At 37.9% G+C, this 134,251-nt stretch overlaps 3 protein-coding genes across 8 annotated transcripts; 1 reads left to right on the top strand and 2 right to left on the bottom strand.

The window, feature by feature from the left end:
• Nucleotides 1–19,523: 19,523 nt before the first annotated feature.
• Nucleotides 19,524–37,574, bottom strand: TEF (TEF transcription factor, PAR bZIP family member). 2 transcript variants are annotated; one of them, XM_014074789.2, is made up of 5 exons: nt 37,408–37,574; nt 28,293–28,613; nt 26,471–26,691; nt 24,202–24,413; nt 19,524–22,637 (listed from the first exon to the last, which is right to left on the bottom strand). In XM_014074789.2, exons 1-5 carry the CDS (start codon nt 37,505–37,507, stop codon nt 22,616–22,618), a joined length of 876 nt encoding a protein of 291 aa, XP_013930264.2. In that variant the 5' UTR covers nt 37,508–37,574; the 3' UTR covers nt 19,524–22,615. The 2 variants fall into 2 exon arrangements, with proteins under 2 accessions (XP_013930264.2, XP_013930263.2); XM_014074788.2 differs by lacking the exon at nt 37,408–37,574 and adding an exon at nt 30,077–30,348.
• An 11,390-nt stretch (nt 37,575–48,964) lies between these two features.
• On the bottom strand, nt 48,965–106,389 carry ZC3H7B (zinc finger CCCH-type containing 7B). Of its 3 annotated transcripts, none has more exons than XM_087723219.1 (23): nt 106,198–106,389; nt 101,476–101,535; nt 100,633–100,666; nt 97,836–98,033; nt 92,326–92,484; nt 89,809–89,889; nt 89,463–89,519; nt 87,527–87,563; nt 86,613–86,872; nt 84,292–84,640; nt 82,798–82,856; nt 79,835–80,000; nt 79,597–79,758; nt 76,271–76,476; nt 74,281–74,381; nt 72,639–72,820; nt 71,475–71,560; nt 65,430–65,563; nt 64,928–65,033; nt 57,477–57,585; nt 56,009–56,139; nt 54,803–54,966; nt 48,965–53,185 (listed from the first exon to the last, which is right to left on the bottom strand). In XM_087723219.1, the coding sequence occupies exons 2-23, from the start codon at nt 101,526–101,528 to the stop codon at nt 52,993–52,995; spliced, it is 3,027 nt and encodes a 1,008-aa protein (XP_087579345.1). In that variant the 5' UTR covers nt 101,529–101,535; nt 106,198–106,389; the 3' UTR covers nt 48,965–52,992. The 3 variants fall into 3 exon arrangements, with proteins under 3 accessions (XP_087579345.1, XP_087579347.1, XP_087579346.1); XM_087723221.1 differs by having other exon boundaries at nt 86,613–86,728; XM_087723220.1 differs by having other exon boundaries at nt 106,234–106,389.
• Nucleotides 106,390–112,078: 5,689 nt separating this feature from the next.
• RANGAP1 (Ran GTPase activating protein 1) lies at nt 112,079–130,345 on the top strand. Of its 3 annotated transcripts, XM_087723217.1 has the most exons (17): nt 112,079–112,230; nt 112,938–113,056; nt 115,482–115,637; nt 116,191–116,318; nt 116,820–116,879; nt 118,088–118,267; nt 118,724–118,858; nt 120,212–120,370; nt 120,883–120,996; nt 122,201–122,300; nt 123,557–123,641; nt 124,191–124,362; nt 125,476–125,595; nt 126,124–126,226; nt 126,716–126,804; nt 127,436–127,557; nt 129,525–130,345. In XM_087723217.1, the coding sequence occupies exons 3-17, from the start codon at nt 115,526–115,528 to the stop codon at nt 129,592–129,594; spliced, it is 1,749 nt and encodes a 582-aa protein (XP_087579343.1). In that variant the 5' UTR covers nt 112,079–112,230; nt 112,938–113,056; nt 115,482–115,525; the 3' UTR covers nt 129,595–130,345. The 3 variants fall into 3 exon arrangements, with proteins under 3 accessions (XP_087579343.1, XP_087579342.1, XP_087579344.1); XM_087723216.1 differs by lacking the exon at nt 112,938–113,056 and having other exon boundaries at nt 112,088–112,230; XM_087723218.1 differs by lacking the exons at nt 112,079–112,230; nt 112,938–113,056 and adding an exon at nt 112,311–112,431.
• Nucleotides 130,346–134,251: the final 3,906 nt, after the last annotated feature.

Genomic DNA, 134,251 nt, shown 5'->3' with positions numbered 1-134,251 from the left:
GTTACTTGCCCCATTAAAAACAGAAAATTCTGCAAGCGCAAAGTGAGCAAGCAGCCACTTTGTGCAGCTTCTCTTCTATTTGGAACAGACCTATAAATAGAGTTCTCTATTTTGGCCTGCTTGATGTAACACTTTAACTCCTTAACTCTCTGCTAGTCTCCAGAATCTGCAGCAGGAAGAGCCTCGAGTTGCATGTAGGAAGAGAAGGGAGAAATCTTCATCCTTTCTCTCAACAGCTGATTTTTTTATTGGTCTTTCTTTGAAGCATACTGCTTTTTGTTATTTTTCAAGTGCAACTGCTGAAGGTTTTAAATGGAATGACTCCATAAAGAGGCTACTGATATTTATAAACAATCTAGTGATGTTAACAAGGAAGTTTGACGGTTAAGAAAGCCTGGTTTTCAGCTCCATCTGACATCAAAATAAAACAACCCTTAACAAAAACACCATGCAGATAGAATCTTCAGCAGTTGCCAGCCACAGTTGCTGGCAAAATGTCAGGACACCAGATAAAGAGAACATGGCCTATTAGCTCAGAAGCTCATCTCTCCATACCGTACTGGATTGATGTGACTGTGAAAGCCTTCACCAATATAAACTGAAGTATATTCCTGTTAAATAAACATATATAGGAAACACAAGGTAGATCCAAAAAAAATGCATTCCAAATGCAAACTAGTATGGAACTGCAATTATTCACAATGTGATTGTTAAGAAATGCAGATTCAGCAGCTTCCTAACCTAGGATATCAGATGGGAGTAGTGAAATAAATAGCTTGAGAAGTCTTCAATTAGTTATGGATTAAGGACATCTAAAGATCTCCTGTGTTTATAATGTCAGCAGGAAGAGGAGTCTGACGCTGTAATGAGGCCAGATGAGGTTAATTTTTGTTTTCATATTGTAGACTGATACAATTCCATGGGCAGGAAGAGGAAGGGATTTTTGCCTTAGTAAAATTGACTGATGGGACACGAATTTTCTGGTTTTTCTTTCTTTCTTGCAATTGTTGAGTTCTAAGTTCAGCATATTAATATCCTTCTTATTTTTCAACTGATCCATCAGACCTTTTATGTGTGTTGCAGGTTCATATACACTGTAATCTAGGTAGTTTGTTAATATAAACAACAAACTTGTTTTAGCTCCTCCACCCCTTTTAGCTTTGCAGAACAAGCAACATCAAAACAGTACATTCAGTAAATTTAGTTTCATGCAAAATTTTAGATTAGGGTGCTGAAATTGCATGCTTCAGTGAACCCCTGAATGAAAGGAAGCTATTGCAATCTCTTCATGGTACAAAATTAAAGATATTTTTCTGCAGTTCTAAAAGCGTAACTACTGTTTATGTGCAACCAGCTAGAGTTTTGCAAGCTGCAGCAGTTTAAGAAAAGCTGATAAAGGACAACATTTGCTGTTTTCTTTTCTACTGATTTTAATGAATGAGATGTCTTTCAAATGAAATGAATGATACAAAATGCTGCAAAAGTAAACCGGCTTGTCCTTCCCATTAAAAATGTGATTCAATATTTTCTTCTTATTTCAAATGGCTTTATTTATAAAGTTTTATGTGTAGACCAATTTTTTAGTACCGGTTCAGGTGCATTCCCACGCACGTGCAGTGCTTCTGCGCATGCACAGAAACTTCTGTGCAGGCGCAGGAGCATCCGGCGCGTGGGCAGAGCCTCCCACCACCGCTACTACCGGTTCGCCCAATCCAGGCCGAACCGGGAGTAACTCACCTCTCATGTAGACCCTAGTATAGGATCATCCAAGGAGCAGGGCTTATGCATACCACACTTCTACAGGCCAAGAAACAATGTCTTCCATGGAACCTAAGGCAGAAGTCCAGCTTAGCTATAGAGTGGCTTGTTTGGTCCATCTAACTCTGCCTTCTCTTGCTTAGGAGAGGGGCCCCATAGCATTCCCTGCCTCCCTGCTCTAGTGAGTTGGGTTTCATTAGAAAAATATAGTCCTTCAAATATCCTGGTGCCAAGCCAGGAAGAGCCTTGAAAGTAACAACCAGCACCTTGAAATGGACCTGGAAGCAAGTCGGCAGCCAATGCAACTCGCACAGGAGAGTTAACACATGAGCAAATCTAGGCCTGCACAAAACCAACACACTGCCTCATTTTGAACCAATTAAAGCTTCCAGATATTTTTCAAGGACATCTCCATATAGAGCATTGCAATAGTCAAAATGGGAGGTGACTAGGGTGTGACTAGGTGTGAACAGGAATTGGTGGACCAGGAAAGGGTGTAACTGTTGCACAACCTGCAATTGTGCAAAGGCCCTCTTGGCCATATCTGCCACCTGCTTCTCCCATCGTCTGACCTATACAGGGGGACCAAAGATAGGTCCATCAATTTCACATCTCATTGTCATTGCTCCAACAAGTACACCAAATCAAGTATGTGACCACTATTCCTAATCGGGTCATGGACAGACCCAAAGAAATCATAGTTTCCATGAAATCCTGACCTACCTTCCACCCTCATGGATGGAAGACTGAAGTCCCTCAGAACAATAAACCTGGGGAACACCACTGTCAATCCTGCACTGAGCTCAAGAAGTCCGGGTAGGGAAACTGCTACTTATCCCTCAAGCCCTTCATAAGAAAAAACACTTGTGGACCCTTGCTCTGGAGGCTGCCAAAGATTCTCTGATGACAACAGCCATACCCACTCCCTGGCCCTGTAGTCTAGGCTGGTGCCATACAGTACTTGATAATCAATTGGGCACATTTCTGAGAGAGCAATGCTTCCTTCCAGGCCCAGCCAGATCTTGGTGATAAAAGAAATATTGTTCTAACCACTCTGTGCATCTGATGAGATGAGCCGCAACTCACAGGATCTTATGCTTTGTAATAACATTTGTTAGTTGAAAAGGCTGCTATCACCATGGCCACCATGGACTGACACGACTCTTTTCCTACAATGCCCATAAGATCATTTTAGTACATGTTACCGTATGTTTATCATACTCTGGTTGTCATTCAAGTTTACCAAAAGTCACTCCTGACTTTTCTGTGTCCCAATCAAGGAAAAACTCTTGCACATGATTCAAAAATTTTTAAAAATGGAAAGAAGCAAAACAAAAAGAGAGAGAGGAGGTAATAAAAGGCTAAATACATAAGCTGAAGAGGCCTTCTGTAGGTAACTATTTCCCTCGCCATTAAGGTGTCTTCTTGGAAATTAGATCGTTCTTACAAGAAGTGCTTAATGAACAATTAACAACCAAGATGGATTTATAAATAACAGAGAGTGTTATTTATAAATCCAGCGAGGCAAAGATATTCCTGAGGGACCAAAAATTCCACCTCATGCCAGTTCTCACCTCTTGGGCCTCATCAAAGCTCTCTCTGAGGCAATTGTTTCAGCAAAGTGAACCCTGCTGCATTCAGCAAAGCCTAGTTGCTTGTAATACACATAAGGTCATCTCTTGAAAATTATTGGGAACACGCTTGGGGGTGGGGGAAAAGGCCTATACATCATCTTGGGACAATTTGATTCATTAAGTTATAAAGACAATCCTCAACAACAACAACAACAACAACAATAACAAACCACCCTTGTTCTTGTATCTTTACAGAATTGGCTTCTCCAATTTAGTGTCCCCAGATATGTTGAGGCTAACTTCTCGAAATATTGGTTTTCTATGTTTTAATTTTATGTTAATTTTACGCCATTCAGAATCTTCAAAAAGAGAAATACAAGCTGAAATAATACTAAATAAATAACCCATCATTTCAGAGGGAGAGGTCCCACAATCAGAGCAGCTTCCTGTAAATTAAAAAAAAAGGGGGGGGGGTGATTAAGGGGAAATAAATTCCATAGCTACTATTGGCCCTTTAGTGTAGGAGCAAAGAGCTAGAGAAATTAGCTGTTCCTCCTCCTCCTTCCTCCTCCTTTGTGCAAAGAAAGACCAACCTCATACAATGAAACATTATTTTTAAAAAGGAAAAAATATTTTAAAACATCACTTTTAATTTTAAATAGTGAGATGGAAAACAATCAATTGCTGAGGGAATAAAAATATCATGCTGCTCAAATTACAGGCAGCATTCAGAACAATTTCCAAATAGAAATATACAAGGAAACCAAAGATTCTGAGCAGACCTAAATATGGCATAGCAGCTTTGATCTAAAGAGATGGCAGTCTGTATTAAATCCACAAGGACTGAGCATGCAGCAAAACAAGAATTACCAGAGACATAAGTTAGATACATAGAAAAAGAAACAAAACTCAATACAAATGCTTACTCTTCCAGAGAATAGACAACCCTTAGAACAGATGGAGCTTCTATGCTGTTTTTTTTTTTATCTGGAAAATTCTCCCTGAAAATTATAATGTATATCATGTTTGGAGAGGAATCTTAGCTCTTTTTTCACAATCTTAAATTCTGGGATCTCATCATTGGAAACTGCTGGTGAATCACAATCTGATCTAAGCTGAATCATGACAATAATATTTCTACTATATATCTACTTGATAAACAATTAAGAAGTAGGCACCCTCACTCCTGTTTGGATAAAAGAATGGAAAAAATTGAAATTAGTACTGTATTTAATACTAATTTCTCCAAATTAAAAACCATCATAAATGTCTGCATAACTGCTTATAATAAAAAGGCCCAGCTTAACATTATGATCGGATTTTGAATCTGCCCAGTATCCAACCCTGCAGTAGGATGAGTTGCAGGAGATAGAAAAGAAAAAAAAAGATTATATAGATATTACAGAAGACAGAAGGAACCAATTGCCAATTACCTCCTCTCGACCCATCAGATCTCACAGATTAGGCCTCCTCCGAGTGCCATCTGCCAGCCAGTGCCGGCTGGCAACTACGCGGAGGAGAGCCTTTTCAGTAGCAGCTCCGACCCTCTGGAACGATCTCCCCGTGGAGATTCGTACCCTCACCACCCTTCAGACCTTCCGCACAGCCCTCAAGATCTGGCTATCCCGTCAGGCCTGGGGGTAAAGAGTATAATCCGCCCCCACCCGAATGTTGAATGAATGTTGCTCGATTTTAATTATACATTGTGTTATATGTCATTGTATGTTCCCCCTCCCATATAAGTTGTTAGCCGCCCTGAGTCCCCTCAGGGAAAAGGGCGGCCTATAAATAAACTTATTCTCAATTCTCAACCACTTTTTACTTCATCATAGAGATGCTATAAACCAATAAACAATTCCAGATATTTAATATATACCCAAATATGAGAACATCCTTCTAGTTTTTTTCTTACAAAGACCATCCATTTTACAAAGATAGGTTTATTTTGAGAAAATACCAGCCCCCTGATCATACAGCTACTTCCTAAATTAAACCCGAGCTAATCTTTGGTTCTTTGTCAGTGGTGTGATTTCCCCACTACAACCTTTCTAACCAGACAGCTTAGTTCTGACTTCCTTTGTGTTCTCGCACACTACATCCACTGCACCCATTCTCTCAAACAATTTTGTTTTACTGCCAGTCCATCCAAGCACATTTCACAGCTGCCACTTTCAAATGCAGGAAAGCAGCACAGTGATGCTTCACACTCATGCTGGGGTCTTATCAGCCTTTTAGAAACAGAAGTCTCATGTCCCTGCTTCTCTATTCCAAAGCTGACATGATGCTCAAGTCAAGTGGGAATCAGGATGGAACAGGGAAACTTACATATAGTGAGTGAAATAACCATAGCAATCAACGAAAGATGAGAGACGGAGAGACAGATGTTACTAAAACTCTTTCCCCCATAATTTTTAACTGGGCAAAACAGTGCACCCTAGGACAAACCATTTTGAACCAAGGTATCTCCTATCAGCTAACTTACAGAACATGTTCAAAATCCAGGACCCATAACTCCCATGGGACTGAAATATAAAACATTTTATGACATAAAAATTACCATAAAACAATTTGGGACATGATACAAAATGTCATAAAACATTTCCTCATGCTTGAGTGCTATATAGTTCAATAGGGGCTATTTTCAACAGATACATCTTCTGATTATATCCCAACTTTTCCATTGAAAGCAATACATTAAAAGTTCTGTCATTGTTGAAGGCATTGAGGAATCTGGTGAGGAAATATCTCTGAAAGAGATATATGTATGTGTGTGTATTTGTGAAGGTAGCTATGTTATATTAAAAACCCAAACATCTAGATTCAGGTAATTTATATAAATACTAATAATTATATCAAAATAAATAAACTAAACTTTGTTAACAAACTTTAAATAGGAGAAATGGCAGGTTCCTGATTATCCTAGTAATAAATATAGATGCTGAGTATACTTCCTTTGATTGAAAATATTCTAAACCTTCAGACTGTACATGTCAACATTTCCACTACTATCCTTTTCTCATTGCTGATCCTGCTGTGTTTTCTTAATCTCCAACTCTGCTCCCGGCAGCATTGCCAGCCCCTCTCTTTTGCTGTAATATTAGAAAGGTCACACACTTATTAGAAAGGTCACACACTTTCTAATGTTATCTTTCATACTCAGAACAGGAGAACCAATTCTTTTAATGTTCTATCATTATTTCATTTCATTTCATTTCATTTATTAAATTTATAGGCCGCCCAATCCCGGAGGACTCCGGGCGGCTTACAATGAAAGAAGGGGGGAAAAAAGAAAAGCAAAATAAGTAAAAAATAGTTTAAAATTCACAACACACATACGTTCTAATCGGGGCTGGACCTTAACACTAAGGTCAACAGCCCCAGGCCTGCTGGAACAGCCAGGTTTTAACGGCTTTCCTGAAGGCCATGAGAGTGGGTAAGGTCTGGACCTCTGGGGGTAGCTGATTCCACAGGGTCGGAGCAGCAACAGAGAAGGCTCTCCTCCGGGGGCCCGCCAGCCGACACTGTCCGGCTGACGGTATCCAAAGGAGGCCCACCCTGCTCATTAAAAAAAAACATACTACATTTTGGAGGTTGCCTTTTGCTCATCTATGTAGATGTACATTTAGTGTCTTCCAATGCAGACCATCAACAAAACCACATAACAGAAAGAACAACTTATTCCTATTTTTATTCAATTTATCAGCCTCTCATACTGAGGGAAATTTTTTATACATGTGTTGGAAGAAGAATCTGGTCCAATTTCAAGCCGGAGAAAGACGCTGGATATAAAAAAGAGTCTGGCTGCAGGAAAGAAGGTCTCCATTTATTTGGATACCAGACATTTCAGTGACAGCAGCATGTTTCTGGGGTGCCTGACAAAATGGGGTTGAGATGGTTGGGCTTTTATACATTCTTTGGGGCTTTGTGATTGAGATGCCTGTTCTTGTGTAAGAATGTGTCCTTTAACATTTTAATGGCTGTTGCCAGATTCCTATGGGGTCATGTAGGGATCATAACTGACTCTACAGGCAAAAGGGGAAATGCAAATCCTAGGTGTTTGTCTGAACTAATCTTGTCAGCTTTGACTTGCCTAATTCTGTTGCTTATTTGGAGTCTCTTTACTTATAACTAGATTGACCCAATCTTTCTGAATGGATAAAAAATCTCCATTTCAAAAGATCAGCCTCTTCAACCTTCTGCTTGAGGCTGTTTTCCTATGGCAGGAAAACTGGAACTGCTTTCTGCCTTTATTAAGATTTTTTTTCCCTCCTCTTCTCCTTTAGGAGAAATATTCTATCCTACCACTTTTTAATATTAAGAATAAAGAATATTTGAATTGGGGGGGGGGTTCCTACAGATGCTCATTAATCATATCAATGTCCACTTGTAAATGTATATCATTATAAGTAGATGACCATGCTTAAATATAAAAATGGGGCTTACTGTTTCCTAGTCTTTGTGTACTGCAGGAGTCTTTATAAAAGTATAATTTTACTATAAAATGACAAATAAAAGTTGGTGACTATTGATTTAACTATATTTAACTTGATGTTATGTTAATTAATTACATTAAAATCAAATTTAGTTTTTATTCTCACTGTACCCACATTTTAAAAATTCAGCACTACTAAAATATCACCCTCCACCAACTGAATATAAAAAACTTAACTTCTTTACTGTGAACTCTCCCATCTAAAGCCTTTTAAAGAAACCTTTAAAAGTAAAATATGTAAATGAACAACTACAAGAACAAGATGAGACTCTAAGTTTTTAAAAGCATACCAAATTACTGAAAGTGGGGTAGGTGCATCTTTTCCCATAATGATCAAACACATTTACACTAACACACTGTAGTTTTGAAATGTGGTACACATTGTTTAAAAAGGAAGAAAATGATCAGCATATTCATCGAACATATCAGCCCACCTTTTTCATCTTGATTTAAAAAACGAAGAATATTGGAAAGATAATCATATCTGTTGTCCTTTAAATAAGCAACTCCCTCAGTTGCTCAGTGACAACAGGAACACTGTTGGAAACCTGAAGGACCAGGTGGAGAACAGACCTACGTAGACAAAATACCTGTGTGGTTGCTCAGCTGTCATTGATTTGAAGACATATCATCATCATCATCTCTGTGCTATCCATAAGTATGCTGTTAGGAAACCACAGTTGTAGCAAATGTTTGTACTGCTTCCAAGTGAAAATTGATACAAAGTGCTGCATGATTAAGAGTGCCGAGGGCCGAGGGAGAATATTTCTAAAGAAAATAAATATTATTCTGGATAAATCAGTACAAATCAGGTTTGAAAAATGATCTCTGAATTTAAATCATATGAGCAATAAATCACCTATTGTTTTCAATGTCAGTAAGAATGTATTATAGAACTATATTTTTCCCATATTCTCTTTTCTACCATTTATCACACCATATTAATAATATTTGTCCATAAAAAGCAATAAGATGTAAATGCTTTACAGTAGAAACAGCATTGGCATAAAAATAAAAACAAGAGTTTTGTTATTGATCAAAAGCAATCAATCTAAAACAAACCTGAATCGCCAATGAATTACAATACTAGAAAAATAGAAAGAGAGCATGCCAGGGAAAATATTCCAGAGTTGGAATCTATATATACATATATATATAAAGGCTCCACATGATAAAGATTTATCATATGGATAATTTATTAAATGTTTTTTTTATTTTAAGAGCTTTTTGTGTCATTAACATTTATCCTGTTTTATTTTGTACATTGCTTTTAATAATCAGCAGTTTTGAAATATCTTAAAGAATAGATAATTGTCTGATAATGCCTAGAAACAGTCTGCATAACAATCTGCCAGGGCTAGTGCCAGTTAAGAATTTATCAGTTAATTCTAAATCATTTAACACTGATAAGACACCTCAAAGGTAACATTTCTAAAGCATTGCAAAAATCTTATCTTCACTTTATCCTAATGCAAAAGGGAACCATTATGGCCAAGCTACATCTGTTTCAAAAGAGCCATTGTGGCATCTAGTATATACAGAGATTAAATACAGTGCATGTTGCAACTACCATAAGGTATTTTTGACCTGTAAAGAAACTAGAGGATTTGGTGCTCCTGAGTAAGAGCCTAATCCTTTAATTTCTAACCCTGTTGGTATTTAAATGTTCTATGGATATAATTACAGAATCCAGCTGGATGGGAGAGACTAAAAAGCAAAAACCAGTGTTATTAACCTTTCTTCAATATGGAACCCCCATCTCCAACTCCTTCCCCTTACTTGGTATTTGGGCTGTGCTGGAGCCTTCGGGCTTCAGCGCGGTCTTAACAGCAATATGGGTCCCGGGAAAAGCAGTGTACTGGGGCTCCTACGACAACTACTCACAGGAATAAAAATGTAAATGGTTAATAAAATTGTAATATATTTATTTTATTGACACTTCCAAAAAAATCGGTTTTGAAACATTACAAATATGCTATGCAGCAAGAACTAATCAACATGATAAACATTTGAACAATACACAAGGCTTGAAAAACACTATAATACTCAGTAAGCCATACAGCTGCTGTATTTATATGATGCAAGGTGCATTGAAGGGTTAACATACACAGATTAGTAATTAATCCAGTGCAGTTTAAGATTCTTTTGATATAATACAAATTATGAACTGAACCGGGGGGGGGGGGGGGTTCAGTTAAAAAAGTAAAAAACCTGCACCATCCAAAATCTGCTCTTTATAGAGTCAATACTATAATACAAGCATGATAGAAAGTAACATTTTGTACAAAGAAGTTTGTGATTCCTGTCTTGTGATATGAGAATGAAAAAGATAACTATGAAGTTCTCATGCAGCTATAAACAGAATTTAGTAAACGACAGGAGGAGGGGGGGATCGGAAATGAAAGTGGTGGATTATAATAAGCCGGAGCAGGCAACTTGGGGATCTCCAGATGCTATAGAATTTAATTTCAGCATGTATTAATGCATGTTATTTGATATTTCCAGAGCTTGTAATCCAACATTTCTGGAAGGCATCGGGCTGCCATTGGTTTAGTGGTTTGGTTTAGTGGTTTATTAGCATTTGTAGGCCGCCCTTTTCCCTGAGGGGACTCAGGGCGGCTCACACAAAACCGGGAAGGGGGGGAATACAAACATTAAGATAACAACATATAGTAAAATAATAACCAACATACATTCATCATTCGGGCGGGGTAACTATCCTATCCCCAGGCCTGACGGGCGAGCCAGTTCTTCAAGGCTATGCGGAAGGCTTGGACGGTGGAGAGGGTACGAATCTCCACGGGGAGCTCGTTCCAAAGGGTCGGGGCTACTGCTGAGAAGGCCCTCCTCCTTGTAGTTGCCAGCCGACACTGGCTGGCCGATGGAATGCGGAGGAGGCCTAGTCTATGGGATCTTATAGGTCGCAGGGAAGTAATTGGCAGAAGGCGGTCTCTCAAGTATCCAGATCCACTGCCATGTAGGGCTTTATGGGTGATTAATAACACCTTGAAGCGCATCCGGAGATCGACAGGTAGCCAGCGCAGCTCGCGGAGGATAGGTGTTATGCGGGTGAATCGAGGTGCACCCGCAATCACTCGCGCGGCCGCGTTCTGCACTAGCTGAAGTCGCCGGATGCTCCTCAAGGGCAGCCCCATTGGAGCATTTTGCAGTGGAAAGGCTTAGAATAGAATTCTTTCCATTAAAAAAAAAACCTCGATCAAAGCAGATAAATATTTCTTTGTCGTGCGCAATCTGAAAGAAAACAAGAACAGGTATACAATCTGTTATAAACCCATTTTGTTTTCTCACAATATCCAAAGTAAAGATAAATGTTCTTTATCTAAATGGAAGTTAGAAAATTTGTATCTTCACTGACAAACCTCAGGCAAGATAATCACATTTTTCTCTGAGGGTTCTAGCCTCTTCCCCAAAGTGATATGATCTAACAGAATTGAGGTCACCTTGAGAGCCCTTCACTCTCTTTTTTACCTGGCAAATCAAAGTGTTTTTCATGTATTCACTTTCCTCAAAGCTGCTCATTTATATAAATAAACTCACTAAGTATGTGTAGGTTGCCAGAATCCTGGCCTCATTATGCAACCAATTAGGCTGTTGGTTGGAGCTATGAGCTTGGCAATTTGGTTGCAAACATTTCACCACCATTCAAGGAGACATCGTCAGTGCCATAGATAGCCAATGCCATATGCCACCAAACTGCAGAATTTAGGCTGGATTAATGGCACCAGAAAAAGCAACTTGCTTCTCTCATGTCTTCCTTAATTTCATATCTATAGTTTCTTGAATTCCACAGGGTATCTCATTTAATTCTAAAACAATAGGTGCCCAAATGTTAAACAGGAAAGACTTTACTGGACAGTCCCATCTCTGTTCAAAGGGCAGTCCCGTTCCTCCTTCTCCACAGAGCAGCTGCAGATGGAAGGCATAAGGGGCAAACTCTTCTGCCACATACTCCCAGCCGTGATAGGCGTTAGAGAGGGAATATATAGTAAAGCCTGAAGTTCCTTCAGTATCTATTGGTAACTTTGGAAGCTACACTTTAGCACTGAAAAACACTTGACATGTTGCTTTTCAGCTTGCCAAGGGGCCTTGGCAAACCTTGGAAGGCAGTTCTTTTCCTGCCCACTTTTAGCTGCAAGGGGGGAGGGGGGAGGATACAGTCTCCAATCCTGAGGAACAGAGCCATTTCACAAGAGACCTGGTAGATAAAAAGAATCTCTCCCATAATGGTCTGAAGATGGAAATCTGATAGGTAAATATATGTAAAAATGTTAATATTTAAATATAATATTGACTTTTAACCAGCCTGTGGGTGCGGGGGAAGAGATTTTGCCCTGAAATGGCAGTGAAAAAGCTGGCTGGCTGTGGCAGGCCCCTGAGCCAAGAGATTGCTCAATCCTGATGCGTACAAGGGAAGAATAGAAAGAAGTGGACTCTCCAATTGCCAAAAACAGAATGGCTCTGGAGGACAATGGCCAGGGACTGGAGGGAGGCAGCAGCTTAAAGTGACCAATAGGAGTTGACAAAATCCCATCCTCTTACCTGCATCACCAATGACATCATCAATGAGGCATTCTAGATTGGATTAGATCCATGACAAACATTGTGTCAGGAGCAAGGGAGAATAATAATGTAAAGCTGAAATTGCAAAAGCGGTCTTGAAGCGGATTCTGATAAGGATTATGGGTGAGAAGAGGCAAAGTCATTGAGACATGTCACATGGAAATATTTAACTGGAGCATCTTTATGCAGTGATTATGGGGAAAAACAAGGATGAGCACTTGTTTTGTTGCAATATTGCCATCTAGTGTCAGGCTGTTAGAAATAAAAAAATAAACATGAGTATGATTCATGTTCATTTCATTTGTATAGAAAATGTAAGGATTAAATGATTTTTACAAGAGGAGAAATGTATATATGTGGAGGTGATAGGAGAACAGAGTCCTTCCCTGCCTTATCAATCTGCACTTTATCCCTGCCTTATCAATCTGCACTTTAGCTCATAAGAAAAACTCTGCACCTGGAGAATGATTCTACTGCAGGCACTCAGGGGTAAAAATGGCCAAAGGCTTATTATCCTTTTAAAAAGGCAGGGGAAACAGATTCAAGTCAGGCAAGGAGTTAGCCTGCGTGTTTCCTCAGGCTGTTTATTCTATTTATTTTCTATCCCAACTTTCTACCTAAAAGCCACTTAAAATGTATAGCAAATACAAGCACGTAAATAAAAATAATTCAAATTCTTACTATTAGCAGGTATAGTTAAAGGGAGGTTTTAATTGCTTTCCTGGGGATGGATCAAGTAGGGGTGTAATGTTGGAATAGTGTAGGAGAAGCTTGTCCTTGGCCTTTCATGCCAATCAAACTGTCTTATCAATGCCACCCTGAAATAGGCAGAGTTGTCACTCAAATAATTAGGCCCAAAAGAATACATTTCCATTATTATCTGCTGTATTAAAAATTGCATTATTATTCTTAACACAGAATATCATAAAACTGTATTAAGAATTGCACTATTATTCATAATATAGAATCTCATAAAATTATCAAAGTCAATGCTTTCCTCAAAATTGCAAGACATAAGTGTTCATTGTCTTTGAATTTTGATTGCACTAAGAGTATTTGGAAGCACTTTTGAGTAGTGAAATTGTCAATAGTTCACAGCCACATAAATCATAAATATGTTCAATTCTTGAGAGAAAATATATCTTGTGTAAATCACACCTTGGATCGCCTGATAAGCCTGCCTGGACCTTTACTCTGAAATCATGCAAGTCCCATCTGCTCACTTAATTGCACAAGCTTAGTTTTCTGGACAAGTCTCCTCCTGAAAAGATAACTCTTTAAAAACCATTTTCTAGAGCTCTTTTGTTTTTGGATAACAAACAAAAGTGTTCTCATTTCTATGAAGGGAGATGAACAATTCTAGTAAATTCTAAACGAGAACTGCTTTGGTCCTATTGTTTGAGGTAGCTTATAGTTTTATTGGAAACCGACCAAATAATTATCGTAATGGAAAGTGACTCTTGGTATTCTTTCCTGCTTCAAGATCAGTTTGACATTTAGCCTTCTCTTTGCAGATACATACAGTTCTCAATTTACATGATTGGCATCTAAGTTCCTTAATATTTTAAACAATTTTGTTTGATACTTAAGATTAATACACTATCAATTACTGATACTTTAGATAAATTGAATAAATATTTCATAGTTTAATTTGTGCAAAATATTTATACATTATTTTCTACATTGTTTTAAAAGATGATTCAAATATGAAATATCTGTATTGTAAATTGCTTCAGTATTCTTAATTAACAGTGCACCACTTGAGAGAGGGGTGTAAATTGGAGCATCTGTGTTGCCCACATGTTTCAAGGAGAGTATTGGATTTTTTGGGGAGTAGCAGTTATTGTGTTTTGTATTTCTTGTGTACTCATGCTATATATGTAAAGGCAAAATGAATAAAATCTTTGAATCATATCCTACTTGACATTCTAGCAACAGATAAAAAAATTATGTTCAGATTAGGCATACAATATATTGGTAGTCACAATATTTAAATTTAGTAGAATATACTTTTATTTATTTTTTTGAGAAGGAAAAATATACTAACATAATTCAATACAATCAAAATGTTATATTTTAAACAAAAACATTACAAAAAACACTTTATCAGAGACTTTAATATATTCAGAAAATCCAGCCCTATTTCACACTCAGAGAGTTCATAATCTTAATTGCATCCTTTAAAATAAAAATGGATACCATATATAATTGGATCACTGAAATGTTACTTCCTTTCTAGAACAGTTTAAATCAGAGGTAGGCAATATGTATTTTGTATATAATTAAACATTTCCATAATCCAAATCTCTATGTATAGTGTTATGATTTATGAGAATTATATTACCTGAATGGTATCAGACTGCCTACCTATGCTTTAAATTTTTTCACTTGCCATTCATTAAGCATTTGCATATTTTATTTAGAAAAATAGGATTAGAGTATTTGCAGAAATAACAAATATAGCAAGATATAATTTAACTCAGCTTTTTAATGATAATAATCTTGTGGTGCTTTTATTCAGAATTAAATGTTTACATACGCATGTAAAAATATAAATATATATATATATGTACAGAAATTGCTCTTCACTCACTACAAATTAGACATATGAAAGAGAAATGCAGATGTTGAAAGTATACAGCAACACAAGTACAAGTACTTTTAATATAAAAAATATTCTTTTTTTAATAGTTTGTCTAATTTCTCCCTAATGATACACAGGACTAAAAATGTTTATTCTATTAGAAAATAGGAAGAATTTAACTGAATTAAAAAAACAACATCCTGTATCCACAATACATACATTTCATGTTATTACATTAAAGATAGCTGATTACTTGTAACATTGTGATATTTTGAAATTTCCTTAAAAACTTCTAAATAACTCCACTAAATTGGTTTTATATTGTTCTTTCAAACCAGTTGCATGCAACTGTTTCCAGTACAAAATACTAATATAGGACAAATTGAGTTTTCAAACCTATAATATTTTCTGCCCAAGTTTTCAAAATAGTCAATTAGCTGGTAAAGCATTTTGAAATACTATACTACCATGAAAAATCAGACAAAATTTTCATTTATTAAAATGTGATTAGAGCAGGAATATAAGTGCACAAAATGCAAGACATAAGCCCAATTTCTTATAGTTAAAAGGTTAGGAATTTAATTCCTAATTAATAAATGGTAATTTGCTGTATATTGATGAAAGGTGCAAATTAAGGCAAAATGCAGAGATCCTTTATTTTTGAAATCAACATATACTTTTGTCACTGAGATTTAATATGTGAGAAAACTGCCACTTAACCTTTGTTCTCAATTGAGTTTGCTTTAAGTACTATATTACTATAAATAAATTCAGTAATCAAAGAAATAACTTTTGTCACAATTCTTAACCTTGGATACTTAATTAAATGTTTTTAAATAGAGTGTTACAATCCAAAAATCAACATTTAGTTTTGTTTTGATATTTCATGTGTAAAAAAATTACCTTAAGCCATGCTACATTAAAACTTATTAAACAAGTTTGCAGAGATTGTAATGGAAGCACCTATTACTGCATGAGGACTGAGATTTAATATTAAAGTGTATTTACATATTTGTAATACAAATGCAATATTCCAATAATGTTAATTAACCGCCATAGTTCCGACACTAATATAACATTCATTTTTTGCTATTTTTAAATCTAAGCATTTTTTTCAATTAAAGTTTTAAAGCATAAGTAAATGATTCCAGTTCAGCCAAAATAAAATAAAAAATAAAATAAAGATACTTGTCTTATTTATGAATTTAGATAAGAGTCATAGTTAATAAAACCCCATAGCAAGAAAGATGTACTAATGGACCAAACATGGAAGGAAATAGCATGTCCTTTTTTGTTATTGGATTCTAAAGGTTCACAAGAAATATGATCAATTTTTAAAACTTTCACATCAAAAGCTGTAAATGAATCCAAACTAATAAAATTAGGATTCCTAAGAATGGCTATAGCATGTTAATATATCTATGTTCTCATTTTTGTTTGTTAGCCATTGTTTATTTGTTTCACCTTTCGCTACAGATAATCTTAGAATTTTTATGACGCCTTTATATTGCAAAGGAGGCAGAAGAAATATGAAGGATGTCCATGCATTACAAAGTCAGTTAGGCTGTGAGTGTCTATTCCATTAAAATTACCTGAAATTTTATTAATTTCAGCAATCTCTTAACTGCATTTGGCATCATCATATTTGATATTTTTAGATACTAGAGGTAGTTCTCAACTTATCTGCAAATAAGAGCATTTCTTCAGCAACCATTTAAAATTGCAATGATGCTGAATGAAGGGGAATATGACCCATGCCTGAAGTTACAACCATCAAAGTGCCTCCTTGGTCATGAGATCAAAGTTTGGGTCTTTTGCAGTTCAGCCAGTTACAACTGCAGAAGTGCTGCAAGCACTTCTCTCTTCTCCCATCTATGCCTTTTAGTCCCACTGCTGCCCTCTGTTTCGCTGCCTAGGCTGACCTTCACACCATCTTCTTGCTCCCACTGCTCATGAGGCATGCCTGGCCTCACTGCTGGGCCATATGGGGCTGATTTTGTGCTGCAAAAAAGAAAGGGAAGCTGAAAGCATCTTTTTCTTTGTCGGCAGCTCAAAGCCAATCCCAATCCTGCTCAGAGTTCTTTTCAACTTTGAGCTGTAAGACAAAAAGGTGTTGTTTGTTTTCTTTTTCTCAGTGCAAAGCAAACCCCAAGTGCTCCTAGATGTGACTGGAGCTGACCTTTTGCTGGGAAAAAGTGCTTTCAGCTTTTCTTTTCTTTTTTCCCTGTGCAATGCCAACCCCAAAGAGCTTCTGAGATGAGAATTTAAAAGCCTCTCTGCTCTGGGGTTGAAAACCTTATTTGGATTTTGTCAGAGGATTTTCAGCTCCAGTACAGAAAATTTTGGAGAAGGGCTTCCAAAGGATCACGAGAATAGTGCTAGCTTGGAAAAAAGCACAAGGCAGCCTCTGTGAGAAGACTGCATCTCACATAAGGTGGGTATACCTGTCAGCAGCTGGAGAAAAATGTCAAAAGTAAGTGGGGTGCTTTGCATGCACTGGTGGTCTATATGGGCAATAAGCAGTGGTGGGATTCAGCCAGTTCGCACCACCTTGGGAGAACCGGTTGTTAACTTTCTGAGCAGTTTGGTAAACTGGTTGTTGGAAGACATCATTAGGGCAGAGAACCGGTTGTTGAATTATTTGAATCCCATCACTGGCAATATGGCTTCCCAGCAGCTCACCAGCTTTGCCTGGGCTTGTGGGCCAGGTGAGTAGTGAGGTTTCCATGGATGGCTGCCACTCAATGTCAAATTGCAACATACCCCAAACTCATAGCTTGCCTAGGCCTCCCAGGGCTTCCTCACTCCCCCGAGGCATCCCACATTCCTTACCTGGGACTGGTTAACAACTGCAACTGGGAATGCTAGCATCTCAGTCATTCAGCAAAGCTGCCATGCTTAATGACAGCTGCATTCAATGACCAAGATTTCAACTGTGGTTATAAGTCAAGGATTACCTGTATGTGGAATGCCACAAGCCCTGTTTTACTGTTGCTTTGCCAATAATCAAACATTTGATAAACGTATGGTTGATAGTTGTGGATGCACAGCTAAGAAGTAATTTTGTATCTCTCCACTATTTTCTGCTTTTGGCAAACTGTATAACTTGTTTTTAGACTTACGACTAGAATAGGGAACAGAAAATTCATCATTAAGTGATACACTCATTAAGTGAGGCATCATGTGATTGCACCTGATTTTACAACCTTTTTTGCTGTGGTTGTTAAGCAAGACAACAGCTGACTGTGACTTGTGATCTTTTCTGCTGGTTTCCCCCTTGACTTTCCTTATCGGAAGTCAGCTGAGAAGGATGCAAGTGGTGATCACATGACTATGGGATGCCATAAATGTTGAAAGTGTGAGCCAGTTACCAAGCGCTCTAGATTGCAATCACATGACCAAGGGGAGAATTGTTAAGTTCAGGGACCAGTCATAAGTCATTTTGTTTCAGCACCATTGTAATTTTATATGATTGCTAAATGAATGGTCATAAATCAAAGACTATCTGTACTGTAATAAAAGCTGTAAAGGAGTTGGATGTAAATGCATTTCACTTGTGTATTGAAAAAAAGAACTGTTAAAATGCAAATGAACTGATTTGATTAGCAAATATTTGGAGATTTTTTAAATCAAAAACAAGCAAACAAAATACCCAAAGCAAGAGTATTAGAGTGCAGCATCAGCTACTTTTGGTTATTCAAAGAATATTTTTCTAACATTTTAATAATATATTTGCAAGCTTTCCTGCTTATTCGCTTCCACTTTCTATATCTAAAATACCTGATTATTACAGGCAGCACAATACAATATAGCTCAAAAAGGACATAGAAAAATTGCCAATAAATATATACTGTACTTTTAAAAAGCTAGAGATTTCGCTGATTTTTTTGCAATCATACAAAATGGCAACAAAGATAACATAGATTAAATATCAAAGCTTCAAGAAGCTTCAGACTTCACAATATAAGCCAACTCTCTCATCAACTATTTCTTGAATGAATTATACCAAACTGAGACTCTATCAAAATTTCAAACAAAATCTGTACAGAGATCACAGAGAACTGCAAAAACTCCTTTAAGACAAACCAAAGTAGAAGATTCACACAAATATTCAATTAAAAAAAATACTATGCTATGCCTACTCAAATCAATTATTTAAGAATATTAGTTTATAATTTTTTTAAAATGTTAGAACAGGTAGATGGATACAATTGAATAAAAATGGATATGTTATTCTCCACTGTAATGAGTTACTTCTTTATGGTATCAAATTACTACGGTATTATGTATCTGGTTGTTATTTAAATGATAAATATAGACAAAATGGTAAAAAAGCAAAGGGAAACCAATGACTAAACTGACTAAATGAGATGGCTAAAACTCCCAGTATCACTATTACCCCTTTTGTCAAAAAACTCAAATATTTGGTAGCTGGTATTTAGTAGAGTGCAAAAGAAAATATCTGTAATGGCAATGTTTCATATAGAAAGATCCCTATGACATACATTGTTTTAAATATTTTTAAAATGTCTTTCATTTGAAATCTTAAGGAAAACTGAGGAAAAAAGATAATGCATGGCAGGCATGGTAAACTCTAAAAACACACATTTCCTACTAAACAAGTAAAACAGTACTAGTAGACTTTTCTCTCTATTTTGTGAATTCAAATTTATTTAAGAAATATTTTGCAATTTTGTCTAGAATGCCCTCAAAATCACTTAGATTCCTGTATTATTTCATGAATTTTTCACCCCCGGACTAAATTTCATAACATGTGGGCTATTCAGTGATAGGTGAATAAAACCTGAATACCCATACAAAACTCATTGTTGCTCACAAATTTTTCCTATTGTCTACTGTAGATCATACTAGTTTATAAAGAAGAATTTTCACATCTACTACACTGCCTTCATTTTCCATTACTTATTTGGATACATAATACTAAGTATATATATGTTTTTCTGCCACAATGGAATTACCAAGATGAAGTTACAAAAGATGGTAGACCTATTTGTGCTTATGATCTATACATTTTCTCTTAATTTAGTTTCTCTTAATTTTCTAAAATTTGTTTTTAATTGGGACAATGTTATTTCTAACAAAATTCAGAAATTGTTATATAATTTCACAAGGTTTTGTAGTTCAATATAAAGTGATTGTAAGACTTCCAAGCAACTAAAAAGCAAGTCAAATACTGCAATTTTTCTGTTGTATATATATTTTATAGCATGATATTCAAACATAGCATGCTACACTACTGAAGGCCTATATGTGCAGGCCATAAATAATTAATAGTATTTTTGCTACTGAAGATTTTTAGTTACATAAATATATACAATATTATTTAACATATTCTTACAATCTTTGCTAGATTATACTATGTTGTTCATTCATAAAATCTTCACAAACTATAGAAAGAGAATTTAATGAAATCTGACACATAGATTATTATAAGCTGCATTTGTATCATAGTTATTAGAAATCTGGTACCAAATGCAAGTTATAAGAATTTGCAGCACAGTCTTTAGAGAAGCATGAGATGATTGATATTATGATTATTTTGTTCAAATTTATACTAATTTTCTCAGATTTTTACAGTCCTCATTCATAGAATTTGAAACAGCATCTTTATTTGCTTACTAATTAGAAACAATAAAATCTGCATTTTAGGAAAGACAAGTTCTAGCCTACCTTGGTTGACCTGGAAAGCTAAACAGGATCTTGTTAGCATCAGGACTGGAAATTACCAAGCAATACCAAGTCTATAAGCTAGCCTATGAGGTGGAAAAAATAGTCTGTATTCTAAAATGAAAAGTGTGGATAAGTTCATGAAATTGCCAGGAGGTGGGCTCGATCTGAATAAGCTTTTACTTTACCTTAGAACTATACCGGAAACAGCAATGTTCATCTTTTATATGCTTTTAAAATAACTTTAACTGAGTGTTCGTCATTAATAAATAAATCCAAATATGTATTATTTTGATACACTACAATTTAATGTAGATTACAACTCTAATTTCCACAGAGTTGTAATTCCCATATCACCATTCGACCTTTGCTATGTGGTTTATCAACTATTTCTGCAACTTGACAGGCATGCGTCAGAATTATATTTCATTATTCTCCGTGATAGTATTATAGTTCTAAATGAAACTTTTATGAAAGTTCACAAATTCTTTAGGAAATGTTAAGAAAGATAACAAATAATTCCATCATCATCATCATCATTATCATCATCATCATCATTTGCAATTCAGAAATCTAAAAAACTACCCCTCCTTTGATGGGCTAATACAAACTAAATGATTCACTGAATAAAGAAAATTAGACATTGAGTTCTCATCTCTCTCTCCATGTAAAATAGAGAAAATGTGGACTAAAATTATTGCATATTACATCTTTTTAATCTGCCCTTTATTAATTTTAATGTTTTTTTTATTAAATACTACGGTTAAAAGTATGTTCAGAAAAACAAGGACAAACTACACTGTTTATTACAAAGAGCATACTGTGAAAATGCATCAGCTCATCAGCACAGTAATCACACCAGAGTATTGTCAGATGTCAGAAAGGAAAAATGCTAGTTTAGAAATCTTGGGATGCTTGCACAAATCTATCTCATCTCTCCTACTCTATCCTGAGTAGCAGTCCTGAAAACTCTGCTCTGACCACCATGAATTAGACCTGCATTCCTCAGGATGATTAGTGGAAGGGCACAAAAAATGGCAGACAGCCCACAACCCATATCAACCAGTGGGAACAGTAATACTGCCCCTGAAAAAACTGGAGATTGGTGGCAGTAGGGAAGAATTTCCACAGCATGAGATCCAACAATGGAAAGCTAGCTGTTTCCCCTCCCCACCACCACCACGCAAAGAAATCCTACAAATGATTATTGCAGGATTTCCTCTTGCTCCACCACAGGAGTAATAGTTAATCCATTCAGTTTCTCAAAGTCCACAGACTGACAGGACACGGGGCAGGGCAGTTTCAGATCAGTGCGGCCCTCATGAGTGAAAGAAGACCTAATGTCAACGATTATGAATGACAGAAACAGCTGCCAACATTTGATAATATGCAGTGCATGTTAAGGTGCTTGTTTTTTTTCACTGATTGGATATTGAATTGGATATTGATATTGGATATATTCTGGTCCATTTCTTATATTTTCTGTTTGAACAATATTATTACTTAATAATGATTGGAGGCAATATCAATACCCCTTTCTAGACTAAAGCAGAATGTTTAACTTTTTTATTTAGTGAAGGGATTTTCAAATAAAATGTGTTTTTTCCTCCTAAGAGTTACCTTGCAAAGCCAAGGCTTGCTCAGGCTATATTCCGAATCACAAGCACCACAAATGGTTGAAAAGAAATAAACAATGTACTGCAAATTGCCACAACAAGGAAAAGAGCAGTACAAAGGGAAGTGTAGAATTAGAAATCTTAGTCTTTTCATCATGCTCAGCCCTTAGGTAGTTCTAGGAGATACTTGCAGAGAAGCAGAGTCATCAGATCAGATGGTTTGTGTAGAATACCTCATGTGTCTCACTGTTCACTTTGATGGCAGGTGGTTTCATGTGTAGCGTTTAGTTTCTTTGTGATTTTAAGAGTCTTTAAAGATGCATCATTCGGAATCGGATAAGTCACTTTAAACAAAGCAAAGCAAGAATATGATTATTTATAAGACAGTACTTTGTTACATTGCATTTCCAGTGATATCATCTATTATTTTAAAGTATCTTTTCATTTACTGAAGGAATTTTAAACTAATAATGAACTGCAGCCAACTGCACCAAGAAAAAGATAATAATAAAATAGAACAATTCTAAGTTCTCATAATCGCATAATATCAGAACACTTTTCATTTCTATTGAGGAACAATATCAAAGGTTAAAATAATTGTTGATCCCTATCTGACACTAGCTATTTGTTGTAGATTTTTCTATGAAAAAGATAGAGTGAAAAATAATGTGTACAGCAGAAAATAACTAACCTTTGTTTATCTAAAATAAAGGTAATAACCCAAACATTAGCTTTCCTTATGTCTAAAATCCAGTTCAAATATTTAATTCCTTCTCTCCTTCACCCTGTTTTATAAAGAAAAACTCTAAAATAAGGGGTTGTTTTTTAATAGATACAATTATATCTATATCTGCTATACAAGTAATCCTCAACTTGCAACCTCACTTGAGCCCAAAATTTATATTGCTAAGTGAGAAATTTGTTAAGTGAGCTTTGCCCCATTTTATGACTTTTCTTTCCACAGTTGTTTAGTGAATCACTGTTGTTAAAGTAATAACTTGGTTGTTAAGTGAATCTGGTTTCCACATTGACTTTGTTTGTCTGAAGGTTACAAAAAGGGATTACAATCAAACTATGCAAGAAGAACCTTTTCTTATATTGAACAATAAGCCTTTTGTAAAGAATTGCTTTAAAAGATTTAAAACAATCTCTATACTCATGCTACTTTGACAGCATAGTTTAGAAATCATTACCTTTTTAAAACTTTTAATTAAAGTAACAAAAGTGAACTCTTTCAAAAATGTATTTTGCTATATCAAATGTATCTGGCATTCAAGAGCCTTGGAACCATACCTTCATCATTTATGTTAGTTTTAAAAACTAGCACAAATGAGTTGGAGGTAATTATTATTGCGAGTTGAGATAAACATCCAGGTTTTCCAACTTCCAAAGATACTTATAATATCCAAAATAACACCTCAATAGCATGGTTTATGTGAAAGCATACATATTTGTGTTCCTGTAGAGATTAAAAATAAATAACTTGGGCCTGAAATATATACTTTCCTCAACATAGTATTAGAAATTGTGTTAAGTATTTCAGATTGTTTATACTTCTTTTGTTAATAAATAAGGGAACAATTCTAATGCATCATTTATTCCACATTATATAATATGTTATAAAGTAAAATAAAATAAATTTTCTTTCCAATACCAGAACCAGTTTAGCAAACCCAGACAAGCTTGATTCATCAAATTATACTTGTTTTATTACAAATGTCAAGCTCTGTAAATATGTTGTATAAAAATATTAAAAAGTGACATACTGCAACACAAAAATCAAATCTGATCAAGTTGTGTTAGCAGAGGTGACTTGGTTAAGTGATAACAAAAGTGCTTTATTATTTCTATGTCTTTATAGAAAACTATTCATAGGACTAAATACAGTAAGGGAAAGAGTTTGCTTACAAGGATCCATATCTGCTCTCATATTTAGAGACAATATTCTTGCATTTTCCCACTTCTTTCCGTAGTTCTGCAACTTCGGTCCTCAAGGCTGTGTTCTCCTTCTCCAGAAAAGCAGCTCGGATTGTGATTTGATTCTCTTTTAGGCGCCGAGCATCCCGAGATCGTTTGGCTGCCACGTTATTTTTCTTCCGCCGTGTCCAATATTTTTCATCCTATGTGGAAATAATCAGATTGACAGTTTTGTATTTAGCAGATATTGATTCTTGATCCATTACCTAGTTTTTCTAATGACCAAATATGACTGGACTTGTTGCAAGCTACTGCCCACAGTTATTGCTATCCAAGCTCGAGTAACCTTCAGATTAGGCTACTACAATGAAGTGCAGAGGGCTACATGTGAAGATTCCTCAGAAATGTGGTCCAGAATATTATGATATAACAGATTTTTTAAAAATGGGCATAGGAACTGACTAAAAATACTGTGGTTGACCATAACTAGTCAGGTAAAATATCACACCAATTTTTAAATTAAAATTAAAATTTTAAATTTTCTGACTACCTTTTACCTAATGGCAACTTTTGTTCATCTACATGAGAAATCACTAATTCTGGTATGGCATCACAGTGCTCTCAAAATCAATTTATAAATCAACTTAATTGAATTGATAAAAATCAGACCGTGTCTTTGATTTTTATCCAACCTTTATTACTTTATAAGTAACTCAATGCAGCGAACAGATCCAATGTGCCTTGCTCCTGTTTTTCTTGCAACAACAACCCAGGGAGGTAGATTGGGCTGAGAAAGAGCGACTAGCCCAAAGTCACCCATTTCATTGCTAAAATGGGAATAGAACTTACATCTCATGGTTTCCAAGCCAGCACCGTAACAACAACAACAAACTAGCTCTTCCCTTGTAATTCCATCAAGGATCTTTAAGAAGGTAAATTTAATTTCTGATTAATATCTAGTTGCTGGCAAAGCTTAGACATAACAAATTGAATACTGTCCTTAAATTGGGAAAGGAACAGTCACTTCCCTCAAAGAGGTTGGCTTTCATACTGATTCATTTAATAAACTGGTAACCTTTCCTTAGAATAGAGAGGAAAGAAGAAAAGCAAAAGGAACAAGATGGATTCTATGAATTTCTAAGCAAGAAACCTTCATGATTTTTCTCCTCCATAAAAAACATTCACTGAAACCCAAAAACTTATTTAAGGAGGTAATATTCAGTGGAGAATCAGTTTGATGTAGTAATTAAAAGTACTGAAACTGGGAGACTGTCCTGTCTTAGACATAAGCCCAGCCAGGTGGCTCTGGGTCACTCTGTCTCAGCCCTAGAAAAAAGACAAGTGAAACTTGCAAAAATTATTGCAAAGGAAACTGCTGGAAGGTCAGGGGTGTCAAACTCAAGGCCCGCAGGCCAGATCCAGCCCGCAGGGGTGCTTAAAACTGGCCCAAGGGGCCGGTCTGGAAATATGAAGGGACTGGCCCGTGGTGCCTCTGACAGCTAAAATTGGTCGCATGCACACCCCCTCACCTTGTTTTCAACCTCCATGGCCTCCTGAAACACTCTAGCAGCCGAAACTGGGCCAAAAAATGGGCCCAATGGGCCAAAAAACAACCCAAAAACTGTTTAAAAACAGGCTATGTGGCCCATTTTTGGCCAGCAGAGTGCTGCAGGAGGCATCTGTCTGCCCCCCTCAGGCCACAGAGAAGAACTACAATGCTGATCCAGCCCTTGAAGAAATCTAGTTTGACACCCCTAATGTAGGTGCTAAGAGTCAAAATAGACTTGACACATCTCCCCCTCCCCCTATTTTCTTGAAGCTGAACTGCAGCAGAAAATCCTGTATAGAAAAAGCAAAGAATTCTTCAGAAGGATAGATTAAGGGACAATGGGAAGTTCAGCCTGACTAGTTTATAATAATTATCTTTCACTGGGGAAGCCTTGGAAAATGTTTTAAATTATCCTCCTTCTGGATTTCAACAATCTGAAACAAATGAAACAAAGTATCCTTCATTAAATCTAGCAATGTTGTTAAATTACATTCTGGGGACAAGTAAGAAGATGGTAAATTGCCATTACTCAAGAAACTCACACTAAATCCACCAGAATTTTAGAACAAATAATCTGCTGATTATAAAGACTCAATTGTGGGAAACTCCAGTAGGATAGTTGAAAATGTACTTTGCAGCCAACAAACATGATTTCAAGTACTTCTGAAATATGATCACTCATTTAAGCAATAACAGAATAAACACAGTTACCTTTTGATCATCTGGGACAAAGACTTTCTTGGCTTTTTTAATCATAGGCTGTGGTTTCAAGTCCTCTTCAGCAAACTTATGCTTTCTAGGATTAAAGAGCTCTCCTCCAGGCACACTGGACAGCACTAAATCAGCAGGGTCAGGGTTGAAATTCACATCAATCTCAACACAATCTGGATCAACAGGGCTAGGAGTCAACCTTTCATCATCTGGAGAGGACTCTGGAAAAAGGAAGACAAATTTAATAGTGAGCAGCATGAAGAAGATGATAAAACAGAAACATTAAAAAGGCCCTTTATTCAAAAAATATATTATGTAGTACAATACCATTTTCACTGAAGAAAGGTCACTCACATAAAGAGGATGCAACACTGAAAAGTCTTGTATTTAGCCTTGGTTTAAGGAAGACAGTGGTATTAATTTTCAGAATTCTCATTTTTTCTATGTCTACTAAGAATATTGAGGGAAAGCAACTTTAAATGGCTCTCCAAATAAATATGTGAAAATCTGATTATAGATAACTTATCTGGCATAGAAAAACATTTCAGGAATTAAAACTATGAATTAACATCTGCATGGAACTATTCTCATATATATTCCCAAAAGCTTATCTTGCATCTTAGGAGCCTACACAGTTGGCCTACACCTTAGGAAGCTTCACATTTTTTCTGGATGAAAGTGGGAAGTAATGGTCTTCCAACAGAAATTCTTCAGGAAAGAGGAAAAAATAATAAAGATGAAACAAAAAAAGGACCAAAGAAAGGAGGTCAGCAGAAATTATTAAGAACTCAGAATTATTCACAAATGCACTACAATTCAATAAGAGTTTTAGGTCTAGAAAACAAAACTGATGAGGTGAGAGTACTGTTTAGTAAAGGCAACACAGTATAATTTTTAAGTCAAAATGAATTCTGGACAACCACAATCTGTTTATCTACTCACTTGCAAGGAAATATTTTGGTACTATACCCTTTGGACATTTGACTGACGCATAGAGGAATTCAGATATATGATAATAGGGAAACATTAGAACATGAGCAAAAACAACCACAACATTTCTACACTTTATCAGTAAATTCATACGCCTTTTATGCAATTTCTCTTTATATTTTCTAACATTTTTAAAATTAGTTTCCAAATAATACTTTTTTATCTAGCATAAGCATTTTTCTAGATTGTTCCAAACATATGTATTCAAATACATATTTTCAATGCATGCTGCAAAGTAAAATTGTATAGTGTGAATTATAACTACTAAGCTTGTTTCCATATAACTTCAATAATTTAATTTCCACTGAAATGTAAACTGAGTCTTCCTTCTTTAATAATGTATCACATATAAGAGAGGAGGCAACTGGCAAAATATTTTCCCCTCCTTCACCATTAAGTCTGAAACCCAGTGATAAATGCCTTTAATATAGCAGCATATAAGGCAACATATATTAATACTAATCAAACAAGACAGATTTGACAATAGTTCTACACTTATTTGAATTAAAACAACATATTTCCAGCAAAAAGTAGCATACACAGCGCTACCACTTTCATCTCGTTTACATAATATTAATAGAATCAATAATATGAACCAGTGAAATATTAGTTTTTCTTCCTTGTAACTTGCTCTGAAATTATTTTTGTTAGATTCTGTATTACTGAACTATCGATTTCTAAATTCAGGTTTAATTTTGCACGACAAGCAAATTGCTCATTCTAACCATTTAATTACTTTTCTGATTTTTGCATTGCAATTAAACTAATAACCCAATTAAACAACATAGGCAACCTTTTTTTGTGCAGCATCCTTTTGAACCCCTTAACACACCTGAGTTTTTGGTTGTTTCTGATAGATTGAAAACCACTGTGGAAGATGATGCAGGTGGAGTGGAAACAACAGTGGAAGGTTCTTTTCCTTCCAGTTCAGCCACAGGCAGGAGGGGATTCTGATTCAGATCTAGATGAGCAGGACTGGAAGGGATTCCATTTTCCAACAGGAATTCATCAAGATCCATATATTCCAGATGAAAAGACTCCCCATCATAAGGAATAGTTTTATCCCAAATGGGAGGCATGAGAGAGGCAGAGACTGCCATTGTACTTGCAGCTGCTGCTTCATCTTCCTCAAGTTTTTCCTTTTTCTCTTTATCTAGAAGAAAACAGAATGATGATATTAGTCTTAGGCAGAACTATATTTAACCATTCATTTTTATATGATGATCCAAGAACTGGAACCATTTGCTGTATCAATACTATGGATAGTAACACCTAGTTGACCATGGCTGATCCCCCCAAAACTAGTAGACTCTGTACTGCTGCCAAAACAATCTACATGGAGGTTAGCCAATTGGAACTTGCTAAAGAAATCTGATCAGTCACCTTTGAGAGGATGAACCAACAGAAAATAAAGTTGGTTTTCAATATATTGGCTCATTTAATATATAGCCCTTTCATAAGCAAATAATATAATAATGCATGGAATGTGTGATGAAATGTTCATTTGTAAGCACTAAAAATATAAAGATGCATAAAAGATGCAAACCAATACCGTAGGTCAGTTTTCTGTTTCCTGAAAATTATCCTTTTGTGTTCAACTAATTGTATTCTTAGTTATGTAGATATAGGACTAAAATTGCATATCTTAATTAAACAGATTAATATTTCTGCATCATTAGCACCAGAATTTAGTTCTTAATATTATAGCAATGTAAAATGCAAAATAAACTATAAATGTTAAGAAATTAATTCAAAAGAATATGAATTTCAAAAATGTAAGACAGAGGGTATCAGAGCTACTTTCATATAAATGAATATTTAAAACAAAGATTTGATTATTCAAGCTGAGGAACAAAGTGTTGACAATTAAATCACCACTAATGTTTTCTGCTCAGTTTAGCTATTACTACTTTCTTCTCTTGTGCCATTGATAAAAAAAGACGACTAATTCAAAGCATTTAAAAAGAAAATACATAATGACAGCATGCAAGTGTCAGCAAAGCCTTCCCCTGACAGATAAGGGAAAGAGGTATATGACCCGACAATTTCAGAATCAAACAGAAAGAAATCCCCTCCCAGACTAAACGTTTGTGTGTGTGTGTGTTTCGCGCTTATACTTTGCAATAGGTAAGTGGAACAGACCGATCGGGAACCTGAAATCCAACCGCTTCCCCAAAGGCAGAGTGCTCTAATGTGCTTCCAGCAGCCCTTCGGGGCCGGTGGTCCTGTTCACGGTTATCACAAGGAAGTCCCGCTCCGTTAAGTGGAGATTACTTTCAGGAAAACAATTCGCGGACTCGTCGCCTGCCTTACGCGCTCCGAGCTTCAAAAAACAGTCCCGGATAGACGCCCATAAGCGACGGGGGCTGCAGGTGCCGGGCGATTGAAGCGCTCCGCTCCACCCAGAGGGAAGGAGGAGGCAACCACCAGGAGCAGCCCCAGCGCCCGCCAGGCCACACGGCAAAATGGATGCGACGCGCCCGTCCGAACTGAGGCACGAGCCGCCGCCGCCGCCGCCGCCGCAATTCCCCCTCCACCGCTACCTCCCTCCGATCCATCGCGCATTTCCTTTCGCGGAGGCCGAGTCTACCCCCGAGACGCTCCCGCCACCCTCACCCAGGCGTGAGTCCCGCGGAGGATTTTCCATCAGTTTCTTCAGCACCAAAGGGAAAGCGCCCGTCGGACCCCGTTCTTGCTGCACGGCTCCCGCGGTGTCCGCTGCCACCTCCTGAGGCGCGGCGCGGCTGGACATGCTATTAACACGTAGGGGGCCGATCGGCTGAGCTCGAGCTCCCCCTCCCCCAGGAGACCCAGAGGGAAGAAGGAGGCGAGAAGCGACGCCAGTGGAGCGGACGCCGCGGAAAAGAAAAAAAATAATTAAATCCACCGTTGCCCCCTTGGAGCTGACAAGAGCGCATGCGCCCCTTCCCTCGGCGCGCCTCCGAGGGCCCGGGAGACACTTATTATTCATGACTGCTTTGAGTTGCTCGTGCGGTGATTGGCTGTGCCTGCCGAAAGGTGGGACTGGCTTGGTAGCGCAGCCACTCCGCGACAAGCTTGAACGGAGTCCTGGCACGTGCCGCGGAGCGAGGAGCGTTTCGCGAGAATGCGGGCACCGCCCCTTTCCCCTCCGCTGGCGTCAGTAGCCCCACCGAGACTCCCAGCGTTTAAAACACGGCGAGCGACTCCAGCGCTAAACCTCAAATGACCCCAACGGGTGCGCCACCTATCGGAGAAATAGCGGCAAGGCGGAGCTTCTGAGCCTGCAAGGAACTCTGGGACGGACCCAAGGAGCAGATCGGCTCGCAGACCTCAGCGGCCGTCAGGAGGCTCTGAAGGCCTCCGCTCCAATCCCGAAGGGAGGCGCGGAAAAGAGCGGGGTGAAGGGGAGAGGAAGGCGGGGTTGAGCAGGCTACTCGAACCTGTGGCCCGCCGGTTGGGTTCTACTATATTTCCTCACGGGGGTGGTCAAAAGGCGTGATCGGCTGGCAATTACGGGAGCCCACTCAAAAATCCCTACGAGCCCAAGATAACAGATTAATAGAGGACCTTGGAGATCATCCAGTCCAACCCCTGTCGAAGTTCTCCGCGGAAAGGAGCGGGAAGCGGAGGAGAAACCGCCAAACGTGATTGAGGAAGCGTCACGCTCGCAAATGTATATATTCGTTTGGTCTTTGGACCAACACATTCTCAGCCGACCCACAACTCAAGTCATTCAGAAAACACCACTTGGATAAAACCATTTAATCCCGTCTCAAGAGCTCGTTGCAAGTACAAATCTATTTGCAAAATGGAGACGTTGATCTGTGAACATTACAGTAGATCGAATCCTTGCTTTTATATTCCTACAAGCTTAGGCTAACTAGAAAACCCCAGGGTGGTTTGTGTTATGCGTGATACCAATTGTACTCAGCCGTGTTTCCTCTTGTTAATCACACACACACTCTCTCTCATGTTTTAGCAGAATTGTCTTCCTAAACCTGGTGCCATTTTTTTCCCTTTCCAGTCCTTTTGAAGCTTGTTTATCTATATTGGTCTCAGCAGATGGCAGTGTGCGACCAGCCTTGTCAAAACTCAGAGGCTCAGTAGGGTCAGTTGGGTTAATGTTTGGATGGGCTTCGGGGGACTCCAGGGCTTCGGAATATCCCAGAAGAAAGCAGTTGCAACCCTTTTCTGTATTGCTGCCAAAACCCATTCCCAGCCCTAATAAACGTGTCAATAAAGACAACACCAACTGAATTTGGCTTACAGGAGACCATGCTGTGTGTTTCCCTTTCTATGTCAGAGCCAGCCTTGGTATTAGGCAGGATGAGGTGGGCAGTACGCTATTCAGGATAGGGCAGTCAGTGGTCTGACCATAGGCCCAATGAAGATGCTGTCCCTTTGATGACATCAAAAGAATACTCTTGTTGGCCATCCAACTGATTTAGCAAATGGGGTGGGAGGGAAAACAGTCTTATCCTTCAAACTGCAAAATGTCTTGGGCAGCTGTACACCCTTGGGGCTGAACCTTTAAAAAAATCCAGTTAAAATAGTGACATACAAAAGAAAAAGGTCTACATATGTAGTCACACTAGTTACCCTTTCATTGATGTTATCTTCCTTATTGCCCATTTTGAACATAATTTCCTTGGGAGCAGAAAGAAATAAAGATTTTCCTAGATTGATAAATGTTGCAGAAATATTAACATTTGATTCTTCAAAAATGCTCTTTTAAATAAATACTAAACATTACTGGTCACAGCAAGTAACTGAGCTGATCTGGCTAGTCCTTGGAGAGCAAGTCACCAGGAATGATAAAACTAGACTGGGCCTTGAAAAAAACATCCCAAAATAAGATAATTACAAACTGTTTCCACATCATTGCCAAAAAAACTATGTGAACACTAGAAATTAAATTTGGTTTAAGGGAATTTTTAACATTAAATGTTACAAGTGAGCATGACATTCCATTACTTTAGTACATGGGTTATTTTGATTGGCACAAGTATTCATATCATTCTTTTCTTACCCTACTTTAATAATTCAACAGGGATTAGTAAAGTTTTTCAAGAAACTGAGAGGCAAAGACTAGTTTTCCAGGATACACTAGTCGAGTTAGAACAAAATAGTTGATACTAATTCCTATTGATCATTAAACCAACACCAGCTGTTTCCATATTTTTGAAAAATTCAACTGGATATTGCATGTTCAGTCCCACCTCCAGCAATAATAATTTATTAAACTTATCTACAGCCTATGTAAGCAAAATGGAACTATCGCTGAGCAAGACATTTGGAGCTCAGAATAATATAATTAGACATAATAAGATTTCTACATTCTTAATATTTCCTCAGCACAAAAATGACATGATAATCAAGGTATGTGCCTTGTTGAGATTTTGGCTGAAATCTTATTATTACTATACAGATGACACCCAATTTTAATCACATTCACATTCAAATAAATCTGACTGATATAAGACTGATCTCTGGAGGCAAGAGAGGATTGTATGAAATCTGTAATGGAAGAGAGGGGAGATTTTTAATGGATGCATCTTCTTGCCTGCAAAAAGATGTTCAGCCTCTGCTTACCTTATAAAATATCAGGTTATGAATACAAAATATGGTAACAAGATTATGAGTTAGGACTTCGGCATAGTTATAGGATGGGGAGCATCTAGCTTCGTAATAGTATATATGAAGCAATTTTTGAAATTCAAATACAATTGAGCTGTTGGTTTTAACAAAAAAAATGCCTAGAAGTTATAGGTCTAGCATATTTATAGCCTATAACAGTGATGGCGAACCTTTTTGGCACCAAGTGCCGAAAAGGTCGTGTGGAAACGTCACACGCACACTTGCTCGTTAGGGCTGCGCTCCGGAAAAGCCAAACTTCCAGGTTCTAGCGCACCACTAGGGGGTGGTGCTCATATCCGTTTCAAAGCCAAAGAGCCAGTGCTGTCCGAAGATGTCTCTGTGGTCGTGTGGCTGGCATGACTAGATGCCGAAGTGCATGGAATGCTGCTACCTTCCCACCAAAGGTGGTTCCTATTTTTCTACTTGGATTTTTACTTGTTTTTGAACTGCTAGGTTGGCAGAAGCTGGGACAAGTAATGGGAGCTCACTCCATTATGCGGCATTAGGGATTCGAACCGCCGAACTGCCGATCTTTCTGATCAACAAGTTCAGTGTCTTTGCCACTGAGCCAGAACATCCCCAAGTTACTTTAACCAGACTATTTATTGTGAGAGATTGAAGTGAGGAATCCTTGGTGCTCTTTCAGTTTGGTTGTTTTCTTACAGACATTTCAGTACATTGATGCTACCTAATTTGGGTAATGAAACATTTGCATGACAACAACCAAGCTCAAAGTACCAAGGCTTCCTCATTTCAATCCTAAACTATAAAAATTCTCCCCTATTGGTACTATTTGTTGTGCTTGAGAGAATGACCTGGTTAATCTCAGTTTGAAAGATGGATCAGAGAAGCAATTTTCTCCATTATTGTCCTGATACACGGGATTAAAATGCCCACCCACTCCCCAAGATATCTAGTTGGCCTGAGTCTCTACTTGAGTCATCTTATGGAAAGTTGTCAAAATCTAGTTGTTCTGACAAGTCTTTGGAGATCAATATCTGTTCTAGGCCTGCCATCTGTTTGGCAATACTGTATGCTAACTTAAATTTACATTGTTTTAATGTTTTGGCTCTATAGTTTTATTACTGAAGACAGATTTTAAGATATTTTTGTGGTAGTATACCACATATGAATAAAGGAAGATAGAGATGATAAATGGATAAATAGATAGATAGATAGATAGACAGACAGACAGACAGACAGACACACACACACACACACACACACACACACACACACACACACACACACACACAGAGCATCAATGACAACCTGAATTTGAGCCAAAGGATTCTTAATTTATCTAGGAAATCTTACATGATGGTCTTATATAATCTGATTTATGTTAACTGTCTCTGGTCCAGAGTCACAGTATTAGGAAGTAGGGTGTTTCTTGCTTTTATTTTTAAATTAAATGTGTAATATTTATATAAATAGACTGCTGTCTCTAAGCTATCTAAAATTTTATATCCATCAACGCATATCTTTCAATTTAACATCAAATTGTAGGCTCACATTGGGGAGAGGAAGTATGATAGCCCTCTTCAATTACCTGAAGAGGTAAAACCTTGAGGAAGAGGATCTGTATTCTACTGACTCAGAATACAAAGTGGAGAACATACAATAATGGCTTTAAATTACAGGTTCCAACTGAATGTTAGGACAAGTTCTAATGTAAAAGGAGTCAGTGGTTGAGTTGGTTAACTAGGGTAATGGTGGCCTCCTTATAATTGGATGTATTGGAGGCGGAATAGACTGGGGAATGCCTTAATATGTTTCTGCACTTATCAGGGGTAGATTTAGTAACATAAATAAACCTTTGCCAAGAATGAGTTTAAGGACTGTTCATCTAAAACAGTTGCATTAATTGTGCTTGGAAATTAATAATTAAATATGATTCTTTCAATTTAGCTCTGATCACATAAACTTGTCCAGATGTTAAAGAATTCTTTAGATATCATTTCATGAGTTCCAGTCTTTGAAAACAAGGCAGGGAATGCCCAGAAACAAGATTTTCTCCTTTGGCACTCAGTTGTAGAATATTGCATAGAGTGAGCCTGACACAGAATATTTGTTTTCTTTTTTTTTCAGCATCATGTTAATTTACTGAAAGCAAGAATTCAGTCCCAAGTTAATCCCAGGCAAATGAAAAGTTAAATTCCAAACCCTAAATAAAAGTGTAAAAGCTCATTCATTCAATCATCAGTTTCTTGGGTTTATTTCTTATTTTTCATGCCTCACCATAAATTTTTCCTTCTCCTTTGTGTGCATTTCCTTTTAATCCCACCTGCTTCAATTTCAGATTTTTCTTCTCTTCATATCTTTCTGTCACCCCCAATTTTCCTTCATCTCCTACAGCTTTCCAGACATCTCTTTTTATTTTGCCAATTGCCATCTATTCTCTTCCATTATTGAACTTTATGATATAACAACGTAGTTCATTTTTGTATGCAAGCAATTCATATACATACACACAGGTAGTTTGCAAGAGAAAATGGGTCTTTTGGTATGGGTAATTGCAACAGATTGATATAAAACAGAATAATATTTCGACTTGGTGTCCCTTGAACCCAAGAAAAAGATAATCACTGTTTCCCCCTGTGATCTAAATAGTTGAACAAATTCCCAATATTAATATTTGGAATTCATCCAAGATACAACAAATAATCAAAAATAGCTTATAAGCACATGAACCTTATGTGATGCAGACTTTCTCAAAGCAAAGTAAAAGAAAGAGGTAATCTCACTGTCTGTAAGAAACAAGCAGAAACCTGTTATGCATGGTAGTTCATAAAAGTGTAACAGTAATAACAGGAAAATGAAAAGACTTCATAGAATTTACCCAACATGTCAATCTACACACCAAGCACTCTCTAAAGCTTAACCAGAATAGTTAAATACATATGACATGTAGAAATATTCTGTACAGCATGGAACAATAATGCACAGTGCCCCAGAGTAAGCAGTAAAAAACGTCCAGTGCAGAAGAAACCTCTTTCTTGCATTCATAGTTTAATTACTCCCATAGATATTGCACATGCCATGTTAGTTTGATTTGTCACCTGCAAATGAAAGTAACTCAGTAGGAACAAAGTCTGCAAGGAATAAAGCAATAGCAATAGCAGTTAGACATATACCGCTTCATAGGGCTTTCAGCCCTCTCTAAGCGGTTTACAGAGTCAGCATATTGCCCCCAACAACAATCCGGGTCCTCATTTTACCCACCTCGGAAGGATCATGGAAGGCTGAGTCAACCCTGAGCCAGTGAGATTTGAACAGCCGAACTGCAGAGCTGCAGTCAGCTGAAGTAGCCTGCAGTGCTGCATTTAACCACTGCGCCACCTCGACAGACTTATCGGTGATTTTTAAAAAAAATCTGTGCCAAGGAATCCCTAAACAATAACTTTTGGCCATTTCCTGTGTTTTCATAGGGGCATAAAATATCCATTCAATGTTATTAGCCACAAATTGAAAGAGGTGGAGACAGGAGCAATCTCCTTCAATATTTCTGTTACATTGTTATGAAGCATTCTTATTCAAATTCAGTACCTTAAATTTATAACTAGCTTAGACAAGCATTTAGACAAGTATTAACCCAGTATTCAGGAATGCAGGAAGTAAGGAAAATTGTACCCTCATCAGAATAAGAGAACTTTTATACTGGAAGATATATAATATGATTGATGTTATTGCATATTTGTTTATATATTACCACATATTTGTTTGTGTGTGTGTATGTGTGTGTGTAATTTTAATGGTGATGCTTGTACTTTGTATATTAACACCTTGGACACCTAGAGAGAACACTGCTTGACATAGAAAGGAAATGTATGATATAAGACAATAAAAAATATTTTATAAAAAAAAGAAAAGAAAAAGAGACCTTTCTTAAAGGATTGTTTCAAAACTTGTAACTCTAGAGCCAACCTCTCACCAGAAAGTCATTTTTTAATAGCACTATTAAATAACGTTTCTCTGGAAAAGAGAATAGAAAAGAGAGTCTCTGAACTGCTCTCAAAGTACATAACAAGCCTGAGAATTTAAATGGGTCAGCAACGGCCCACAATCCTGCACTTGGTCGTCTCCCCCCGACACTTTCTTACCTCTTTTTCGGCTCCTACCCCACTCCACAGCCCCCCCCCCCCCCAGCCTTTATAGCTGTTAAACTGCCTGTTACGTTTGGCGTCACTTGCCGTTTCCCCGATCGTGGGAAATCTACGAATTGTCAGGCGCTCAAAACTACCGTACAGATACTGAGATGCCATTCACCCGTTCCTTCTTACAGCCTCGGGAAGAGTTAGGCGTGGGGTGGCGGTGAGTTGTCCTACCTTTCAGAGCGCCCGTCCAAGGTAGATGGTATTCCAGAAGCGATTTCAGGACCTCGGGAAAGTCCACGGGACCGGCCCCGCTATTGTGGCAGCTAGTCATGGCCAATCGCGGGGCCGGCGGGAAGGAGAAGAAATCCCTCTCTTTCTAAGGAAAGGGCTTCTGGGCTGCTGACTGAGCCCCTGAATGCAAAGAACTTTTTTTTTTTAACCTATAACAAAATTAACTTGAAAGCTTGGGCTATCTTTAACTACATGGCTAAAATCTGTAATCTGAAAATGAGGGAGGAGTTTGAGAAAGGGACAGCCAATCAGAGGTGAGCCAGCGTTCTTTCACCGACTTTCTCCCCCCACCCTCCCTTTAATCAATCGGCCAGTAATAAAAGAGGATTGGCTGAGCTGCCTGAGCTGGTTTATAAGGCCCGCCTCAGCCAATCAGAATACAGAGAATTGGGACAGTTATCTAACTAAGGAGCGGAAACAAGTTAGTTTGGTCGTAAGAAAGGCATTATAGCAAATATGAGCGAACGAGCAACGTTAGCAAGATGACTGCAATAGATCGATGAACCAAATCTGAGGTCCAGTACTCAGTGCTGGCTAACAAAGAATACTAATGTAGAAGAAATGTATTAATATAAAAGCCCAATTTATTTGAGGCTCTGAAAAAGTTTTAGTAATTATTGATCAGCCAGTGTATTTTTATATCTCATAATATTAAAAAAAATCAGCTACTTTGTGGGAAGATCATAACTTGAAAGATCAATATTTAAAGTCTAAAATTGGACAATTCTGAAAACGAAAAGTAATATCCTTTCCACGAACCTGGAATAGGCAGATGTAAATGTTTGATGGCAGTACGGATATCATTGCAGGATGTTATTTTTTGTACTAATTGTGGATATATTAAATTGTTTTTGAGAGTATCTCAAACATTTGTAGTTGAATAAATAAATAATAAAATAAGGACACAGCAATACTAAATTTCGAATGGATTAACACAAAATGATTATTCCCCTACACCTTTGTATTTTGGAAACCTAACTGGAAGTCAGATCAACCAAACTGATCAGTCACACATAAATACAGGTACCTTGGGCAGCATCACATAACATTACAATTGTTTGCAGTTCTTATTCCAAGCAAAATGTCCTATCATATATCCCCAAGGGACTATTTTAGTTATCCGCAATTTCAGTTCTCATTACTCACACTGTATAACTTATTTTTTAATCAATAGTTGTTATTTGAATATTTGATTTTTAAAAAATTATGATAGATAAAGAAGGGCTAGAATTATTTTCTTCCTAAGATTTTAACATATTTATTTAATATTTGTCTAATATTTATCTAATAGTCTAATGTTTGTGCACTTTAATGTTCATTAACAGAATTTACATAAAAATATTCTGAGAAATAAAAGAAATGAATATACAACAGCATTTTTAAACATAGAGAACAATTAAATACAATACAAATATCAGAAAGGAGGGAGGGGAAAAACTAGCAGTTAAATCCAAGAGCATCTGTGGGTTAACTTGATTATAACATTGTTTCTTATTGAAAAGCTGGATAGCAATCCACTGCCCTACAGAAATCATGTCTGTTGGGAAAGGGTTTGATGACACTGCACAATGTATGCAGAAACAAAATCACAAAAATCCCAAAATTGCATTAATCTTTCTGAACTGGCATATTATAATAGATTAATAATATATTTTGATTAATCTATTGGTGGAACTGACTATGCTATAGTTGGATAAGTGCACAGAACAATTAATAATTTCCCGCTAAGAGAAAAAAAAATATGTATCCAATTACATCTGTTTGTGTTGGTGAGCATGAGCTTGATATCCTTCATTAGAATTATAGAATTATAGAGCTGAAAGGAACATTGGTGATCTTCTAGCCCTGTATGGCTTGGTGGCCCAGCCGGGGGCGGGGGGTGGGGAGAAGGGAACTGGACTGTGCAAGCAATGGGCCAGTTTGGGTATGTTCACATGCACCAGCCCTCCACTCATGTAAATCAAGCTGCATGTCTCCAGCCAGCACAAGTCAAGCTGCACATGTGTACCAGCCCACCACTTGCGCGGCCCACTTCCGAACCAGCCACAGTCTGGTAGTGAGCCATGGCTCGGTAGTTGGGGAACCTTTTTCTAGTCCAATCTCTGCCAAAGGCAGGAGTCCTTATATCATCCCAGATGGCTGTCCAATTTTTTCTTGAAAACTTCCAGTGAGTGAGTACCCAAAACTCTGGGAGGCAAGCTGTTCCATTGATTAATAATTCTCACTGTCAGAAAATTCCTCCTTATTTCCAGGTTGGATGTCCTTCTGACAAGCTTCCACCCATGGTTTGTTTCTTGTCCTATCCTCAGGTGCTAGGTAGAATAAATTGACCCTTATTATTCCCTTCTTCTGTGGCCATTCTTCAAGTATTGGAAGATTGCTATCATGTCTCCCCTAAGCCTTCACTTCATTAGGCTAAGCACACCTAGTTCCCTTATTTGTTTAAGCAACAGACCACTTATCATCTTTGTTGCTCTTCTCTGAATTTTTTCTAGGATCTCAGCATCTTTTTTTGTATCATGGAAACTAGGATGCAGTATTCAAAATGTGGCCTCATTAGTGCAATATAGAGCAGTACTATCAATTCCTGTGATCTTGAAGTTATTACCCTGTTGATGCAGCCTCGGACTGCATTGGCTTTAGCAACTGCAGCATACTGCTGACTCATACTCAAGTGATGCTCCACTAGGACACCCAAATGGGTCTCACAGGCACTTGTGTATTTGTTTTTTCCTGCCTCCTGTTGGATAGGATCCAATGTTTAAGTCTGACAAGATCCTTGCCATACTGAATTCGTAATTCCCTCCAGCTTGGAATCACTCACAAATTTGATGAGTGCCCCTTTAATCCCCTCATCTAAGTTATTTGTGAAGATGTTGAAGAGCACTGCGCCCAAGACACCTTGAGCTACTTTACTGCACATTTTCCTCCACATAAGTCTAGCAGTTCCATTGAGGACTACATACTGAGCATTGTTGATCATCTAACTGCAAATCCATCTGGTAGTGGTATTGTCTATCCCACATTGTTCTATTTCATCAAGAAGTAGGTTGTGGTCTACTTAAATCATGTCAAATGCCGTATTGAAGTCTAAGTATACTATATCCACAACATTTTCTTGGTCTACCAACTTAACAATAAGGTTTCTTTGGCATGACCTGTTTTTAACAAACCAATGCTGGCTTCTAGTAATCATCTTGCTGATTTCTAGGTGCTCACAAACCTGCTGCTTGATTATCTTCCAGATGTTCCCAAGTATTGATGCTTGATCGATCTATAGTTTCCTGGTTCTTCTTTTATCATTTTTTTGAAGATTGGAATCACATCAGCTCTTGTCTAGTTCTCTGTCAATTGCCCCATGTTCCAGGAATTCTTTTAGTACCCTGGAATTTAAGCCATCTAGTCCCAGATTTTTGAACTCATCCAAAGCAGATAAGCATTCTCTTACCACTTGCTTGCCTATCTTGATCTGCTGTTCTATCACCCATGGTACTGCTTTTGATAAACTACCTTATTTTTTCATTTTGCATGAAGACAAGAGAGTTAGATTTTTCATTTGCTGCAGAGTTTGTTTCTCAGTTGAGGTCAATATAGTTAAAGCCTTCCATTACGATAGCGGCTTTTTTTCCTGCACACAGCTAATTGATTAGCAAAAAGTTAATGTATTTCCTCAGCTTGGTTGGGTGGCTTGTTGTTGCTTCACACCTATAGCAATTTCCCCCTTTTAATTGAATGTTAGTTTAGAAGATAATCAAGCAGATAAGTCAGAATTTATAACAATCTTTCCTGTTAAAATAATTGCTATATTCATTATGGTATTTCACCCTGTGTGCTTATGGTCTCTGAAACTCTGGAGGGAGTAAAACCATTCTTACAAACATAGCCAAAGAACTTGTCATTAATATATGCACTGCAGTATTTTGCCAAAATCCATTTATCATTAGGGAATTAATTAATTGTTGTCACTGATTTGGGATAGCAATATACGTGTAGAGAGATAAGCATTCATTCATTTAAAAAAACCTGATTCTTTATCGGCTAGTTAATAGCAATAGTTGCTTGATCACAGATTGCAAGAATAAAAGTGGTTGAGCATAATTTGACAGAAATTAACATGCTGTGGTAGAACATTTAATAGAGCCTGGGGACAAGAAAGAGAGAGCAAGACTCTTCCAGGAAGAGTAAACCAGTACAGAAAAGATTTACGTAGTTTAGGGAGGAGGGAAATGTGAGAAAAAGACTTAGAATAACTGCTTTAGTTACACTTAATATAAGTTGATCTGGAGAATTGCTTTGCCAAGGTTTCAAGTTTCTGTTACATTCCCCTACTAGTAATAAAGATCATCCAGAATCTAAGTGGTTCTTGTTTCCTGAATTTGCCAGTCTGAAAGGGCTTGACATTAATATTGAAAGCCTCCAAAGTAACAAGAGAATTATTTTTCAGAGACAATTATTTTGTGTCTTACACCTTCAGACAATAGGCCTTGGACATCTTCATACTCAAAGAGTTTTATTATAACCCCCTTAATAATAGTTCTCTTAATCATTAGTTTACATCCCCATTCTCATCATTATTTTCCTCTGAACCTCTTGCAATTTCTCTAAAATCAGACTTGAAACCAAATAACTGGACACATTACTTGATATGGGCCATGACCCACAAAACAATGATACAACTATTGCTTTCTATTACAGGGATGCTCTCCTTCTGTTAATACAAACTGATACTGTGTTTACCATTTTGGAAGATTCATATTCAGCTAGTAATCAATTAACAGCTTCGTATGTTTATAAATTAATGTTAATTAATATGGTTAATGTGGTTGAGTTCTAGTAGCTTACACCTGATTATTTTATGGTATGGCATGGTTTTAACTGGTTTCATCATTTTATGGATATGGATATGGAAGTAAATCCAAAATAAACCATCAGAATTAGTGGTTTGTAATTCCAGGTAAAATTAGTGGTATCTTAAATTCAGAAAGGAATAAATACTAATACCAACTTAGGCACATTATACCTCATGTCTATGCATTTTTATTTTTTTCTTAAGTGGAGCACTTTGATTTGATTCTCTAAAAATTCATTATACAATTTTTAAGTCATCTCTAACCCTCAGACTCATTTAGAATTTTGTTTTATTTTTTAAAGTATTAATTGTGTGTTATCTGCAATTTTGAAAAAAAAACACAGTTTTTAATGTAAGAGTAAAATGAAAAGAGAAGAAAAATAAATAAATGGAGGATCAAAAAATAAATTATAGAAGTATTTATAACATTTAAAAAGAAAAAGTAAAAACATTTCACTTTTATTCTTAAAAGTAACATTGAATTGGAATACCTATAATCATTTATCAGGTTGGCATTTTAAGACCTATTAGAAATCAAACTAGCAAAACCAGCCATTTTTACTTTTATAATTTAATTAATAAAAACATAAGAATAAGAATTTCTAATTAATCTGAAGCAACTCATATAAATTGATCAGATATATAATATTTTAAATTTTTGTTAAAAGAAACCTGAAAATTGAAAGTGGCAGAAATCTCTGTACAGAATTATAGTCCATAAATAATTTTGAAATAAAGTTAGTATCAGGTTTATCTTTTTAACTATCAAATTATTATTTTTATTTAGCACATTCCACAAACTTACTCTGCCAGTCTCATAGTGAAGAAATTCAATATAAGTAATTTGAATGAATAAGAAGCTTTTATACTAAAGAGAAAAATAACTGCCATGAAGAGGAAGCAATTGCTCAAAATTTTCTTCATGCTATGATGAATCAGCTTCAAGCTGTGTTACACTGCCACTAGACTTGAAATACTGTAATTATCTGGATTGGTCTTAATTATTATATTTCTACCAGGATTTTGAATATGTATTATCGACTGTAGCAATCAATACTGGAGTAAGAGCCAAGGTGGCGCAGTGGTTAAATGCAGCACTGCAGGCTACTGCTAGATCAGCAGGTCAGCGGTTCAAATCTCACCGGCTCAGGGTTGACTCAGCCTTCCATCCTTCCGAGGTGGGTAAAATGAGGACCCAGATTGTTGGGGGCAATATGCTGACTCTCTGTAAAACCGCTTAGAGAGGCCTGAAAGGCCTATGAAGCGGTATATAAGTCTACTGCTATTGGAGTAATATATTAATGAAAAACTTGCCGATTTTCTCCGAATGGATTTGATATTTATCTGTTTTTGATATTTCATTGTTTCCTTAATGGTCCTGTTAAATTCCTCATTCATTTAATCATGCAATCTTTGACTAGCTGAATTTCTGAATAAAACCTTATCACAATATATACCGCATAACCTAATGTTGCAGATGATCCAATTTCTAATCCAGTTCAAAATTATCTTAATCGTTTAGCTTAAAATTTCATATAGCAAATAGATCTTCTTCTTTTGCATCTTGTAGAATGTTGAGTTTGATCTTCAGTGTTTTATCTGAACAAATAAACTTATTAATTTGTCTTTGTCATTCATTAAATGTATTTTCTTCCATTCTCATTGGGACCATTTGAACTAATACTTGATAAGATAATTCATTTTTACTATTGATATTTTTTCTAGCCTTTTCCATCGTATCAGCCATTATATTTTTCCAGATAGATGATGATAGGTGAATAAAAATGCTAGATCCAGTTTAAACATCCGGCTATGTGATGAGCCACAATAACAGTTAAATAATAGTGAAGACCTAACTAAAGTTGAAGGAACTGGATGAGCTTCAATCTATTACCGGAATCTATCACAAGACTGAAGCCATGAAATGGCTTGCACATATTGTTGCGTAAAAGCAAAATGTTGTAGTTTTAATGTGTTAAAGACAGTGCCTTTTCCCTCCCTCCTGTTAAACTATATCCCTTCTTTTTCCCTCCCTCTCTTCTTACTTTTCCATGTTTTTTCCTTTGTACTTTATACTTCGATAAACTAATAAAAAGTTAAATTACTAAGACTGAAGTCAGCCTTGAGACTGGATGAAACCCCTTACCACTATGGATTGGGTGGGAGACAACTCACGGATTGTGATGAGAGACAAGAATAATAACTAAATAAGTCTTGCATTATGCTTTCAAGCAGGAGAGTGACTTGTTAGGAAACATATCTTTTAATTACAGAAGTAACTGTAGTTCTAATTTAAATTTAGTCTTGCTGTCAGAATTATGGCTCTATTCCAAAAGTTGTATCTTGGTATATAATAAACATTGATCACTTAAATCTGCTAATTTTAACTACTTTTGCCTTTGAATTTTAAAATGGACAGTGCTTTGTGGTTGAAAATACAATTTACAATTATAGACAAAACATCTTAATTAGGTTGCAATCTCATCCTGCGTTTGCACGCAAGTTACTCAGAATAAATGCAAACAAGCCTCAGCTTCTCCTTGGCATTTCTCCTCTGTCTTTCCCATAATCTTTCTTTGGCCTGGAGGCCTTGTATGTAAAACCTCTGCCCTACCTCTCTTATTCCTTTCGCACTTGTGGGTGTGCCACTTCTAAGTAGCTGTGCTTCAGAAATGAAGGGAGATATTGTCTCTGGAGAATAAACAAAAGAACTGCCCAGTTGCTCCTATAATGGCTAAATATATGATTATTTAATTGACATATTGCAGAGACAAGAGAGAGGGACAAAAACAGTAAGAAGGGTGGTGGTGAGGAGAGAGATACTTAATGAAAGATATTGAGAGACTAAGGCTGTCTTTTGAAGAAGACTAGACTTGTTCTACAGCAGAGCATCTGTGATGAAATATTTATCACAAACAGGCTATCCCAAGTTCAAGGAATTTTAATTTTTCACAGACTCTTTTGTAAAACACAGTAGCAATGTTATACTAGGTAGCTATGGGAATAACACAGAAAGACAGAAAGAAAACAGAATGTTCCTAATTTAAAAAAGATTCCATTGCTATTATAGCAGTCAAGTAATTTTGAAAAGAAAATTGCCTTTTAGAAGATGTGAAATAATAATTTATGTGCTTCCAAATATGTTTAGAATGAATGTCTTTCTGTAGTTTCCACCCAACTCTTATATTTGGCATCAGAATTGGCAGGACTTTGAATGGTCTGCCAAAGTCAGGCTGCCTTGAACAGTCACTAAATGAACTGTTGTAAATCAAGAACTACCTATATTAATATTTATCTTTGAGCAGATAGAAGATAAGGTTAGTAAAAAGCAAAAATTTTACCGAAGTCACATAACAGAGGGAAGCTAGTGGTAACATTTTTCAATGGAAAAAAATACAGAAAACACAGCAAGAGATTCTGAGAGTGTTACCCAGCATGAAAACTATTATTTTTTAAATCTAAAACACAATTGAAAGAAAAAAGAAAGTACAGCTGCTAGAGTCTTGGACACATTTATATTGGCTTATTGCCAAATACGATGGTTTATTATTATTTTGAAGCATTTGGATCAGATTAGAAATACATAGGTGCATGCCAGTTAATTTAGAAATTGAAAAGCACAAAAATAAACATTTTCTCATGGAATTTCTACTCAGTTCCATCTATGTGCCATTTGTGGAAGGGTTTTGCTTATAGCTACTCATGCTTTAGTTAGTTGGACTACTATAGTGATACTGACTACTGCAGTGTTCTGTATATAGGGCTGTCCTTGAGAAGCATTTGGAAGCTACTTTTAGTGGAGCAGATTTCTCACTGCACCCATATAACACTGCTACTTTTGGGACAGAATTGCTTATTGATTTGCATAAGTGCGCTGCTCTTTAAAGACCTTTAAAGCCATGCACAGATTGAAGCTCCGAAACACAGAGGACCAGCTTCTCACAAATAGGCAGGTTTTCTTCACATAGAAATAGGAGCCAAGGAAGCCCGTCTTCTTTATTCCAGCCCCCTCCTTTGGAACAATGTCTCCCCAAACACATTTGAATGCCCTGGTGGCATTAGGTTAGCTATTCATACAAGTCCTAGAAGATTAAGATTAAATACCTCTAAAGGTAAAGTTAAAAGTTTACCCACACATGCGTGCTAGTGTTTTCCAGCTGTAGGGGCAGTGCTCATCTCCGTTTCTAAGCCCAGGAGCCAGCGTGGTCTAAAAATGTCTTTGTGGTCATGTGGCTGGCATGGCTAAACGCCAAAGGTGCATGGAACACTGTTACTTGCATTTTTTTACGTGCTTTCGAACTGCTAGGTTGGCAGAAGCTGGGACAAGTAATGAATCTCACTCCGTTAGGCGGCACTAGGGATTCGAACTGCTGAACTGCCGACCTTCTGATCAACAAGCTCAGCGTCTTAGTCACTGGGTCACCCCATCCCTCTACTAGCAAAAAAAGAGAGGAAAGAACGGATTGCAATTACTCCGAGTCTTATATTGTAATTTGTATGGTTTGGTTTTTCAGTTGTATTTTATTTTGATCTGAAGTACAAAGAGAGAACTGCGTGTTGTTCAGAATCAATTATGACTGGAGTAACATATAAACCCTGTAAAATAAACCAACAAATTCTTTTGTATGGATAAAACGTCCCTTGGATCTCTGACCAAGGATAGTTCGTTTTCATGATGGCTTTTTGCAGCCGCTGGGCAACCGAAGGCTAAGAAGCCTTATGTCATGAGGGAAGAACATGAGGCAGCATGAGACTTCTTAGTAAGGCTTGGCAACGTGGCCACTGACTAAGACTGGATTGTTTATCCGCTACTTCAATACCCTCTATTCTGAGTGGGATGTCAGGAATGTGGTTGCATGATTGTTACAAGTATCCTTCAGCAGTGCATGTGACAAGTAATCAACAAGCATCACTTCCCATATCTGTATCAGTGTAACCCTGTAATTTCCCTTCTTAAAAGAGGAAGAATTTTTGAAAGCCTTGCCCATCTGGATAGAGAAGTTAATGGAGTTGGTGGAGATGGCAACATTGATTGCTTTGATCAAACAAAGGAGTTGTCTAGCTATTTCCATTTGGAAACCACTTTTGGATTATTATTTTTTGCTAGAAACAAAGAAATTAAATTTTAACTTTGTGGTTTGATGATTAGAACTGTTCATGTTTATAGAAGTAGTAGGTGTTGTGGTTAATTTCAGAGGAAAAGGTTTATTGTATTTTATATTTGCATCTATTCTAAATTACTCTTATTGATTTCCCCCTCCCTTTTCCCCCTCCTGCATTCCTAATCTTGCATTTTCCCCGTTTTTCATTTTTTTTCTTTATCTTTTTCGTATATCATCTCGTTGAAATTTAATAAAATCTTGTGAAAAAAAGCCTTGTACTTCTTCCACTTCAGCAATGGACTAAATGGATTGTATCCATATACGTATGATGGTTGAAAGAAACATGGGTCCTTCCCTCCCATCCTAGTATAATATCACTCGATTTTGTCACGGTTAATGGCAATACACTGTGAATACTTGTCACTCTTCTTTCAGACATATAAAAGGACATTTTATGTTGTCAGTTGTCATGGGGGGGCAGTTAAGAAAGAAAAATGAGGGTGGGAAGGAGTATGAAAAGTTACTTTTCCATGCACTGCCCTGCTTACTAGGAACTATCAGAGGATCCCTCTCTCTCATTCCATTAATTAAAAGCAATAATGAAATACATCAAACCAAAGATCAATCTATCCATTTTTTCTCATGAACTTGAGAGATAATGTATTTTTCAGCTTCTGTTCTCAGGGACTGGTACTGAGCATGAATGACTTTCAAAGCAGTGTAATCAGGCCCATGGAAAGGACTAATATTCACGTAATTAATAACATTGTCCAAATGTATGCCCCACCAAAGAGTAGTGATATCACAGGTGTTGCAAGGAAGACTAAGTGTATATTACATTTTTTAAAGGTAAATAAAAAAAGTACCAGCCATCTTTATACCCTAGTAATCAGGGGTGGGTTGCTGGGGGTTCGCACAGGTTTGGGCAATACTCTAGCAAAAATTATGCAAACCCCCAAATCCCACTCCTGGCTGGCCCCTCTCAAATTTTTCCAAAGCACTACAAATATTGGAAATTTCAATTTATGACAAAATATAAGATGAAATGATTAAAAAAAGATGTTGCAACTAGTCTATAGCAGGTAGTGCAATTCAGATGTATTGACCATGGTATTTCAGAAACTTCCTTATCAACTGTCCCGCCAATCATGCCCGGTAGTTGTGATCTGGTCAAAGAAAAGTTGGCTAAAGGATTTGGAAGAGCTAGCAAAATATAGACTGAACCTAATAGAAGTGAAACTGGTCTACAACAAACAAAATCGAGCCATCTACTGGTTACTCCAGGGGTGGGCAATTAATTTTCCCAAGGGGCCATATGAAATCAGGTCTATTGCCACTGCTCCACACCCCCACCCCTGGCTGCTGCAGATTGAATAGGAACAGTCAAAGGGCTGGATATAGCTTGCAGTCCATAAAACGCCCCGGTCTGAGTTATATTGTTGGTCATTAGGCATTAGGCAGTGTGAGTTATGTTCAATAATAAGAGACGGAGGGCAATGTTAACATTTTACTTGAAGGGTAACATCAGTATACAAAGCACAGGATGAAGGTTTAAAGTGCACACTTTTATTTTCTATTACAAAGGCTAAAAGAAACAAATTTATTAAGAACAAGAATGTTATTAGAACATCTATAGTATTATTTGATTACTGGACTTTGTGAAAGATATTATTACTCTTTAATAGTAAAGTGTGGTATTCTTAAAATATATTAATAGATATTTTGTAGGACTCTCGAGCTTATTACAAACCCAGCTTAGAAATAAAGCATCTCCCTTCCTTCGCTTTCCTTTTTCTTCACATTTCTAAGGAACAATCTGGTAAAAGCTTGGTTAACCAGCATCCCGTTCAAATGTACCTTGCTCCATTTTTATGTCTAGGAAAGCAGCCCGTCAACTTTTTTTTCTCTTTGGCATCTTATATGGAATCACTTTTATACAAAGAATAATAGGACATTCCAAGATTTCAGAAGCACATTTTGTATTTATTAATAAATACAATCAATGACAACATTTCATCATACTCAAATGCTTTCTGAAAATCCCTCCCTTGCCAGCCTATTAAATTGTAGTTAATTATAGCCTGTTTTATTGTTTTAATTCAGCTATTCAAAGCACTGAACTTAAATGCTGCAGGATATCGCAAGATGTAATATAGCAGAAACTGATGATCCCTGTAACCTCTGGGCTGACAAAAGAAAAGGAAACAAAACAGAACCCCCTACTCCTGTCTGGTATCTCCTTCCTCAAAACAATAAACAGATTTTACTTCCTCATTAGCTGAATATTTATTTCTGTGAATAAGCTTTACAGGCGTTTACAAAATAGTAGATTCGTGACTGGTGGGGATAATAATCAATGCTTTATTGAATTCCAGAGACATATTCACCCTTTCCCCACACCTTCTTTCTTTCAATGAGAGATGCTCTATTCCCTGGCTTGTGTCCTTTTCCTTAACTCTCAATAAAGATTCCTTATACCACACACATATATAATATTATATAGTGATATATTTAATACCTGGGTATATATGTCTTATGAAAGGAGTACATATATACACATTAGAACAAGTCTGGTAACAAAATACTGCAACACCACATACCAGATTATCATATCAGGAAATAAAATGAAAATTTCCACTGCAATGCCCAGAATACATGCACCCACTGTGCTCTAACATAATCCGCAAGCCTTTCCTCCCCCTCCAGCACAGCTGTACTGAAGAGAGTAGAAAAAGGCTACAACTAATTTTAATTACTTTTTTAAGGAAACATTTTATTTAGGTCTATAATCTAAATAAATGCACATATCTTGGGTTGACACAGTGTATGGTTATATTTCTAGATTCAGCAGACAGCTTAGAATGTTAAGCATCTATCTCTTATTTACCTTCATTTTTCTTAGAGAAATAGGATCAACAAATTAAACAGATAATAGTGTATTGTGTAACTTACTCAACACATCTATGCATGGGAAGAAGGAATGCATTCGGTTCATTTAATTGCAACTGGGGTCCTGTGGCTTACTTTAATCCAGAATCAATAATTAAGACTACAGTATTTAATTAATGAGGCAAGAGACAAAAAATGTACTCCTTTTATAAAAATAATGTCTAGGATAATGGAAAGCATATAACAGAATCTGAAAAATCTTGTTGCCAGTTCTATAACAATCAAACTGGGGAGAGGCTGGTTTAAACAGTTTCAGTCCAGATATGTATGAGTTCCACACAGGATGACAATTGGTGAACATAACTACTTTTAAAATATTTAGAAATATAAAGATCCTCTACCTCATATGCAAATTTCCCTGCTCAGGCACCCTCTAGATTGATGGACAATTTCTTTCATTGCAGATCAACACAGTCAATTACTATGTTCAGTATTTACGATGGAGATAGCAATTGAACACATTTGGAGGGCATCTGGTGCATGATGCTAAAATATTCTTCTTCAAAGCTTAGAAAAAAGTATCCAAACTTTTCTCAGGAAAGGCTGATCTTTGCACCATTAAAATAAACCAAAAATACTTGCTTTTATTCAGGAAACAGATGATTTTAGACCAAAATTTTGTGATGGGTAGAAATGAGTAATTAAAGTTATCAGACAAATGTTAATAATTCATCTATATCAATAATAGCAGAAAAAGAGACTGACATTATATTCTTCCTACTAACTGCATTTCCTTTATAATTATTATACATGTTATAATTATTATATCATTTTTCTTCTTCATATGAATAAGGGTAGATCATCTTGACTGATATTACTTCAAAAGAAGAAAGGTATAACATTCTACAGCATTCACACTTCATTAAGAGTAAAGCATTTTGTAAGCAAGCCTACAGATTCTAGATAGATATCTTTACATGAAACCTTCACATTCAGGTTACACCATGCCTTAATCCACTTTGCAAAAGTATAAAAGCCAATTTTGTAGCACCATATACCCAAAACATATATGTACTTCCCTATCAGACCAATAAAGATAATTGCACTAAAAATGCTGAGGGTTTTTTGGTTACAGTTGCAAAATCCATACACTATGAATCATTTGTTTCCTCCTATCACATCAAACAATGTGACATTTTTTCCCTACAGTCTGTTATTCTTCTGTGAAATGTTATTATCATATTTTTTCTGACTTTATTGTTCAATTGACCACTAAATAGAGGAACTTAATTCCTAATAAAGGTTCTTTAAATTACAGCCTCTTGAAGTTCTTTTCATAGGTACATTGAACATAGGTTCAGAGGAAATTTTCTTGTTCTTTATTTAAGAAGAGGGAAAGAAACAATGTTTTAGTCTTATATTTAACTTCTATTAGTTTGAGATATGAAACACTTAATTGCAAGTTTTTTATTTGCAATTTAAATTAAACAGATGAATTTTTAAAATTTATTTTGAAAATGTTTAATTTCTTTTCCCCCTTGAGATCAAAATTACCAAGATACTTTTATAATTATTAATGCCAAAGAAAGTTTACAAACCCGATTCTTTGGCACAATCAGATGTATAAAATCCACTCCTGGATAACAAACTAAATCCTTCCATCTCACTTCCATCATCACTGTTTTTTCAGGGCCACCAGAACTGTACCTACTAGAGAGACTACTACATGTATAGTGGGAAACTATTCTTTTTCAATAAGCAGGTTCTCTGCAGAAACCCAAACATAGTAGTAACATGTTCCTTTACAGGAAAATTCTCAGATATCTTTAAAGTTCTCTCTAAAGAAGCAAAAATTAACTGTTGTGATTGCTGACATACCATCAGAAATAAAAGTAATCTTTGACATGTATATATTCGTACAAGGCCTAAATCAGTCATCAATTATCTAGTGTATTTTCAATAATCTTTAATATGAAAAAACTAATTGCTTCTAAAAAAAGCCAATGGCTTTTCTAATACCATGTGACAGGATTAAAATTATTTGCTTTCATCTGTGATGGAATTCTGGCTATAAGGAGAAAAAGACATAATGTATTTTTTACTAGTATTTAATTTACACTTAGTAGTATTAAATAGTAAATACTTTACTACTATTATTTAAAAGCAACCACCAGAATAATCTGAATGTTTTAGAACCAGATTGAAATGGGGGAAGCTTATATCTTATTCATATTTAACATTTTGTATTGTTAATTTCAACACTGGTTTGTGAGCATAAAGACCCAGCACACAAGTGCCTAACTTGAATAAAACCCTGCATTTTTTATGTATCTTCTTGCTCTATGCGTGCTTCTGTAATACCACAATATCCCATCAAGAATCAAATGCTCAAAATAAGAATCTGGTTGGAAAAAACAACAACCACCATCTTCTCTTTTATGAAAGTAAAAGAGAAAAAGAAGCTGGTAATTGACTGGAAAAAAATTGAAAACAAAATGATAGAAGCATTGTGTCCACTGGCAACTGATGATTCAATCCTTAATTCCATTCAACATTAGTGAATCATTTTGATTATCTTACAATCAAAGCCATGGTATTGGAACAATTTTCAGGCTCTTTGTAACTGCCCAAGCTTCATCTTACTCCAGTTCTGAAAAGGCTGCTCGTTTCCACCACCACCCAGAATTATATACTATCACATAATAGAAAGTTGTATTTGCCAAAGTCATCATCTCGAGGGCACAACAGCATATCCTTTCGAGCTTTAGCCAGTTTCTGCTTCATTACTTCCCTGCGATCAAGCCATTCTGTCAACTCATCTTGCCCATGAGCAAAGAGACATTTCTCTCCTTCAGGACAGCCTTTTGTTTTCTGGAACCTGTAGGAGGTGAGGACACAATTGTCAACTTTTTAAATAGGAATCTCTCTTCTTTAATTCTCTAGAATTCTTAATTCTCTAGAATTTTTTAATTCTCGAACTCAGAAAGTTAATTTTAAATTACAGAACGATGTTTCCCTAAAGCTACAGGGCCCACAGCATGAAAGGGACAGTTTTTTCAGTAACAATCCAGATTCTAGCACATGGGAATCTAGATCTGTCAACAAAATGTTCTGCTGACAAAGTGGTCACCTTCAAATAAATCACATGAAAGCTGGTGTATCAATCATGAAGATTAACTAAAGGATCAATAGTAGGAGACTCTACAGAGCAAGATTGTACAGCTTCTGAAATCATCAGCTCAGGAATAAACACAGTTCCTATATCAAATCGTAAGAATATAATATCTGTTTAAAACACACGATTTCTTTAGTTGGTAAACAAGGACATGAGCATATTATATGTTGTGGCCTGCCAGCAGCCAGCAGAACTGGCAGCAGAGTTGGACAGTGAGGAGGGGGTGGGGAGGAACGTAGGCCAGTCCTGGAGGCTGGGGAAGGCTTGGACGAGGACTCTGAATTGGAGGTGGGAGGTGGGGCCAAGGTTGCCTGGCAGTTCTCAGCTGTCTTCAGAGCTAGACAGAAGTGGGGCAGAAGAACAACTGGAGACTGTTCCCAGTGTGCGCATGCACAGAGCTGCCAGAAGAAAAGAACAGCTGAGAAATCAGGGTTGACTTGGGAGTAAAGCCACAGGTGGATGGTGAATGGCCCCTCCCATAGGAAATAAAAGAGAGTGAAAGGGGAGTGGGCCTTTGCAGGAAACAATTCATTTGTTCGTTCGTTCGTTCGTTTCAGGAGTGTGAAGATCAGTCTGTGAATCTCAAAGACTCTGTGCCAAGACTTTCCTTGCACAGCACTGCGTTTGGAAAATATTTACATGGCAGTTTTCCAAGCTAGAGAAGGTCTGTGGTCATAACGTCGCCTTTGAAAGACTGTTTACCCGGCCTTTGCTGGATATGAATGAGAGGAATTCACATTCATTTAATAAAAGGGGTTTTGTTGGGACCAGGAATCTGCTTTGTCCTTTTTGGAGAAGCCTATTATATTATATCTGAATGCATATTTATGCCCATCTTTGCCAGAAAAGTTCTGCATTTAAGTTAATGTTTCTCAACCTTGGCATACAACCATACAATCCTGTATGGATTTCTACTCCCAGAATTCTCTAGCCAGCATACTGGGGAATTCTGGGAGTTGCTGGGGAATACTGGGAGTTGCTATCCATATATCTTAAAATTGCCAAGGTTGAGAAATACTGATTTTAAAGACTTACCTGGAGCCATGAAATATCTCTCAATGTGAGTCACAGACTTAGCAGAGATAATTACCTTTAAACCAGAGGTGTCAAACTCTCGGCGTCACTTGATGTATCGGGACATTCCCCCCCTTCGCTAAACTTGGTGGGGACGGGGCTAGCAGGTGACAAATCCGGCCTGCGGGCTGCAAGTTTGACACCCCTGCTTTAAACTGTAGTTAAACGAAAGCAAAACAAATAATACATTCCCCCTACTCTGCAATAGTACATGATCTAAAAAAGGGGAAATGTTATGGGTTGTACCTTTCACACAGCCGGAACTCTCCCATTGGGAAACGGTAATTCCAACAGCTGGTGTCATTTTCAGATGTAAAGACTTTCTCTTTATGCTTCTCAGACTGGATGTGCTGCTGCCACTGTTTCTTACTGTTGCTGTTCTTCCCACAAAGCCAGCAATGGTAACCCATCTAGCCACCAGAAAAACAAGAGAATACAGTCCTATGCCTTTACTAGGTTACACTGATAACTGCTCTAAAAATGGCTGGAGAGTCCTTTATTGATGAATAAAACTACTTTTCCATGGCTAAATCCACTGTTCTTTTGAGGATTCATACTGACGTTAACAGAACTGAGTATCAGCAAAAAAAATTCTACCACTAAAATAGTCAGTTTCCTAGGGATTGAAAAATACTTAGGAGCCTCAAGATAATGATTCTGTTAAAGGTGGCACATATTTTTTTGTTTCCACTTGGTTACTTGAATGAGCAAGACCTGCTGGATGCATCACCAAAAATATAAATTACTAAACATTTTCTAGTTTTATACTACAATTGATGTGTTTATTAATGGAATAGGGTAACATTTGTTTCACAGAAAGATTTGTTCTGCAAAAAAATCCTACGAGTTTGATTTATATTTAAATATAATCAACAAATGTAGAAATATCTAACTCCGTATCTTACTGGTGAACAAATCTTGGGTTAACAAAATGTATATACTGACTGGTTTCTGAGATCTTCAGAGCTTCTTAGGAAAACATGTAATTTATTAAGGTGCCATCAGCCTTCTATTCCAGGGTACACAATCATTCTATCTATGACAATGTATAACGTGACAGTCTAAACTTCCTTCCCTGTGTAACAAGATCAGAGCATCACTATCTCCAGCAGAACACATGGAGAAGAACCAGGATTTAAAGCAAGAGTATAAAAGGTAGGCAGGATTCTTTTCTTCACATTGCTTTCATAAGTGGATGAGCTGACAACCACTTCATCACCTCATCATGTAGCTGTGTGTGGGCTTTAGAGATAATGAGAACAGTTCTTGGGGATGACCCTTGTCATGTGCCATCTTATTTTGCAAAATTAGGGTAAAACCAGCAGCAGCTGAGCATGTAAAATGCTGCACTGAAGATCTATACGAGATGCAAGGTGTAGCACTCTTATCTTAAAAATATTTAGGTGCAAAATAAAAATAAGTATCACAACATTATCTAGAATAGGACACTACCATGTCAGCATAGTCAGTGGGCATCTGGATCTGCTTTTCTCCTTCTCGTGATGTTAGAAGTGTTCCCTCTTCAGGCTTTCCAGAGTTGTGCTTTTTCAGCCACATGTCGTAAGTCTGCTGCATATCCAAAACTGCAACAATACAATTAGCTGGATTAGCTAAAGACACTTTTGCATCCTACCAAGACAATATTTCTAAACAGGAATGTCTGGCTGCCAACATCAAAAGCTTTTTATTACCAAGTCAGAATCTTAATCAATTTCACACAGATGTCTCTTCAGATGTCGGACAGTCTTCCTCAGCCCTGCTTCAGGATTCCAGAGACTGAACCTTGGATCTTTTCCATGCAAGGAAGATGTGCTGTCATTCAGCTATAGCATCTAAAGACTTGCATACAGAATAGGTGCCAGTCTAACGTATTTTATCAAATGAAGTAGAAGGAATGCAGCTCCTTGTGAATATTGAGACCTGCTGCTTCGAAGCGGTTGCACAATTCAGCCCAGATCCTGCCTCAACCAAACCTCTTTTTATGTCCTGGACCTGGCCTAATCCCCACATCCTGGGACGTTTTCAAAGGCAGCCACTATTGAAAAGGCAGAGCTAACTTTCCTCTTCTTTACCTTGCCAACTTCCTCCCTTATAAAGCCCTTCATGGTATTGGACCTGGGTACTTGAGAGACCGCCTTCTGCCAATTGCCTCCAATAGACCGATCAGATCTCACAGATTAGGCCTCCTCCGAATTCCATCCGCCGGCCAATGCCGACTGGCGACTACCCGGAGGAGAGCCTTCTCTGTGGCTGCTCCGACCCTCTGGAACAAGGTCCTGTGGAGATTCGAACCCTCACCACCCTCCAGGCCTTCCGCAAAGCCCTTAAAACCTGGCTGTTCCGACAGGCCTGGGGCTAAAGAGCTTTTGCCCCCCTCCTCGAATGGTATGTTGTTGTGTGGTTTTAAATTGTGTATTTATGTTCGTCTTTTTATCCCCTGTCTGTACCCCCTTCCCTGACCGAATTGTGAGCCACCCTGAGGGCAGCATATAAATGAAATAAATCCTAATCCTAATCCTCCCTGCTGTAATGAAGTTCAAATACCTTTCTTTAATATCAGTGGAAGCTAATTTTTATTGTAGTACCTGGACATTTTCAAGGGGGTATTTATTCTGGTGATAATCATGAATTCAGGAAACCAGAATCTGCATATTCATTCCAAAACATCCCAGTTTCAGATTATAATGACTTCCTATTGACCTAATATTCATATAAGGTTAAATCTTGGTTAAACTTTGTCAGCTTGCACACTATATTTTAGTGGAAACCAGTTATATTGACACTGATCATTTATTATTGTCAATGAGTACTTGAAGATGGAGATGGGGAGAAACCAGAAGGCAGGCAGGCAAGCAAATAAATAAATAAATCTGCAGCTCCCGAACATATATAAAGATACATATTTAAATATTCCACTCACTCTTATTTTCTTTCATGAAGGTCCACATCTCTCTCTCTTCAGGGCTATGGGCAAAGGAGCAATTTCCAACATATTGGCATTTCCTACCATTTTGGGCATGAATACAGAGCTGGGAAGAAACAGAAAAATGTATGGCCTTCAGAAACACTTACTTTCTTATGAGAATTAAGCTGGCAAAAAATCAAACAAAGAAAAGATATGCCAAGTATTGTGAATTCATTACACACCCAGTAGTGATTGTATGGGGGCAACCTACTGCCCATATGTGGTTTCTTGGAGGAGTGCAACTTACTACAGGTTTCAAAGCTGCTGCTACTCTGTTTGCACATGATTCACTTGAAAATGCAACAAGCAGCACGAGCATCCCATTTTCCATTAGAATTACTGCACAGTACATTCAGCTCTCCAACTGCTTGCTAATGGGGCAGGTAGGAGATTTGATCATCTTAATATCTTTTCCCTTTCTCTGCTTACATGCTTGTTGATGAATGTGAGAGAAGAATGTTCTTTAGCATACAGGATGGGAAAAGGTAAGCTTCCTCAGCCCGATATATACTGTGATGATGGATGGATATTTTGGTGCCAGAGGGAGGGAGAAAAGGTGATAAAAGTAATAGCCTTGGCCATACGCATAGTCAGTTATTGCAAATCTTCAAGATGGCCCCTAGAAGATCTCATGTGGAATTATTTCTGCACCATGTGCTAAAATTCTGCATTTTTCTGAGGTTTGTCTTTGTGAAGAACTTTCAGTTGGAGGCTTTACCACATGGAGTACACATATTCAATGATATCCACATGCCTCAGGTATGAGCCAATTTCAACATTCTGGTCATTAATAGTCACAAAAGATATACAGGTAGTCCTCAACTTACAACTACAACTGAGCCCATAATTTCTGTTGCTAAGGAGACATTTATTAAATGAGTTTTGCCTCATTTTATGACTTTTCTTGCCACAGTTGTTAAGCGAATCACTGCAGTTCTTAAGTCAGTAACAAGGTTGTCAAATGAATCTGGCTTCCCCATTGACTTTGCCTGTCCAAAGATCAAAAAGGGGATCACATGACTCTGCGACACGACAAATGTCATAAATATGAGCCAGTTGCCAAGCATCTGAATTTTGATCATTACCATGGAGATGCTGCAATGGTTGTGTGAAAAACAGTCATAAATCACTTCTTTCAGTGCTGTTGTAACTTCATAAGGTCACAAAGTGAACTGCTATAGTTACCTATACAGGGAATAACAGGATTAATGTGGCATAAAATGTGCAAAAAGCAATCATTGTGCAGAATTCAATGGCACCCTTTGCATTATAGGGTTTAGCTGTATGGACAGTTGCCTTCCTTCTTCTCTTCCAAAGTGACAGAAGTGCATTCCACCTTCAAAAATATGCAAGAATGGCTCTCATTCTTTGAGCCCCAGATGCTGGAAATGTAAACATGAACACGGTTCATACTTCCCCATGTGGTGGACTTGTCCGGAAGCGAGGAAATATTGGAGTAAAATAAGAACCTGGTTGCAAGAAATAACAGGCCTCTGGATATGTTTTTGTTAGGGATAATTAGAGGAGCGTTTGCAAAGGAAATCCATAATATCATAATTCATATATTGACAGCAGCAAGAATAACATATGCTCAAAATTGGAAATTAAGATAGCATACCTTCCGAAAACATAATAAAAAAAATAATGGACTGCATGGAAATGGTCAAATCAACTTTTAAATTACAAGATAAAGAAGATAAAGAATACTATACAGTATGGGATAAATGGTATTATTGGTTACAGAACAGGAATAACAAATGAAAGTAGAATATATACATAAATGTAATATTAGGTGATAAGAATTATAAATGTAAAGAGGAAATTGCAAGTGTAAAATGAATGGAAAGTATGTACGACAATACACAAAATGGGATATACTGATGTCTTAGGAATGGGAAGAATGGATGTAGAATGTGGTTTTTATGTTTTGTTTTGTAAAAAGCTTAATAAAAATTATTAATCAGAAAGAATGGCTCTCATGAATGAAGGCAAAATTCTTTTTCTCGTCTGCTGAAAGTTTGTCATCCCTGAGGGCCATGCCTCCACCAATGTGTCACCCTCCCTCCAACTTCGCTCTCTCACTGGCAATGCAAAGCTGGATCCTTCAGTTTCACCTGTAGGATTAACAGAAGGATCTGGTTGGCCACTATACTAAACAGAGACATTAAACAAGTCCATTTGGCAACATTTTTCCTATATTAATTAGATAATGTTTATATGAGCATGCATTGCCTCAACATTATGTTCCCCTCATGTATTAAGCAGTACTGAACCGTCTAGGCAAGGTCTTCAAACTTCACTGTTTTACTCTCCTCTCCATACATTCTCTTAAAATGAAAGAGAAAAAAACTTGGTCAAGATATTTCAGGATGTGGATCTAAACTCAGATCTACTCTAGCAGCCTCAGAAGGCTGTAGTCATTTTTCAAGAAAAAAATCCATGCCAAAATTTAGATAAAGTTTCTGAAGGCTCAATTTGCCAGCTCTTTTGTCATGTCAGAAAGTAGCTCTGTACCCAAATCTTATCTCTCTTCAGGAAATGGATACAAATAAGACTAGATTCCCAAAGTGGATCTAATCCAGCCCCATATACCAGTTCTACCTTTTGAGAATTGTATCTACAACTGAGAAGAACAAATAACAAGCCGTTGTCCCTTTATGTCTGTTGGACTGAAATATTACAAAACAGCCTTTTCATTTGCATATTGCTACTTTTTCCTTAAATTAATGTCCACTAAAATAAATATTCAAAATCCAAAGTTGCCATGTCATCTCCAAGCAATCATATTTTCCGAGACAAGGAAGAAACTATTTTGATTAAGAAAATAGAAATCATGAAATATGATTATGAAAACGCAAAAGGCACAGTTGTGTAGTATGAAGGTCAAGGTTTTAAGCCCAAGAGGTTCCTGTGTCTTAGAAAGCTTTTTACATAAGTTTTCTCATGGGTTTTAGAATTCATGGATTGGATACAACTCCTCAGCAGAAATTACTTGATCAATTAAAAATGTTCTAATAAATATATAGTACATAAGGACATCACCTCTAGTACATAAGCTGCAGCTTTGCAGCTATGCCAAAATAAAATGCATCTTCCAGTTGCTTCTTCAAGTTCAGAAAGCCCTACGTGGCATAGAATCCAGACGTGTTAAGGGCTAACTTCTTTTAGATAAGCCAGTCAAATTTTTAAGTTCAACCTCAGAGATCTTTTTCCAAGTCCCACTGCAACTAAAATGAGGTGGGCAGAAAGATAGAAATGGCTTCCTGATTTGGGAATTTTCTCCCCAAAGAGGTTTTCTTGATATGAGTTTTGCAGGGACAGAGAATTAATTGATACAGAACATTTCTGTCCCCAGCAATCTAAAATTCATAGGGTTGTCAGTGTATGTAACACAGATGTTTGTGCGGGTAAGATTATCACTCCCACTGTCAAGCAAAACCAAGCATTCAATAGTGAGTGCCATACCATGTGCATGAATCATACAAGTAGCAAGAAAATAGGGGCAGTCAGGCATAACACAGGTTATGTAGACAGTAAACACAAGGTCAATCAAAATGGACTCAAATGTCTATACACCAATGCACAGAGTATGAGGAATAAACAGGGTGAATTAGAAATTCAAGTAAAAATGGCATACAATATGGTTGCCATTACAGAAACTTGGTGGGATGAAACCGACAAATGGAACATACGGCTAGAAGCATTTAAATTATTTAAAAGAAATAGACCAAATAAAAGAGGAGGTGGAGTTGCATTATATATAAGAAATAATTACCTCTCTGCAGAAATAGAGCACAACAATGATGAGAACTATCTTGAATGCATATTAAAGGTTGGGGGGGAAATGACATTGCCATACAGGCCACTCAACCAAGCAGAGGAAGTAGATGAACTTTTTGCTAGTCAGCTAACTAACATATGTAGGAAGCACACCACAATAGTAGTGGGGGATTTTAACTACCCTGACATCAACTGGGAAACAAACTCTGCACCAAGTGGAGGATCCAACAGGTTCCTAACGAACCTAGCAGACAACTTTGTTTCCCAAAAAGTAGAGAAGGGAACAAGGGGATCGGCCATATTGGACTTAATTCTCACTGACAGAGAGGAAATGATAGAAGGTGTTGAAGCCACAGGAACCCTGGGGGCAAGTGACCATGCAATATTGGAATTCAACATTATGCAAACACAAGTAGTAGAACAAAGTGAAACTAGAGTCTTGGACTTTAAGAGAGCTAATTTCAATAAACTGAGAGAGAGCTTGGGAAAAATTCCATGAATGAGAATCCTCAAGGGGAAAACAACTCAAGAAGCTTGGGAAATTTTGAAAAATGAGATTATAAAAGCCCAGTCTAGCACAATACCAATGAAGAAGAAAAGTAACAGCTCCCAAAAGAAACCAGCATGGCTGCATAAAGAACTGACTGACAAATTGAAAGACAAAAAAGATAAGTATAAAAAGTGGAAAGGGGGGGGGGGAACATAACTAAGGCAGAATATCAGTAAATAGCCCGAGCATGTAAAGATGAAGTGAGGAAAGCTAAGGCTCACAATGAAGAAAGGCTTGCCACAAAAGTAAAAAATAACAAAAAAAGCTTCTTCTAACATGTTAAAAACAAAAAAAAAGTTAAGGAAACAATTGGTCCATTGCTGGAGAAAGTGGCAAGAAGGTGACAAGCCACAGGGAGAAAGCAGAACTATTTAACTCATGTTTTGCATCTGTCTTTACACAAAGAGATAAAACAGTCCAACCTATCAAAAACAGCACCACAAAAATCAGATTAGGAACACAAGTTGAAATAGGGAAGAAAATGGTAAGTGAGCACCTGTCTACCCTGGACGAGTTCAAATCACCAGGATCAGATGGTTTACACCCCAGGGTTCTGAAGAAACTGGCAGATGAGATCTCAGAACCACTGAACTATATCTTTCAGAGATCCTGGAGCACCGGGGAACTACCAAAGAACTGGAAAAGAGCTGATGTTGTTCCCATCTTCAAAAAAGGGGGGAAAAAACAGATCCAGGAAACTACAGACCTATCAGCCTGACCTCAATACCAGGAAAGATTCTGGAAAAGATAATCAAGCAACGAATTAGCAAACACCTAGAAGCAAACAAACTAATAGCCAAAAGCCAACATGGGTTTGTCAAAAACAGATCATGCCAGACTAATCTTATTGCATTCTTTGATAATGTGACAAAATTAGTGGATCAGAGGAATGCCATCGATATAGTTTACTTGGACTTCAGTAAGGCATTTGATAAGGTAGACCATAACCCATTGCTAGATAAAGTAGAAGAATGTGGGTTAGACAGCATCACCACCAGATGGATTTGTAACTGGCTGACCAACCGCACTCAACGTGTAGTCCTCAATGGAACTGCATTTTCATGGAGGGAAGTATGCAGTGGAGTACCCCAAGGCTTTGTTTTGGGCCCAGTACTCTTCAACATCTTCATCAATGGTTTGGATGAGGGAATAAATGAGGAACTCATCAAATTTGCAGGTGATACCAAGCTGGCAGGAATAGCCAACACTCCAGAAGACAGGCTAAAGATATAGAAGGATCTTGACAAACTTGAACATTGGGCATTATCTAATAAAATGTAATTCAATGGTGAAAAGAGTAAGGTTCTACATTTAGGCAACAAAAACGAAATGCACAGGTACAGTATAGGTGGTACCTTGCTCAACAGTAGTAACTGTGAAAGGGATCTTGGAGTCCTAGTGGACAACCATTTAAATATGAGCCAGCAGTGTGCAGCAGTTGGCAAAAAAGCCAACACAGTTCTAGGCTGCATAAACAGAGGGATAGAATCAAGATCACATGAAGTGTTAATACCACTTTATAATGCCTTGGTAAGGCCACACTTGAAATACTGCATTCAGTTTTGGTCACCACGATGTAGAAGAGATGTGGAGACTCTAAAGAGTGCAGACAAGAGCAACAAAGATGATTAGGGGACTGGAGACTAAAACATATGAAGAAAGATTGCAGGAACTGGGTATGTCTAGTTTAATAGAAAGAAGGACCAGGGGAGACATGATAGCAGAGTTCCAATATCTCAGGGGTTGCCACAAAGAAGAGGGAGTCAAACTATTTTCCAAGGCACCTGAGGGTAGAACAAGAAGCAATGGGTGGAAACTAATCAAAGAGAGAAGCAACTTAGAACTGAGGAGAAATTTCCTGACAGTTAGAACACTTAATCAGTGGAACAGCTTGCCTCCAGAAGTTGTGAATGCCCCAACATTGGAAGTCTTTAAGAAGATGTTGGATAGCCATTTGTCTGGAATGGTATAGGGTTTCCTGCCTTGGACTAGAAGACCTCCAAGGTCCCTTTCAACTCTGCTATTGTATTATTATTGTATTGTATTTCTACCATGAAAAAAATCTTTTGCAGTTTTTAAAAGACCACGCCCTAAAGTTATATTGGAGTTTCCAATTTCCATTCTATAATTAAAACCATTCATGTATATTAGAAGTATGATCTGTTTATAACTCCCTCTCTTGTTCTTACTCATCACTCACATATGCAAACAAAATATTTTGGCTTTTTGTTCAAGGGAAAGAGACAGACATTCCAATTAGAAACAGATTGAACTGATATTTCCAAAAATACTAAAAATCTGCACACAACTTTACCAATCAACAAAGACACAATTAGGTGGAATAACAAATTTCCTTTCATACTAGACTTACATTTTGTAGACCCCTCCCTCCCCTCAAGACAATACAGTAAATGAGAATTGTCAGGAAGCATTTACCCAAGGATACACATAAAGTCTATGCAAATGCATATCTCATTGCATGCATCAACGTGTACTTTTTTATCTATTTATATAAAATGTTATTTCTAGCCTATTCACCTTCAAAAAAGTAATCCCCCAAAACAATAGTTTCAGTTGTGACTTTGTTGTTTTTATTTTTAAGTGCTGTATTTATTTTTTAATATCTTTTCTAGCAGAATAGCAACCTCTGTTGCTCTACCTATAGTCTACATAAAAAAAGAAATGTAAGATATATTTGTCACTTTCAGAACCAAACAATCCTGAAACACTACAATCAAAATAATGTGAATGCATATGTTAATAGGTATCAAATATTCACTCAAAATTGAATGACAGATACCTTTGGATTTCAATACTGACTACTGAGCATCTCCTTCACTATTTGAGCTCTTGCACCCATTTTCCTGCATGCTTTTTTAATGTAAAACAGCTTTCTTCAAGCAATAGCAATAGCACTTAGACGCATATACCGCTTCACAGTGCATTATAGCCCTCTCTAAGTGGTTTACAGAGTCAGCATATTGCCCCCAACAATCTGATCCTCATTTTACCAACCTCGGAAGGATGGAATGCAAAATAGGGTAGGCAGTGTTGTGCAAAGAAGAGCATTACTTACATCATATTGCTGAGGGAAGTTGCGGATAGAAGGCAGGGGTCGAACGGATACCCACTTTTTTTTTGCTTTGGACATCACTAGCAAGACACGGCGCTCCTTGGTCCAACTGGAGGAAGCATGTAAAAAAATAATCGAGCAGAAAACAAATGCTATAAAAACTTTACATCACTATAATGGAACATTGAAAATGATCATTTTTACTAAGTTCAGCTTTCATGGCAACCAAGGAAGGGTCGAAACAGCTGAACCATAACCATAACCCCACCAAGGAAAAAGCTAGGACGATGGGGTGTGCACTTTTCATCAAAGTTAACTAAGAAACAAAACGGCAGCAGCACATAAGCAGCAGGATATCTAGTTATGAATATTTCTAGACTGCATTAAAAAATAAAACTGATAAGTTATTTCAATATAAGATGCCAAAATAATCGCAGGAAGAGGTTCTACATCACAGAACCTCATCACAGGGAGAGGAGAAAACAGACTAGGAAAAGGTACCTACCAATGATGCGCTTTGGCACTACAATATTTGAGATCTTTGTCTGGTTCCACAACTTGTCCATTTCTCCAACATTGGCCACACACAAATTTCATCTGGAGGTCAAAAGTATTGAAAATGGGAGTTCTGACAGATGCCTAAAATCAGGAAGGTGGAGAAAACAAAGTTAACAGAGAAATTTGGGTTCTAAGATATATTCTTTTATGAAAAAGCACACAACAAAACATGGCTATAAAAACATCCAGAATCCTTGTTGCTAATTTCCCATCATCCCCAAATGAGAAGTGTGCTTAATAGACAAAATGCTCTTTGCATCAGTAGCATTTCCTGACAGAGGTCTCTCTTTATGTTCCACTGAACAATGGAAATTGAGGACTATTTCCAGTGGGATTTCAGGATGGCAACATTTCATCTAGAAGTGTATTACTGAATGCCAGCTTTCTTCAATCTCCCATCCTCCATACATGCTGAGACTTAGTTCTAGAATTCCCTAATCAATAGTGCAGCTGGGAGTTCTAGGGATTATGGTTCATATCTCAAAAGTGCAATTGAGAAAAACTCGTCATAAGGCTGACCTTGTCTGGTTTTAGAACATAAGCATTGTTGGTACAAGAATGGACAGCCTCTTGTTACACTAGGATTTGGAGGACTGCTTATTTCTTACTGTTTCTTCCCTTGAGATTTGGTAAAGTGGGCATACTTCAGGGTCCCGGATACTGTCGTCTGGTGCAGGGGTCTCCAACCTTGGCCACTTTAAGACTTGTGGACCAACTCCCAGAGTTCCTCAATCAGCTTTGCTTTGATGACCGAGGAACTCTGGGAGTTGGTCCACAAGTCTTAAAGTGGCCAATGTTGTTGACTCCTGGTCTGGTGGACTTAGGAGGCAGGTTTTTTCTGTTAGGGTTCTTACTATCCAGAATGACACTATCCCTTCCCTCCAAGATCTGGATGGTTCCCAATCTGAACACATTCAGGAAGCTCTCAGGCCCTGGGATTCATTTAGGGTGGGGCCCCAGTTGGATGGATTTTTATTTACTTGCTTGTCTTCAGGCTGTTTATGAATTTTTATTTTATTTTTAGATGATAAGCTACAGTCATCAGTAGTTGGATGGCCTTCAAATTGCAGTATCAATAAATAATTTTACTACAAATTTGTATTTTATCATTATTAGTCTTTTGACTTTTACTTTTAATATTAATCTAGTCAACTTTTGTTTTATTATTTGTATTAACAATGTTAATATAATTGACATAGCCTTTGTGCCTTGAAACTGCCTAGGATCTGCCTATGAAAATATGCTTTAAATAGTGCTTTGAATGGTTTATTTATTTATTTAGCGTATGGCACATGTTAGCCAGTGATCACTGAGGTTGCTGGCTGCCTCTGTGAAAGGCATTACTTTGGGCGGTGTTATCTTTACTCCCGGGACGCCTGACTGCCAGTAGGCAATTGGGGGAGGCTCATTTCTTGTTGGTTTATTCGTTCATGGGAAACAAGCCGCCCAGCTGTCGACTGGCTCTTTCAAGAACTTGATACAACATCAACTGAACAGGAGCTTTAAAGTAAGCAGTCTTTGCTTTGCACAATGTCACCTTTTACCCGATAAAACTGTGTTTATACATGAGAAGAAGATTTAAGTATGAAGACATTTAGTGGACATGATTGCATTTGTAAAAACAAGACACAGCAGACTGACTAACGTCATAACAATGTTACCTAGAAATTAGAAGTTGCTAAGTGTGCGCTAGATTAATTGAGCCCAAAAGGCATCAGGGAACAGCAGCATCTTGCGGAGGCCAAGAGTACATTGTAAGTTAGTAATTAAACTGTACCAAGTACAGGATTAAAAGGTCTGTCTCAGCAAAGTCTGGATTTGTTATTCCAAATAAGGCAAGAAGCACACTTCAAAGAACGGGTAGAACATGGAGCTTAGTGATATAGCACACTACTATGAAGTGATGCTGTTTTCTTTTCATTCATCTATGTTTCTTTACATCCCACTCCCAGTTTGCTTTCTTTTCATCCAAAAGATCCTGAGTTTTATGGTCAAATACATATTACATTTGTATTATTTTTGCTCCTTTGATCCCCCCCCCCAATATTTTATACTATTCTTGCAAATCTTAATTTCCCCATAGCATGCTGTTACCACTTTCTTATAGCCCCGTGTTCTTAATTATGCAATATACATGAAAACTGTTAACTCAAATTTGAATCAAGTAAGATTCAAAATGATTCTTAACTGCAGCCTTAGCAATGCAGACATTATAATACCGACAAAATAGATCATTGGTCTAGTACTAATGTAAGTCAGCTTTCTAGAGATATGGGATGTGGCAGCTTTATTTAGATATAAGCACATATAAAGTTGTTGTAATGTTCTCCTGCCTTTGTTTTAGCCGATCTCCATCAGAATTTGCCAATGTACTCCTGCTGATGACAATTTTCAAATACGCTTAATTCTCAATGCACAACAACTAAGACCTGCACATGACTAGTAGTTGGAGGGAAGCTAACCACAAGGAACATTTGTTGAAAGTGCATCCAGAAATTCTTTCCAGAATTAACCCAGCTTTTGAAAGCATGCATTGTGTGCTGCTACCTCAGATAAAAAGGAGAAAAAGCAGAGTTGGCCAAGACAAGCTTTTTCTCTCACTCCAATTCCGAAGACAACTTTTTCAAGACCTTTTGGAAGAACACATTCCCACACACTAGATAAGGACAGGGCACTCCCTACTAGGGATCAGAAAGTACTTGAAACCTGACTGGGTTCCAGGTCTGTAATTAATGTATTTCTGTTTTTGCCAGGCGGCTATTGGGTTTTGTATCATTTTTACATTGTTTTAGTTCATGCTTTCTCTGTAGTTTTAGATTTTATCTGTGTTTATGGATGGGAAGGGAAATCCGAGGTGCGTATATTCAGAGTAGAGTCCATGGAAATTGGGCAGCTACGTATAATAAATTTAAATCAACAAACTTGCTGCTTTTGTAAGCCATACACATTTATCCGGAATTCCATCACATGATGAAAAGAGCGGCAGCTGCCCTTCTGACTACAAAGGAGTGAGCATTATTTTTCAAGCACTGAATACCAGTGTGTAATTTTACACAACTGCATGGTTGCCAGAAATCTACTGTGAGATTGTGGTGATACTGAAATCTCACATTTCTTTTGATATCCGGAAAAATTTCTTGAGAACATTGTCATGAAGTCTGGCCACCAACATATCATTAATTTGGGTCTCCACAGTTCCTATGTGTTATATGCAGATACCACATTGCTGGTTTTTCATTCAGAGTAATGCTGATGACAGTTCCAGAATTGGAACCAACATTGTATCATGCCTTACTTATAGAGTAGATCCATTTTATATCTCTTGCATTGTTGTAACAATCTGGACCATAATTGTACCATCTACCCCACTCCCCATTAACAATCCATTATTCTTGACGCTTTAGCATGAACACCTTCAGTACATGTAATGGTTATCCATGTAACACTTAGTATGATAGCAAAATATCACAATGACATCTTTCTTGCTCCATGAATTCCTGCAAATTCTTGGCCTAGCAAGGTCATTCCAGCCATCTTTTACAGTTTAAAGATGCTTTCTCTCTGTATATTTACTTTGTGAAGTCTCAGCCTTTTTCCCATCCCTTTTTGGTTTCTTATCTTATGTTGCTTTATCTTATCTTATGTTGCCTTCAGACTGCCATGTAGATATAACCATGACATACATGAGGCACCCATGCAGTAAGAAGAATGTAGTACATACACAGTTCCCCGCTTTTCTACCCTACATTTTTAAAAAATGTTTAAAAATGTAACTTTCCCACAAGAAAAGGAATTATGCAGGATTATTTTTTATTTGATTCAACTTGCTTAAGCAGATATAAATGTAGATGGCAATGCAGGCCAAACAGGGTGCCTTGCTTTGGGTGGGCTATTACAGCACTCATTTTAGTCCAAAGTCTACAAAATTCTTGTTGACTCTTTTCATGTCTGTTCTTTGGTTTTACGTCAGCTGCATCAAATGTCTTATGTTCATCCATGCTTTCTCAAAAAGTTTAGGTATGATGGTGCAAAGTAGTGCCTTAAGCAGCTGCAAAGTATGAAAATCTGCTCTGCACTACTAGAGTTGCATCAAGTCACAATCTATAAAATATATAAAATATTGGTCAAGTCATAACATGCCTTCCTGAACTGAAAATGATAAAAGAAATTAGAGATACATATGATGAATTCTATTTTGCAGTAGGATACATTATAGAAAGAAGAGACTCACTGCTTTATCCAAGATAAATCTACAATTATGATTATTGCAAAAAGATTGGAAGCCACTTCTTTGTATGTTTTTTCTTTTCTATTTTTCTTTTCTTTTCTATTTTTCTTTTTGCATTTTAGCTTTCCCTTTTATTTCTTTTATTTTTTATTTCTTATTCTATTTTAGTTTGTATTAATTTTATTCTTGCTTTTAAAACTTCCAATAAAATTATATTTTAAAAAGAAATTAAAAACAGCTAGATGATAAAGAAAAATGCCAAGAATTAAGTGTTCTAATTCAAAAATAGTTTTAATTCAATTCCAGGATTGGGCACCTTTTATTAACTAACCAGGCATTTTTTTAGCACTCCAAAATGCCCCCAAGTAAGAGCATCAGATTATAATCACTAGGCAATGCTTTAAAATTAAAGGTTTGATTTTCAAGTAATAACTTACAAATTAATATATTCCCCCTTCAGTAACTCTAAACATCTAAGAATCAATCTATCATCATCATCATCATCATCATCATCATCATCATCATCATCATCATCATCATCATCATCATCATCATCCACCAGTTTAAATTAACGTGTGTGACTATCAAAATGCTGTTTTTAAGATATGAAATCTTGAGATTTTGTTTTCAAACATTTTTCTTCTGTAAATTTTTTGAAATATCATTTTTAATTAAAAAACAATGAAAGATGAAGATGCTGCATCTAAGAATTTCAAGCATCAGCCTGACAGATTATTTATGTAGCATGAATGAAACCAAGACCAGCAGGGGGACAGGAACTTTAGGAAGAAAATGTCTTAAAGGACATAGTTATAGTTTCAAGAGAACAGACTCGTTTTCATGGTATAAAAGAAACTTCAAGGCAGACATAGCTTTGTTCTACAAAACCGCCTTCCAACATCAGTCATCTCAGTTGGCTGCTTGCTCTACCTAACATGATAGATTAATCATGGCTTAATCTAGAAGAAGAAATTCAACTTCCCTCTGTCAAAATGTTCAGGGTAAAAAAAAAACCATGTATGGACATCAGCCTTAAATATCTATAGCATTCTTTAGATACCACCTCAGCTGTATCATTCATATATTTGTATCTAGCAGACTAAAGGCCCATCCATATTTATGCAATGGCAGGTCCCTTATGTCTCATGGCATTTACTAATAACTCCATTTAAGGCTGGAGCCTTAGACATAATGACTTCAATAGCGATTTGATAGATCAGATGTCAAATAGAATCTTTCATATAAGCACTTCTCTCCTCTCACTTGAGTTACTTGCTAAGCTATCTGTGAAGATGGTTCAGAATTTTAGTCAATTCAAAAGAGACTCAATCTGTTATGGGATTTCTTGCTACAATTGTTTCATCCTAAAAATTCTTTGTCAGCCCTACTGGTTATCATTCCATTTCCACATCAGATTCAAACAGTGATGACTGTTAAAACTCTTGATTGGCTTGGAGCCAGATTACATAAAATATTTTTTTTTGTTCCAGTGCTCTTACTTGAATAGCTCCAAAGGGAAAGGACTTCTCAGTTGGAACACCTTTCCTTACCTCTTTTGGGCACCACATATAAACACTACTCTTCTCTGAGACACTTTAGATTGTGATAGTTTAATTTTAAGCTTCCACTAGAATAATGGCTTTTACATAAGCTTCTTATATTTTTTATTTCCTGACTATTTTATTCATTTAAAACTTTAACTTCTCTAAACTATTCGTGCAATTCTGCTTTTTAAAGGGATTAAAGTAAAACTAGATAGGTTACCATATTGTTGTTTGCTTTGCCAGCATGTGCCTCCATTTGGTGCCAATACTTTTTAGATTCTTGAACAATATCTTCATGAGTCATTCCTAGGATGACAAAAGTAGCTTCAGAGATTTAACGGATTATTATAACATAGTTAAAACTCTTTCATTGCTTTGTTCTATCGGCAAGCATTTCTGTGATGCTCCTTTTCTTGTATTTAATCAGAATCCACTATATATTTGCAAAAATTGGAGAACATGACACTTCATAGTAACAAAATGTTCATAAGCGTACATAAGAGGTTGTATAATATATCTTCCAGCTAAAATTTAAAAATAAACTTTTAGTATTGGAATTATTGCCCTTAGCTGGATGAGCATTGTAACTGGATGAGCATTGTCTCGCTATAGTAAAGGATTCTAACCAATTCCCCAAGCACGTTCTACAATGTTTTACAGAAGACACAAATTAGTCAAGGATTATACTCATTATCACTTATAACAATTGTTCTAATAAGGACCTACTACTTTTATGTGCAAATTCAAGAAGTGAAGTAGAGTCTACCTTCTCTTTCAATACATACACAAACTCATTCAAAGCTACTATCTAGAACTGTTGATTTCTATATCCAGAGAGGACTGGATGGAATACTAAAGATTTGCATTCTTCCATTCAATAATGGCCAAAATATTGTGTGTTGAAGACTACAAACAGAGGTGAGGAAAAGGATTCTGTTAATACCTGTGCTTATTCATTTCAGCACAATTGTTGCAAAAGTGTTATTCCAAGGCACACAAGCCAAATGTGCAAAAGGCACGCCTATTCTCAGCCTTCCCTTTTGATCCCCAGTTATTCCCATCAGAGACCTAATTTAGAGCAAAACCTTTTTGCAAAGTTTGTAATATTCATAACTAAGACTCCCCCAAATCATTCCCATTATATAATTGCGCATGTAGGACATTAATTAAGATTGCCCCACTGGACCCAATCAGTTTTGTTAGAAGACACATGCAGTTCTATAACCAAGAGTATTGTACATATAATTTTTTTAAAAATCATTTGTTTCGTCTTTCTTCAATTTCTGGATGACATTCTCATTCTCAGAGAAACAGTGCACACATTGAAGCCTGAAACTAACTTCCCTGCAGTCCTCTGGACAGTGCCAGCCAAGTGACTACTCACCAGAATACTGCTGCAGCAGCCAAATTTTAAGCTCTATAAAGCTATGAGCAAAATGGCAACTATCTTCACGCAAGCAGCCATAACGCACTTCATGTCTGCAGACATCAAACTGAAAATGTTCCTGAAATTGTCGGATTTTAGAGTATTTTAGAGAGGTGGAACGAACAATGTGAACCAGACACCTGCAAAAAAAGAGAGATTCTTTCATACTAATCCTCACTAAAAAGCCAATTACTAAGAACAAAGGTAGAGCTGAGACAAAACCGCCATTTTTCAGCTTGCAACTTCCACTCATCAGTACTGAGGGTGGGGATAGTGATGGATGAGTAGGTTAGTTCAATCTTAATAACTATCAGCATCCCATTTTCCAGATGCTGGGAATTGACTCTTGTTGTCTAGGCCATCTCTACAGAAATAAGTTCCTTGTATGCATCTTTAAATTGGGTTATATTATGATTGGTATTAGCATAACTGATCCTTGTACACTAGTAACAATATTTGCATTATTAATACAAAGGAAAAAAGATTTTTATATATTGGCCCGGTGCCTCTCAACTCCACCCTCAACCGTAGAATTGCTGGTTTTTGTTTCAATAATATTGTATATCAAGAATTGTTTTTTAGAGTTGCTGTTGGTTTTATTACCTTAAACATAATTACAATTTAAATCACAAATTATTTGTTTCAGGGTACTAGAAAATGGATTGTGAAAAAATACACTGGAAGCAAATGAAATATATCTTAATAAATTAGTAAGATCCTTAAGGAATAGTAGCCCCTTGGAAACAGCATTTAGTGTAATGATTAAAATAGGCATAGCTGTATGGAGCTACTTCAAATTACCAGCTAGTAATGAGAACACTCAACATAACCATTGAATAATGTCTGTGGGATCAGGAATGAGTAATCTTTTCAACATTCCTACAAAATAGCATAACACCGTTCTTTTTATAGAAGAAATATAATTGTGACTTTGTGGCTCAGCTTCCCTTTAATAAACAGTTACATATTACCATGTTTCGCCCAAAATATGAACCTGTCCTGAAACTAACGCCTTGCCATATTTTTCGCGTAGGCAAAAATATAAGCCTACCCCCGAAAATAAGCCCCCTGGACAAAAATATAAGCCCACCCCCCAAAAATAAGCCCCCTGCACTTGATGGTTGTGGGCCAGCTGCCGGACAGAGAGTCTTCCGGACAGAGAGTCTTCCAGCAGCCAGCCCACAACCATAGAGCGCACTCCTAGAGCGGCCGCTGCTGGAAGACTCAGCAGCCCAGTTTTGGAGTTTGAAAGCTGGAGAAGAAGTTATGCTTGGAGCACCGCAGCGGTGGCTGGGCCAGGGTATGGTGAGGCTGGGAGGCATGCTTGCTGAGGGCGGAACAGGTGTTTGCACAACCCCCTTCTCCAGCTGGGCAGAGCTCGATGCACTGACCTAGGGGGTATCCCAAATGTGCCACGCCGCAGGAGCTGGGGAGCAGGCAGAGCACGCTCGCAAGGGAGCAGCTGCCCGGCAACCCCAAAATAATAAGCCCTCCCCTATAATAAGCCCAAGGACATATTTCGTGGATCAAAAGAAAATAAGACCCTGTCTTATTTTGGGGGAAACACGGTACTGGCTGAAGACAGGTCCAACCTACTTACTTATTATCATAAAAACTATGTTTTGCAGCTAGGTTGGAGCACACTGCTGGAGAGTCCTTGATCCCTTTGCTGATTATTCGAGGTTTGCTATCGAAGCAGATCTGAAAACATAAATATGTATATATATATAAGTAACAGTTTAGGCTTTTTTACTCTGCACACTTATATAAAAGGCAATGATATTTTTCTCAATATACTTCCATTATTGCCTACAAGAATATACATTTCCCTCCAATTCTTGATTATAGATTATATTACATAACAAAACTGACACTTGGGGGCTCTAGTTCAGATCAGAGACGTGAAAGAAGTCCTTCTTGTCATTGACCTTAGATTCTGCTCAGTATCTCCAAGAGATGTCTACCTTCTGCTTGAACGACTCCAGAAGGGAATTTCATCACTTCTCTCAGTAACTAGTTTCACTGACAAACTGCTTTTAATATTATGAAGCTTTTTTAAGTCAGAATTTGCTTTTCCATCATTTTACTCTATTATTTTATATTTGAATTCTAGGATAACTTAAACATGTCTTCACCTTTTTGTAGGTAACCTCCTTTAAGATATGTGAAGAGCACCACTTCAGCCCTTTCCCACATTTTTTCTCTCAAGGCTAAACATTCTGAATTATTTCTATCTCTCTTCATATGTCTTAGTCTTTAGTTCTTTCTCACAGCTGCTGTCTGAACCTCTCCTATTTTAAAATGCAATGACTAGAAATATCATAACACATGAGGTAAGGTTTGATGAATACCGAATAGCAGAACAATTTATTAGTTTGGAAATTGGGACTTCAGGAACTTTTCAAAAGTACCATTACTAATCCAAGAATCCTCTTTTTATAGTGATACATTTTTTATTTTCTAAGGAAAATACTTATTTATTTATTAGACTTATATACCGCTTCATAGGGCTTTCAGCCCTCTCTAAGCGGTTTACAATTTTTTTTAGCAAACTGAGTCAGCAACTTGCCCCCACAGTCCGGGTCCTCGTTTCACCCACCTCGGAAGGATGGAAGGCTGAGTCGACCTTGAGCCGGTGAGATTTGAACCGCTGAACTGCAGATCACAGTCAGCTAAAGTGGCCTGCAGTACTGCACCCTAATCAGAGCCGAGGTGGTGCAGTGGTTAAGGTGCAGTACTGCAGGCTACTTCAGCTCATTGTTATCTGCAGTTCAGCGGTTCTAATCTCACCGGCTCAAGGTTGATTCAGCCTTCCATCCTTCCGAGGTGGGTGAAATGAGGACCCAGACTGTGGGGGCGATATGCTGACTCTGTAAACTGCTTAGAGAGGGCTGAAAGCCCTATGAAGCGGTATATAAGTCTAACTGCTATTGCTATTGCTATTCTACCAAATATCATTATTTTCAATCAATTTATCTATTATTTTGATTGTTATTCCTATCTTCTCAGTATTAGCTATGTCTTTTCTAATTCTGTGTCATCTGCAAACATGATAGCTCAAACAGCTTCACAATTAAAAAAAAAAAAACCAGGTCTTCTGCAGCCAAATATAACACTCAATCTCAAGGCCTCATTCATTTGGGATTTAGTAATTATGTTTAGTGTGTTGTGAGAATACAGCTATATCACGTAGTGTGTTTTTCCAGCCAGTCCGGTTTATTCAGCAAGTTGTAACTTATTTCAATACATGAACTACTTAATCGTTCTCTGCCCAGTCACTTGAAAAACAAATACATGCTTGTTTCATGTGCAAGCTAAAAAATTCTTCAACTCTGATTGCTTTTCTAGGCTGACCATAAACTTTTATGGAATGAAATAACGTCACTCATTCTCACATAATCATTTTCTGTTCATAGCTCAATTGAAATGTGACAGTGAGTGAGCTTATGATGATTACTTTCAAAACCCAAATATCCAAAGCTGGCATTGGGCAGTTTTCTTATGATGTAATCCAATAAGCAACAAGTAAAGGCACAGCGGACAATACCACAAAAATACAATCTTGTATGTTTGCACTGCCTATTTCATACCTCACAAAGAAAAGTGAATATGCCCTGGTGTTCTTTCAGGATCTTGGTAATAGTCAGGTTACCTCGCTTGATCCCACCCAATGGATCAAACAAGAGGTCACGATTAAGTCTTCCCTTTCGCTCCTCTGTCCACACATCGATCTCCTCCTGGTGGTACGCGAAGGTGCAGTTATCCCCGTACTTACAATCCTGCTTGTTAAGCATATCTACAAAGCAACAAACATCAGACCACCATACATGGAGTGGAGGCTAGAATCAAAACTAAGGTTTTTTGCTACCCCTTATACTGTTTCCTTCTCTCCCTCCCCAAGCTTCACAAATTGATAAAGAGAAACTGAAAAGTTCATTAAAGGAGACACTAATGAAATTTACTGAAGATATTACTATAGATAGTCCTCGACTTACGATCACAAATGAGCCCAGAATTTCTATTGTTAAGCAAGACAGTTAAGTGAGTTTTGCCACATTTTACAACCTTTCTTGTCATAGTTGTTAAGTGAATCACTGCAGTTGTTAAGTTATTAACAAGGTTCTTAAGTGAATCTGGCTTCCCCATTGACTTTGCTTGATCATCTGACAAGGGGAATGCTTCAAGTCATAAGTTTGTAAAACGGTCATGTCCCTTTTTTCAATGCCATTGTAACTTTGGACAGTCACTAAACAAATGGTTGTAAGTCGAGGTCCACTTGTATTCAGCTCCTCTCGACTACGCAAGAACGGATTTAATGGTAACACAGCCTACCCTACACTGAGACACACTAATTGGCTGCCTCAGGCAACTGTATGTTGACATTTGCTAGATTTCATATCACAGCAGTAAACCTTTGTTCTCCTGGAACTCAATCTTGCATTCCAAAGCTGCTAACAACTGCTAACAGCAGAAGCTGACTTCACCCATGTAGAGAAGCTGCTTTACTGCAAACAAGAAATATGTTTTAAACAAATAGAAGATCTGTACTGTAGAACTATTGTATTTTTAGGAGTATAAGACGCACCCTTTCCCTCAAAAAAGAGGCTGAAAATCTGGGTGCGTCTTATACACTGAATACAGCATTTTTGGCCTCCCCAAACTCTGCCCCCTTCACCAAAATGTCCGTGCATAGCTTTTAGAAGGCTTTCAGAGAGCTCCTAGGGGCTGGAGAAGGCAGAAACGAGTGAAAAACAGGCTCCTAAGGGCTATTCTGAGTGAGAACATTCGTCGGCACGGGATTAAATACCCCGTGATACCCAGTTGTATCTCTCCGCCCCGTGCCAATTCAGCGTAGCGGTGGAAGTGATGTGCCAGTGCCTGGAAACTGTCAGAGTCTGGATGGGGGTGAACAAACTCGCACTCAAACCTGACAAGACCGAGTGGCTATGGATGTTGCCTCCCAAGGACAGCCCAGTTAGTCCATCCTTATGCCTAGGGGGTGAAAATCTACACCCCTCAGAGAGGGTCCACAACTTGGGAGTCCTCCTGGACCCGCAGCTGACGTTAGAACATCACCTGTCGGCTGTGACCAGGGGGGCCTTCATCCAGGTTAGCCTGGTGCACCAGTTGCGGCCCTATTTGGATCAGGAGGCACTTCACACGGTCACTCACGCCCTCGTCACCTCAAGACTTGACTACTGTAATGCGCTCTACATGGGGCTGCCCCTGAAAAGTGTTGAGACTACAACTAGTCCAGAATGCAGCCGCGCGAGCATTATTGGGTGTACCAAGGTACACCCACATTACACCTATCCTCCGCAAGCTGCACTGGCTCCGTATTGGTCTCCGAGCACAATTTAAGGTGCTGGTCATTACCTTTAAAGCCCTACATGGCCTAGGACCCGGATATCTGCGAGACCGTCTTCTGCCACATACCTCCCAACGACCGATAAGATCGCACAGGGTGGGCCTTCTCCGGGTGCCATCAGTCAGACAATGTCGGCTGGCAACTACCCATGAGAGGGCCTTCTCTGTAGCCACTCCGACCCTATGGAATGAACTGCCCCCAGAGATCCGGACCCTACCCACTCTCATGGCCTTCCGAAAGGCTATTAAAACCTGACTATTCCGGCAGGCCCCGGGCTGTTGACCTCATGACTGAGGTCCAGTCCCGATTAGACTGGGTGTATGTTGTGGCTTTTTAATCTGTGTTTTTCTGTTTTAACTTTTCTATTTTTTAAATGTATTTGTTGTAAGCCACCCGGAGTCCTTCGGGATTGGGCGGCCTATAAATTCATTAAATCTAATCTAATCTAATCTGTTCTCCCCCCCCCCTTCCCCAGCAGCACTCTATAAGCTTCCTAAAGGCTATCCATGCCTCTTTTTTTGACAAAAAATGGGCCCGTTTTTGCGAAAAACAGGGCATTTTTTGCTTGTTTTTGCGCCCCCCCATCACTCTACAAGCCTCCTAAGGGCTATTCATGCCCTTTTTTGGGAAAAACCAGGCTCCTTTTTGCAAAAAATGGGCCGTTTTTGGGAGGTTTGCAGAGTGCAAAAACTTTAAAAAAAAATTTTTCCTCTTCAAAACCTTGCTGCGTCTTATACTCTGAAAAATACGGTAGTTCTATCTAATGATTAAGGCACCGGGCTAGAAACTGGGAGACCATGAGTTCAAATCCCATCTTAGCCATGAAACCTTGGTCACTCTCTCTCAGCTCAACCTACCTCACAGGGCTGTTGCTGTGGAGGCAAATGGGAGGGATATTAAGTGCACTTTCCACCTTAGGTTATTTGTAAAAGTATTAAAAGTGGGATACAAATACATAAATTAAAAATACCGCAGAACACAGAAATCAAGTCCTATACATGATCATCAGCCCTTCGGATTTAAATCCTAAGACTTTTCCTCCCAAATTTGAGTCGGAGTTTTGGCTGTTCTTTTCCTAGCTTTTTGATTGGGAGGTCCCTGTTCAATACTTACTATGATTCTGTCAGACCTGAGAATTGTTGGTTCCCACTTCACCAGTGCCAGTCCTTACATCACCATGCAAGGGCAACAAAGTATTGACTATTTATTATTGTTTGCATTGACTTTCAGTGGGGAGAAAATCTCACCATGACCATTAGATGAACAGTGAGTGGAATATTTCCCAAATGTTTTCATTATGCATGTTTTCAATTTTACCACTAGCATGAGTATTTTTTTTCTTTCAAGTTTGAGTTTTAAATGTTTTAATACCTGCAAATGTTAAGGGAGTTTTATAAATCTCTACAATCAGCAAACACAGTGATTAAGTAAGTAGACAAAAATTAACAGTGTATTGCCCTCACATTCTTCAGCCCAACCTGCACAAAACTTTTCCTCCTTCATGAAACAGTCTGCATTGTATTACTTTCTCCTCTTTCTTCAATTCACCTTTGCATAGATAATAGGATCCCACAAAGTTCATCTTGGTTGGACGTGGCCGAATTCTCTTCCAAGTTTTATCTTCTGATATACGACGCCTGCCCAGTAGTATATCTCGCTTGCACTTATGTTCCAGGCCTTCTCGATAAGTATAATCGCCAGCTTTGGGGCCTATAAAAGAGGACAATGTTAACAAGAGTCCAGTTTTGCTAAACATTTGAGGCCATCTTCATCATAAGCAGATGACCTGTTTTGGGATAGCAGATGTGACAGGCCTGTTTGAAGATGTGAGTAGACACCAAGGGATTCTTCACAAGCAGAGTTGTGTTGGACATCACCAATTCTGGCTGATACATAAGAAACTCTACAACTTTGGGTACTGTGGTGTGGGTGCTTGGCCCAGTTTGGTTTGCCTGAAAAAGACAATAAAATAAGCTTCCTTAGAGATCAGCAAGATCAGATCCATCTACCATTCCCCAGGGTTCTTCATTTTTTCAAATGAACAAAAATAATACAGGTAATCTTTGACTTATGATTGCAAGTGAACCCAACATTTTTGTTGCTAAGCGAGACAGTTAAGTTTTTCCCCATTTTAAACCTTTCTTGCCATAGTTATTAAATGAATCACAGTTGTTAGTAACACGACTGTTAAGTAAATCTGTCTTCCCCATTAAATTTGCAAAATGTGAACACATGGCCCTGGGACACCGCAACCTTCATAAATATGAACTAGTTGCCAAACATCTGAATTTTGATCACATGCCCACAGGGATGCTGCAACGGTCATAAGTGGGAAAAAGGGTTATAAGTCACTTTTTCAGTGCCATTGTAACTCCAAAAGGTTAGTAAATGAACTATTGTAAGTCAAAGACTACATGGAGCAATAATGAGCATCTTAACCTGCTTCATTTTCAACATGTAGTATGTCACAAAAAAGGAGCTTTTTCCTATTGTGAAAGTATTACCAAATATTAAATTAAGCAGCATTTTTCTTGTAGCAAGCGATATACATTCCCCTTCTGCAATGTTTCGAAGTTCATTTGTTTAGTTATAAAATGGTTTAGACCCAAAAGGAAATTGTTCCTTTGCTCATCCAATGTCAAATCACTCAGACAACTTATGATCATTCCAACACAGAATCTTTGAAAGAGATAGGGAAGTGAAGTTTAAAAAAAAAGGAAGTACAGCAATATTTTGCTAATCAAATTGAGGACCTGGATGAAAAAGTTAATAGGTATTTCAGAAGGGCGGGGCTGAGGTCGCTACGACACGACTTGCAATCTTGGAGCTTCAGGATTGCTGTCGATATCTCTGCTGCTAGACGGTCCTTTTGGACCTAAACCGTCTCGTAGAGATGATAACAGAGAAGGGCAGGTCCTGCTGATCTCAGGGACATTGCAAAGTCCCTGATTGATCCAGGAGAAGCTCTTTTTTCCCACAACAATGAGAAGCAGCCATTGAAGCTGCAGAAGGTTGGGACAGCCCCTGAACAGAAGAAAAGCAGGAAAGAGAGTGTGTCGAAATGGTGAGATAATTTTTACTATTAGAGAACACCCAAAAATATTTAGAGTAAAATTAAAATTGAAGACAGAAGAGAGTAAGCGGTGAAGCAAGCCTGTATTAAACTTAGTGTGTTATCTTTTTTAAATTTTGCTTTTTTTATGGATGGAACTCTTACAAATGCCTCTTACTTTTTAAATTGGACTGGTTTCTCTCCCCCCCCCCTCTTCTATTTTTCATCTTTTTTTCATATTTGTGGATTATGATTTCCTTTCTTCTCTTTTTACAATGCTCAGCTGGGTTGTTAGTTTTTAAGCACTTTTTTTTCTTAAGCCTGGAATTTAAAGAGAGGGATAGAGGCAGAGGAAAAAGAAGCAAGACTGCCATCAAGAGGCTTGGAAACATTGTTTTTTATTTCTTTTGAACATTCGACTCATATTTAATACTTCAAGGCTCCTGATAGTGGGAAGAGTACGAATTGTTTATACAGGTGCTCTTCTGGAGTACTATCAATAGCTGGACTGAAGTGAAGAGACAACCTTGACTGAAAGATTATAGTGAACCTGTTTGAAACTTAACAAAAAAGCTTTGGATGTTTTAGTGGCAGTGTTTATAACCTGGTGCAACATGAAGAAGAAAAAGAATTAACATTGCAAATGATTATGTTTGAAATTCAAAAAGTACAAATAAGTACAAAAAACATTGAAAAGATAAAGGGAAGAGTTGAGAATATTTATAAAACGATGATGAAATTTGAAGATAGAGTTCAAAAAATTGAAGAAAAATATGAACAAAGTGATAAGAACATTGTTGATAATGACAGTAAATCAAGCTTGGTTGGAAATGACAGGAGTGGAATGTTGAAAGAAGTGATTAACGAACTGGAACCCTATCTCAAACCTGAAAACATGGAAGAAGATGTTTCTTGGCAGAAACGAGAGAAATTTTGGCAGAAGCACCGGTGATAATTAAAGGCAAGTGGATGAAAGGAACAGATGGAGGGTTTCGAGTCTTTATAATACGCAAGGAACAAGGTGCCAAGAGAAGTCCACACAAGACTTATTATACAAATGCCACAAATGGCAAGATATATAGGACTGCATTACTACTGGAAGGATACAGGGTGAAGAAACAGAATAAAAATTAAACTTAGTTAAAATTAGAATATTATGTATAAAATAAAGTAATAATAGTTATAACTAAATAAATGATTAATAATGATAACAATGCATATATAATAGATTGATCATATGCAATTTTATATAAATTCTAAGTGAGGACTATGGAGTGGATGTTTAAAAGATCTGTTATAAAAGATAAATAATTCTATATAGAATATAAAGATGTAATACTATTGGATGATTTCAGGATGATGTAGATGCCATAATTAAATTTATCTTAAATTTAGAATATTTTACATAAAAAGGATATAATAATAGCTATAGTCAATTGAATGTTCAATAACCATAACAATTGTATACATACATATTAGAATGATGATATGAGTTTTCATGTAAATTGTAAGTGAAGACTATTGTGAGAAAGCACAAAAGTTTTGTAACCAATCGACGCACTGTAAGTAATTGGAGAAGGATTTTTATTTTATGTGTGTTTATGTTTGTATGTTTTATGTTTCTCTAAAAATAAAAAACTTTAAAAAAAAAAGTTAATAGGCATTTCTCTTCTCAATTAAGGGAAAAGGTTACTCACCAATGGTAGTGACTTTTGAATTCCAGCAGGCTGGCGAGGTTCTTGAGTGCTGGTTTCCTCTAAAGAGTGGGGGAAAAAACCAATTTTAGATTTTTGTGAATGTCAATTATGCAATGTCCTATGGAAGCAGTACTACACATGAGCCATTTCTTTGTACTTCTTAAATTTCACATATATTTAGAGCTGAAACCCAATCCTGGAACCCAACAGCCTGAAACTAGAAAGGACCATGATGAAAAGAATGCAAGTGACTTTCATATCTAAATCCAAAAAATGAGGGGCAAGAAATCTATTCCCACATAAAGGAGGGGAAAGGACTTGTAATATTTAAATTTTCTCACATACAGTGGGGTGGACTGTTAGAATCATCAATGGCTGATATTCATTATTAGGGTTTCTTTTAACTGCCATAAGAGCAATTAATTTATCCAAGCTTTGGCCTGGATTCTTCCACTGGTGGTGGCTCAGTTCTAGAGAGAAATGTATTGCCATGCCTTGGGTGAAACTCTGCTGAACAATAACTAGCATTCTAGTCAGCATGATCAGTGGTAGACAATCCTGGGAGATATAGCCTGCATTAAGTATTAATGTTTTCAGGACAATTCATTCTGGCTGTAAACCATGCATTTTTTTCAGATTTGTCCATAAATATACAACGGGGTTACAAACCCCCAATCCTCGGCCCACTGGGAACCGGGTTGTGCAGCAATAGCAAGCACAAGATGCTCCATTTGCACAAACAGCAGGTGCACATGCAAAACTATCTGTCAACCATCCTGTTGGCATTTGCAGCAAAAGAAACCTCTACTCGCAACTTGACACAGCTTCTCCCTGCCACGGCCACTGCCAGTCCACAGAGGCGGAAAGGTTGGGGACCACTGATCTACAACAATGGATCTCCTAAAGCTATTATTCAACACCTTTAACATCAACAACAATAGATATTATACAAAATGACACTCTACAATGCATTAATAAAGAGTAGGAGATGGGAAAATAAACCATAAACAGCAATGAAGGGAACGATCCAGGATGTAAAAATGCCATTCTACTTAGGAAATATTGATGCGGAAGTACTCTTTATTAGATTGATTATCTTTTTATCTTGCCTTTATTACTTTATAAGTAACTCAAGGCAGCAAACATGCACAATATTCCTTTCTCCTCCTCTTTTTCTCCACAACAACCCTAACAAGTGGGTTGGACTAAGAGACCATTTGGCCCAAAATCACAAGCCAGATTTCATTCCTTGCATCAGAGGTTTCCAACCCTGGTCTGTGGAAGTGGTGGGTGTGCTGTACTTGTGAAAATAGTGTGTTTGCACACACTAAACCCCCTCTGCCTCTGCCGGTCCACCAAGCCACAAAAGTTGGAGATTGCTGCCATACATGAATTCATAGTCTCCTGGTTTCTAGGCAAGCATTTTAATCACTGCACTGAACTGGCTCTTCCTGTGTCACAAGCTAACATTACTTAAATAGTCTCCATACCTACCAACAGTAAAGGTATCTAAAGCATCCAATGATCCCCCACTGGTCCCAAAAGCATCTAACATATCCAGCCGAGACTCTGTGTAAGGGAGCAGATCTAGTGAATCCAGTGAATCCAAAGGAGATGTGCCACTGCCCCCAACTGGTGTTTCAAAGGTATCCAGAACAGATGAAGATGAGAGTTGCTTTGTAGTCTCCATCACTAGGCCAAAGGAGGCAGGTGGCAGCGGTGTGGAGACTGGAATGTTAGCGGTCACCACAGGAGGAAGAAGTGGAGTACCACCTGGAAACACAGGGATGAGCTGGGGCACCTCACTTGGCAGATTGGCAGGAATGGCACCACGGACAAGAGACTTTAGGGAAAAATAAAATGTGTTATGATTAAAGGGAAGAAGTTAAAACATTATTTCACACTTTCCTACTTTACGTTTTTAGACATGTTGAACTTTATGACAGATTCACCTATGCACCAGCATCTCTGTGATGCAAGATAGGATATAGCCAGATAAGACAAAATGTTACAGAGAACCAGTTCACTCTAAAATTAGTCCGCAATTACTTTTTCAAATGTGGCAGCAACATCCAGCACTGACTAATCAAATGCTTCTGAAATGCTATTTAAGACTTAGGGTGCGCAACACTTTGAACTCAAGGCAAAAGTGTGTATGAGAGCATAACCTGCCTGCAACTGTTTAACCAGCTGTGTCTTTTTCTAAGGATGGAGGAACAATGAGGAAGGGTTGTTATGCAATCTTAAAAAAAAAGGTGCAGCTGCTTTAAAGAGTTGCAGATTAATGCTACACTCATGACCCTGCACGATCTGAAACCTCTTTTGTCTCTGAATACAAAGTACAGCTCTACAAAAGGTTATGCTTATGCTGGCATCAATTTAACCATGATTAAAGCTAACTAGGTATTCTGGGCAACCTTGAAATAAGTAGCATAACTGAACAAAGGGAAGCAAGTCCACAATAGCCCAATGATCTCAGGGGGAACAGAAGCTTTGGAAAGTCATAGTAAAGGAAGGAAAAGACCAGCAGAAAAACAATTAGCTTGAACATGTATCCAACCAGTAAGCTACGCCAGGCTATTTTTATGGGAACTGCAATAGACTGGAGACAGATCAGCTCAGATGAAGAACAACATATGGACAACACCACTATTATGGCCGTCTTTTGGCTGTGAAAGAAAAACTGTTGAGACTGAGCTCCAAAAGGTTTAGCTAGCTAAGCTATTGCATTTGTCCAAATTTTACTATTTTTAATAATGGCTGAGATGGGTTAGGGACTGTATGCAAATGCAGGTGAGCTCTGTCATTAAGTGATGGATTTCCCTATACCAGATATCAGAGCTCCCTTTTTAAGACAATTTGGGAAATGGGAAAAGTGCTACTAGGAAGCCCTAGTAACCTTTAACAAGCTATGTCCATTCCTTTACAGCAGGGGTATCCAAACTTGGGAAATTTAAGTCTTGTGGACTTCAACTCCCAGAATTCCCCATCCAGCATGGCTGATTGGGGAATTCTGGGAGTTGAAGTCCACAAGTCTTAAAAGTTCCCAAGTTTGGACACCCCTGCTTTACAGCCTCAGGAATGGCACTGCACTGCAACTCAAGGACTTCTTACAACCCCAGAGCCACAGCATGCCAAGAACCTCCTTTGTGCTTCCTGGGGTGGGGCTACTTAGCACTGTGCTGCTGAGACTTCCCAGGGCGTGGGAGCCAAGAAGCATATTCTTTTCCCGGCCTTCTCATACCCTCTTTCTCAGGTCTCCTTGAGGCTGTGCCATTATGCAGAAACCTCCCCAAACACATATGCAACCTGTGCCAGACCTCCCCCACTCCTGCATTTATTTGCAACTCCCTCTGCTTCCTGCTTAATGACCCATGTGTCTGGAGTTACAATAGCACCTGGGACTGCCGAGATGGCAGTTGCTAATGAAGATGTCACGTGACATCATGCTTTACGACCGTATCAGTTAGTGACAGAAGCTCTGGGGCCAATTGTGACCATACGTTTAATTGTACACTCAAAAAAGTGGGAGCTAAGGAGAGGAACTATATAATCTTAAAATCTTCAATTGCTTATACTTAGATGATTGCAAAAACTAAGATTGCACTAGTCCTTGCTCTGAGATAATGAACAATTCCATGTATCGTTATGTAACTCACATCACAAATGTCCTCCATTACTTAGAAGGGAGAAGTTTAAAAAGCAGTGATGGAGGGTTAGCAAGGAATGTACTAAGTAAACCCTGTAATGATTAAGACGAAGAGGCTAGAGAGCAGTGACTAAAACAGAGGCGCATCTACAAAAGTCACTCTTACTAGTTGGTACTGGGACCCATCTGCAATAGAATCCAGAAGTGAGTCCAGTTCGTCTCCAAGAACTTCTCCTTCAGTGAAGTCGTCTACACTGTCAGACTCTGGTATAGATGCCACATCTGTAGAAGGGAGCAGGTTAGTTGCAGGGAGTGATGTTGGCAGAGTTTTCGTATCCAAGTCGGTTGATGAAAAGGCATTGGATTTGCTGGCAGTGACAGAAGGAGCACTAGGAGTAACGATGCACTGAAGGACCACAGAGCTATCTGGAAGATTACGTATGAGATTACAGCTAAGGACCACCCATACATACATTGCAATCTAGAGAGTAAACAGAAAGCAATATATTTGTATATCTTAGCATTGACTATTCTGAGTGGTAGTTATTCTCCAGAGACAGATGCTTATATCATCTTTTTTTTAAAGCCAAAGAGCCCAGAGTCAGAACACAGAACGTTCTGATTGCAGAGTATTTCTACTATTGCTCAACTAATAAACTCTCTCATCTTCAAAGCAAACTGTTCATCTTTGTGAAAAGATTCATTAGCCTATTTGCTAGAATTATACTCATAGAAACTGCTTCATGATGTCCAATTCAAAGACACTTTTCAGAATTACAAACCATTCTTATATAGATGTGAGTCAGATGTTTCTAGCAATGGCTCTATCATGACCACTATTCACATTTATAAACTGTATTGGTTGCATTAGTGAGAGCAATTGAAAGAACTGTGTTGACTTCTCAGAAAGAAAGGATTTGTCTTTTCCCAGGTATTTCCTGCTATTCCTGTTAGATGCCTTCGTGACAAATTGTGACAACCAAATATTTTGCAGATTTCTTTCTGAAAGCAAAACCTCTTCCGTTTGAGGGTGGTGGTGGTAATAACTATGAATCAAAGAAGCATAAATGCATCCATTACCTGTTTCAATGTCATCTATGGAGCCTAATCCATTGGTCTGCAACAGGAAAAAAAAATCAAATCTCTTTTGACCAAATTCAGTTTCCTTTTCCAATTTTTACAAAGAACTAATCTAGATGTATAGAAATGCAAGATTGGATTCTCTATGAAAAATGCTTCAGAATGAGAGTTGTACCTTTGTGATTGGCTGGATCCCATTATAATTAATAATTCTGCAGAACTGAATCATTATCTTTTCATTTGGATTACCCCCAAATAGTTTATTCTTTTCTTTTTAATATATGAGACTGCCAGCTTTCAAATAGGGCAGGGCTCTATGCTTTCAATCACTGACATTTAGGTCTCCCTCAGCCCTAGGAAGAAGGCAGTAGCCAACCAACTTTGAAAATGTTACCTAGAAAACCGCAGGAATTCGTTATGACTGTCACCAGTAGTCAATAATGCTTAGAAAGTTTTCTCTCTTATGAGATTGATTTCTCTCTCAAAAAGAACAGCCGAACACTAATTGTATGCTAAAAGGGCAGAGATTGCACTACATAAATTATTTAATTATTTCCATTTTTAACCCTAATTTACCAAAAAGACAATCATATGGGAGGCCTCTCTCTTTCACACATTAGCATTATGGGAACAGACACATTTTCTGGAAGACTGGTGGCAGTGAAATCTACCAAACTACTATCCAAGGGACAACAGATGGACCCATGCAGTGTAAACTAAGTGGGCTTTTAAAAGGCCAGATTTGAAACTTTCACCTTTTCAAGGTAAGCTTACTGTTACAAATTTAAGTCTATTTTACTTTTCATTTTATCCATCTTTATTTCAGGACAACAGATACTCAATTTTCCATTTGCATCTCAATTAAACTCAAATCTACTTAATTGCTATTCATATATGTCTAGACTGCGCCTTGAGTAATCGTAACAAATTCTCATTAAAAACAGTAAGAGGAAATCAATTCTTCCCAAATTACTCTATTGCTGTAAGATCTATAGGTAGTCCTCAACTTAGGACCACAAATGGGACCAGGACTTTGGTTGCTGAGTGATGCAGTCATTACACAAGTCACTTCTGATCTACACTCTTTTTTGCTGTGGTTGTTAATCAAATCACCAGGGCCATTCTGTGAGTCTGGCTTCTCTCAATGTATGTTTGCCAGAAATCCCCTGAAAAGGTTGCAAATGTCAATCATGTTGCCCTAAGACACAGCAGTTGCCAAACATCTGAATTTTGATCATGTGACCGTAGGGTTGTTATGACAGTTGTTAAGTGCAAGGATGAGTCATGTCACTTTTTCGGTGCCAACTGAATGGTCGTGAGTCGAGAACTCTCTGTAGTCAGCAAGAACTGTACTTGGGCCTGAAGCTTTAGAATTATTTTTCAGAAGTGAAAAGCAAAGAGCCAGCTCTTAAAAAGATATTTTTAATTCAAATCATATAGGCAGAGTTAAATCTTATAAAGACTGTGATGGTGTTATCTATCTCTTAAATACCTTCACTTTTAATAACTTTTTAAAATTTAAAAATGTTCAGAAATTATTTAGAAAATAAAAAATGCAGATATACACAGTTACATATATTTAGTTGTGAGTTACCCAGAGATTACTTTTAAAATGAGTGGACATATAATTCTTTTAAACAAACAAACAAACAAACAAACAAACAAACAAACAAACATAGCTCACTCTCCTTCTGAGATTCTTGTCCACAAGGATGCCTGGAAACTTTGGCTAGCTGCATACTTCTAAATGGAGAACATTTATGTGCCCTTTAGGTGGGTGATGCAGCACTTCATCAACACAACATTTGCTGTAGCTACCTCTTGCCTTTTTTAATCCACATTTTTAATTATGAACTTTACCTAACAAATTATCACCCAAGCAGGAAAAAGTGTTATCCATTATATCAATTCTACTGTTTAAACAATAGCGATATACCTGATTTGGTAGGGCAGATGTCAGGCCATTACTCAGTACAGAAAATGTTTCTGAATCCTAAAAAGAGAGAAAGAGAGAGGAAGTAGCAGACATTTAAGACATCTTTTCAAAGAAATGTCACCTTTAATAAGGGAAAACTATATAAGATATACAGGTAACCTCGTTTGGCTGTACCCATATATACTGCCTATGCATAATCATTCAATGCAGACCAAATATTTTCAGTTAATATTGGACACTGTAGGTATAAAATTATCTAAAAGATTCAAGCTTCAGGGTTGGGGGTGGGGGGTGGGTGGGAATAAAGTATATTGTTGTCATGGGAAGTAGAATGCAAATATCATACCTGAGGCCTCTTATATGCTTTCCGGACTCTTAATCCCAGCTTCTGTGCAAGGTCTTGACCCAACTGGACCACACTTTCATCCTTCAGTAGAGAAAACAATTAGATTACAGATAGTCCTCAATTACAATTATTTCTTTCACAACCAAAGTTACAATGGCATCAACTTACAACCAGTAAGTGAGTTGGACCAGTCCTCATACTTATAACCATCGCAGCATTTCCAAGGATGTGTGATCAAAATTTCAAGTGCTTGGCATGCAGCATGTATTCACAATGACTGGAGTGTCCTGAGATTATGTTATCGCCATTTGCAACCTTACCAGTCCGCTTTCCACAAGCAGTCAATGGGTTGTTCTCTTTTGGCTGGATTTGCTTAACAAATACATTATTCACTTAACAACCATAGCAAAAAAGGTGGTAAAATTGGGTGTGACTCAGTTAACTGCCTTGCTTAGTAATGAAACCCTGATCCCAAATGTGGTCCTAAATTGAGGACTATCAGAATTTCAAGATATGGTGGGCACAGATAATATAAAACTAATGTCATTATTTTATTGGCAGTGAAAAGTACAAAAAGTAAATAATTTAATCTTGTATTATTTTCAATAATTATGGTTTTTTAAAGAAAGTCCATAGCATAGTTTTACCTAATTTTGAATTGTTCTATCCTTTGCTCTTTCAGTTCAACTGAACTCTGTTAGATAGCTCCCATTAATATTTTTTAATAAAAAAAACCATTTAAAAAATCTTTTCATTCTTATGAAATGAATCTCTGCCACACTGTAAAATTAATTAGAAATTATAATAGGTACAAAATTTATAATGGTATGCTAGCAGATTTTTGTGCTCTAAATATTTCATTATATATCATATATCAATATAGAGTTTAATCACGATCACACAGATTTTATTCGTTAGAACCAGATTTCAGACTTTTGTAACTTAATATTGCAGGCCCAACATGGTTAAATTAACTCTCAAACTGCAAGATAAAGAAGAAAAAGATAACTATACAGTATGGGACAAATTGTATCAGTGGTTAGAGAATAGGAATAATGAATGAAAGTAGAATATTGATATATGTAAATATTAAGTTATAAGAATTATAAATGTAAAGAGGAAATTGCAAATGAAAAACAAATGGAAAGTATATAAAATGCTAAACAAAAGGGGATATTATGGACGTCTTAGGAATGGGAAGAACGGAGGTTAGTTTAATTTTTATGTTTTGTTTTGTAAAAAGCTTCATAAAAATTACGTATGAAATGAAAAAAAATATATTTGCATTCTTATAAATTGAATCTCTACCACACTGTAAAATTAATTAAAAATTATAATAGGTACAAAATTAGCAGATTTTTGTGCTCCAAATATTTCATTATATATTATATATCAATATAAAGTATAATCGTGATCACACAGATTTTATTCATTAGAACCAGATTTCAGACTTTTGTAACTTAATATTGCAGGCATAAAGGATGTAACATTGTTATAAATATTTACAATACATTTGCTAATCCAACAGTAATTTGAACCAGAAACTCCATTGCTAAGTAATGCAGTTATAAGGCATGACATTTCATGACTGCAGTTCCAGCAATCCCAGTCGCCATCATTAGGTGAAGACTGCCCAGATGCAGCATCCTGGCGTCACCACTTACAACCTCCTGCCAACTTCCCCACTGACTTTGCTTAATGGAAGCTGGCAGTGAAGGCTACAAATGATGGTCACATGGCCACTGAACAAAAACACATCAAAGTTCCAGCTGTTGCACTGCATCAGCAGTCTTGTGAACAAAGTTCAGGAACTTGATAATCAGTGTGCGTTTATGACTGGTTGAAGCATCCCACAGTCCTGTGATAGCTGTTGCCAACATTCTCTGGTTTTCCACAAGAAAAGTCAATGGGGGAGCCAGAGGGAAGATCACCAGTCACTCAGGTAAGTCTTCCCACCAACCTTTCACATGCACACACTGCCACCCTTCTCCCCTCTGTACCCACATGTAGCATCCAGTGCCCTCCTTCTCTAATCTCCGTGTTCACACATAGGCACCTACACCCAAGAGGCCTCCTTCCTTACCTCTATGGGCTTGCACATAGACACGTGGCCACCAGCACCTTCCTTCCCTATGCCTCCCTGCACTTGCATACATGTACATGCCCTGCACCTTCTTTCCCAGCCTCCCTGAGTTCACCCTGCAAGCACTGGACCTACCCTCCCACACTCCTTGTCTGGGACTCCCTCCCTGCTCCTCCCTTAATGACCCATATGTCTTTTGGTTACAATGACAAATGAGACTACCCAGAATGCCATTGTTAATGAGGCAGTCACATGATATTGTGCTTTACAACCACATCACTCAGCAATGGCAATTCTGGTCACAAGTGCTGTTGAAACTAAAGGACTACCTGTAAAATATGCTTCAACTCTAATATCCTTTTAGTCATTTAAACATCTACCTGTTTTTCTATTAATAATAGAAAATATTTAGAAAAGAGGAAATTGCTACTTACATGTGGGAGTGAGAGCAAACAGCGGCTGTTACATTCATAAGCTTCCTTGTGTCTTCCTAGCTCACTTAAGCAGCGGGCCTTCCGAAAGAGAGCACGGATGTTCTCCTTGTTGAATCCCAGAGCCTTCTCACTATCTTCTAAAGCCTTTTCATGTAAGCCCTTTTAGATAATTAATAAATGTGATCATGAGAACTTTAACACAAACAGAACTCTCACGTTCTTATCCCCAAAAAGAGAATTCTAATTAAATCACTACTCTTATGGATTCTTAGTAAAGGGTAAACTAACACTTTGGCATTTTAGGTAATAGATGGTAATAGATAGTATGTCTATGGAGATTCTCAGTGATCCAGGTCATGGTTTCCCCAAGGGTGCTTTTTCAAGAGGCAACTGGACTTTCCTGTTTTTCTTTGAAGATGTTTTGCTTCTCATCCAAGAAACATCTTCAACTCTGACTGGATGGTGAGCATTGGAAGGATTTACCATATTTTTCGGATTATAAGACAGACCTTTTTCCCTTAAAAAAGAGGGCGAAAATCTGGGTGCATCTTATACACTGAATACAGCATTTTTTGCCTCCTGAAACCCCGCCCCTTCACCAAAGTGACCATTGGCTTACCTGAAGGGTCGTTCTCTGTGGGCTGCAAGAAAGTCCAAGCATGGGTTAAATTAGTCTGGTTGCCCAAGGACTCGAGTTCAAATTATTTGGCCATGCCTCCTGTTCCTCCTTAAGGTCAATATTTTAACGAGTCCTGGAACCAGAAGGTACAAAGAGATGGCATGGAGATCGTCTGGTGTCCCTGAACCATGGGCCTGCACGATATTTGGGTGGGGTTGGACTCTCCGCCCAGAAAACAACCTTTCAGGTAAGCAAATGGTCATTCTCCTGTGCGCTGCTTGGAGAGTCCAAGCATGGGACATATCCAAGTTAACTGTCTCCAGGGCAGGTAGAAGAGGCCAAGGGTTTGGCCGCAGAATGAACTTGCTGCAGCACCTGTCTGCCAAACAAAGCCTCAGCTGAGGGAAACATATCCAATTTATAGTTCTGGACAAACGGCGAGGGGGGTGACCACGTCCAAGCCCTCTTGCAGAAAGTCCAAGATGTGTGGCACCGAGGCAGTGACCGGGTCGAGGGCACGGGTGGACCAGTGGCAAAGGTGGCCCAAGTTGAATCACAGATCCTGGTGGTTGAGGGCCTCCTGGCCGCCTGGATAGTTTGGATCACCTTGTCAGAAAACTTGTCCCTCCTCAGGAGGTTCCCCTCAAGTGCCAAATGGCCAATTGAAGCTATCTGGGGTCTGGGTGAACGATGGCCCCCTGGCTGATGGAGACCTGATCCTGAGGGATGCGCCAGGGATTCACCACTGAAAGACTTACGAGGTCGGCATACCAAGACCTCCTGGGGCAATGAGGTGCCACTAGGAGAATCTCCGCCCCTTCGGCAATGATCTTGTGAACTACTTGTGGAAGCAGAGGAAGAGGTGGGAAGGCATACAGAAGTTCAGGTGGCCACCTGCAGCGGAGGGCATCTGTCCCCTCCGCCTGGGGAAAGTGGAAATGGGAGAAGAAGCAGGGAAGCTGCGTGTTCTCCTGGCTGGCGGAAAGGCCGACTGTTGGAACCCGAACCTCAGTGTTATTTGGTGAAAGAGGTCCGGATGCAGGCACCACTCCGAATTATCTATGGTGGTCCTGCTCAGCCAGTCTGCTTGAGTGTTGTCCACTCCCGAGATGTGGTCCGCCTGAATCGACTGGAGATGTTGTTCCACCCACCTGCCCAGGGCCTCTGCCTCCTCCATGAGGGATGGGGAGCGCTTTCTCCCCTTGGCGGTTGATATGGGCCTTGGTGGCCACAATGTCTGTCATTAACAAGACATGGCCGTGTTGAATGTCCCACCTGAAATGGCGAAGGGCGAGTCTCACTGCTCTCAGCTCCAACCAGTTGATGCTGCAGGCCGATTCCTCTCGAGACCTGCCCTGCGTCACCTGATTGTTGAGGTGAGCGCCCCAGCTGGACAGGCTGGTGTCTGTAGTTACAACCAGCCGCTCCGGTTCCTTGAACAGGTGGCCCTTCTTCACGGCTGGAGAAAGCCACCACCAGAGGGAGCACCTCACCTTCGGGGGAAGTCAGACTAATATGGGGAGCTGCTCTTGTTGGCCCATTGTAGTGGTAATAAGAGCCACTGGAGTACCCTTGTTTGGAGCCTTTCCCATGGGACCACTGATATGCAAGAAATCATCTTGCCCAATAACTGGGACAGATGAATGACTGGCACCTGCCTTGTTCCCTGCACGAGGATTAGGGCGCCTAGGGTGTTTAATCTTTCCTGTGATAGGTGAACCTTGCAAGCTAGGGTATCTATCTCTGCCCCTAGGTGCAGGAGCCTGGTGGTCGGATCCAAGTGGCTTTTCTCAAGATTTACGGAGAAGCCGTGTGCCTGAAGGCTGCTCATGGTGGCATGGAGATCGCAGACCGCCTGTTCCCTGGATGATGATTGTATGAGGATATTGTCCAGAAAACAGATTAGTCTCACCAGCTTCCTTTTGAGGTCTGCTGCCAAAGCTGAGAGAATTTTGGTGAAGGCCCTGGGTGCTGACGACAGGCCGAAAGGCATGGCCCTGTATTGATAGTGTCAGCCCGCATAAAGGAATGGGGCCGAATTGGTATGTGCAAGTATTCCTCCTTTAGGTCTACAGATGTGAGTAGATCAGTTGTAGTAGAATGGTTTGCAAGGACTGCATTTTGAACCTCCTGTACGTTACATGGTAGTTGAGGTTCATCAAGTCTAATATTGCTCGCCACCCTACCCCCCAAGCTCTTCGGCACCGGGAATAGGATGGAGTAAAATCCCCTCCGTTCCTGCTCCACTCGTACAAGCTCTATGGTATTGATTTCCAGGAGATGTTGAATCTTCTTATGCATGAGCTCCCTCTTGGTTGGGCAGGAGGGAGTGGGGCAGCGAATGAAGTTCCTCGGGGGAATGGAAATGAACTCGAGGGCGAGGCCCTGCCTCACTGTCTGTAGGACCCAATAGTCCGACGTGGTGAGTTCCCATTGGTTGGTGAACTGCTGGAGGCGCCCCCCAATGGGAGGAGTCTGAGAGGCTCCTTCTCAGTTAGTTCTATGGTAGGGATAATGTTGTCTGCTTCTATCAGAAAAAGGACTGCTTGTCCTGAGACCTGTCAGAAGGTTGGGAATATGGTGTGTGAAATGTCAAGGCATTGAAGGACACCTCAGATGGCTGAAAGGATTGACTTCTAAGTAAGGTTGGGCCTTTCTATCCTGCTTCTTGAAACTGGTGGAAAGAACCTTTCTCTTATCCTTGGATTTGACCAACACCAAATCCAAGGTCTCCCCAAACAGCTTGTCACCTTTAAAGGGGACAGCGGCCAATTTCCACTTTGATTTCATATCTACTTGCCAGTGGTGAAACCAGAGAAAGCGTCGAGATGTTACATTAGACGCCAGTGTCCTGGAAGCAAATTTTGCCGCATTTAATGAGGTGTCAGCTGAATACTGGGCCACTGCAATAATCGTATTCACGTATTGACGGAGACGTGTGTCCTCTGCTGGTAATTTAGCTGGCAGGTCCTTTAACCAAAGGATGGAAGCCCTATTAAAGAAGGAGGCAGAAGTAGAGGCCTTAATGGCCCAGGCTGCAACTTGGTGCATTTTATGGCAAGCCTTCTGTCTTCTGCCTTGAGACACTCGATAAGGTCTGCTGGAAGAACCAAATTAGATGTTAAGGAGACCACCGGAGGATCTACAGGGGGCAATTTGAGAACATTTTGCAAATTCGCCTCCACTGAATAGAGTCTCTTATCCCCTCTGCGGCCAAGGCTGGGCCCATTGGTGTTGCACCACTTCCATAAACAGTTCAGGCACAGAGACAAGTTCTTGGGCTGGGACTTGCGCTTTGAACATGCTGTCCCTGGGATTGGGAGCGGCAGCTTCAATGGTTCCCTGTCCTGCCTGAGAAGACACGCCAAGTTGCGTGGTGGCTTTTGCCTTAAGTAAAATGGACTTGAATGTAGTGAGTTTGAATAATACTGAGAAGGCAGGAGTGTCTGGAGGAAGATCTTCATCCTCAGATAGTTCCTGATCATCCTGATCCTGCTCATCATTCCAGGGATGGGTGCCTCATCCTGCGCGTGGAGGTCCCAGGTTCCTTCCTGCGCCTGCCTTCAGAAAGGTCATCTCTGTGCTGACGTCCTTCAGCTATGCCTTGTGAAATTGCACGTGCAATCACCTCCGCACTTCAAAGGAAAGCACTAGGCCCCTATCCTCCCTGGAGCGATGCCTAGCCCGAGAAGGGGGGGAAGAAGGCTCTGGGCCTGAAAGCCTCGGAGGAGACTCGGGAGGTGAGCCTGGCTCCAAGTGAATTGAACGGCCTGGAGAGCTGGGGCCCACCACTGAGTTATCAGGGGATAAATCTAAGGCCTTATCCTCCTCCTCCAATTCCTGCAGGGGAGCTGGGTGATTAACAGGGAGAGATCCCTCTCCTCCTGAAGCCTCGCAGATCTGCCTTGTCGCTGAGCCACTGGGGCTGCTTCGCCTGAGGCCTTGCCCTTGTCTGCTATCCTGCTCCTGCCTTTGGCCTTTCCCCTGGTATTGGCCCCCTATATTTGCTGATCAGAAGGTTGCAAAAGGTGAACACATGAAATGGCAACACTGTTCATAATTAAAAACCAATTGCCAAGCATCCAAATTTTGATCATGTGATCATGGGGATGCTCCAACAGTCGTTAAGTGTGAAGAATAAGAAAAATCACTTTTTTGATTGCCATTGTAACTTCAAATGATCACTAAATGAATGTTGTAAATCGAGGACCGCATAGAACTTCCATCTTACAAAGACCCAAGAGAAAAATTAACTATGTCACCTTGCCATTTGCTCTGATCAAATTATTTTCCTCTTTGTTTTCAAGTTTTATGGCTTGGAATGTGAATGTGCAAAAGTGGCCTCCCCTTCTTCCATCTTCTAAAGGTCAGAATCATGCATCCAGTAATTTTCTTTGTGACATTCTATGGATGTGAAAGTTGGATTTATCAAGTTATTAAGTATAAGTATCCCTTGCTAACTGAACACTCATTCAGCAACCACCTGAAGTACATAATTTGTCCTCAAAATTACAGGTTCTGAAGCTTCCCTGTGGTCATGTGATTACACTTTGGACACTTGTTAATAGGCACACACATTTGCAATGTTTGCAGAGTCCCAGGGTCACCTGATTGCCATTTGCAATCTTCACAGTTTCTGACCAGCAAAGTCAATGGGGAAATTGAGAGGAAGTCAGAAGTCGGTTACATGATGCTGCACTTAATGATCCACAGGGATTCACTTAATAACCACAGCTAGGACTGACAAACTGATGTTGTAAGTCAGGTGCAGTCACATGGCATTTTACTTTATAATGGTGTCGCTTAGTAGCAGAGTTGACGGTCCCAATTGCAGTCAGTAAGCCACAAGTTCCTGTACACAGATATATGACATAGTCAAAGGGTTACTCACCATAGCAAAGTAGCAGGCAGCTCGATTGACATGGAGTTTGCATAAAAGATCCGCAGGAATGTTCACTTCATCTGAAGCGGCATATTCGGACACATTCAACCCTTCAACATACTGCCCCAGTGACAACTTATAATCCTTCTCTCTGAATAAATCATTGCCCTCTGCAAGTAAGTTTTGCACCAATTTCTGTAAAAAAGCCTGTAGGGAAGAGTAGGATTCAAAACTTAATAATTACTTTCAAGGCTTTCACTTATGGTACTTTCCACAACATTTTAATATATTCTTCTTTGCAGTAATGGCTCAATAGCACTAAATAATCAATTGTACTACTCTAGTCTATCTACCATATTTTTCGGAGTATAAGACACACTCCCCCCCCCCCAAAAGAGCATGGAAATGTTGGTGCGTCTTATACATCGAATACAGCCATTTTTGGTCTCTCAAAGCCCCGCCCCCGGATCCCATTTTTGCGAAAAATGGTCCATTTTTCACAAAAACGGAGGCATTTTTGTCTCCCCCCTATCCCCCAGAAGCACTCTGCAGGCTTCAGCAGACCTGGGAAAAGGCAAAAATGCCCCCATTTTTGCAAAAACTGGCCTGCTTTCCACCCTTTTGCAAAAAAAGGAGGTGTTTTTACCTTCCCCCAGCCCTGCTGAAGCCTGAAGAGTGCTCATGGAGGCCAGGGAGGACAAAAACTTTTTTTTCTTACTCTTCGAAAGCTTGGTGCGCCTTATACATTGCCTTATACATGATGCTTTTATTACACAATAGAGACCAAAAATCCCAAGTTTTTTAGTGTGGCACAATAGTGCTATTAAAATCATTTCATAAACCATTTGCATCCTGAGATATGAATTGAGAGAATCATCTTTGGTTGTTCAAAAAGCCTCTGGAACAGCGGTTGAAAATCTAGTGGATGTACAAGTCATTCAAACCTCAGAGCCATTAGGAAAGTGGGTTCCTCTAATAAACAAATTTCTGATTTAAAAACTGGAGTACTTTGCTTGACTGCCTGAAGCACCAAGCGGTCTCCATACTGTAGATACTGGGTTTCAATTATTCTTCACATTTTATAAAATGATGAGGACAGTGCTCAAGAGAAAGAAGAAAAACAAGGAAAGGGAAGGAATACGTAGGGTTTGCTCTGCCTAACAACATCCAAACAGAAGGCTCAGGTGCATTGAGCATTCAGCTTCTAACATATACTGAAACCCAATGTTTTCTTCAATCAATAGTAACTTGTTTGCTTTAGTTGATTGATCGGATTTTTCAAAATACTGCGTATTTGATAGTTGTCTTATTTTTCTTATACAGTAGTCTAACCTAGTGGCCCCCAACATTTTGAACACCAGGGACCAGTTCCATGGACTGGGGAGTGGGTGAATGTTGTTCCATGTGCTGCCTGAATCCCGCAGATGGGGCTTCACTTGTTTGCACGGCCCAGTTTCTGGCATGCCGCAGACCGGTGCTGGTCCATGGACTGGGGGTTGAGGACCCCCGATTCTAACCCTAACCCTACAACCATTTAAAGTTATAATGGTGCTGAACAAATGGTGGTTATAACAAGTCCTTGGAACTCCAGCTGTCCTAGCATCCCTTCATCCCACATCACAATTGGGTGCTTGCACTTATCACCATGTTCATAACCACTGTCACTTGTGCCCTTCCCTGCTGGATTGCTGTCACTTTATAACCGTATCACTTTGTAATAGAAATTCCAGTCCCAATTGCCATTCTAAGTTGAGGTCTACTTGTATTTGCAGTGGCATCATTGGTTTAAAAATGGAATTTCTCATTAAAAATCATCCAAAGGAAGAGAATATGTGTAGCTCAGGGATGAATCAAGAAGAAAATCTAGTCAAGGAGCCAGGAGTGGCAGGACAAGGTATTATATATAAGCAGGAAATAAATCTGACACTCACTAGCACTGATGTTACTTAATCAGGTAACAAAACACTGCAAGCAAACAACTAAGATCAAACAACACCAAAGATTCCACATTAAAACCATCTTCATTTTGATTGTTTTCATTTCAGGATGGGCACAAGAATTGTTACATTCTAAATTTCTGACTCTGAATAGGAAGATCCAAAGCTTTCTTTTCTATTTTTCCAACTGGGCTGAATGAAAAAAAAATCCTTGTCAGAAAAGTCTTAGTTCAACTAAGCCAGAAGATCCAGTCTAATTAATAACAACTTAATCCAAACAGCAGAAATTTTTTTTATCTGCCTCTGTATTTTGATGCTTCTTTCTCAGGTCTATACACTCTTTTCTCTGCTGTATTTCCAAAAATGCATAAACTTTTTTTTAGCAGGGCCATCTTATTACTGATCCTACACTTCATACGTGCTTCACTACTACTGTGTATACTTTTGTTCTGCAGTTAAGATTGTTGTGTTTAACATAATATTTTAGTTCATTGTCAGTTCTGTAGATGTTGTAATAATGAGTAAACCTGAGTAAAATATTTATAATAAATAAAATATACAAACATGGCCTCCTGTAAGAATAAAGTGCAAGGTCTGTTTGGAGATTATTTTTATGATAATCAAAAGCAGTAAAAATGTTATGCTATATAAATAAATACAACTTTCCTTAGTGAAATTCTGCTGTAGCTTTACATAGAGCTGAGAATGATTGCTCATTTTTCCACATAAAACTATGTTCTCCTAACCACTCTAGAAAACCATTAATACTATTCTTCTGTTCCCCAACATTACCTATGGTAACAGGTTAAGATGTATATACATAATATCACTAGATAGCTTAAAATAAGTATGTGAAATCTTAAAATTACCTCATAATCTTCTTGGCTTAATGGTAATGTAGACCTAGAATGAAGAATGAATGAAACTGTTATGAAATAATAAAACAGTCATGAAATGTGTACATTGATCTAACACGCATAAAGACATATATATTACATGTATAATTTAATCATGGATAGGAAATTACCACAGTAAAATAGATACTGCAGTTTTCCAGAAGGACAGTATTATTAGGTAGCAACATTATAGGCTGACTGATACATCGGTGTTTGTCAAGAACTTTGAGAAAATTCTTTTTTAGTAAACTCTACACACGGAAGAAGGAAAATTTGTGGCTAATATCCATGGTCGACGTATGTAGAAAGGTTTGTAAGTACAACAAAGTTCAATTCCTCTGTATTGGAAAATTACAATCATGTAAAGCTGAAGTCAATAAAAACTGAATATAAGCCTCAACATCTCGATTTATAACGTTCCTATATAGCCAATCAATAGAATAAATCAGGTGAAGAACATCACCTCAAATTTACAGACTGAATTAACAAAAGGAAAAGATAAATAGAAATCTAAGAAATTATATTCCTCCTTGGTCTCAGAGGTTTTCCTTTACAAGTATGTTAACTGAAATACATTGATGGAAGTCTAATATTTCTAGGTTCCAAACGCCACATGAGGGTAATATGTTTACATTAGGTGACATAATTCCAACAAGTAACTTCTTGAGCACTGCCATATTTTTACACTAATGCAACATAATAGAATTGTGATTTGATTCTTGTTTGGATGTTTGGTGATATATTGAGCAAAGCAGAATTTTATATTACAAATAAATGAAAACAGAAACACCACCACTACCAAATATGGTTACTTACTGGATGAACTGAAGACCTTTCTCTATCTCTTCTTTTCTTTTTTGTCTTTCCATTGCATCACTGCAATAGTAAAAAAGAATATTTTAATTTTTTACAGTCGTACAAATCTATTCAGTTCAAATTTTAACATGGGTATAGCACTATTATGTTTCTTTCCCAAATATGTTAGTATTTAGTATTTTCTTTCCATCCTCAAATAAATTAAAAATGTGAGCACTTAGCAATATATAATCTGCAAATATGAGTAAATAAATTCCAACAACTTCCCTTCCTAAAAATACAGAAAAAGTGAAAGCTTATTTCATTATGCTTACTTCATTATGCTTCTCGAAAGTATATACAACATTTCTAAGGAGAGCAAAGGAATAGGAAGAAAAAAATTCAATATCTTTTAACCTTTCTCAAAACCTTGGAAATCTTTGGAATTATTCTAAAGACTCTATATGACTTTAAGAGAAAATTACATATAGGATAAATTTTTAAATAATTATAATGATGATTAAGGAACTATAAAATCTACAGGTGAGTAGACTACAGGTAGTTCCTCCACTTATGACCACAATTGTGTCCCAAATTTCTGTTGCTAAACAAGACAGTTTATTAAGAGAATTTTGTCCCATTTAATGGGCTTTATGCCACAGTTGTTAAGTGAATCACTGCAATTGTTAAGTTAGTAACATGGATGTTAAGTAAATCTGGTTTCTCCATTGACTTTGTTGCCAGAAGGTCGCAAATAGAACAGAACAGAACAGAGTTGGAAGACATCTTGGAGATCTTCTACTCCAATCCCCGGTTTAGGCAGGAAACCCTATACTATTTCAGACAAATGGTTTTCCAATCTCTTCTTAAAAACTCCCAATTTCTGAAGGCAAGTTGTTCCATTGATTAATTTTTCTGATTGTCAGGAAATTTCTTCTTAGTTCTAGGTTATTTTTCTCCTTTATTAGCTTCCATCCATTGCATCTTGTCCTGCCCTCAGGTGCTTTGGAGAATAGCTCAACTCCTTCTTTGTGAAAACACCTGAGATATTGGAACACAGCTATTATGTCACCCCCAGTCCTTCTTTTAATTAAACTAGACATACCCAATTCTAGCAACCATTCTTTGTTTTACCCTCCAGTCCCCTAATCATCTTTCTTGCTCTTCTCTGCACTCTTTCTAGAGACTCAACATCTTTTCTACATCGTGGAGACCAAACCTGGATGCAGTATTCCAAATGTGGCCTTGCCAAGGCATTATAAAGTGGTATTAACACTTCACATGATCTTGATTCTATCCCTGTGTAAATGCAGGCTAGAACTATGTTGGCTTTTTTGGCAGCTGCAGCACACTGCTGGCTCATATTTACCGTGTTTTTTGCTCTATAGGACACATTTTTTGTAGCCCAAAAATGGGTGGAAATGTCTGTATGTCTTATGGAGCAAATGTTGCCAAACCCTGCCCACCCACAGGCCCCCACCCTTTGGCCATTTTTGGCCTCTGGGCGTCCCCTTTTTTTGGCCTCTGTAAGACCCGTTTTTGGCCTCTGTGCTTCCGGTTTTCGGCCTCCATGTGTCCCATTTTCGGCCTCCGCACATCCTGTTTTTGGGCATTGCGCCAGACTTTTACAGAGGCCAAAAACAGGGTGCACGGAGGTCAAAAACAGGATGCGTGGAAGCAAAAAACATGGCACGCGGAGGTGAAAAACAGGAGTGTGTCTTATGGTCACGTGCGTCTTATGGAGCGCCAAATACGGTAAGTGATTGTCCACTAGGACTCCAAGATCCCTCTCATTATTGAGCCAGGTACCATCTATACTATACCTGTGCATTTGGTTTTTCTTGTCTAAATGTAAAATCTTACGTTTTCTCACCATTGAATTTCATAAGGATAAGGCCCAATATACATTGGATAAGGCCCAATATACAAGTCTTTTCAGATCATTCTAGATCTTGAGCCTATCTTCTGGAGTATTGGCTATTCCTGCCAACTTGGTCTGCAAATTTGATGACTTCCCCATCTATCCCCTCATCCAAATCATTGATGAAGATGTTGAAGAGCACAGAGGCTTGGGTTACCCTTCTACATTGATAGCAATCAACAGAACTTTGCATTGTACAAGTTTACAGCTAGTTCTCAACTTACAAATTCTTTTAATGACTTATGACAGGTATTTACACTTACAACTGTTGCAGCATCCCCCGGTCATATAAAAAAAAATAGACAGTTGGCATCTGGGCATGTACAGTATTTATGATGGTTGAAGAGTCCTGAGTTCATGTGATCACCTTTTACAACCTTCAATACCAGATTCATTTAATAACCATGTTACTAACCTAACAACTGCAGTTATACTCTTAGTAACTGTGGCAAGAAAGATTGTGAAATAGGGCAAAACTCACTTAATAAGCATCTTGCTTAGCAAGGGAAATTTTGGGCTCAATTGCGGTCTTAAGTTGAGGACTACCCATAGAGTCTATTGCTGAAATTTTTAAAAGGTTTTATCTTTGCTGCACCCAAACTGGTCTTTAATGATACAGTCCATTAATTAAAAACATGTACTTGAAAAATATTGTCAATGTTGTTTTAAAAAAATATTTAAAATCCTACTCAGAATGGTACCTTTCTACATACCGTATAAAATATTTGTGTGGATGTGTAAGATGTTTACAAAGTAAATAAAAGTAAAGTTTTATGGCTCCACAGAAAAATAAGAGGGGGGGAAAATGAACATTTTTCAGAAGAAAAATCAAAATGTAGTACAGAACTACCAGCTGAGGTTCTGATACTTCAAATTACAAACAAGAAAATCTATTCTTAATTACCCTTAGCTGCACTATAAATTCTGAAAGTTTCAATTGCTCAGTCTTAAGTGCATTTGGGATCCTTATATAGCATCTAATTCAAAGCTCAGAACCAAACTACACATTTGTACCATCCCTTCCTGTTCACCTGAATATTTTAACTATTATCTAGGAATGTTCTAATTTTGTCATAATATCCTTACCTATATTCAGTTTAAAACTGTTATTAACTGCTTAAATTAAATGCAAAATATTTACTACACCCCATACGCTTTTCCACCTTTCCTGAAGGCTTGTTTGCAGCTTTAATATAAGACTTTTCGACCAAATGCCTATTTACCTATGTGATGTACCCACATCACATGGAGGCAGAGATGAGGAGAAATCAGGTTTAAAATCCTGAAAACTGTATGTATGTATGATTACTTGTTGTCTAATTCCCAATTTTGCCATTCTAAGAATCTTAACTGCACATTAGAAAGATTAGAGGCATTTTTTTTTCCAAATTTGGAGATTACCAAACTCCTAATAACAATGCTAAGCCACATATGATTTTCAAGTCACAAATCACCTACCCCTGCAATATGATATTAAGGATCATACAAATGGTTAGCACTTTGAAAAGTAGTGTAAAGTAGTGTAATAACTTTATTCAAACATTTTTGACAAAATATGCCGAACTTTCACAATTTAGGCGAAGTTTACTTAAAATGAGCAAAAAACAGATTAAAAACAGAATAATGTAGAAATATCCCAAAGGCTTAAACAAACACTAGCCATACACTACTACAGTATATCCCACCAACCTGAAAGTTATAATGCCTAATTTACTTGTTCCTGGCATTCACTTACTTTCCCTAGTCATGCAGAATAAAATGCTGCATTCTCAGTAGCAATTTAAACACATTTGCCATTCTCCTACTATGCATTCTCCATGCTAGTAACATAACTTGCTTAACCTATTAAATTAATGCAACAGGCACGCGACATTTATGCATGAATGGTAGTTTGTTATATTAAGAAATATTTAAAAAGCCTTTGGTATTCAGATTATAACACAATATGCACTTATTCACAGTAATTGTTTTTCATTTTATGTTACTTTGCTTCTTCAAACCGTTGTCCTTACTTTTCCCTCATTAAACGACACGGTTTTTAGTTCAAATTCCACTGGAATAAAACCGTCCTACCCCTATTAATCCAAGGCCTCCAAGCCGCGGCCTCGCTTAGTAAAGCGATCCGGCTTTAGCTATATCTCTATGGCGGAAGTAAACGGAAACCCCCCGAAGTATTATTACAGGCACTCTCTCCCAAACTCATAGCAAGCTGTCACGGTTATTTCCAAGCTAAAACAGCCCCACGGCGCAGAAAGATGTTTGTGACATACACAAAAAGATGTATACACTACACAGGGAAACATTTCCATGCTGTTACACTGGTAACTTTGATAAGTCAGGCTACAAAATGCCAGATCCAGCAGAACTAAAAGCTATGTTTAAGCAGGACCCACTCATAGGCGTCGGCAGTTTTTCTTTCACTGAAATTGCATATAATGAATGTTTTTAGTAAAACCACAACAAGAACCCGGCAAGGCAGCTTACGATCCCCTGGCCCCATCGGAGAGAAATAGTAGGAAGTCCTGATCGTTCCAAAAGGGCACTGGGTCCGCCATTCACTCCCAACTCCTGCCAGCCCTCCGATACCCCATCTCGTTCGGGGGAAATCGCCTTTACCCATTTACTCCCAGCCGTGTTTTTAATAAAGACCCGAGACTTCTTGATTGGGGAGAATTTGGCTGCATCTGCAACTACGATGTTTGTCACTGTGTTCTGTGAATCTATATAATGTTGCTGGGAGGGGGCTGGGGGGGATTTCTCAGGTCTTTCTCCCTCCACCTTTTTTCCCTCTTATCAGACAAAAAAAAATGTAACCTACTCACCCCTTCTGCTTGGAAATTTTCACTATGGTTACTTGCCTTGATTAATGGTAGGATAGTACTAGAGATATTGTTATAAATAATTAGTCACTATTACTTCATTGCAGAAGGGAGAATTCTGATCCTAGAGCAGCTTCTGCTGCTGCCCCTGCTGTTCCCTCCATGTGCCTCTTCGCCTTTTTTACTTTCATTTCCAGGTCTCCCTAACACAGCCTTACCAGCCAGGCAAAATGCTTCCTTGGGATCCCTCCAGGTCCTAACGACCACCTGTTTCCCACCATAGGTACTCTACACACACACATCACACACACACTATACCACAGTATTTTTTTTTAAATGGTAGCGCCTTCTTCAAATTGAATTCAACTCCAGCAACCAGTTAATAAATCTGCTACTGTATTTATGCCCAGACTTTTGAAATATCACTTAAAACATAGGAAATGAAAATATGGGAAATGTTACCTGTGTAATATGCTGTATTTGCAAATAAAACCAGAGAAGATATACAAGGAGGGGGAGAGTGAGGGAGTGAGGGGAGATACAGATCAATGGAATAAACTAATTCAGTGAGATTTTTTCAATAAATCAGCCTGCAATTCTTTGCTACTTACTTTCAGACATATACATTGGGAAGATTTTTTATTTTTAAATTTCAGATGCAGCTTTTCAAGGCAAGAGCCCCTCAAGCTGGCAGACACCAATTTATAATATTGTAGAAAGTCAGCACCCATTCCTCCTAAAAGACTGAAATATTTTGAAGAATATTAAAAAAGGCAGAATATTATATCTCCCTAAAGGGAGAAATGGAGAAACATGTTTTTTTAGAAGCAGAAAGGAACCCCCACTTTCTTTAAGAGCCCACAGCAGACATCAGCACTTAAGGAATAAAGAGTTTATTGAAAAAGAAAGACAAGCAGTGGTGGGATTCAGAGAACCGGTTGTTAACTTTCTGAGCAATTTGGTGAACTGGTTGTTGGAAGAAATCAGTAGTGGGTTGCAAGCGGTACGCCCTGGTACAGGCATACCAGTGCCTGCTGGGACCACTGGGTACCGTTCCGGTACGGTGCTCTGGAGAGCTCACTCGCCCACCCGCTGACCTTACCTGTATTTAAGCTCTTTGGCACTTCCGTGTATGCGCACAGAGCGTATGGTGCCTGCGTGACGCTCCGCCGAGCAGCTGGAGCATCACAGAGGCATCATGGAACGTCGCAGGAGGTAAGGACGCATGTGTGCACTATGCGCATGAGCACATGTTGTGCGCATTCATGTGGTGGACGCCGGGGCCCCTTGCACCGTACCGGTTGCAACGGGATCAGGAACCTACCACTGGAAGAAATCATTAGGGCAGAGAACCGGTTGTTAAATTATTTGAATCCCACCACTGAAGACAAGTATCTAGATCAGTGGTTCTCAACCTGTGGGTCGGGACCCCTTTGGGGGTTGAACGGCCCTTTCACAGTGGTCGCCTAAGACCATTGGAAAACACATATTTTCGAAAAAATACGGAAAACATAAAATAATTTTATGGTTGGGGGTCACCACAACATGAGGAACTGTATTAAAGGGTCACGGCATTAGGAAGGTTGAAACCCACTGATCTAGATAGCTCTATTCATAGGCAAAACAAATACTGCAGGCAGAAATCCATTCAAGACAGGATATTTTGAAACTCCCTGCAGCAAACTCTGATTAGCCCTCACGCAAGATCCAAACCAGGACAAAGCCATTAAGCCACAATAGGAATTGCCCAACACCCTTTCAGAACACAAGCCCCTTTATTGCATCATCTCAGAGCAGTCCAAACTTCAAACAAACCAGGGAGCTCAAACACATAGGATTTGCATTTCCTCTTTTGCCTATAGAGCTAGCTATGACCTATATAACCCCTACATGACCCCATAGGAATCTGACAAAACCCATAGAATACATGTTCTTGCACAGGAACAGGAAGCTCAAATACAAAGCCAAGAGAAGGTATAAAACACCCCACTCTCAACTCCATTTTGTCAGCTACCTAGAACCATAAACTCATGTGGTTCTGCTTCACCAATAAACCATCTTTCCAATCAGCCTCCATGTTTCCATTGTCTTTCTCCCGGCTTGGGACTGAAACAGTTGGATATTTCTTCCCACAATACTATCACATATGCACTTTGCAATTAAAGGTTGCAACACAATGTTCTGTCAATTATAGGGGAAAGTTGACTTAAATTAAGTGTAAAGTGATCCAAATTGAAGCTGCAGTTTGAACTAGTCAGGGTAAATCCTGGGGTTATAATGGTTAATATACTGAAGACTTTGACTCAGTGTCTGGTAACTAGGAAAAAAAGTAAGTTCCATGCTAGAGATGAATAGCAGGATAGGAAACGAAGATGCTGTCATTATATCATCCGTAGTACATCTGCATCTGAAGTATAGTTTATATCACCATCTTTGGAAGGGATAACAGATTAAGAAAAGTCAGAAGAACATAAATGAATGATCAGAAGGCTTGGCTATTTTCCCTGCAAGAAAATACCAGGATGCTTAAGTCTCTTTAACTTGAAAAATTTATGACAATGGACATGAATTGTTTAAAATAATACATTGCCTGGGAAAATGGACAAGAAGTTTTTCTCCCTTACTCAAAATACTAAGACTACCCAGTGAAGGTAACTGAAAGGAGACTTTGTGTAGATTAAAGAAGCAGTTCTTCACATACCATATAATTAACCTGTGGAATTAATTACAAAAAATATAGTGATGTGGCTACTAATTTGGATGGCTTTAAAAGAGGAATGGGTAACTTTATAGAGGTCAAATCTATCCAAGGCCATTAATCTTGAAAATTATGTGAGTAGGAGAAACATAATTCCATACACTTGTGGGGGAACAATGACAGAAAAATTATGGCTATTTCCTGCCTGTGAATACTGTAATAGGAACTGGTTCACCATTGTGAAAAACAAAATGTTTTGGGGTCTGTTATGTTCTTAAGTTCCTCAAAAAGCGGTTTTTGTTTAATTATGGTTTGTGGCTATCTCTCTTCAGAGGTGGGCTCCTGCCAGTTCTAACCTCTTCTATAGAAGAGGTTCCACAAATCTACCGAGCCGTTTAGAACCCGTTCCAGCTCCCTCCCACTGCCCGTCTGCACATCATCAAGATGAAGAGCGAGAGGAGGAATTCTGGGAGTTGAAATCCACAAGTCTTAAAGCTGTCAAGTTTGAACACCCCTGGGATTTTTTTCCCCAAAGGTTTAGGGGTGCAAGGATCTTGTAACTTGACAGCTTTAAGACTTGCGTGCTTCAAATACCAGAGTTTCTGAGCCAACATTTTGGTTGCTAAGCAAGAGCGTTAAGTGAGTTTCATCACATTTTATAAGTTGGCCATGCCCACCCAGTCACATGGCTGGCAAGCCACTCCCACCCAGTCACATGGCTGGCAAGCCACTCCCACAAAGCAGGCCACACCTACAGAAGAGGTTCTAAAAATTTTTGAAACCCACCACTGTCTCTCTTGCATAAGATAAAATAAGTAATAGGCTTGTGGTTAAAATTAAGAAGTGCATCAAGATGTGATAATTGATAGTCCGGTTGTGTATTTCAAAAAAGCTAAAATCTACAATGCTGGTCTTGTTGAATTCAAAAAACATTTTTGAATATGAGCAGTGGATTTTTTTAAATTCGATTTCTTCCTTTTTTATTTGGGCTGAAATGTAGCTACGCACTCCTTTTTTAAATGGCTAATAGGTTAACTCAGTCTTCTGTCCTTCTGAGGTTGGTAAACTGAGGACCCAGATTGTTAGGGGCAATATGCTGACTCTGTAAACCGTTTAGAGAGGGCTGTAAAGCACTGTAAAGCAGTATATAAGTCTGCTATTGCTATTGTAATACATATGAAATTATCTCTTTATGTAGCCAGAGATCTTGTGGAATTCATCAAGGATGTTCTTTCTCTCCTACTTTTGATATTGGAGATATTGCCTTAACTATTGACTTGCAAACCATTCTTACAGTAATTACTGTGAGCTGTTATTATATGTCAATAATGATTGAAAATTACATGCATATACTAAACAGTTTTATATTTGTTAATTTATCAGGTTACTCAGTTATTCAGAGTAAGATTGTTATATTTCTTTCAGGTTCTAATGTATGAACATTTATAAAATGTGGAATTTTACTTGTTCAATTTTTCAGATAGTATTGTTATTATTGCTGTTGTTATTTTAATAAAATTAATTAATTATTCCAAGGAAACATTTTTATGGATGTAAATGTATTCTACTTTCCTTCTCAAATAAAAATGGACTTAAATAATTATTAAACTTTTGTTGAATTTATGGGACAAAATAACATTAGCATAATATTTACACATTTATTTAGCATGTTTCTGTTAAAATTATTATTTTAAGCAATAAAGCATTTAAGAAATGTTCTATGAGTGGAGAATCCATTAAATTTATCTAAGCTAAAATATGGCTGTTATATTATAGGATTTAATAATTAACAGAATAACAGCTGGAAGGGAAGTCTTCTAGTTCAACCCCCTGCTCATTATCCAGCCTCTTCAAAAAAGCCTTCAGTGATGGTATGCCCACAACTTCTGAAGGCAAGCTTTTCGAATTCTGTCCATATACAACAGCATCTGATTTCTTTTCAATTAATAAATGTGTGGCTAAAAATTTACTTTTAAAGTAACCTTTTGGTATTGCATTGCATTGCATTGCATTGCATTGCATTGCATTGCATTGCATTGCATTGATAGATAGATAGATAGATAGATAGATAGATAGATAGATAGATAGATAGATAGATAGATAGATAGATAATTGCAGTGACTGACCAACAAATTAAACAGTTGCCTTCCTAAATGAGTAAAAGAACAGAGCACAAGAAGCCATGGTTTGGGAAAACTATTGTATTCAACTTCATTTCTCTTGTCATAACCTACTCTCATAAACAAATGAGCAAAACAATTTTATACACAGACATTTCGGTTTCATTCCTTGAAATAGACCACATTCTATCCATTGCTTTTTAATTCTGTGCATCAAGATAAGCAAATTCATTTTACTTCCTCTAGTTTCACACCATTTATGTATAGCTTGCATTATTCATCACTCTATTTTTCCCTGTCAAACATAAAACTACTTTATCCCTCAGTGCAGTTTTTCACAATCATATTCCTCCCTGTATTATTCAAACCTTTGCTGCAAATAATTTTGGTTCACAGCCAAAGAGTACATTACTGTCTCCACCCAGAAGATACTGTGTCTGTAACCATTTCTCCATTGCACATTCCCTTTAACATTCCTTCCATTGCTCAACTATTCTTTAAAAATTCTATTAAGTGACCCAAATGCTTTACTTTAATCCTAAATTGATCTTATTTTTCACATTCTGTTAAATATAATCCATAATTTAAAGTATTCACTTTAGGAAATTTCAACGAATGTCCAATAAATTTACTTTCTCACAACACGTTTCAAAATTCATCGAATATTTTTAAACGATTGCATATAAATATTAAGAATGTGATGAATTTGTAGACATAGAAATCAGGCTGTAACATTTCTACATATTACACAGATGGAGATATGCCAGAGAACAGATAACTTTTCTTTTGAAAAAACTACTTTGCTAATCCAATTCTCTTCTAGACACATTTATCTCGCTACTTTTAGCAACAAACCGCTCCACGAGAGAAAAATACCAACATTTCCCAATATTAATGTAAAAAAAAAAAACTACAACTCCCAGGATACTCTGCGCTGCCGAGCGAGTGGGCGAGCTGCACTGTGCAACACAAAATTATGACCTCTTTTCATCGTCACCGCCCTTTGGCTACAATTACCTCAGAGTCGTTGCAAGGAAGGAGGGGCGTAAAGAGGCGAAGCAAGCCGCCCCGAGGAAACGCAAGCGGTCACGGAGCGAATCACAACCCGGGAAACAAAACTGCCGGCTTTCAAATCCTCCGCCTCCCTCAACGCCGTCATCTTGGGGAGCTGCGGTGGCCGGAGTGGCTTCAACGTGACAGCGAGAACGGACGCGCCAGGTAGGCGGACGCCGCTGATCGCCCGCCGAAGGGCGGACAGTTGATTAGCTTGATTTATTCGCGGGTCGTTGGTTAAGTTGACGGTGGGCTCGCTCCTCCTCGGCGGTTCTGACTGAGCCTCTGCCGTGACACGGAAGGAGCCGTATTGTGCGGGAGGAAGAAGGCGCTTCTGTCTTGCTTCCTGGGCTGTATGTGTTAGGGGTACGTACACGTGTAGACGTGCCGCAGGTGATGGGGCTGCGAACGAAAAACATTCTGGGGCAATTGGACGTGACGCCGGTCAAAACCTCCTTCGTACCGAGAGGCTTTCCTGCCAAAATCTGCTTGTTCTCTCCCCTGTGTGACGTCACGCCCTCGTTGCTCTTCGCGAGTGAGGCCAGATTAGGTTGGGTTACGTAAACTCTGAGCGCACGTCTGAACTGGGGCTTTCAAGGAGGAGGACTTCGGGTAACCAAGCGGGTTTTCACCTCCGTCGCTCTTGTGTTTAAGTGGTTGGATTTTCTTTATGGAAGGGGGGGGGAGGGAGGGGAATTGAGCTGGTTTAAGCAAAATTATAACGTGTACCGGTATGAAATGCATAAAGAGTTCTGTCACGGTGAAAAATAATAAGGATAGAGCAACCAAGATTTCTCTAACCTTTTGGGGATTTTTCTAATAAAAAAGTTGATATTCTTGAACTGACCTCTAAAAAAAATATTTTGTTCCAGACAGTGGAGAGGAGATGATGGCAAAACATCAAAAAAAGGAGGCTTTCTAAAATACAGATTACTGCCAGGTTACTACAATCTAAAAGATTTGTGTTGAACAGAAGATACAGACCACATTAGTAAGGAAAATATAGAAATAGAAAATAGCTTCTATTTATTAAGGAAAATTAAGGTCCTTAGTCGTATAATTATTTAGTAGTTGTGGAGTAAACAAGAACAGAAAGGAGTATTAGGTATGTTTGCTGCATTGAGTTACTTATAAAGCAATAAAGGGATAAAATCTACTAAGTAACAAAACTATTGCAAAGTCTGTTTTTTGTTCCTTTGTTACTATTCAGCCACTCTTTTATATTTATGTAGTGGCAAATAAGGCAATGCTATATAATGACCTCAATTGAGCCTAAAACTTCTGTTGCTAAGTGAGATATTAAGGGAGTTTTGCCCCATTTCACAACTTTATTGCCACAGTTGTTAAGTGAATCACTGCAGTTGTTAAGTTGCTAACACAGTTGTTAAGTGAATCTGGCTTCCAATTGATTGTGCTTGTCAAAAGTTAAAAAAGAGGGATCATGTGACCCCTGGACACTGCAACCGTCATAAATATGAGTCAGTTGCCAAACATCTAAATTTTAATCATATAACCATGGGGATGCTGCAAGGGTCATAAGTGTGAAAAAAGCGCACAAATCACTTTTTCAGTGCAGTAACTTCAAACGGTCATTAAACAAATGTTGTAATGTAGGCTCTGTCAGTGCTATTTGTTCAGTTTTTTGGGAGGTTCACCTGTGACTGGAATGGAACAGTTGGGAATTAGAGTATATAGCTGGGAAATGCTTTTTTTATTGAAGAAAAAAGGCTGATAGAAAATCTATTGACAGTTTAGTTTACTTTTTATTCTCATGAATCGTTTCTTGCTCAGCTTTGTATATAAAATAGGATGGATAGAAACTAGAAATAAAGAATTTTTATGGAATGAAAGCAGAATTTACTTTTTAAAGAAAGGTGGATCTGGGCTTTGCTGGATGGCGAATTTGGCTATCCAACTAATCTGTTCAAAACCTTCCTTGCCTAGTGCATCCCCTGCCCTGCATTATCCATCCTTGCTTGAAATGTGTTAATACCAAATGTAATTTATGCATAAAATAGCAGAAGCAGGATGGTAGCATTTGCTATAAAATGATGCTAAGTAACATGTTGAAATAAGCTGAGTAATATTTGGACAAAATGACCTGGCTGGTTTTGTCTGAACAAAGCAAACATTACTGTCTTCACAGCAATCTTTCAGCCTAGTTCAGTGGCATATTATCATGCAAGGTAATTAGGGCACTGCACACTAGAACAACTAGACACAAGGACAGTTTTTGCCCAAATGCCATCACTCTGCTAAACAACTAATTCCCACAACACTGTCATATTACCTACTAAGACTGTACTACTATTCTTCTCTTCCTTCGTAGTACCTATCTCTTCCCACATGACTATAACCATGTTGCTTGTATCTTTAAAATTTATATTTTATTTGTTTCCTAGTACAATTTGGTTGCTTATTAGTAACTTATGACTATCACTAAGTGTTGTATCTTATGGTCCTTGATGAATGTATTCAATATTATTTTTATTTATGTATAGAGAGCATATGCACCAAAGACAAATCCCTTGTGTGTCCAATCACACTTGACCAATAAAGAATTCCATTCCATTCTATTACTCTGGATAGTTTTATAGATTACTACATGAACAGTTGCTCTCTTTTCTTCACTTTCTTTTTCTGAGGTAGCAAAAAATTCAATAATGTTGAAGCTATAGAACCAATACAATAACAATTTTTAGCTTCCTCTTGCTATTCTATACCAAAAGAAGAGAACAGGAGGGGGAGTGAAAGAGGCTACAGTATTTTTGGAGTATAAAACACACCTTAGTTTTTGTGGAGGAAAATAAAAGGGGGGGGGAATCTGTCTACCAAGAATTCATCTGGCTAGTCCTTATCCTGGTCAGCTTCATTAGTTTGCTCACTGGTTTTGAGGTTGGGGATGATGGGTGCTATGCTTCTAAAGCACAGCTGATTGTTAGAGGGAACAGCTTAGCTTAGCTAGTGTTTGGGCTGAAAAACAGCTTCAAAAGCACAGCCGATTGTTAGAGGGAACAGCTTAGCTTAGCTAGTGTTTGGGCTGAAAAACAGCTTCAAAAGCACAGCTGATCCTCGGAGGGAGCTCCAGTGACTAAAGTAGGCAAACCAGGGAAGGGTTTGCCTACTTTAGAGAAGGCAGCAGCTGTTGCGGGTAGCCAATTTGTTAGCACCACACATTGAGTATTTGGAGGCTGAAAACACGGAGCCCAAAAACGCAAGCCATTGTCGGTGGCAATCTCTGCAGCCAGGAAGAAGAAGGGTAGGGGCTGGCAGGTGGGTGGGGCTCATTCAGAGTATAAGATGCACCCAAATTTTCAGCTTCTTTTAGGAGGGAAAAAAGTGCTGCTTATACTCTGAAAAATACGGTAATTTTTATCTCTCACGCACACTTAAGTTATTTCTGTCTTCTTTTCCAGCATCTTTCCCATCTGATACTGGCAACAGTTGGCACAGTTAAAAAATGGCATCAGAAGATATAACTAAGCTTGCAGAATCACTTGCTAAAACCCAAGTGGGCGGAGGGCAGCTGAGCTTTAAAGGCAAAAGTCTGAAACTCAATACTGCAGAAGATGGTAAGAGGATATGCTGTTGCTGTTGATTATGAGTATTTCATTGAGTAGATGTATTACTTTTGCAGAGAGCATTTGTATAAAATAAAATAATACATTATAATACCCCCACATGGACTGAATCCTAAATCAGTGGTCTCCAAACTTTGTGGCTAGGCACAGCTGGGAGTGGGGGAGAGGAGAACTGGGCCTTGCAAGCACATATGTGCTGGCTCGCTGCTTGAACGAATTGAGCTACGCACATGTGTGTGCTGTCCCACCTCTCGTGCGCTCGGTTTGAAATAGGCCACTGCCTGGTAGTGGGCCGGAGGTTGGGGACCACTGTCTAAATGACTTCTAGAGAATGATTATAACAGTGGATAACTGTAACTAACGTGAACTAGCAATCAGGAATCTGTTATTTTGCTTTAAGTCATCTTGGTAAAGAGTGCAAAATTTTAAATAAAAAGGAAGGAAAGCATGATTGGTGGAGAGACAATAGGACTTGAGGTGGAATTATAATGAGGATAGATGCAGTTTGAGTTAGAGTTCAGAAATATTCTGCCTATCTCTGCAGCTGAAGTTGTGATCAAAGAGATTGAGGAGTTTGATGGGCTAGAAGCCCTGCGTTTGGAAGGAAATACTGTGGGAGTTGAAGCAGCAAAGGTCATTGCCAAGGCACTGGAGAAGAAATCTCAGCTCAAGGTGAGATTTTGATGTCTGATTATTCTGTATAATAATGAAATTGTACCTTAAATTTATTTAAACTTTGATGTGTGAAGAATATTTTGGATGACAAGCATAAGAAACATTTCATAGGGTCTTAATTATTTTCACATTCTGAATATCATTAACTCTCAGCCTTGCATATTCTGTCATATATCTCTCTCATACCCACCACTTTATGTGGTAGAAGTATTATTATGTTTTGGAGGGTTGGTGTTCAATCCTTCTCTGAACTTGTGACCAGCTTCAACTCTTGTTAAAATAAAGTAAACATGTATTCTATATTTGAGCAAACAGGACAAATAAATTTATACACTCTTTGGAACTTGGTTATTATGCCAGCTTCTTAGTTTTCAGATATAGTCATTTTTGCAATTATGCATATTGTTCATCAAGGACAACATAGATAAATAAACAGTTTATTATATATCTTTTATGATTTTTACCATATTTATAATATATATGTATATATTATTCTAGAGGTGTCATTGGAGTGATATGTTCACCGGGAGACTGAGATCTGAGATTCCCTGTGCTTTGGTATGTGAAATATGTAACTATTAACTATTATTAACATGAGATTTTTTTACTGCTACAGTGTGGGAGTATCATCTGAGGTTAGTGATCAAAATGACAGCAGTATGCTGATTTTTTACAGAGGTTTGGAAGCAAGGACCAACCAAAACCAAACCATTTGGAGACTAATGACAAATCAGTAATACAGTATATATAAGAATCTGTGAAAAAGTCTCAGGTTCAGTTCTTTATTATTATTTCCAGTTAAGATATTTCTCAGTAGAAAGGCAAAGAAGATTATTGGCTGACACTGCTGCTAATCAGAATGGGTCATGGTAAGGTAAACAAATAACAGTCTAATTCAGTTCAAGGCAGTGTCTTGGATCAAATATTTCTGAAATATTGTAGACCAGGAGTGTCAAACTCGATTTCATTGAGGGCCGCATCAGGGTTGTGTTTGACCTCAGGGTGGGGAGGGGGGGGCACGGCCAGCTCAATGTCACTCATGTTGGGGGCACCTGTGGTGGCCTAAGGGCTCTGCCAGCAAAAACAGGCTCCCAAATCCATTTTCTCCCACGCGCGGCTCTTGCAAGCTCCGTTTTTGCTGGCAGAGGCACCACGGGCCTGTCCTTTGCCCTTGTTTCCAGGACATCCCTGCGGGCCAGATCTAAGCATCCTACAGGCCAGATCTGACCCCTGGGCCTTGAATTTGACACCCCTGTTGTAGACTGAATGAATTGCCTTCTTTCTCTAAGCAGGTTAAGGAAATAAGTGAATATATGTTTATAAATTAAAACTGAATTTGTCATGGAAGTTTGTGAGAAAGAGTAAGGCTGAGTTTACATACAGCATTATAGTAATGTGATTTGTTATTCCATATTTTTAAATTTTGTGAATGAGAAAGAGCCTTCAGCTCAGCTGCTGATAAGTGAAGTCTATTCACCAATCCAGTCTCTTTAGGAATGCTTACTCAAGAGAAAGTTCATTTGGAGCTTATTCCTGTATAAAGATACCTAAGATAATTTCCTATCAGTTTTCTTCTTTTTATCACATATTATATATGAGTTTAATTATAGTCTTATTTGGAAATTTTAGGGATACTGTATGAAGTATGTTGCACTTTTCATAGCTTGAAACGATATATCACAAAGCATAAAAAAATAGTATCTTGCTTTGAACAAAATATTTCTCTTCTGTAAAAGTATTTTGTTCCACCTTTTATCATTTGTCAGATTTCTCTTGGAGAAGCCCTCATTTCTGCTGGCTGCCAACTTGTAGAGTTGGATTTGAGTGATAATGCCTTTGGACCAGATGGAGTCCGTGGATTTGAGGCATTGCTGAAGAGTCCTACCTGTTTCACTCTGCAGGAACTGAAGTTAAACAATTGTGGCATGGGTATTGGTGGTGGCAAGGTAAAAAACATTTCCTGAATCTTTATGAAGTGGAAAGTAGAATGTTTGACTTCCAACTTCCCTTGTGATTTGTTTCTACACATATGATGTATTGCTTTAAATTGTTGACTTACAAAGCCTCCCAAATTGATGGGAAAGTCAGCATCATTTACTCTAATAAAAAGTATACTGGCTTATTCTTGGCATGTCCTAGAATGTTCTAGAAGAACTCTAGTTAAGAGATAAAGAATCTGTCACCCTGTATCCCACAGAGAAATCTGAGTTGAGTACATGCATTTATGCCAATTTCATGACCAAAATTACTCTTTTTTATGTTGCAATTGGGAATGTTACTAATGCACAATGTTACTTGCAGAGTGTCAATATCATGTATATAAAATTGCAGTTTAAATAATGTGTTCCCTGTAGGCATGGTGAATTGACACCTTAGCAATGTCAACATTGTTTTTTCTTAAGATCTTAGCAGGAGCTCTGAAAGAATGTCACAGGAAATCAACTGCTCAAGGCAAGCCGTTGGCTCTGAAAGTATTTATGGCTGGCAGGAACCGCCTGGAAAATGATGGTGCAACTGCTCTTGCTGAGGCATTCACAGTGAGTATAAGAATTAGAGTCGTATCCCATTAAACAGTTATGTATAATAGGCAAATAGGAAGGGAAAATCTGAGCCTTGGTCAGATATGTTCTAAAAAATATGAATATTTTTATTATCCAACTCTGATTTGTTGTACATTATGTTCTTACTAGCTGATGGCTATTGGTGATGCTGATGGCTTTTGTAGTAGTGGTCAATTTCTCTGGGGAAACAGCCACTTCCTGAATGTATTTGGAGGATTCAACAAATTAGGACGTTATATTAATAAAAAAGTGCCATCGCAGTATAGGTGGATTATTGTAGTGCAACAGGTTTGGACCAACTGCCCTATTTGAATAGAAACCTGTTGTTCTGTCATATTTCAACTTACCGATAGTCCTTCGTTTCCAACCATTTGTTCAGCAATTATTCAAAGATATGAGAGCATTTAACAAATGGTTTATATGATCAATCCTAGCGTTCTGGCCATTGCAGTATCCCCATAGTCACCAGATTGCAATTTTTATGTTTCCTACCAGCTTCCCATAAGCAAAGTCATTGGGAAAGATGGCAGGAAATTCAAAGATGTGATCATGTGAGGTCCTCTTTTAATGACATTGCTGTAATTAAGCAATATAGCCATGTGATGTCACACTTTACAACTTCATAGCTTAGGGGCAGAAATTCTGATCCCAATTGCCATCGTAACCTATTAGTAGTTGTATTCAAGCAATTATAGGGGAAATGTAATAGAAAGATAAAAGTGACCCCAATAAATATTGTCTTAATACCTTTTGTTGGGATATATGATCTTTAGACTGTTTTAGATTCTTCTTTTATGGGCACATGGACTTCTGAAATAGATTGGCAAATTGAGCTTTAAAACGAAAGGGTACTTGAAAATTCTTTTAATCACTTTTGGTAAATAGGGTTCTCAATTGATAAATCTTAGTGTATTTAAGAAGTAGGGCTGAGAATATAAAGATACACTATATTGCCAAAAGTATTCGCTCACCCATCCACATAATCAGAAGCAGTTGTGAGCGAATACTTTTGGCAATATAGTGTATCTACCTATCATTTTTGGTGTAAGTAATATTATACAAGGTACATGAGAAAAAGAAGCTAAATAGTGTACTTAATGTTTTTGAATATAATTTTATTAAAAATTAACATGCATTGCACTCCAATTGGTGAATCTGTAGAAGCAAACGCTAGGGCTTGAAATAGCTTCTTCACTCTGCTATTTTAGATTACAATACGTAATATTTGTATGAAGAGTTTAAATAGGGTATAGAGATACATACAGTTATTAGGAAAAATGATTTTACCTCTGTTTGAACAATGACCCTCTATGCTATCTTGATCCTCAGGTTATTGGGACTATGGAAGAAGTTCATATGCCACAGAATGGAATCAATCATCCAGGAATTACAGCCTTAGCTGAGGCCTTTGCTGTCAATCCCTTGCTGAGAGTGATTAATTTGAACGATAATACTTTCACTGAGAAGGGAGCTGTGGCTATGGCAGAAGTAAGCACTTTTCAATAATTTTGTCATACATTTTATATTAATACTGATTTCCACATTAATAGTGATTTGGATTCAAATCTAGAACAGCAGTTGTGAAATAAAATGGATTTATTGTTTAGAGAAAACAGTCCCAATTTTGGCCAGTGTACATTAAGTTTGCTGCTTATATGTTAATGCATATGAGATAGCAGTTGGGGGGGAGTAGTTGGAAAACACTGTTGAATTTGCTAATGTAAAATACAAAATTGACCCATGGGAAGAATTCAAAATGGGATGAGAGAAAATCATGAAGAGTAAGGGTACCATTTTATCTATAGTAGCAGTGTCCCTCTAAATTTCTGGCAGAAGCCAGACAAGTAAACACTTGCACTTGGGAATTGTTTATGAGCTCTTCTGAAATGCTGCATGCAACAAGTCCGATTCAGTACAGCTCCCTTATATTTTTAAAAGGAAGCATTTCTGTGAGGTGCTTCCTTGAATTATGTCTGCATTGTTTTCTTTGTTTTATTCAGACCCTCAAGAAGCTCCGTCAAGTGGAAACGATCAACTTTGGGGATTGTCTGGTGCGTTCAAAAGGTGCTGTGGCTATTGCTGAAGCTGTTAGTGAAGGCCTTCATAAACTAAAGGTATTGGCCAATTGTACTTGAATCCTCATGTATATTGCTATGTATGCAGTGAGACAAACTAAATTATGGCTGACATGAATATGCTTATTGGGTGAGTGGTGCAGTAGCCTAGAGGTGGAGCTTTTGCCTCACAATCAGGAGTCTGTGAGTTCAATCCTAGGTAGAGGCAGATATTTTTCTGGGCACAATAAGAATATATCTGTGGCCAAATCTCTCCATTGGTGACAGGAAGGGCATCCAATCCAGCCAGTAAACATTCAGCTCCATTCAATTGCCCCAACTCCTACCGATTATGGGGTCATTAAAATGGGGGGTCATTAAAATAGTCTGGGCTGTAGCCCAGACTATTTCAGTGGAGCCACTTAATTTCCTAGACTTGTTTGGCTAGGGCAGGATTAGAGCATAATTTCGGCTTCTGTAAGTAAAAGTTTTGATATTAGAGATCATATAAATATGAAATACATGCATTTTTGTATTTTAAGAAACCACTTGCAGAACACTGATCCAAAATCCTAAAATTTTGTTTTTTAAATCCTAAAATTATGTTACCATCCATCTTACAGCTAAAGGTACAGTCTTGGGTTGGAATCAAGTGAAAACACCAAGAACATTTCAGTTTTGTCAAGCTACATGATGAAGTTAAAGAATCGTGTATATTTGGTTTTAAGATATATGTAAATTTTGTTTCTATTTATATTAAATCGGAATGAAGGCCAACATGTTATTCTAAAATAGGGATAGGTAACTTCTTAAATCCTAAAGTTGAATAATTTGCTGGGCCACGGTAGCGTATTTACATGCATATATCAGAGCCTCAGCAAATCACAGTAAGGATTGTGGTGAACCATAGATTGTTTAATTTTCTGCCATAAGAAAAGCAGGAAAAAAAATACATTTCCTGAAAGCTAGTGCAAAGAATGGGGTTCTCTGCAGCCACGGTTTATATGTCACATATCATGCAGGAACATAATTTATTCATCCATGAACGTAAAAAGCAATGAATCAAAAATGAAATCAACCCGAGCAGTCAATTAACCAAAGCAGTCTTCAGAAATGATTATTTGTAATTCAGGCATCTTGTCACTGCCCCTATTGTTTCTGAATTGTTTTTTAGGACTCTGCATGATATGAACCCACTTAAAAATATTTCTTGCATTCTTTCTAACCCAAGTATTCTTATGAAACTTTACTTTCTGCTTTCTAGGAACTCAACTTATCCTTCTGTGAGATCAAATTAGATGCTGGGCTTATAGTTGCTGAGGCTATTGAGGACAAGTCAGAACTGGAGAAGTTAGAGCTCAATGGTACTATATGTGATTGTGCTATGTTTGATAATGCTGTTTTTAGTAGCTAAAATCCTAAACCAAATGGTTGATTGGCTACTTCAAGCCAATGTAAACCTAAATCTACCGTATTTTTCGGACTATAAGATGCACCAGTGTATAAGACACACCAAGATTTCGAAGAGGTATGTAAGAAAAAAAGTTTTTGTCTTCCCTGGCCCCCAGGAGCACTCTGCAGCCTTCAGCAGGCCTGGGGTAAGGCAAAAATGCCCCATTTTTTCACCAAAATGTGGGTGTTTTTCCCTTCCCCCAGCACTGCTGATGCTTGCAGAGTGCTTCTAGGGGGTGGAAGAAGGCAAAAACACCCCAGAAAAATGGCCCATTTTTCACAAAAATGGGGTGCGGAAGCGGGGCTTCAGGAGGCCAAAATTGGCTGTATTTGGCGTATAAGACGGACCAACATTTCCACACTCTTTTGAGGGGGGAAGGTATGCCTTATATTCCAAAAATTATGGTATATTTATAAATTATATTTATATCTAAATTCCCTTCTTTTTCTCGAGTTCATTCCCTTTCAATTAGCTTTCCTCAGATTTTCAGTTCGTGATCAGTTCCCTATCTCCCTTTTACCAATTGCCACTGGATGCCTGGTTTTCTAGTTTCCCCAAACCTGCAATCTCAGTAATAATGGACCACAGGATTCACTGTAGTGTTTAAGATTATGCAAATCTTATTTCTGAGTAGATTTATTGACTTTTTCTCAGAGGCTGGATAAGCAATAGCTTTAATTAGAGACCTTTGTTTTATGGGCACTCATTATGTTTGTGCAAACCCAAGCATAGCCCAGAATAAGTTACTTTTCTGCAGCCAAAAGTCACAATGAATAGATTCCTATGAGTGTTAAGGGTCAGAGGCCTTGAGTTTTAAAAATCTTTATAGGTATATTAAACACACCAGGAAACTTCCACATCATTTTGTTTTAATTTGAATATTGGTAGAAAACCGTAAATTTGCCATCTTGGCAACATGGACTATGGAGATACAAAAAGATGTGACATGCAAGGACAAGTAGGCCACAGATTGCCCTTCCTATCTGAGTCAATTGATTTCAAAGACTTTATAGTGATCAACTTTAATTGCAGTATAGCATTTTTCATTCAGATATGATACTAAAATTTGTGGTTTTATCCAGTTCTCCATATAGAAACAGAGTTTTCAAACTAGCCTTTAAAATATATAAATACTTCTCTTTATATATGCTTTTATCCTTGTCATAGGCAATTGTTTTGGAGAAGAAGGCTGTGAACAGCTCCAGGATATCCTTGAGGGCTTCAATATGGGAGAGATCCTAGGCTCCCTGAGGTAAGATACTAACGGAGCCTCCAATAATTGGCTATTTCAATTTCTAAATGATTTTTAATGTGTGAAATAGACACTTATTGAGCAACAATTAACTTCAATGTACACTAACACTTTTGTTAATTTGGTAAATTTCACTGCAAGACACTTATTGAGCCAAAAAAATAGTATTTTTATTTGTTAATATGTGTATTATATACAGAGTGTTGTGAAATTATTTATTAAATGTAATGGATATTCATGACTGCAAGGCTCTTTAAGAGCCTTTCAGCACAAAACCTCAATAGCAAAAGTGAAAGTGTACTGTGCAGCTGTTGTGTACAAATTAACCTTAAATATGGTTCAAGGTTAATTTGTACTGTGGCTTTGGCAGGAGTGGAGAAATATAATTGTTTGTTCTGCCTTTTCTCCAACCTTCAGGGTGTTTCGATATCCAATTTCTTTATTTGTGTGTCTTTTCAATTTTATAATGATGAATACAAGCTGATTAGAAATAAATATCTGCATATGTCTCCCAATAGTATATATAATTATATTCTTGTATTCGTTTAGTGAGGATGATGGAGAAGATGACGAAGAGGAGGAGGAGGAAGAGGAAGAAGAAGAGGAGGAAGAAGAGGAAGAGGAGGAGGAGGAAGAAGAAGAAGAAGAGCCACTTCAGGCGCAGGAGAGGGGACAGGGAGAACAAGAACCCCTTACACCTAAAAAAATATTAGAGGAACATGTAGGTATAAGCACACCTTTCCTCTTTTCAATAAGAACAACTGCTGCAATTGATGTGCCTGGTGCATTCAGTTGGAAAGCTGTTGTAGCTATTTATTCATTGTTATTGTTTTTGCTTGTATAAAAGTAGTTATTTAATATACTAAAGTAATAAATTGCTGGATAAATTTAACAGTTTTATGTTGCTGACTTTTCCAAATAATTTTCCTTAAGGAATTATGTGTATCTGCCTAATGAAAACAAATGCATACACCTCCTCTTTAATTTTGCTTTGCTGCTTTCCCCCTTGAAACTTAACATATTAAAATGTACACTTCCAGATTATTATGTTTCCAAAATACTGTAGCCAAAAATAAAATTTACAAATAATTTATTTACTTGATTACACTTCATGGTTTTTTTCCTGTTAAGACACTTGGCTACAGTATTTTATAAGTATGTAAAATTAATACGAAGTTCATTTAAATTTCCTAGTAAATGTAGCCATATAGACTAGACTAGATTCCTGCAGATGTTCTTGAAGTGTATTCCTAAATTCATATCCAGGCCAAGCTGACTGTTTTGTTTTAAAACTGCCTACTTATTTTAAGTAATGCAAATAAACTATTATTGTTTTAGGAGCACAGACAAAAAAGCAAACAGAATTTAGAAATGGGCAACAAGAAGAGAAAAAGTAGCAATTGACAATTCAACAGAATAAAAGCAGGAAAAGAAAAGGAAGAATAATTATATAAAAATTTAAAGGAAAGTGATTAGCTGCACAATCTTTCTGTAATAAAGCACAGAAAAGAGAAAGCTTTTCATATCCTTTGCTGTACAAAGTTATTGTTAAATAAAACTAGTCCTATGAGTAAATGAGAGAAAGATTATATTTCTCATCTAATATATTATTATGCTAGCAGGAATAAGAGAGATGACAATATCAGTATAAAATCAGACCACAAGATTAAAACTCTATCATCTTGGGTTGGGGTGGTGACTTGGAATAAGTTATACTAGTTCTGCCGAAATGAATCCACATTACCTCACCACCGGTTCCCTCATTTCTCATCTGCTACACCGCTTCTACTTCTGTATTTTCTGGCAAAAGATTAATTTTCAGGATTTCTTCCAGGATTCTATACCATTATCCTCTCCTCTTCCTCCTGTTGATGTTGGCACCTTTCTGGCTTTTCCATCACCAGAGAAATTGTTGCGACTTGGCCCCAAATGTTCGACTTTGATAATTCAGCAGGTAAACCATTGCTAATATTTTACAAAACACAGTTTTCTGGGCACCACGGCTTAGTTGCTCAGTAGTTCTGTTCTTGTTGACTGGTGTCTCCTCTCTTCTACTTTACACATTGCTTTACCTGAAAACTTACCAAATATTAGAATTCTACTGTGTATTAAGCCCAATATCACTAGCAGCTTTGCAAAATCTAAATTAGTTATTTTTTTAAAATTTCTTTGAAGAAATAAGAATTGGTAGGGCTATGCAACACTTTAGATCTGACTCCAGAAAGGTCATCAAGGCATGCCCTGGGAATTTGGAAAAAGATGCAGTTGTTCTATGAAATTGTATCCCAATGTTCTGTTTATAGCTCTCTGTCTACTTAAACATTGCTTTAGAAGCAAATCAAAGTACTGCAATCATAATAATTGCCTAGATCTATTGCAAAACAGTTTTTATGAGGTTAAGTAATAGTAAACAGGCTACCTGTTCTCTTTTTAGTGACAAACTATTGTAGTATGTTTAATTTTGATATTATATTTCTTCTAGACAGACACATCTGACTCAGAAAAAGTTGTTACTGTTTTCCTTAAGATCTCCTCTGTCTTCAAAGATGAGACCGTAGTAAAAACAGCAGTGTTTGAAACAACAGGTATGTTCTTTTTTAAAGGCTTTAATCAGTACGATGATGATATAAGCAGATCCATGTAAAAACCTATTAGTTAAAGTTGACATTAGATTCTTAATAACTTCTCTCTTTTTGACAATTTCAGCTATAGTCTCCTGTACCTCAGATTGAGCCAGACAATAGCTTTTTGAATGTTCCTTTTTATGCACTATTTTACAAAAGAGGTCAATTTAAAATTAGTGTGGCTTACTTCTATAAAAATATGCTACCTTTTACTATAGGAACTTAACTCATGCTCTTGGATCCTGAAATAATGTGCATAGTAATGGAAGTTGCAATTAGTTATTTTTTCCTTTGGGTTTATTTTTAAATTTTGAAATTGTTACCTAGGACTGTGATGCTAAACCTGTTGTCTTTCCTTAGACTACAGGACATAGGCAGTAGACCAAAATCAAATAATATTTCCCTAAGGATTGAGGTTTCCATGTTTCTAATACAGTTGGATCTTTTTAGATGCTTTGATGAGAGAAGCTTTTTCATCAGCCAACTTCAATTCTGATGCTTTCATAACAAGTCTTTTGATTCACATGGGATTGTTAAAGGTAAGTAGACATAGACAGGGGATTTTTGACAGCTATGAGGTTTGATTGTATATTTTCTATTCCAAAAAGCACAGTAGGTGAAGTTCTCATACGAGGTATGATGGCACATGTAATAAATTACAGAATGATGTAAGTCTTCTAGTCCAATTTTCTGCAACCATTTGTAAATAAATGCAGTTGAAAAGTATCCAAAATTTGATCATGCGACTGGGCATGAGTCAACACTCATAAGCATAAGGATGGGTCATATGTCACTTTTTATAAGTGCCCTTATAGTTTTGAACAATCATTGAACAAAGAGTTGTATGTTGAGGTCTATCTGTATTTATATTTGGAAAGGCAAAGATTAAGTCTTGGTATGTTCAAGCAATAATTTGAAAATGGAATCAATATGATGGCATCACACCATACTTTTTGGGGGGGCAAAAAAATAAAAGGAACATGGAGCTATCCCAGTTCAGTGCCTGACTTTAGAAAGTTGCTGAAGGATTGCCGGAATGTTTGCCAAATGGAACAGAATGAATTATGTGTGGTTATGGGAGGTGACGGGGACAATACTGTGTAAATGTTGCTGGCCTCTCTAGATATAGTAACTTTCTTTTTAATTTTCCTTTTTTCTTTTACTTTTCAGAGTGAAGAGAAGATCAGGGCTGTTCCCAGCCTTTATGGCCCTCTAATGACACTGAACCACATGGTACAGCAGGATTATTTTCCCAAGTCCCTTGTCTCAATTCTCTTGGCCTTTGTCACAAAGTGAGTATTATGATCTCAATGGAAAGATTAGCAATACGTGGAGTGGGGGGGGGAATCTAATATTTTCCTACCAGTTCATGGGAATTAGTGTTCCTGAACCTATTGTTGAGTAAAGGTAATAGACAGTACTGACACTGTCAAAGAATTGAGCTTTTATTGGAGCTGCACTTGCTCCCAACATTCGTCTAAATGTTATTATTTGTTAAATTCTCTATGACTTACGATCAGATTTGGGAGCTGTATCTACAAGAGCACCATTTAGAGTGTGCCTGCTGAACCCAAGCACATATAAAAGCCTGCTAAGGGACCCTACCGATGAAAAGGTGAAGTGGGAGGTCTGTGTACTGTGTGGGGCCTCCCCTCCTGTGGAATAATGTGCTCCTCACAGTGATCTCACAGTCTTCCATGGCTTTCCAGACTTTCCAAAAGGAACATTTATGAGTAGTGATTGTCATATTTAGTGCTGTTTTTTAAGATGATGCTATTGATTTATTGTGATATTAATGTTTATTACTATATTACTTCAATAGTGTACTTGTTAGAGCCTTCAGAATTAAGCAGTATAGAAAATAGATAAATAAAAACAGTTTTGGGTTTTAGATGTAAATATTGCTTGATGTTTTACTGGGACAATCCTTCACAATGGAAGGAAATCTACAAAATTATAAGCTTATTCAGTCAGACTAGAGAAATAGCTAATTTGTTCAATTTTGGGGTAATCTACTGTAGTAACTGTTCTGTTTAATTAAAATTAGCACACTTCTATATTTAAGATACTAATCAAAACAAATCTTTATTACAGTTGTAAGGCAATTTAATACTCTAATTTTTCTTCAGATCATATCAATCTTTGGCCTTAACTATAATAAATAAAACTGGATACAATATGGCATTTTTACATTAAGAAGTTAACAGATAGTCCTCAACCTATGACCACAATTGAGCCAAAATTTCTATTGCTAAGCAAAAGAGTTATTAAGTTATTTTGCCTCATTTTACGACTTCTTTTGCCACTATTGTTAAATGAATCACTGTTGTGAAAAGTTAGTAAAACGATTGTTAAATGAATCTGGCTTCTCCATTAACACTGCTTGTCAGAAGGTTGCAAAAGGTGATCACATGACCCTGGTATATTGCAACTGTCATCAATACATGCTAGTTGCCAAGCAACTGACTTTTATTCACGTGACAGTTATAATTCACTTTAAATCAAGGACTACATATGTTTCTTTTTTCCACTATGTGCTGACTATATATTTTATGATCCTAGATTTTGTTTTCAATCCAAAAGCACTTAGAAAAAGTGAAAAATCTTCCAGTGAAATATTATGGAGGATTTCTTGGTTGATATAGAAAAGAAATATTGAAAATTTTATTTTCCTTAATAATCTATAATGTAGATTATTTCTAGTATGAAATTAATCAAGCAGTATTATTATTCTCTACTTGTATAATACATGCTACATGAAATATGAATGCATTTCCTAGTGGAGCTAGTGCCAAGATCACACACACACACACAAAGTTGTGAAAGCCTAAATGGCTTACTACTTTTTTTAATAACTTACATGATGTATTGTCTTGCTTATCCATGGCCTTTGTGTTAGTGAATGTAGGTTGCTGAAGCCATGGAGTGAGTTGCCTCCTTTGGAGAGATTTTCTTTTGCTATAAATCTTACTTTTGCTGCACAAATTTGATGTTGTGCTTCATGTCAACATTTTAAATTCTCAGAATTTTTCCTGTCCACAGCAGCATTCTCAGGTAAAGTAGAAAATAAGTACCCTGTTTCCCCTGATGTTCAGTATTTCTTTAAAATATTTGAAAATTGTCCATGAAAAGTCTCAGAATTCTTCTTGGGCAGAATGGCAGTTTGTACTCCCTCTTTAAGTATCCGTTGGCTCAATGCGGTTTAAGAAATTTTGAAGAAAAAGTTTATTCCCTCATCATCTCCATTTTATCTCCATAGGCCTAACCGTGCTTTGGATCCCTGCTCTTTTGCTCGACACCTGCTATTACAGACCCTCCACCAGCTGTAACACAGAGGCCATGGTACTCTCTCTCTCACCCAAAGACTATCAGGAGAACATATTGAGATGGAGAGCAAAGGCGTCAGAACCTTCAGGGGAAAATGTGCCTACGAGGTCACTGAAGCATAGGATGTCTGGCTGCATTTCTACTATTACAAACTTGGAGGAACTTTGCCATTTGTACTTTTTATGTTGCTGTTTGTTGCTTTAAAACTGTCTGTTTCCAAAACGAACTCTGCCTTCCCAGGAATCTTTTTCCCCTTTCTTTGAGATGTTTTATGTTTTTTGTTTTTGTTTTTCTCTGTTGGTTTTGACTCAGATGACTTATTTTTAATCTGGGACTTCTGTTTCTCATTCATTGTTCTCAAGGTTAAGAACTTACCTAGGTTCTCCAGATATATATATTTCTTGGACTATTCTTCGGAGGTAACAGCAAAGGTCTGAAGCTTCCTTGCAAGTGCATTATGCTATGAGCCTAGTGGGAGGTTGTTTTCCTCCAGATATAGGCCATCACAAGACATAAAACAATATTACTATTTTTATTATTTCTTACTCGTTTAATTTCAGGCTACTCTGTGGCAATGTAGTATATTTTTTTGACCAAGAATATTTATGTGGAATCCTTCACCATTACTCATTGACATTTACATTAATAAGACGATTACTGGTGGCCTGCAAATGACTGTTAGTGATAACTGCCTTACAAATATAAATCTGTCTAATTAAAATAGTAGTTCAGAATAAATGTAATAAATTTTGACTGGCCTTGGGTTTTATTTCTCTCTCTTTTTCTTCCTTTTTCTTCTTTTCTTCCTTTTTCTTCAGTAAGGACGCCAGGTTCACTTAACAACCATGTTACTAATTTAAAAACTGCAGTGATTCACTTAACAAATGTAACAAGAAAAGTCATAAAATGGGGAGAAACAACAAATTTCTCACTCAGCAACATAAATTTGAGGCCTAAATTGTGGTAGTAAGTCAAGGATATTTTGTACCTGTAAGTCTAATAAGCTCCTATTATCCTCCATTTAATTTTCCTTTTTATATTTCAAAATCATAGTATTTTCCTACTTGTATTCTTCTCTTTTATAAGCTGTTTCAAAACCTAACCAGAGAAGAATATGTTGCAAATTGTCCTTGATTAATGGATGTTTATTTGCTTATTAAAATTAAAAGACAAATTCTCTAAGCAAATTTCCATGAAAACAATTAAATCAGCTACCAGTCATTTCTTGAAAACTTGCACATTGTCCTATTCTGAGTAGGCTATCTGAGTAAGAATCTTTGGAAGTAAGGTATTGTACTCCCATAAATGATTTTAATTAATGTATATACTTGAAATGCTAACTTTTCCAAAAGCTCTATTTTTTTTCTTTCCATTTGTAATTTCTCCTGTTAGAGGAAATGGTTGTTTTCCAGTTAGTGTTTACATTTTGTTTCCCACCTAGATGGCAGTATCTAGTCAACTACCGTATAGTCAATCTTGAAAAAGCTAAGTAAGATTGTGAGTACTTAAATAGGAGTCTACTAGGATAATTCCAGAGGTTTAGGCTAGACTAATAGATTGAAAAAAGCGGTGGCATTTTTTTTCTATTGTTACCTACCTGCAATAAGCTTAGCTTTTGATGGAAATGTTAAACTACTCACTAATTGTTACAATCTATAAACTTTATTCTATTCAAGTAATATGACAGCTGATTTCCTTCTCCCATCCTAAAAAAGCAGCTCATTAATAGAAGTAACATGGTTACTAACCTCCGACAACCTCTAAGATCCCTTCCATCTCATGTTATTCTGTTAAAGTCAATTGGAAAACCAGATTCACTTAACAACTATTGCAGTGATTCACTTAATAATTGTGAAAGAATGTAAACTGGAATAAAAGTCTCTTAACAAATGTCTCACTTAGCAACAGAAATTTTGGGCTCAATTGTGGTTGTAAGTCAAAGACTAACTGTACTTGGTATATCTGGGCTACATTTCAAGCAGCCAGAGCCATTACTTTTAGATCTCCACCTACATTCCAGTTGTACTCGGTTCTGGATCTGCTTCAACAACAGTTCCATGTTTTCATATACTTTCATGTGTGCCACATAATTAACAGGTACTGAATGTTGTATATTGCCATTGTGTAACTAACATTGTGAGGGCTAACGATGAATCAGTAAAGCAATGCCATTTTAGTCTGGTGGGTTTCCAATTTTTTTACTACTGGTTCATTTGCGCGTGTGACACTGCACATGCGCTGAAGCGTCCTGGCGGGTGGGTGGAGCCTCCCACCAGCGCTACTACCAGTTTGCCTAATCCAGGCCAAAATGGGAGAAAACCACTTCTGGTTCTAGTGGGTCATACTCATAATGCAAAGCTGTGAAAAAAACGGTTGGAACAGAAAACAAAAGTTGTCAACCTGTGCAAAGAAATTTGTTAAATCATCTTGGCAGTTTCGAAAGACAGCAAACACCACCCTTGCAGTTTTGAACCCAGGAGTTCTGCTTTAGATGGTGACAAATCCAGGTCCCTGATTCTGACTGTGTTATGAGATGAGTTCAAAATCCAGTTCAAAATCCAAATCACTGTAACTGTCTGTGCCTGGCTGGTGCATTGCAGCATCTTCATCTGTTTTGTGTAAGCTCCATTGTTTCTGGTGGCTTTGGTAGTGGCAAATTATCATAATGTGGCAGTGATCTCATGGTAGATTGGGATATTTAATTGATTTCTGATTTTTATCAGAGAAACCAGCGACATTAGGAGTAAGTCTATGATATCATCATCATCATCGTATCATCAGGATAGCAAAGAGGTATTGGCTTCCAAGTTCTAAGCCAAGCTGAACAGAAAATCTTGCACAACAAATAAATGGAGCCCAGATTTTGTCTTAATTACCAATTTTTCAATGCTTTCTTATGTCCAGTCATGGTGCATGTTTGAGGATTAACCATGTACTTGCCATATATGTAGCAGAACGTATCGTGGCTCTTCCAACATTGGCAAGACATTTCTGCTGCTGTCAATCATCCTACAGCAAGTCTATAACTAGATTACTTGTTATTTAAATTGCATGTACATTGGCAATGCTATGCCTTGAAACAATTACACTAAAATACATGGAAACTGATATCAACAAAATGAGTAGCATCTGTTCATGTGAGCTGCTTTTATAACCTTTCCAGGCAGCATCCATCCAGCCTAAGCATGCCTAGGCATGCCCAAACTCTAACTGTTCCATAAATTTATTCAACATGCCCTGAATGCATGTCTGTACATGTATGAACTACACAAAGTTTCTTTTAATGCAAGCAAATATTAGTAAACTTAAAATGTAAAAAACTGCAAAGCCAGATTTCTATAAAAAGATATGAGACAGGTTAAAATGACAGGATATTTTAATGATTAAGAGACAAAAATCTATAAGATACACCAGGAAATGTTCAGGAAGCAAAATCTTTCTTGTCTGATGTTCATTGTTATTTGGGTTTGATCAAATTATTATTTTAATTATTACATTGTTTTAATCCTGGTGTATGGTAGAATTGTAGCTGCTTATAGTTCGGATTCAATTGGCTAATTAAATACAATAAATATAGAGGTAGTCCTTGACTTACAACAGTTTATCTAGTGACAGTTCAAAGTTACAAAGGCACTGGAAAAAGGGACATATGACCTTTTTTTACCCTTACCACTGTAGGAAGTTTGCACTCAGCCCTCTCCTAGAAAAATGAAATATCCTGGGAAATGTTGAAAAGGCAGAACATATTTCCCTGGATCAGAAATGGAGAAACATGTTTTTAGGCAGGAAAGGAACTCACTCTTAATAGCCCGCACTTTCCTTAATGGCCCATTAAAATGCCTCAGCCAGTCTATTCTACATAACAAAGAGTTTCCCTCCTTCAGCTCCAGAGTGATGGGATTAAGGCATGATAGTATTTAGCCGTTTGCCCATCTCACCACAGGGCACCTGGGAAAAAGCAATGCTCAACCAATCTTGGACAGCCTACAGAGTTTCCCCTGCATGGCCCCATGGGTGTCTGACAACCAATCAGAATACATTTCTTACACAGGAACAGGAAACAGAGAGGTGGGGCCGAACAGAGTCTAAAAAAACCCAGCCAGCCCCTTCTCTCTCTTTCTTCTTCACCCAACATCTGGAAGCAGGTGATCTACCTTTTCTGTTCAGGACTGAAGCCATGTGGTCCTATCCACCATTAAACCATCTTTCCAAGCAGCCTCCATGTCTCCAGTGTCTTTTTCCCCACTTGGAGCCGAACCCAGAATAAAAGTTTCTTCCAACAATACCTTATGGGGATGCAACATCCCCATTGGTCATGTGATCAAAATTCAGCCACTTGGCAACTGGTTCACAGTTATGAGGGTTGCAGTTTTCCTCAGTCATGTGAGCCCCTTTTGTGACCTTCTGACAAGGAAAGTCAATGGGGAATCCAGATTCACTTAATTGTGTTACTAATTTAACAATTGCACTGATTCACTTAACAACTGTGGCAAGAGAGGTCATAAAATGGGGCAAAATGTACTTAACTGTCTTGCTTAGTAACATAAATTTTGGCCTCAGTTGTCATAAGTTGGGGGCTACTTGTATTGAATTGAGAGCCTTCTCTGTGGCTGCTCCGACCCTCTGGAACGAACTCCCCGTGGAGATTCGCACCCTCAC

Source organism: Thamnophis sirtalis, unplaced genomic scaffold (assembly GCF_051295495.1).
Source record: "Thamnophis sirtalis isolate CommonGarterSnake01/CBP01778 unplaced genomic scaffold, rThaSir2_p1.2 scaffold_9, whole genome shotgun sequence".
NCBI classification, from domain to species: Eukaryota; Metazoa; Chordata; class Lepidosauria; order Squamata; family Natricidae; genus Thamnophis; species Thamnophis sirtalis.
This window is presented reverse-complemented; position numbering and strand designations above follow the sequence as displayed.

Excerpts from the sequence above, each read along its gene's own strand:
- ZC3H7B (XM_087723219.1), bottom strand. The coding sequence starts at position 101,528 with ATGGAAAGACAAAAAAGAAAAGAAGAGATAGAGAAAGGTCTTCAGTTC. Across the intron at positions 84,641-86,612 it reads ATGGGTCCCAGTACCAACTA|TCTCTTGTCCGTGGTGCCAT; the intron begins GTAAGAGTGACT and ends TTTTCCCTAAAG. Across the intron at positions 79,759-79,834 it reads CATCTGCTATCCCAAAACAG|GCCCCAAAGCTGGCGATTAT; the intron begins GTCATCTGCTTA and ends CCTCTTTTATAG.
- TEF (XM_014074788.2), bottom strand. The coding sequence starts at position 30,212 with ATGTCCAGCCGCGCCGCGCCTCAGGAGGTGGCAGCGGACACCGCGGGA. Across the intron at positions 28,614-30,076 it reads TCCGCGGGACTCACGCCTGG|ATAAAGAGAAAAAGGAAAAA; the intron begins GTGAGGGTGGCG and ends GTTTTCTTCTAG. Across the intron at positions 26,692-28,292 it reads AGAAACAACCAAAAACTCAG|AGTCCTCTCCAGATGATGAA; the intron begins GTGTGTTAAGGG and ends TCCTTTTTCCAG.
- RANGAP1 (XM_087723217.1), top strand. The coding sequence starts at position 115,526 with ATGGCATCAGAAGATATAACTAAGCTTGCAGAATCACTTGCTAAAACC. Across the intron at positions 120,371-120,882 it reads GAGCTGTGGCTATGGCAGAA|ACCCTCAAGAAGCTCCGTCA; the intron begins GTAAGCACTTTT and ends TGTTTTATTCAG. Across the intron at positions 127,558-129,524 it reads CTCTTGGCCTTTGTCACAAA|GCCTAACCGTGCTTTGGATC; the intron begins GTGAGTATTATG and ends TTATCTCCATAG.